The sequence below is a fragment of the Indicator indicator genome, chromosome 7 (genome assembly GCF_027791375.1).
Source record: "Indicator indicator isolate 239-I01 chromosome 7, UM_Iind_1.1, whole genome shotgun sequence".
NCBI classification, from domain to species: domain Eukaryota; kingdom Metazoa; phylum Chordata; class Aves; order Piciformes; family Indicatoridae; genus Indicator; species Indicator indicator.
The window spans coordinates 5,962,781-6,106,959 of record NC_072016.1 but is presented as its reverse complement, the minus strand read 5'-3'; the positions used below and the strand labels follow the sequence as shown (position 1 = coordinate 6,106,959).

General features: G+C 43.3%; 3 protein-coding genes across 3 annotated transcripts; 2 read left to right on the top strand and 1 right to left on the bottom strand.

Moving 5' to 3' along the window:
* The first annotated feature begins 31,330 nt into the window (after positions 1-31,330).
* On the top strand, positions 31,331-34,182 carry ADRB1 (adrenoceptor beta 1). The gene has a single exon (XM_054382066.1). The coding sequence runs from the start codon at positions 31,331-31,333 to the stop codon at positions 32,612-32,614; it is 1,284 nt and encodes a 427-aa protein (XP_054238041.1). The 3' UTR covers positions 32,615-34,182.
* A 37,345-nt stretch (positions 34,183-71,527) lies between these two features.
* CCDC186 (coiled-coil domain containing 186) lies at positions 71,528-91,790 on the bottom strand. The gene is made up of 15 exons (XM_054382071.1): positions 91,114-91,790; positions 88,375-88,501; positions 85,630-85,758; positions 85,232-85,444; positions 83,624-83,743; positions 82,798-82,902; positions 82,379-82,477; positions 81,544-81,630; positions 80,451-80,593; positions 78,257-78,512; positions 77,448-77,637; positions 75,847-75,927; positions 74,592-74,802; positions 73,311-73,530; positions 71,528-72,045 (listed from the first exon to the last, which is right to left on the bottom strand). Exons 1-15 carry the CDS (start codon positions 91,788-91,790, stop codon positions 71,962-71,964), a joined length of 2,742 nt encoding a protein of 913 aa, XP_054238046.1. The 3' UTR covers positions 71,528-71,961.
* A 13,916-nt stretch (positions 91,791-105,706) lies between these two features.
* On the top strand, positions 105,707-141,219 carry TDRD1 (tudor domain containing 1). Its single transcript, XM_054382330.1, has 27 exons — positions 105,707-105,900; positions 112,742-112,962; positions 113,076-113,172; positions 113,850-113,936; positions 115,298-115,373; positions 115,551-115,698; positions 116,111-116,216; positions 118,824-118,881; positions 120,439-120,543; positions 120,909-121,091; positions 121,723-121,869; positions 122,738-122,903; positions 124,332-124,415; positions 124,827-125,003; positions 126,292-126,399; positions 127,848-128,018; positions 129,348-129,596; positions 131,493-131,615; positions 132,704-132,814; positions 133,008-133,178; positions 134,891-135,136; positions 135,937-136,053; positions 136,275-136,385; positions 137,423-137,590; positions 138,308-138,529; positions 138,691-138,737; positions 141,127-141,219. Exons 1-27 carry the CDS (start codon positions 105,707-105,709, stop codon positions 141,217-141,219), a joined length of 3,786 nt encoding a protein of 1,261 aa, XP_054238305.1.
* The last annotated feature ends 2,960 nt before the right edge of the window (positions 141,220-144,179 follow it).

Here is a 144,179-nt window from a genome sequence, read left to right as displayed (position 1 = left end):
GGGGAGGTGAGGCAAAGATTAAAGGCATCTTCTTGACACCTCATGGGCTTTCCTGCACTGATTTGTGTTTCTCTGCTCTTCTAAGAGTTTTGCCAACTCAGAGAAGCTGTGTGGGCAGCAGCCACTTGGGATCCTAATTAAGGCTGCTGAATTATGTTCTAATTTTGTTTCAGTGTTGCAAGGGGGGGAATAATTTCGCTTCCTGGAATAACTGCAGCACCACTCCAAGGACTCAAAATCCTCAGCTAGAAGGTAGGGAATCAGTCCTGCCTCTCCCCTACCTTCAAACTGCTCTCTTAAGTTAAAGGAAATTTGTTTTCCTCCATCATTTCTTTGGAACAAGCAGTGAAGAAAGGGCCAGAACAGGTTTCTCACTCCCTGCCTTCATACTCATCTATTTCCCAGGGTGGGAGTGAACAGATGCAGCTCCTGGCTCACAGCAGCTCCATGGCCTGTCAGGATTGCATCGAGCTGCTGTTCACAACTTCTGGAGCAGTGTGAGATACTCAGACTTCATTTTTCACCAGCTGCTGGGTATTTTTATAAATAGAACTGGAGAGGAGAAACCACACTTGTTTCTTTGCAGAGATCCTGCTGGACTCAGTTTCTATTGCACAATTGACAAATTCTACAGAACTGGCCCAAATGTCCCAAAGGAAGCTTGTGTTCTCTTCTTACAAAAACCCCATCCTGATTTTGTGATCAATGTACAGACATCATGCAGACAAAAATGTGATACATTCCCCCCTCACACTTTCTCCAGGATAAAAATTTGACTTAAAACAAAACAAACAAACAAAAAAAGTATTAAACATATGTATTTTTTTAACCTCAATAGGTTGTTTTCAAGTTTCTCTACCATCACAAAAGTTAGGTGAATGTTCTTTTTGGGGGGAGAGGGCTGACTGCTTGTTTTCTGTTGGATGTTGTGATCCTGAATGTCAAAGGTTCCCAGATTTTCACCTGCCCAGCCATGCTTTGCTAGGGGTGACAGCAGAATTCAAATCCTTTTCCTCCTTGTGTTTATAAACTGGCTTAAGGCATAAAATTCTTTGGGAGAGAATTTTTCTTGATTCTTTTTCATTAACAGCATCCTGCATGACTGTCAGTCCAGAGTTAATAAAAAAATGTCAACTAAGGTTGCTACTTCTCATCCATTAGCACCACAGCAAGTGTAGAACCTGCTTCTCCTCCATGGAAAACACAGACTGAAAGAATGTCCATGGGACTTTATAGGTGCTTGGATTCAGAGTTACAGTGGGAGATTTAGGGATTATACTCTTTCTGCATAGTCATACAGACCTCGAAAGCTTACTCCTTTGCTAATCTTGCTTAATGTCTCTAGGACTGACTGATATTAGTTCTTCTTATCATTGTTATATGAACATAAATATGTGCCAGGAATTAACTCCTTACCAGAATGGAGTCATGCAAGTTTTAGCATTAGATGAAAAGTGTTGTATGAAGGGAAAATTCCTAGCTGTATGCACATATGTACATGCATAGGAACTCTACAGGTAGACCTGGAGGTTATCAACACATCTTTCTGCCAAGTCTTGCTTTTAAAACTACTAAAAAAAAATCCTTAGTAAAGAGCTGTGAGTGCTGGTTTTACACAAACATTGGTTTGGATAATATTTGTTTGTGAAAGAAATTAGTGGCTTAATGTTATGTGAAAAAAAACCACCTTCCAGATACCAGCAGCAGAACCCAATCATTGAACGATGGATTTGTGACTTACATGTTTGGTTCTGGTGAAAATTTTACTACCCACATAATCATTAATAAACCCACACACTTTTCTGCTTACATAAAGTGCAATCACAGTCTCACAGTATATCAGAGGTTGGAGGGGACCTCAAGAGATCATCAGGTCCAACGCCCCTGCCAGAGCAGCATCACTTAGGGTAGTCTGCACAGGAATGCATCCAGGTGGGTTTGGAAAGTCTCCAGAGAAGGAGACTCCACAACCCCCCTGGGCAGCCTGTTCCAGGGCTCTGTCAACCTCACTGGAAAGAAGTTTCTCCTCATGTTGAGGTGAAATCTTCTCTGTTCAAGTTCGAACTTGTTGTTCCTTGTCTTATCACTGTGAACCACCAAAAAGAGCCTGGCCCCCTCCACTTGACACCCACCCCTCAGCTATTGATAGACATTGATCAGATCCTCTCTCTCTCAGTCTTCTCTTCTCCAGACTAAACAGCCCCAGGGCTCTCAGTCTCTCTTCATAGGGGAAATGCTCAAGTCCCCTGATCATCCTTATGGCTCTCCCTTGGATTCTTTCCAGCAGGTCTCTGTCTCTCTTGAACTGGGGAGCCCAAAACTGGACACAGTATTCCAGGTAAGAAATAAAGTCTGTGTGTTTGGAGGGGAAACAACTTATTGACAAAGAATCTTGAAATCCTGTATTTTATCTGGCAGAAGAATTGTATTAGTAGCAACAGTTTCCAGCTGAGGCTTGTGCTGCTCCTCTTCTGGGCTTTCTGAAGACTTGTTGTAAGAAGAATCTCCCAAATCATTCTCAAAGTGCTTACCAAGGCCACAGGAGGGAGGTGAAGCAAAGGGAGGTGAAGATGGAGGCTTACCAGGCACTGGTAGATGGAGATTTACCGTGTCTGTAGTCAGCAGGCAGGCACATCCAACCAGTCCACCTCGCTGTTCGACACTGTCTGCATCACTGCAGCATTTCACACTGAAAAGCAGCCTTGTACCAAAGTCCTCACCAACACTCTGTTGTACCTCTTTGCATCTATCAGCATGTGTCCTATTCCAGTTCCCAACTTATCTCCATACCTTTTCACCTTCCTAAATATTTGCTGGTTTCTGGTGAGCACTCCTTCTCCTAAAGCCACAAGAATGATCAGAGGGCTGGAGCACCTCTCCTATGAGGACAGGCTGAGAGAGTTGGGGCTGTTCAGTCTGGAGAAGAGAAGGCTCTGAGGAGACCTTCTTGTGGCCTTCCAGTATCTGAAGGGGGCTACAAGAAAACTGGGGAGGGACTTTTTAGGGTGTGAGGTAGTGATGGGACTAGGGGGATGGAGCAAAAATAGAGATGGGTAGATTCAGATTGGATGTTAGGAAGAAGTTCTTCACCATGAGGGTGGTGAGACACTGGAACAGGTTGCCCAGGGAGGTGGTGGAAGCTTCATCCCTCGAGGATTTTAAGGCCAGGCTGGATGTGGCTGTGACAACCTGATCTAGTGTGAGGTGTCCCTGCCCATGGCAATGGGGTTGGAACTGGATGAGGTCCCTTCCAACCCTGACGATTCAATGATTCGAAGCGACAGTATACTTGTATTCTACTAAAAGCTCCTGGCACACTGATGAATGGGGAGCCACAGGGCTCTCAGGGCTAACACTTTCTCAGCATCCTCCCCTGTTTGTTGTACACAGGGGAAACACCTCCACTTACTGCTGTCAGCTGGCTTAGGGAAAGCAATCCTTTTAAATGTAATTGCACCTAAAAACCTTCCTTTTGTCTGTAAGATCTCTGATACTATTTCTGCTATTCTAAGCTGAAATTGATTTTTTGTTTTTAATCACAGGTTAGTTGAAAGAAAAAAAAAAAGCTGGGAAAACACAATGGAAAGTGCTAGCTCTATTTTTTTTTCCCTTCTCCACACAAGTGCAGATAAGCTGGAGAAAAAAACAGGAAATCAATGATCTGTCATCAAGGGCTCCCAGCAGTTCCCTTTTTGGCTGTGTCCCACAGCAGCAGGCAGCAGCAGTTCCTGTGGGCTCCTCAAAGGTGTCAGCATCTCAGAGCTCCCCATAGGCACTGGAAGTCTTGCTGGGACTGTGGGCTTTGCGTCACACCAGGTTTTAGATGTTTCAGTGTCCTTGCATCCACTCACAATAGGTCACAGAAGGCCTATTACTTCTCTCAGCTGTGTCTCACACACTAGGATATCTTTGATTCATCTTTACCCTAAAGGAAAGGGGAAAAAAAGAAATACCTTTGTCATTGTGATGCTACTGCTGTGTAGAAAGAGCCACGATGGTCCTGCAAGGCTCTTTGATTTGAATGGCCTGAGTGGAGCACAAACCAATCCTAGTCCTATTTTCTTGGACTCAAAAGGTAGGAGGAGGTTTTATGGTGGCAATTTTCAGGTATGTAGGGGGCTTTAACTCCATGTGTTCTATCCTCACCTCTAATTTCAGACAGAAGGATTTGCCTGTATTACATCTCAGGAGAAGTTTTGGGAGTACTTCACATTAAAAACTATAGCAATATTATCTTAGGAGTGTGTCTGGGAATAAAATAATTTTCCCAAGTAGCTCTGAGCAGTGTCCAGGAGAAAGCCAACTCCTTACCTGACTGGGCAATAAAAACAAGCTAACCTGACTGTGCCCCTTATACAGGAAATGAAGCTGGATTTTGTCCTCTCGGTAATATGTTAACTCAGATATTTTTCTAGCAAGTGGCAAATGACCATGGTGATCCTCAGGAAAACAATTTTCTCTGAGTGCTCACATATAGCACATTTCAGAGGAGTTGTCAGCTCAAGACTGCTTACTCCTTGGGTTAAGCTATCCTATAATCTTTTCCATAAAGCTGAGAAATAAGGAGCCTGATTTTTTAACCAAACCCTGTGAGTTTAAAGAGGAAGAGAATCACAGAAACATTCAGGTTGGAAAAGACCCTCAGGATCACCAAGTCCAACCAAGAACCCTACTCTACAAGGTTCACCCCTAAACCATATCCCCAAGCACCACATCCAAATGACCTTTAAACATGTCTAGGGTTGGTGACTCAACCACCTCCGTGGGCAGCACATTCCAATGCCTGACAACTCTTGCTGGGAAAAAATTTTTCCCAATGTCCAGTCTAAACCTAGCTAGTGGTAGCTTGAGGTCATTCCCTCTTGTTCTATCACTGATTACCTGTGAGAAGAGACCAGCACCAGCATCTCTACAATGTCCTTTCAGGCAGCTGTAGAGAGCAATGAGGTCTCCCCTCAGCCTCCTCTATTCCAAACTAAACAGCCCCAGCTCCCTCAGTCACTCCTCATAAGATTTATTCTCCAATGTAAGAGAAAAACAAGAGTTTGTGTTTTACTGGAGGCTGTGAGAGCTGTATGACTTGTGCTCCTCTGATCACTCATTGACTGAATTGGCAACTGCCTTTTACTGAAGGGTAATGCAAGATGGAGCACCTCTGACAGTTCAAGGACAGCACAGGTAAATCAGCCTGTGCTCAGCAGGAACAAAACAAGAGCAATATGGCAGCAGTCTTCATGCAGTTTCTGGGCATGGCATGCTGACTTGCCCACGAGGCATCTTGACTATAAATAAGAATCAGGCCCTTTGTTTATGAAGCTTGATGATGTAACATTGGCATCTTAGATGGAAAGCACTAACTCCTTAGATCATTAATAGCTTTCACTTTTGTCAAGCCATGGGTGAAAACTCCAAACAGAACTTGGGGCAAAGTTCATTAATCTGGCAGCACTCCTGGGAACATGAGCCAGGAGCTTAAACCCAGATTCCAGTGAATTCCATTTATCTCTGTCATTACCTAAAATGGTCAGAGAAGGAAAACAACAGTGGACACCATTGCAGGTTAAATCTCTCTGTTTGGAGTTCCTTCTGTGTAAGAAAACAGAAAAGGAAAATAAATAAAAAGTAAAGGGAGAAGAAAAAGAAGAAGGAGGGAAAGCAGAAGGAGGGAAAGCAGAAGGAGGGAAAGAAAGAAGAAGGAGGAAAAGAAGAAGGAGGAAAAGAAGGAGGAAAAGAAGAAGAAGAAGGAAAAGAAGAGAAAAAAATTTAAATGGGGAAAAAAGGATAAAAGTAAGAAAAAGAAAAATAAGAGAAAAACTTAGTAAATGAAATATTTAAAAGCATAAGTCTATGTTACTCCTATTCTTGAACAAAGAGCAGCTTGAACTTTGGACTTACAAGATTACTAATTTTCCCTGTTTTCAAGATTTTGTGTTCTCTGTTCAGAGGTGGTGATTTCCTTTTCTGATGCTGTTTGTGACACAAACCCCAGCAGCTCAGGAGTATGTACAGAACACTATTCAACAACAGGTTGAAACCTTTCTACAAACTTCAATGCACTCTGGTTCCACCTTCTTGCAGCTGCTGCAAGCCACACAAGTTTTTCCATTCCCATCTTCAGCAGGTATCTCACTAGTACATGCCTGAGGCAGCATGGCATAAATTGCCTGCTAATGTAGATGGGTGCTGCTCCAGGCACCCCAGAGACCTTCATTCTTTTGTACTAGCAAGTAACTAGCAGCAGAAATGTGTGTGTGTGAGTGTGTGTGCTGCAAAACAACAACAGTACCAAAGCTCAGGTCCTCATACTCTGTTCCCTGCAAACACCATGGCAACTCCCAGTAGTGCTGAAGTCCTGTGTCCCTGTAGTGCACTACAGGATGCTGTAAACAGCTGTGAAGAGCTGGCGCATAATAGACAAATAACTAATAGCTATAAATAGCTTAGAGATTTGTCTGAAGGAGGAGACAGTTTTATGTCATTTTAATACCTATCGAGCCACAAACAGCTGCTAAGTATTTTTTTCCTACTCAAATACCCAGTTTGCAGAATCACAGAAACATTCAGGTTGGAAAAAACCCTCAGAATCACCAAGTCCAACCCAGAACCCTACTCTACAAGGTTCACCCCTAAACCATATCCTCAAACACCACATCTAAACGACCTTTAAACACACCCAGGGTTGGTGACTCAACCACCTCCCTGGGCAGATCATTCCAATGCCTGACCACTCTTGCTGTGGAAATTTTTTTTTCCCTAATGTTCAGTCTAAACCTACCCAGGTGTAGCTTCTGTTAGCACTATGGTGGTATTCCTGTGACAAAAAGAAAGTGGTTTTAAAAAAATCAGGTGAGAATGAACTTTGTAATAAAAATACGGATTACTAAGAGTTTAACCTCTCTTTTCCTAGAATGAAGAAACCAAAAGCTTCTTCAATACCTAGGAGAGATTCACTGGCTGCTGAATAATTACTGGCATGCTGAAACCATCCTACAGGTAGTCCAACTTGCAGACACCCCTGGCATGATTCAGTCAAACAAGCTGGGGACTTTCTTGAAGTGCAGAGCCCAGCTGGCCACAAATCAGCTTCAACTACAACAGCTAAGTTTCAACCTATGACAGCTACTCTAGTGATGCAATACCACCCAGCTCATGTAGGACAGCTGGGGTAGGTGGCTCTCATGGACCATACACCATAGCCCAAGCTCACATTGTGATCCTGTCTACTGAATACACACAGAGAACTGACACCCCTTCTGGCTTTCTAGAGCCTCTAAGTCTAGAAGCCCCATCCCTGGAGGTTTTTAAGGCCAGGCTGGATGTTTCTCTGAGCAACCTGACCTAGTGTGAGGTGTGCCTGCCCATGGCAGAGGGGTTGGAATAAGATGATTCTTGAGGTCCCTTCCAACCCTAACAATTTCATCTCAACATGAGGAGAAACTTCTTTCCAGTGAGGGTGACAGAGCACTGGAACAGGCTGCCCAGGAGAGTTGTGGAGTTTCCGTCTCTGGAGACTTTCCAAACCCCCCTGGATGCATTGCTGTGCAGACTACCCTGAGTGATCCTGCTCTGGCAGGAGGGTTGGACCTGATGATCTCTTGAGGTCCCTTCCAACCTCTGATATACTGTGATATTGTGATAATTCTATGATTCTGTCTTCTGTTGCTACTATGTCAGGTGGTACAGACCATGGGTAATGATAGTGGTAAAGTGCCAAGTGGAAAATGGTAGATTAAGCAAATTGTCCTAGCAGGTCACACGCAGGAGGAGCTCCTCATGATGGGACTCAACAGAGCATCAGGAGACCTGCCAGCAACAAAGACTTTGTGAATTTGTCTCGTTTGGGCTGAGCTGTCCATGAATAACAAACCACAATAAATGATGAAAGCTGAAACTTTTCATGTTGCCCCGTTTCCAGACAGAACATTTGGTTTCCAGTTGGAAATGGCTCTTCATTTAGAAATTTCCTTCCCCTTTATTCAAGAAAATAGAACATCCTGCAATGCTTGAATCTGAAATGAAATATTTTCTTTACATCAAATTCCAGAAACCTCTGGGATGGGGAGTTGGAGGGATTTTTTTTTTTTTAAATAAACAAAATCATCAATCATTGGAAATGTTCTCTTCCTGGCTCTGCTACTGACTGCTGATGGGATTTGGGGTATCTCAGGACATGGACAACAAAACCCTTTGTTTTGCCAGCTTAATTTGGAGCTATATCTATACCTGTTTGTGTTTGTGTTATGCAGGTGGTTTTCTGACCTTGCATGGTCACTGCTTTGGTGAACGCTGCAACAGTTCCCCTTCTCTTCTTAGGAGGTCTTGAAAGGCCAAAACAAGTCCCAGCTGCTCAGCTTCACTAAACCATTGACAAACCATGGGTCAGGGCCTGTCTTTGGACACCGTGTATCCTCTGCCTTCTCCCTTGTTCTGCTTACTGCTGCCTTCTGCAGAGGACTGCACAAGAGAACACCAATAAGTTCCTCTAAAAGGGCAAATGAGCTTCCTGCTCTGATCCCTCCAGTGCTGTCTCCAGAGCATCACAATCATGGCTAAGCTGACCCTGCCAGATGGGACTGGGTCAGCATAGTCTGTCCCCATCCACAACTCTCATGATAACCAAGGCAAGATGAGCCAGGACATATTGTTCTCAATGACAGACTCCAACTTCTGCTACTCTCCAGTGCCAGAAATTACTTTAGTCAGAGAATGAGCATATTCACACACAAGATTAGCCCTTTCCACGAATGCCAGTACAGTTTTCCCTGGAATCCTCTAAGTTTCTTTCCTCTTAAGAGTCCTAACAAAACTTGTGCTGGCACAAATTATCCTGACTCTACAGAACTCAACAGAGCTCTGGTAATTTGTATTGCAACTCGGGTTCTTCTGCTGCTTGGCAAGGACACCTGCAGGGCATTAGGGTAAGCTGATAGGAAAATCCAGGACTCTGTCCCTGCCCTTGGACCTGTCTTACTAAGAGGGAAAGTAAATTCCAGGGACCAAGAGCAAAAGGGCAGCATGGGTTTTTTTGACAGAATTGAATGCCATCATCATCTGCAGTTGCAATAGATCTGTCTTAAGGGCTGTGAGTTTGGAGTCAGGATTGCACTGACTCAATTTTCAGACCCTGAGGAAATTTTCATCTAGTTTCTGATTATTTTGAGTAAAACCAGTCTGAAAGCGGATAGAATACCACTTTGTTTCCTTGGGTGCTTGGGGAAATGTGACTGATGGGGTAGATGGACAGCATTACGGTTTGTGCTGTCACAGTAACTCCTTGTGCACCACCAGTGCAGGGCTGCACATCTCACAAAACCTTGTCAAAGTAACAGCAAGCAGCCTTTTTGACAAGGATGATCAGAGGGCTGGAGAACCTCTCCTATGAGGACAGACTGAAAGAGTTGGGGCTATTCAGTCTGGAGAGGAGAAGGCTCCCAGGAGACCTTCTTGTGGCTTTCCAGTATCTGAAGGGGGCTACAAGAAAGCTGGGGAGGGACTTTGTAGGGTGTCAGGGAGTGATAAGACTGGGGGAAATGGAAAAAAAAAAAAAAAGAAATGGGTAGATTCAGATTGGATGTTAGGAAGAAGTTCTTCACCATGAGGGTGGTGAGACACTGGAACAGGTTGCACAGGGAGGTGGTAGAACCCTCATCCCTGGAGGTTTTTGAGGCCAGGCTGGATGTGGCTGTGAGCAACCTGATCTAGTGTGAGGTGTCCCTGCCCATGGCAGGGGGGTTGGAACTGGATGATCCTTGAGGTCCCTTCCAACCCTGACAATTCTGTGACTTTAAATAAAAGACTGAAATGAAGATTAGTACCAGAAAGAATAGAAGCTGTTTCTTGGAATATATTTCCTTGATATTTGGATATAATCTACCTTACTCACAGTTATCTGTGTACATAAGAAAGAAATATGCTTTTGTCCCCTGTAGCAGTGTCCAAACAGGAGGTAGTGAGTATTGCCTCCTCACTACACACAAACTGGGATTTTTCCAGTGCCAACATCATATGAACACTGGAGTAAAACTGCAAACAGAGGAGGAAAAGGGCACAGACCTGAAAGCCATTAGCTAACCTTTCCATCCCCTCAGCTTCACTAGCCTGCTCTAAGAAAGCCTCACTGAAGCTTTGTTTTCTGAGGACATTTATATTCTATTAGGAAAGTGCAAACATCTCTAACAATAGCTTTGTGTCAAGCCGCAATTGTATTCCTTGATACTAATGCAGGCCATTGAAAGTTCAGCCAATACTGCTTGGGTTTTGGGAGAGCTGAACAACTTGGATGCCAGGCTCACTTCCAGTTTCAAAGCTTTGCTGTATAGAAGATTTGAAACCTCACAATTCCACCAAGACTATACCAAATAAATTGGCAGAGGCTGCTAAACTGAGAGGGGCTGTAAGTCAGTGCCTTGGCAGATAGGAAAAGAAAGTCTGGGAAAAGATAATTCTGCAGGGACTAGAGCAGGGCAGGGAAAAAAATGAAGTGGTAGGACAAGAGAAAATGGTTTCAAGTTGTGCCAAGAAGATTGGATACTAGGAAAAATATCTTCAGTGAAAGTACTGTTAAGCACTGAAACTGTCTGCCTAGGAAAGTGGTGGAGTCACCATTCCAGGAGGCATTTAGAAGACTTGCAGGTGTGATGCTCAGAGACATGTTTTTTGAGTGGTGGACTTGGCAGTGTTGGGCTAGTGATGGCACTTGATGCTCTTAAAGGTCTTTTCCAACCTAAACCATTCTATGACCCTATAACTGCAGAAAAGGAGGCAAATGGAATTCTAAGCTGTCCTTGATGATGTCCCTTTGCAAAAGAGGTGAGCAGCATGCTGGTCTGCCCAGCCTGGGAGCCAAGGCTACAAAAGCAACTGGACCAACCCTGCTGCACTCAGGCTGGAGAAACACCTGAACGGAAGCACCAGTTGCAACATGGGACAGTATTACTTACAAGAAGTCTTTTAATTGAAACTGTAATGAAATAGTGCAGTAGATGACTTGAGGATGACACAGAATCTGCATCACAAGAGATTTAAGGGGGAAAAAAAGCAGGGAATGCGTGAAAACGACACTGGCAAAGCTGATTCTGCCCTGGAAGACGGGCAGGGGCCAGGGGAGCCCTCCTCTCCTATTTTTCATGGTCATGTCTTTGGCTGCTCTGCTTGTTTTTGAGGTCTCGGAGCCAGCTGAGGTTAGAGCCAGGTGGATCTACACAATGTGTGTAGGATCATGTGTTGTGGAGAACAGTGTGTTTTCCGTGCACTTCCTCAGAGCCTCTTCATTTTAATTCATCACCCACAGGGCTACACAATATAAAGAGGAAGGCAGCACTCCGAGGAAGGCAACACTCCAAGGAAAACAGCCCTGACTGACGTGCAGTGCCCCTAGTTAATCCATCTGCTTGCTCAAGAGACTAACTCATTCCAACCTAGTGCCAGAGTGTTGACCAGTTCACATGATCAACGAGTTGGCTTCAGTTCCTTAAGCCAAAGCAGCCATAAAAGCAACCACTTAACTCCACGTCTTCTAGGAAGTGTAAACTTACACATAAGTGTTCCTTATCACATCCATGAGATATGCAAGCCTATAAAGTGTCATACTGAGCCAGATCAGTAGCCCATCTAGTTAGCCAAGCTCTGACTGTGTACTTACATGGACTCATCTCCTTAGAAAGGCTCCTTTGGAGGTAGTCTCAGATACTGGCAAGAGGCAGGAATGCAGCAGGACGATAGTGGCTTATTGGAGGCATGAGTGGCTTTGCTCTGGTAGAAGCATTATAACTTGTGTGCAGGAAATGGTTGTGTCCAGCCATCCTGAAATCAGCAAGTTCTCTATGGGACAGCAATGTGCCCCTCTGGCCAAGAGAGCCAATAGTATCCTGGGGTGCATCAAGAAAGGTGTGTCCAGCAGGTCTAGGGAGGTTCTTCTGCCTCTCTACTCTGCCCTGCTGAGATCACACCTGCAATACTGTGTCCAGTTTTGGGCTCTCCAGTTCAAGACAGAGAATTGATGGAGAGAATCTTATGGAGAGTCACAAGGATGATTAGGGGACTTGAGCATCTCCCCTGTGAAGAGAGACTGAGAGCTCTGGGGCTGTTTAGTCTTGGGAAGACTGAGAGGGGATCTGATCAATGTCTATAAATATCTGAGGGGTGGGTATCAAGTGGAGGGGGCCAGGCTCTTTTCAGTGATGCACAGTAATAAGACAAGGAACAAAAGCTTCAAATTTGAACATAGAAGATTTCACCTCAACATGAGGAGAAACTTCTTTCCAGTGAGGGTGACAGAGCCCTGGAACAGGCTGCCCAGGGGGGTTGTGAAGTCTTCTTCTCTGGAGACTTTCAAAACCCACCTGGATGCATTCCTGTGCAGACGACCCTAAGTGATCCTGCTTTGGCAGGGGGTGGGACTCTGTGATCTCTGGAGGTCCCTTCCAACCTCTAATGTACTGTGATACTCCTTTCTGAGCCTGAACCTCAATGATACTTTACATCCTACCACTCCTTACAGAGCTAGAAAGCCGAGATGACAGATGATTTCTCTGCAGAATCCTTTCTGCTTGAAAGAAGCCTGCTTACTAAGGATGTCTTCATTTTTCCTCATCATCCACAGGGCTCTATGACACACACAGGAGGGAAGCATTTTAAGTAAATCAGCCCAGCCTGACTTCAAAGGAAAGTGAGCTGGACAAGATGTGCCAAAGGGTTTAACATCTGCGCCATTCCTATAAAGCATTGTTTTGTCCTTCATACTTAGTGAGGAGACACCCACATGTGTTTTCCACTTTCATTGTGAAAGCAGGAAATATTTAATTAAAATCAAGCTTAACCTACTTTGTTTTCTCCTCATGCCAAAGTAACATCAGCTGCTGAGAGGGAGGAGTATCTGTGAGTCTTGGCACCCAAATGGCCTCACCCAGTGGAAGGACAGAGCCGGAGAGATCTGGACAGATCCACTGGGATGATATCTTAGTCCCTGGGGTACAGGAACAGACTAGGTCTTGTACCAGGAAGGGCAGAGCTTAATGTGTGCTGGGGAAATTCAACACAGAGAGTTGTACTGGGCCAAACTATTGTCATTTACACAGAATAACAGAAAATAGGGATGGTAAGAACATCACTAGGAGATGCAGTCCATTTGTCTTACCCCAGTCTGTTACCCTCACTTAGAGCAACGAGAGATGAAGTGAGGGCAGCTGCAAAGATTGTACTCCAGAATCCTCCCCAAACCCAGGAGGCATGACTTGAGATACCAAATTAGATTGTGAAATTCAGAGAGGTGACTGATTTATATCCTCATTGGATCAGGACAAAGAAAGGACACTCCATCCAACTTAATATCCAGATCTTGTTATGTGCCACTTTTCATTTGCCAAGGGCCAAAAAGCTTTTCAGTCCCCTTTCACTGGCCATATGGTAGCACAAATCTTTCTGTCAGTAATAGAGAAAACAGTCCTGTGGCCATGAGTGGTTTGGCAGAAAGTTCAAGGCTGCAGATTCCATTCCCAGAGGCAGATTCATTTCCAATTCCATATCATCATTTCTGTGTCAAACACAACTCTCCTTCACCATGAGTGGTACTCTCATGTGCTTTTTGGCAACGGCAAAGTGGTCTGCAAGGGGCAGGAGAAGCCCTAGCTCTCTTCAAAATAAAAGCAGTAAAAAAATTAAATTGTGTAACAGGAACTTTCCATTGGGGTAACATAAGTGAAATCCCTGGAGGCAACCACCAGGCCACTTCAGAAAGCTCTGTAACATCTGGAGGCTCTGATCAATGTATTCTAAAGATTATTATTTCCATTACCATTTTCACCAATTCACATCTTCTTGATATTGAAGTGTTCTCCAAATAATTCAGTATTTTGGGTCAAACCTCTCTGTTCAATCTTCTTGTAGAAGATGAGTGGCCCAAGTCAAGCTGGAAGCAAATTAACATTTGCAATTTTAATGAATTTCCCAGCCAGGTGTTAACTCCCTCATTTGCAAGGAAATTTTGAAGCGGGTTTGTGGAAGCCATGAAGTGCTATTTTAAAACCTATTGAGATTGTCATAGTTATTAACATAATCACTAGCATTTTTCTATAATTTAGAAGTGGGGTCCTTAGTGCTCAGAACAGCAGCCAGAACATAGTGCTGGCCATGATCCCATCATTGGAAAACATCCTTTATCCATAAGCCCTGGCTCACGCAGCATATTGAGCTAAACTAAAATTGCTTCCTCAGCTACAGATGGGGAAACTGAAGATAAGAAAGAAAAGAAGTTACTCAAAAAGTAAGATTCTTTTGTTCCATCAAGCTGTAGACTCAGCAAAGGGAAGGCTGAGAGACAAGGGATGATGTTTATGCATCCAAAGTGAGAAGAGGATTTGTCCCATATCGCAGTGCTATGGCAGCAGAGCTTTGTCTCAGTCACTTGAATGCCACTTCTTGTTTTCCCTTCACTCTCACTTTGGCCCATCCTGACATCACCACATACTTTAAACTCTTTGGCCCCTTCCTCCTGTTTTCCCCAGATGAGGAGGAGAAAGTAGAAGTTGCCAAAAGCTCAGGAAAGAGCCCAGAGCAGAAAAAGAATGGAGAAAAGTACAGTGGCTCATAGAGCTGAAGTACAGCAGTGTTGTTTCCTCAGCTTTAGAGGCTATAAACTGGAGAGCAGCAGAGCACAAACATGTTGTCATGACAATGAGTGTGATTAAAAATAATGGGGGCTTCTCTGCATGGCTGATGCATTGAAAGAAAGGTAACCAGGACAGCAATAAACACTTGCTAGATCTGACTGTGTTGAGGAGCAAAGCAGCAGAGAGCCTGAAATGTAGTAACAGTAGAGACAAATTATCTGTTATTGATGGAAGGCTCCAAACTTGCCTACCTCAATTGATGGACACTAGTGCTCTAGTGCCATGGGGCACAGAACAGGATCAGTGCAGGCTGTTTCCACAGTCCAACCTAGGTCTCATGGACTAATACAGACTCCTCTCACATTAGCAGAAAATCAAAATCTATTCTACAGACTCAATGTCAGTCTGCAGAGTGAAATATGAGGCTTGCGGTGCCACCATGCAAATCTCCACCCATAATGTGGACTGGATTATTTGAGCTTGTAGGAAAGAAGCATCAGGACAAGCTGCTTGATGAAAATGATTACATGGGGGGGAAGTATCATGTAGAGAACCTCAGGCTGGCTGGTTACAACCAGGCTCAAGAGGAAAATTGTGATAGTAATTGGACTTTCTGTTACTCTCCTGCCTGCTTACAGTCAGTAAGCAGCTGTTTCTACACCACCAGCTACAGAAAACTCCACAGTACCTCTCTCATGCCCCTACAACACTTCCAGTCAGAGGCATTTCATTCAGTACCAAGCAGTTAGTTATGTGTCCTCCCAGTGACAACAGAGCCCCTGACAAGCGAGTCTCCAGAACCTGTGCTGATCACATCAAGGGATAGTCAGCCATGCAGTGAATCAGCAATGCCCACCCAGTCAAGACCCCAAATCCCTGCTCTGCCTCAGCAGACTATGGGAAAACAGAGATGAATTAGGAAGGGATGGTATGGAAGCTGAGGACCTACAGTAACAATTGGCCCTCCCTCTTCATGCAGCCACTCTGCCCAGAGGAAGCTGTTCCAGCCTAACCTAACACCTGCAGACTGACTTTTCTGCCTGGTTCCAATGCCCCTCAACCCATCCAACCAGGAAATGCCTCCAGCTCAAACATATACCACAGTCTAATATCCTAAGACTGTGAAAGGCATGGGAAACAGAGAATTATAAGACAACCCAACAAAAGAGTTAAGAAATGTGCACATTAAATGTGAGTTCTGGCACAGTGCTCTCTACATCTCTCACAATCACACTACTCATCTAGGCTTTCTTTACAGCCTGCTCTTACTTTAGGCTGGGCAAGTTGAAATTGGAGGGACAGTGTACAAGTCCAGCAGTCACAGCCTGAAGACCTTGGATGCTGGTCACCACAAGAGGACAGTGCCTATGAAATATTCTGAGCTTATTCATGTTTCTGACCTAGTACCCTGTTTAATCAGGCCAGTGACAATGGGAATGGCATGCAGCAGGCTGCCTCAAAATGTACCATTCTCTGCCTAGAGGATGCCTTTTTTTTTTTTGCTTTTCTCTTGTGTTTGTGAACTGCTTACCTCTGATCCTAAGGAAGCAGACAATGGTTCTTTTTGAACAAAGACAGACTGATAGCAATGGACCTCTTAGTTCGTAGGAGGCTTTTCTTTGTTTTCAAGTCAAGCCCCACTGGCTCAGATCCAGTCAGCTGTCTTGAGTTTCTGGATGTGGTTCTTAAGTGAAGTTTTACAACTGCATCCAGCACTGTTTGATTGCTAAGACTCCTGGTTTTGAACTTTGCAGGGAAGACTTATCAAACAGTAAGGAACTGGGGAGGCCAGCCTGCCAATACAATGAACTGTGTGGATTGGCCTGTCCATGAGTCTTCCATTTTTACAAAAATTGATCTTTAGTTAGTCTTCTCCAGTCCCAGTGTTGTCTCTCTCTCTCTCTCTCTCAAAACAGACATCCCTTGCCATGTTGAATTTCAAAAGCAGAAATGATCTATACCTTTCTGCTTGACTGATCACATTTGTGTCCTTCTTTGTGATATTGGGGATCTCTTCCACTTCTCTAAGGCTACTCCACAGTCTACTGGATCACATTAACAGGAAGTTTTGCTTGATATTCCTCCTCCTTCTTTAGCTGGCCAAGGTATGTTCAGGTGTCTCATTCAAAGCCATTCTTCAGGACATCTCCCATTAAGTTGCTAACCTCACTCCCTTTCAAACAAGTTCTCCATTTGTGTTCACTGCAGTCCTCTTCAGCAGCGCAACAGGGCTGATATCTGCCACAGAGTATTGCTCTTCTTTCACTTCACCAAGCCCTTTTCCTTCCTACAGTGCTCTTCCTGTGAATTTAAGAACAGATGTAGCCAATCACATTTTCAGGGTCAGGTCCTGTTTTGAAGGCACACCTGCTTTCATGCCTACTAGGGCACACCATTGCTCTCCCACTGTGGTTGTTGAGAATGGTTCCTGCTGGATACTTGAGCACCAGAGAAGGATTCTCAATAATTCTGATCTCATATAGGGTGTAAGCCTTCACCTCTGGTGAAACCAGGATTTCCAACTGAGAATGTGTTTCGCTTCCCCTTGGAAGTGTTCATTGGGGTCTTTCTTGTCAATTTTGCCACAAAAACCCACCAGGTTTTTCGATTCCTCTCTTTGAGATTCCCTTGTGTTTCCCAGTTGCCACTGAAAACTGTGTCATTCTGATGACTGAGCTGCATCTCAAGCACTTGGAGGTCCAACGTGGCTGGAAGAATTTTCCTCCGTGACCACCTTTCTTCTCACAATAATCCAAAATCAGTCATAGAGCAGGTGGCCACTGTGAGCACCCCATAAAAACAGTGATAATTAATTATTGTTCCTTATCTGGGACATCAAGCTCCAAAGGGTCATGGTGTTTATGCAGGGAAACAAGATGGGACTCCCTTGTTTCAGAGCAGGGGCTGGGAAGCAAGGGCTGTGTTCTGGAGGGAGAAATCCAGGCTGCTTTGTTGTGAGCAGTACACAGACAGACTGTCTCCATCTCACTCACCAAAATGAAAAATGTGGGAACTTCTCAGCTGGGAAACTACTGACGTTGCATCTAGGGAAGAGAGGCAGCATATATGTTTTTTAGTGGAACTCCACTGTGCCTTAAGCAGCTCATGGCACTAGGACTAACATTGTCCCAGTTGTTAGTTTACCTCTCACACTGAAAGGACAAATCTTGCACTACAAAAGCACCCTATTTCTTCCTATTCTGTCACACATCCAAGGAAATCACTGGGAAGTTGGGGATTTTTTTTATCTTTTCTAAGTGAAAACCAAAGCATGTTTCCCATTTGCCTGGCTGGTGGGTATAGTATAAAAGTATAGTAAAAAAGGCTATTAAAGTTCACCCCCTCCAGCCATCAGGCCATTGCTCTTACACAAAGCTTGACTGCTCACAGAGTTGTCACAGAGGGGTTAAATGACTTGTCCAAGTCTGGGAGCTCCCATCCAAGTGGGAATTGTAACTGAGGGGCAAGCAGGCTCCTTTCCTGTTCAGTCACACTGCTGTCTGCGCTGCGATGATTTCATTCACCAAAACACGGTCCTGGACAAACAACGGACTCTGCAAAAAACAGCCTCTTATCTGCTCCTGCCTGCCTCTTGTCCAAGTCATGTGTGATTAGTTTACTGACATAAACACCCCTCTGGAGCCAAAGCAGCTGCAGGAGCAAGCTGTGTTCTGATACACTCATGCCTTTACAGCAGTGTAAGAGCAGTAGCTATAGTCTGGCCGAGCCCAGGAGCTTCGCTGTTTATAGAGCTGGAAGGAAAATGCAGCTTGATTATAAGGTATCAAGTAGACCTGGTTGAGCTGGCAAGCCAAAAAAAGTCACTCACTGCAGTGACTATGAAATAAATATTAGCTTGAAGGGACAAATACAGAAATGTAATTCCCCAGGAGGTGTTTCAACTTGTCTATTTCCATTTGCTGATAGGAAGCAAAGGGTTTCAAAATACTCAGGGCTGGGGAGAGTAAGAGTAGGTGGCAGCAGAGGCTCTACCTGCCATGACTCCAACCACACCTATTTTAAACAGTTACTCCTGTGAGAATTAAAGCTGTTGGAGTCTTCATTTCAAATAGGTCTCTGCTATGTGGGTTCTTCAGTGTCTGCTGCACAAGGAGCTCTGCAGCTGCCTTTCCCTAAGAGAAGCACTAGTAGGTTCTCTCAACTCAACCCGTCCCTTATTGCCATTGACAATTCTAGAAGCTTATTTTACTGGAGAGCTTTTATCTTCTGTCATCCTCACTTGAAATTAACCAAAAGGAAGAAGAGAGCTGTATGTGCACATATTGCCCAGAGCATGGGTTTGTAAGTTTTGATTCCTTGAGAAGACAGAGTCAAGTCATCACCACACTTTGCAGTCATTCCATTGATGTTCATTCCTGCTGCTGACAGGAGCTGTGGAAACATGGATGTGACATACACATGGAAGCATGGATGGGACATACATTACAGACCTCTTGTCACGCTGCAGAAGCTTTTCCAATGCAACTGTTTGGATTCCAATTTTAAATCTCAAGTCCATGCTTTCCCCAGCTCCAGAAAATTCATTGGAGACCCTCATCTTTTACTTCCTTATAGGTATCCAATGTGAAAAACACAGCAGGCTCACCCCAAAGGCTTAGGGAAGAAAAAAAAATTAAGACAAACAAACAACAACAACCACCAAAAAAAAGACACAAAAAAGCACAGAAACCAAACAGAGAGCATTTAAGATAGACCTCAGTTTTTCTAAAGGTACAACCTTAAGAGCTTATTCTGGGAAGGGGATTTTTGCTCTGCTCCAAAACAGTGGTGTTAATTAAGATAATTCCCAATATTGTCTTAGTCCACAGTAATGGGGTTATAAATGGACTTTGTTTAATGCTCCATCTTCTGACCTGATAGAACAGTCAGATTATTAGTATTCTGCCATGGTATGCTTTCTAGTTTTTTTACTCTACTTGATCATATTTATAAAGCATCTTTGAAAACTGAGACTAGATCTATTTTCCCTTTATCTCACTTCAGCACTTACACTGGAATATGACCCACTAGGTCATTATCAATTATTTCAGAAGAGAAATTATTTAGCTGATCTTTCAGAATCATGTCTATATACTCAAAGGACAATTCATTAAAAAGTTAGGTGCAATAAACAAAGCTTTATCCTTCCTGAGGAACAGGAAATATTTATTTTGCTAAGGTTGTTTGAACTGCTCTGCTGAACACATCAAGGAAACTGAAAAGCAATGATGAAAGAAGAAACTGGAGGCCATGACATAGGGCCCATAGGGTCTGATGATGAGTCAAAAGGGTAAAGGTAAGTCACTGAAGCCCAGATCCATCCTATTTAACCCTTGGCACTTATTGGAATTGGCTAATGTAGGAAACTGGGCTTACTCAGTAGTCATTGCAGAGAAAAAAGCTTCATCAGAGAGAACTGAAGCACAGCCACAATTAACATCTCTCTTTACTACACATAGAAGAAGTCTTAACTCTAAAATTCAATTGTGCTCCATGCCTGGAGACCTTAAGTGCACAAAGCTACACCCTTCCCAGACAACTCAGACTGGAGCTCAGCTGTCTCCACTGCTGCCTAAATGGTTCTTGCTGCAATGCATGTCCATCCCTTGTTGTCCTGTAGAGAACAGTTTATTCCTCTTTTCTTTGCAGGAACATTTTATACTGTCACTGTGTCCCCTTAGTGATACCTCCAGAGTAAACAAACTTAGTTCTTTCAGTCTTTCCACTCCAGTCAGTATTAAGGCCTCTGGTTGTTCTCACTGCTTGCTTTTGGGATCATGCCACTAAAAGCTGGCACTCAAATCTGGACACAGGCATTGCCAGAAGACTAGTGCCAGGCATTGATTTGCTACTCAATTTTCAGCAGAGCGGAGGGATTATTTTATGTCTTGCTTGTACCTCCTGCTTGTGATGCTTGTGTAAGAGCAGTCACCACTCCCCAAAGAACCTACACCATGTCAGGATTATCAGACCTTTTCACAAAGAGAGAAACAAGGGCCCTACCCACCTAGTCCTACTCCCACAAGAATGTCTTTTCATGGTACAGTAACTGGTGCCAAGAGCAAAGGACAAGTTTGGTGGAAAGAACAGGCAGTAATCCCGCAGCCCAAACACTCAAGTCTAACCTTGCAGCAGTCCTGGGTGCCACTGGGAAGGATATTTAACCTGTCTGTCTCTTTGATTCCCCTCCTAACTTTAACCTAACTAGCCTGGTTTAGGTCTGTGGGAAGGCACCTGTGTTACCATGTGCCAGATTCAGTCATTCTCCTATCTCACACAAACTACTGACCTCCACTGTAGCACAACTGCTAGCAGCAACTGAAGTAAAAAGTTGAAAGCAATGCCAGCTGCTCAACCCGGTCTCCAAAATACGTGAGAGTAAATCTGTGGTTTCAGAAACAGTTGAATGAGAGCTGCAGAGACCTGGAAAACACCAAGGTGCCCTAATGTTCATGGCAGACACCCTCCACAACCTTCCAGAAATGCCTTTCCTGGCTTTGATACTCATTAGTCAGGGAACAAAAGCAATGCCACATGATATGGTTTGCAGTGATCCATGAGTTCTGTAGACAACACATGATGAACAGCAGCTACACAAAGCAATGAGGAAGACAAAGAGTTTGTAGAGAGCCTGTGGCCTGAAATACGTTTGCATAAACAAACTCCTTGAACCACTGTGCATAACTAACGTGTAAAAAAACCCACACCCAATCTCATTGCTGGATGGTGTGCAAAACAAAAAAGATGAATAAATTGTAAGGAGCAAGGTGCTTGCTGAGTGAGAATGGCTACACTAACTACAAGCTTAGCAGTCTCAGATTTGGAGGCTGCAGTGAGCAGCCTGTGGTTACTGTCAAGAACAGCTTGAACACAGGGGTGCTTCAGTGACGGCTCTGCCATTTAAAACAGTGATATTATTCTGTCGGCAGGAGACCTTTCAGATGAGAACTGCAAAGTGGTTCACAGCTACTCAGCTTCACAAAAGCCCAGAGAGTACAGAGAGAGTATTTATTAGATGTAATCATGGTGGTGTTACTAATGCGTTACAAATTTATTGGCAGGGGTAAAGTTTTTGCTACTAAGTTTATGAGGGAGTAGCATGCATTAAGTAGAATACCTAACAGAGAAAACTTTCAGACAAATGCCTAAATAAATAATAATAATAAAAGCTAATTTTCCCCCCCCCCCCTTTTTTTTCTGGTCCAAAATCATGCATATAAGCAGCAGGTATATCAAGAATTTCTTCCAGGTGTCACTTATGTCACTGGGTCATGAACAAATTCAGCATGAAGCCACGGTGAGATATATTATTAAATGTTTTGCTGATTGAAGAGGAGAGGGAGGAAAAGGAGGTCTAATTAAGCTGAATTTAAAATTAGGCTTTTCCAATGAAAATTGAGATAGGACTCAAGAATGACTGTTTCATCAGACTCTTTTGATGAAAGTGCATGCCCTGCTTCTCAGCCATCGACAAGCAAAAGGTGCAGAGATGACAGATAACTGAAGCCAAACCAGTAGTACCTTGAAACTGGGCCCCTCAGTTCAAGGAAGATGTTGAGCTGCTTGAACGTGTCCAGGGAAAGGCAACAAAGCTGGGGAGGGGTCTGGAGCACAGCCCTGTGAGGAGAGGCTAAGGGAGCTGGGGGTGTCTAGCTAGAGAAGAGGAGGCTCAGGCTTATTGCCGTCTACAGCTGCCTGAAAGGAGGCTGTAGCCAGGTGGGGGTTGGTCTCTTCTCGCAGGTAACCAGCGACAGAACAAGAGGACACAGCCTCAAGCTGTGCCAGGGGAGGTTTAGGCTGGATGTTAGGAAGAAATTCTTCCCAGAAAGAGAGATTAGTCATTGGAATGGGCTGCCCAGGGAGGTGGTGGAGTCACCATCCCTGGAAGTGTTTAAAATAAGCCTGGATGAGGCACTTAGTGCCATGGTTTAGTTGATTAGATGGTGTTGGGTGTTTGTTTGGACTTGATGATCTCTGAGGTCTTTTCCAACCTGGTTAATTCTGTGATTCTGTGAAATGGTCAGCACAGGTGTCCCATAGCCAACAAAACAGAGTTGGCAAAAGCAGATGCATTACTTTAAGCACTGGTTGAAACACAATGAATGTGTTTAGAAGTAGGTACAATAGGATTCCAACACTTCTTTCCCACTTGCCAGAGGACTCCAGTGATCTGCAAGGCAGCCAGAGCAATACATCAGTTGATAGCAGGCTAGTTCACCAAGATCAAGCACTTGTTCTGTGACAACTGAATCACAGCAGTTTTCACTCAGTGACATGCATTGACTATCTCCAAGGTTGATATTAAGGACATTTAAACTGCTTTTCCAGCAGTTTCCAGAACCAGATGTCAAAGACATTTATCAGAGAGGTCCAAAGCTACAGATTAGGGGATTGGAAAAAAAAAATCAAAACCCCACATAACTAGAACAGAACAGAACACAGAACAATAGATTTCCATGGAAAGATTTTTTTAAGACTAACTGTTATCTTTTGGGGTTCTGTGTGGTACAGAACAGTGATGCCACATGGCTCTGCAAGCTCCCTAACACTGATACATCCTAATAATTCATCCTCTTTTAGCTGTTGCTATGATTATTTGCACCAAATAAAAGCAGACAGGATCCCTACACTTTTTGGAGGGGTACCTCACTCGTGTAAGGTGGCTTTGCTTTGTTTGACACATAGTGAAGTTAACATCCATCTGAGTATGTGCCATGGCAGGTCAGTGTGTGTATTTAACAGCTAGCTGAGAGGACACACAGGGATACAGATGAATGTTAACAGGCAAAAATTACTGCTTATGAAATCTAAGACAGGATTTGGTTTTCCTCCTAACCAGAAAAAAAAATCAAAGCTGCTTTAAGAGATACTAAGGCAACTTAGGAACATCATTACTTAGGAAAAAAACCTGTCACTGAACATTGTGGACTGCCTGAAAGATAGGTTTGAAAAATAAAATGTGTAACTCTGCATCCCCCCAAAAGCTTCAAAAGTCCCTCTTTAGTGCCACCAAAAAGGAATAACCATTCAGCTTTTTCACATGTTGTGACATAGTCTCAGCTATTCAGAGCTCTTTCCCAGGGTACTGCCCTAAGTCAGCATGAACTGCAGATGACTTTTCTTGCTTAAAAAAAAAAATCCAGAATATATTTTCTCCCAGTGGGAGCCCTAACCCATTTCCCTGCAGAATCCAAAGCCTCAGTCCTACATCTGGAGACACTCAGCCAACAGCACGAGGCTGCTCAGACATCCATTCCACCGCCAGCTGGAGGTGGAACCTCAGCCATGCTGCTCAGGTTGCTCTTTTGCCATCCAGAACATTATATACAGATTGCTCACACATCTGAAAATGCTGGTTCCACCCCAAGCCATCTGAATTAGTCTTCTTGCATGTTCCAGCCACTAGGTTACCTACCTGATCTGTTTCTTCATGAGGTGAAGGGGAAAGAAATGGGTTCTTGACTTACTTAGACATCATCACTGCACCTTTTCACTGCATCTCACGTCCACACCTCGGTGAGTGCTTGTAGAGGATTAGCTTTTTGTTCCAATTAAAAGTTAAGATAATCTTTTCCAAAGCATGTGACTTTCACCCTACAGATGGCTAAACTTCAGGATGGAGAAATAAAGCAACTTCTTGCAGCCATTATGCACTGAAGCAGGAATAGACTAAAATCTCAGAGGACTCCTAGTCATCACTCTTCTGCTCTGATCTCCAACCACATTCTCTTTGTATAAACAAAGGCTCTGGCCACCACAGTGTTTTCTGGCCTGCTGTAAAATGTTTTGCCACCCTCTCAAAGGAATCACTGATGGTTAAAAAAAAAAAAAAGGAGGAAGCCTTGGTCAGGCTTTTCTCACAGTACCACTGTCTGTCTAGGAGTCTGGTTGTCAAGAAAGTATAGGGAGATGCAGACAGTGAGACTTGGCAAATCGAGCAACTAAAACGATTCTTAGTTATGAACTAAGATTAATGAGCACATTATTATTTCTCCAGATTAATATTAGCTCAGACTGCAAAGATAATTATGTAAATTCTGTAAAATAATGCTGGGTATCAGCATCAATAGCAAAAGAGCAATCTGCTTCCAGAAACACCAGGCCTGGCTCATTCTTGGTGAAGTTTGAACAGTGCTTTCTCCTTGGGGAGAATTCATTCCTTCAGGATGAATGGTAACACAGTGGTAAAAGCACTCTTTGAACAGAGACATCAGTCAGGGCCCCAGCCAGCAACAACCAATCTAGATCACACGGATAGCAAAGTGTCACTGAGAAAGGTGACTGGGTGAGATACTTCAAAAAAGAGCTACAGACCTCCTCTAGAAGGGGTGAAGTGAGGCTGGGTGAGGGAATGTTGTCAACTCTCACCTAAAAGAGCCAGCTCTTAACTAGCATAAAATGGTGCAACTCTTTTTGTTTTAGGTTTGGGTATGACAAATCAATACACCTGGCATGATCCAGAGCTTTTCCTCTGAGTTCAAACTTCTGCATGTACAAGACCAAGCCCTTTTTTCTGAAAGATGCATATTCCCAGAGTCACAACAGACCTTTCCTTCATGCCCCTCGTGAGATCTCAGTCCAGGATCCTTCACAATTCTCATGAAATACAGGAAAACAAAGATGTGGCCTCAATCCTGTGGTGTAAATTTGAGGACCTTTAAAATCTAGACACTTTTAAAGAGCACCAGGAAAACAAAGTTCTCAGTCCCTTCTGGGAAGGTTGAATGGAGTTGAACTCCATTGTCAGACTCAGCCTTTTCCTGAGTTCTGGCTTTTTAGGAACAATGCAACACAGATTTCTGGAGACAAAAATGCTTTGGCTGGGCTGTTCCTCAGCAGCCTTTTATGCAGTGTGTATGAGAGAGAGAGAAAGACAAACAGACATTGCATCTCTTTTATCACCTGAAGGGTGAAAAAAAATCAGCATTGCTGATAAAATCAGCTTGTAAGAGAGTTTTCTGATAAAAAGTGCTCTAAACAAGGGCTGGGTTACCGTTGCAGGGTCTTTCAGAGTATCAGGATTTACATCTCTGTGTGTGTGTCTGTGCGTGTGTGCGTGTGTGTGTGTGTGTGCTCAAATTGGTTGAGAGCTTTTCAAAATGTTGATACGCTCAGTCCTTTACATGCCAACCAACCCATCATCCACAACCCTCAAGTCAACAGGAATTAACAGGCATTCACCACTTTGGACCCCCAAGACAAGTAACGTAGCACCAGCTACTACACAGCGTACCTGATGTGATTATGGTGTCACACACAGAGAGTACAGGGCTGGAAAGTATGGCTTCTGTTAGTTAATACATTTCTTTTATATTTGCATGGCATTGTTTAACTAAAAGCAACTGCATAGAGTATTTGGCACGCTCTGGCATGTAATCAGGAGATAATGTCCATGGAACTGCATGTTGTCTCAGGATAACAGCCTCCCACTGTTGCTGAAATACCAAATTGAAGCTGAGGCATTTATGGAAAATAAACGTCAAGTCAAAGCCAAGATGTTTATTTTAAAAACAAGAGGCATGGATCTTGTGGCAAGGTTCCATCATGTCTCTGTTTCTCTAATAACAAATGTCCAGCGTGAAGAGAGGCAAATGGCAGCTTCTTCCTGGGACGGCGTGGAGAGGGTGAAGTCTGATCACAGTATCCCAGTCTCACAGTACATTAGAGGTTGGAAGGGACCTCAAGAAATCATCCAGTTCAACCCCACTGCCAGAGCAGGATCACTTAGGGTAATCTGCATAGGAATGCATCCAGGTGGGTTTGAAAGTCTCCAGAGAAGGAGACTCCACAACTCCCCTGGGCAGCCTGTTCCAGTGCTCTGTCACCCTCACTGGAAAGAAGTTTCTCCTCATGTTGAGGTGAAATCTTCTCTGTTCAAGTTTGAACCCATTGTTCCTTGTCTTATCACTGTGAACCACCCAAAAGAGCCTGGCCCCCTCCACTTGACACCCACCCCTCAGCTATTGATAGACATTGATCAGATCCCCTCTCAGTCTTCTCTTCTCCAGACTAAACATCCCCAGGGCTCTCAGTCTGTCTTCACGGGGCAGATGCTCAAGTCCCCTACTCATCTTTGTGACTCTCCACAGGATTCTTTCCAGCAGGTCTCTGTCTCTCTTGAACTGGGGAGCCTGACACTGGACACAGTATTCCAGGTGTGGTCTCAGCAGGGCAGAGTAGAGAGGTAGAAGAACCTCCCTAGACCTGCTGGACACACTTTTCTTGGTGCACCCCAGATTGCTTCACATGAAGACCTGCAGAGTTGTTTCTCAGTTCCTTTTACTTCCCTTCAGTTCAGGTTTTAGTCATGCTGTCCAGAAAATGAACAGAAAATTGTTTCTCAGATGTGTGATGATCTTGGTGTTCTCTTCCACCCAAGACAATTCTGTGATTCTATGCATTCAAAGTTTACAAAGAGATTTAAAAGGACAGCTAGAGATTTCAGAGGACAGCAGGACAGAAAGGGGACATCAAATGTGTGTTTAATTGGCTTTTACATAGCTCTTTTTCTCCAGAGAATGAATGATAATAACACGAGGCTCACTGAAGTCAAAGGGAGGCATTCCAGGCATTTCAGAGGGCTTTGACTAATGCTTTAAGAGAACAAACAGTTAATATTTTAAGGGGATAGTATGCTAATAATGGTGGTGTCTGAATTTGTTCGCAATGAGGGCAGGACTGGACTAAGGGTGACCAAGGCAGACAAGATCTGTCTGGGTCATGAGCAGCAGCACAGACATCCCTTGAGCCTAGCAGGAAACTGCTCATCCCATCTGCTGGCCCACAGGAGATTTCTGCTCTGTCTACATCAGCCTCACAGCCACAGAAAAACTGCTCCTTCACTTCTCCACTAAAGCTTCCTTAAATCCACCTAGTTACCCAGTAGCAAAGGTAATTGATTTTTTCTTTGCATGGGGAGAACAGAAGATTATTTGTCACAAGTTGCTGGTAAGAAACCATGTTAAAGATAAAAAAGCTGGAAATTCCCAGATACTAGACCTTGTAAGAATGATAAGAATCACTTTTGTCAAACCTAACTATAAGGGCCTGAGTGATGAGACATCCACTGCTACTCCTGGCAACAAAATGGCTTTGCCATCCTAAAAGCTCTTTTAGATATTCCTGTAAATTTTCCCTTTCATCACATTACCACTCATTAAATCTGCTTGTATTCATCTAAATTACTCCTCTCCCTCCCTGACAATGTTTTCCTTCCCCTACAAGGTAAAAACACCTCTCCACTCTCTGGATCTGCTAACCCAACCATCCTCTTTAAACGTTCATCACCTCTCTGCCAACACCCTCCCTCTCTAACCAACCTCACAGGCCAGGTAAGAGTGCCAAGACCTAGTACACAATGCTCAGAGCATCCCTGGAGATCTGGGGATGGTCTCCAGCAACAAATCACCTGCCTGTCCCCAAAACACAGAGCTGGCAACAGCAAACCCTGTGCCTCCAGTGCTACCCTAACACTGCAACAACAAAGGAAGGGGTTAGCTCCAAGGCCCAGCCCCATTCTCTGTCTCCTGCCCCACTGCTGGTGTTGCTGACATTACCCAGGGCAGTGCTCTGTGTGTAGATGCATGCTCATGCAATAGGACCCTCATCTTGCAATCTGTTCTGCATGGAGAGAGAGGCAAGACAAGCAGGAAGCTGTGTGCAAAGCATCTCAAAGGACTGGGTTTAAAAATATACCTAGATAACCCACTTCAGTTCCTGAAATGTTGAAGCTTCACAGCTCATGCCAACAGAGTTCCTAAAATGAAATACATAAATACATTTTTATTTTCATTGGATCAATTTATTATCCTCTCTGCAACCTAAGACTGATCTGTCCTTATAATTGCTGAGAGTTTGGGCTCTTTTTTTTTCCTTTTTTAATGACTTCCAAGGGAAAAAATAAATTAGTTGCTCATTAAAAACTGTGATCTGGAGAGTAAGTAGAAACAAACCATTTCAGTTCTGTAAGCTTGCCTTTTTTTTTTTAAACATCCTTAAATAATATGCAAACAAAGGGATATATTAAAATCACTTTAAAGAGCTGTCTGGATTCAAACAAACAAAGAGATAAACAAATCCAACCAACCAAAAAACAAACAAAACAAAACTCACAAAACAAACCCCAAACAAACAACAACAACAAAAAACAAACCCAAAAAAACAACAACAATGAAATTTGGAATTAAGAGAGATTTGCAACATGTAACACTGGGAAAGGGGTTAAGCTTATAGTGATTATTTGGCTGCTCTGTGCTGCAAGGGCCAGGGGGATGTTCTCCATAGAAATCATAAATTTGTTTCTTTTTTTTTTTCCTTTGGAGATGCATCATTTCCCAAAGACATCCTGGATCCAGTTCTGATCTGGTGTTCCAGATTGACACATGCTGAACCAGCAAAGATATTAGGAAGCAACACACAATTTTATGTCTTCTGGCTTCTTAAACACTTGCTAGTGATTTCCTTTACTTTTCCAGCCTTTAAGTGCACTCTTATGGTGAGGTGAGGATGTCCAGCTGGAAATCTGATAGGACAGTTTGATAGGCAAAGAGCAGGCATTTGGTTAGTTTAGGATATTTATTAACACTATACTATAGCCATAATGGGTCTGACCAGGCAACAGATGGATGATGCTCCAGGGGTAAAAAGCAAAGCATCTACGTGGTACCCCCAACACTGCTTCAGTGTCATTTTGGGGAAAGTATTGAATTTTTTTTAATCAGATTTTTATCTGACTGATTTTTCCCTAAAATGGACTATGCACATTCCCAAACTTCATCCAAGCATCTCAGCTGTGAAGGCTTTGGTGCGGTGATGCATGGCAGGGCTTGTATCAACTCTGAGCGTTTTGGCTAGATGTAGGAAACAACGAATTGTTTCCATCCCACAGCTCCACTCTCCTAACCTAGTTTCAGATTATTATTTTTAAAAATCATGATTAGAGATACCAATGCCGGGCAAATATTCCTAGTCACAATCTTTCTGCTTTTCATTCAGCATAAGGTCTCCCTCTGTTCTTGAAGATATCATGCATCCTGCCCTTCCCACCCAGCAGGGTCGCACTTTGGTCCAGCAAATGATGACCAGCAAAACAAAGTCCATGGGAACAGGGGGGAATGGTTTGCCAAGCAGCAGGTCCATGCCTGGTGTGTGGCCTTTAGTCAGGGTTAAATAAACATCATGTAAATAAATCAATAAATAAATTGCTCCTAGGTTTCAACCTTGTAAATCAAGCCTGGAAGGGATTTTTATGGTCCAGCTGGAACAGCAGAGCAGTCTAAGCAGAATAAATATATATGGGGGGGTGGAGGGGTGGAAATAATTGTGCCTTCCAGTTACTGACAGAGTGCTGTGGAGAAAGTTTGGTATTGCTGTAAGACACGCCAATGATTAAAAGAAAGGAGGGAGGGGACATTGGTCTCATTTACCCATTAGCCCTTTCACATTATTTTAAGAGGTTTAAAAAATAAGTAAAGCAGTCAAATGCACCCAGGAGTAATCTTCCAACTTCAGAGCCAAAGAGAGGGCTGAGCAGTAATACGAAAATCCAGCCCAACTAGTTCCTAGCAGCAGCAGGTTTCATGGAAGGAGATGGGAGGCAGGCAGGGATTTGCTCAGGGTCTGTTACATGGGCATTAGAGCCCTGGGATGCTTCAGGTACTTTGCTGCTTCTTATGAAGTAACAGCACTAAGAGCAGTCCCTAGGTTCAGTGCGGTTTGACCAGACTGGGTAAAAGCTAGTGCCTGCATTTTTTAAAGTCCAGAGAAATCTGTTGGATGAAGCAGAGGAAAGCCAGAAACTGTAGAAGGGACTTCCAGAGGCAGCCCTGCAGCGGGTTGGTCTGGCAGGGAGGGGAAGCTGGAGCAAAGAGGACTCATGATGATGAGATGAATGGGATAAGACACAGCTGCAACACCTGCCAGAAGGTTTTGCATGGGGCTCAGAAAGTGGAACTCATGATGGTGCCTAGGCTGGGGCAGGAGGCACTGGTGACAGAGGACTGCGAGGATGGGGCGTGTCCCTGATGGGGACATCCCATGGGAGAGTATCCATTGCTTTTCAATTGAGAATCATGCTGAAAGTGCTGGTATCCGGTATTTTGTGCTTTCCAGGTGTAAAGAGGGGGAGCACCTGCTGCAGCAGCCTGCATAGGTGTGCCTGTCGTTGGAGGGCAATGGAGGTGTTGCAGAGGGGGATCTCTGTCCCCCTCAGCACTTACGCCACCTTCCCAATGCTTCCCTTGGGGCTCCCAGCCCGCTTCTATCGAGCAAGCGAGCGTGCACCAAGCACCGGCGCCCACTCTGCCCGCATCCCCTGCCTGTCCCACAGCTGCTGTACACAGCCAGCCTGTGTCCGTGCACGGCAGCGCCGAGCAGGGCGCTGGCAGAGCAGAGATAAAGGTACGGACAGGGGTCGGGACGGGCAGGAGTCGGGACAGGCAGACAGACAGGGCTGCGGGCAGCGGTAGGGACAGAGGTACGGGCAGGGGGACAGGCGGCGGGACAGGCACGGGAACGGGCAGGGCGGGCAGCGCGCGGGCAGGGCGGGGCGACCCCGCCCCCGAGGTGCCGGTTGGCGGCGGGCCGTGACGCGGGGCGGGGCGGGCCGGCGGCGCGGCGCGGGGCCATGCGGCAGCCCGGGGCGGCGGCGGCAGCGGTGGCGGCAGCGGCGGCGGGGCCGCCTTCCTGCCCGCGGCGCGGCGGCGGCCGGAGCGCCCCGCAGAGCCATGGGCGATGGGTGGCTGCCGCCCGACTGCGGCCCCCAGAACCGCTCCGTGGCCGGAGGCGGCGTGACGGCGGCGCCGCCGCCCGGGAGCCGGCAGCTGCCCGCCGAGCTGCTGTCGCAGCAGTGGGCTGTGGGGATGAGCCTGCTGATGGCCCTGGTGGTGCTGCTCATCGTGGCCGGTAACGTGCTGGTGATCGCAGCCATCGGGCGGACGCAGAGGCTGCAGACCCTTACCAACCTCTTCATCACCTCGCTAGCCTGCGCAGACCTGGTGATGGGGCTGCTGGTGGTGCCCTTCGGGGCCACGCTGGTGGTGCGGGGCACCTGGCTCTGGGGATCCTTCCTCTGCGAGTGCTGGACCTCCCTGGATGTGCTCTGCGTGACAGCCAGCATTGAGACCTTGTGTGTCATCGCCATTGACCGCTACCTGGCCATCACCTCGCCTTTCCGCTACCAGAGCCTCATGACCAAGGGTCGGGCCAAGGGCATCATATGCACCGTCTGGGCCATCTCCGCCTTGGTCTCCTTCTTGCCCATCATGATGCACTGGTGGCGAGACGAGGACCCCCAGGCGTTGGAGTGCTACCAGGACCCGGGCTGCTGTGACTTTGTCACCAACAGGGCTTACGCCATCGCCTCGTCTATCATTTCTTTCTACATCCCCCTCCTCATCATGATCTTTGTGTACCTCCGGGTGTACAGAGAGGCTAAGGAGCAGATTAGGAAGATTGATAAGTGCGAGGGCCGATTCTATGGCAGCCAGGAGCAGCCGCAGCCACCCCCACCTCCTCACCACCAGCCCATGCTCGGCAATGGCCGAGGCAGCAAGAGGAAGACTTCCCGCATCATGGCCATGAAGGAACAGAAAGCCCTCAAGACTTTGGGCATCATCATGGGGGTGTTCACCCTCTGCTGGCTCCCTTTCTTCCTGGTGAACATTGTGAACGTATTCAACAGGGACCTGGTGCCAGACTGGCTCTTCGTTTTCTTCAACTGGCTGGGCTATGCCAACTCTGCTTTCAACCCCATCATCTACTGCCGGAGCCCTGACTTTCGTAGAGCCTTCAAGAGGCTGCTCTCCTGCCCCCGGAAGGCCGACCGACGGCTGCACAGCAGCGGTGGGGAGCTGGCCCACCTGCCTGGGGGCTTCATCAGCACCGTAGGCTCCCCTGAGCGCAGCCTGGGAGGGACCTGGTCTGACTACAACGGGGGCACGAGGGGCGGCAGCGAATCCAGCCTGGAGGAGAGAAATAGCAAAACATCCGATTCGGAGTCCAAGGTATAGGGTGGGTGTGCGGGGGCCGTGTCAGAGCCGGGGCATGAGGAAAGGCAGGCAGGGAGTATAGAGAGGAACAGAGGAATCCCCGGCAGCTGCATGGTGGTAAGCCTGATGCCAAGCAAAACTGGTCCCTGGCTTAGCAGGGAGAGAGCGCGTGTTTACTTAGGAATAAAAGCAGGTGAACTCGTGTAGACATACCTCATCCGAAACTACAGCAAACAGGAAACCCACTGACCGGAGAACAAAGAAAATAAACAGCCCATCCCAAAGACAGCCAGCCTGTGTTTAGGAGAAGTGCTTTCTAAGAGGCTGTGGCTGCGGCACCCTTCGCTCGGGTCACTTGTCCCAGGACCATGCTGCTGGCTAAACCGGAGCGTGGAGGTGCTGACCTTTGGCTGCTGTGTTTGGCTGCAGCTAGGGTGCCAGCCACCCCCTACCTTGTCCGGGGCAGTTGAACACCCCGAGTGTCTTTCCCTCACCCACAGCTCCGGGCAGGTTTTTTGGGGGGGGAGGCGCAGGGTCCGTGCTGCAGGTGCGCCAGGCAGAGAGTACAGACTCGGGGGTACGGTGAGCTTTGAGCATGGAGTAGCCGTGCTCCCCTTTTCTGCAGAGGAGCAATGAAGGAAGATACTGGGTAACGAGGAGCACAGGTTTATTTTGAAAGGGGGTAAAAAAAACCCCAACTCGCACTCCTGTGCTTTTTCCTTCTGCATCAGCAAGCAGCGAGCTGTTGTGCTTATCTCCCTCGGCCAGACAATTGCAGTCAGGCTGAGAAACTTCTACCTCAAACTGTGCATATTGTACAGGGGAATAAACGGACCATGTTTATATTAAACAGCATATTTACATACCACTAAAAGTGTTTTATGAAAGGAGGCAGGGGCAAGGAGCCTTCTGCAGTTCATTGTAATTACAGATGAATGGGGGGGGGGGGAGGAATCCTGGCAACAACAAACATTTACTGCACATTTTTTTTTAAATGGCAACGAAAGCCATTTTTTTTGCACAGTGTTATGAGTTGTAAAGTTATTTGAGGATGTTACTTGCACACACGTACACACACGCAAAGTAAAAATGAAACAGAGGTTTGAATAACACCAACCCTGAAACTAGTTTCTGGTTTTGTCTGATCTGTTATAGTTTTATTGAGAGAGTGACTTTTTAAAAATGCTATTTTATGAAGGTACTGTAAATATACCCATATTATAAATTAAAATATCTTAAGAGACTTTATTATTTTTTATTTTTTATTTCCAAATGCCCACGTGAACCTGCTGTTATTTTAGCACTTGTGTGTCCTTTCCATTCTCCTCTCTCTGTGTGTTTTATAACATATTTATACTCTGGTGCAATTTACTACTGTGTAAGTAATTGGTCGATGTGCAATAAATACCATTGCAGCACAAGGCAGTGTCTCTCTATAGGTTTTGAAACAATACCTACCTATAATGGGAAGAACAGCATTTGTTTTTGTCCAAAGATGGCTCAGATCACTAATAGAACTTTACCTAATGGATTTTCCTGACACAGGGTAAAAAAAATGTGTTTTGAACCTAATAAGGTTGTGTTCCTGTTGCACCGAGGTCTGCTGACTTCCCTTAAAATTAATGGCTAAAGACAAGGTGTTTCCACTCTGATAATGAATACACTCATTTTCTGTAACTATTGCTTTCTAGAATATATTCTTTTGTTGTTGTTATTGTTTTTTGTTGGTGTTTGTTTGGGGGTTTGGGGGTTTTTGTGGGGTTTTTGTTTGGTTTGTTTTTTTGGGGGGGAGGCATTGTTTTGTTTTGCTGTTTTGGTTTGGCTTGTTTTGGGTGGGTTTTTTGGGTTTGGTTTTGTTAGGAGCATGCAGCTGGGAGCCAGGAGAGCAGAATATTTAACATTACAGAGGATGCTTAATTTGAGAGCTAAAAATGGTCTTGAGTAGAAAGAAATCCCTGTATGCTGTACACACCACCCCAAGTCTACCTCTTGCCCGTGGTGGGCTTGATCCTGCCCAAGTGAGGTGGATGGTGTCTGCTTGATGAGACCAAGTCCTGGTGCTTGGTGTGGAGGCTGGGTGAGACCCCTGCCCAAAAAGCAGCTGGAGGAGGTTTGTGCCCTGTAAAGGGAGGTGGCAGCCAGGGAGCCAGTCACAGGAATTCTGATTTTGGGTCTCTCTTACTGTAAAAAAAGGAGTTAACCTCTGAGGGAACAGCTGGAGCATAACTGGAGCAGGATCTGAGACTGGGACAGAGTTAAAAAACACTGAAATCTCTTCTTTGTCACTGGATGAAATAAAGCTGCCTAGTTTGTAGATCATGAAGCTAATGGCCCTGTGCAGTGTGGCTTCAGTGTGCTGCTGACAGCCACATATTCCTTGAGGGCCAGACTACAGTAACTGAAAGTTATGTGGTGGACTGATCTGAGGAAGGAGGCTCTGTGAACAGAAGGGCTGTGGATTTGCATCCCTGGCCCAAAAACTGTCTTCCTTTATTGCTTTATGAAGGTACACTGTATCCTTGTGGTTTCATAAATTTTTTTCATTACTGCAATGAATGCATGGCAGAGAGAGCAGCAAAAAGGCAGTGAAGAATAAAAGTAAGACCATTTTTAGCTTTATTAAGCTCAGAAATCTGGTTAAATTAGAAATCACCTCCCAGAAAGAAGACTCCAAAGCAAGTTCTTTAGGGTGGTGGCCAGTGAGTTGTTTTGGAAACTATTTGTGCCTTTTTTTTTTTTTTTTTTTGAGTAAGGAATTTGTCCTTTGTAATTTCTACTTTCAGGAAAAAATAAAGAAGAAAAAAACAGTTATACTTTTTATGCAAGGACAGAATAAAAGGACCAGGGAAGTAAATAATACTTGTCCACTGATGTTACACTGGGGTTTGATGTGAGCTGCAGTTAATGGTGTCTCCCTTGATAACAGTGAACTGGGCTCCTTAAAATGCTGTGGTGACATCACATTAAGTGCTAAGTGAAGTAGGCTCTGCCACCAGATTTTTTTTTTTTTTTAATCTGGTTTTGTCTGTGATTTCAGCAAAGACAGCAGGACCAAGAGGGTGCACAGGATGGCAATGTCTGATGCTGGCAATTGTAGCAAGATGTTGGCTGCACATGGGATGGAATGAGGAGGCAGCGCAGCCCTCCTACACAGAGTGGATTGTAGGAAGCCAGAGCAGGACTGAGTCCCTGCCTGCTACATAGAGCAGGGCAGGATCTGGTCCCAGCACCTATCTGGGAGCTGAAGTGACTGTTAAGCCCTCATCCTTAGTAGGATGATGGATCCTGGGAAAATACAGTACCTACTGCATGGTGTGGGACACTTTAACGGACTTGGCTCTTCGTCTCATAAATCAGTTCACACATATAATTTTAAACCTCTGAACACTCATGTCTTTAGACTTTAAAAAGTAATGAACATTTTGGCTCAACAGGGTCCAACTTAGGTGGGAGATTTATGTCCAGAACTTGCTTGGCTTCTCCTGCTGAATAGCTGTGCTGTGCCATGCTTTCCCTGGACGAGTGTAATGGCATTGAGAAGAAGTTGTGCCCACAGGCCTCAGGGGGGGCAGCTGTGTGACCAAAGTGATCAGGATTCAGCTGCTGTTGAGTTTTGGCCCAGTTGAGGTCCTGCTATGGAATAGTCTGGAGGCTGTCGTGTTGGGTCCCCTGATAGACAGCTCAGATAATCCACCTGGCAGCATGGATGGCAGATGCTGGCCTGTCTTGCACGGTGTAAAAAAGGTGGTGGCACAGTGTGGACAGAGCAGGACATGTGGCACACACGTGTGTGAGCAAAGGGAGGCTGCTGGCCAGCAGTCTGCCCCGGATCACTCTCAGAACAGGCTGTTCTCTCCACGGAGAAGGATACTCTGAAAAGTGTTATGGGGCAGCTGAAATACTCCGGAGGCAATGAGTCAAATGCTCACAAGTGATTTTTTTTTTTTCTGACAAAAACCAGACATGGATTAGCAGACGTGGAGCTGCAAGTCAGCAAGTATAGGTGGTAGGCATGGGGCTGCACACGTAGGTGGGCAGGCGAGTAATGGTAAAGAGCCACAGACCCTCAGTGAAGGGAGACACAGGTAAACCAGAAAAGCACTCCAAGAAAATGTCCTGCCTCTGCTAGGACCAAAGTTATTTGGCGAGGGTGACTGAGACTTCCATGTGCAAGACGTCCAATTCTCAAAGGCGCCGACTGCACTCCAAGCAGTATTTGCTCAGCACTCCTGAGAAGAAGGCTGCATCTCTCCACGTGCTTAAATGGGAATACATTGGATGGAAAGCCTGGCTTCAGTTCTCTGTGTGTTCAGGGAAGTTAAGGATGTCTTGAGACTGCAACCCTCAGCATCAACTAACTGCAGCTCCAAGCAGTAACTAATGAAGAGACAAAACTACGTGCAAAAAAATGTGGCTTAAAATTGAGCTCTGAGCTGTGCCCATGGCTCAGAATTCTGCTGCAGACACTGCTTTCCCTTTGGGTATGCATGTGTTTTCAAGCAGAAGGATAACTTCTTTATCAGGTCTTTTTCTTTCTTTTCTTTCTTTTTTTTTTTTTTTTTTGTCCCCCCTAAACCGTATCTGAAGTCAAGGTTTTTATTAATAACTTTTAAGTAGCTATTTTTGCAAAGCTTCCTTGTGCTGCACACTTTCTTAGTTTGTTGTAATTTCCCGTCCAGTGGAGTACACTTTACTTCCTTTATGTAATGTATCAGCTGCAGGGCTGGAGATGGTGCAGCTATAAACTGAAAGAGCAGACCTTCTTGAGGCCAAATGAGGTCAGGCATCATTGCCACTGGGAGCAGAATTTGACCTGATAATCTAATCTTACACCAGAGACTATCTCCAGAAAAGTATTGTTACCAGCAGCAAATGACCTCTGCTAATGAAGGTGGAGCAATTAGTCCTATCCAACGCTGTCATGAAAATGTTAACTGCTAAACAACAGTTAACGTTGGATAGCTCAAATAATGAGTGTTTTGTTTGCTGGTGTGTGTTAGGTGATGTGTTGGGAAATAATTATCCTTTGACTAGCAGCCAGCTTTGTACTAATCAGAAAGAAGTCGTGTTCTGTTTGAAGGATTACGCCTAAAAATAGTTCTGTTACCACCACATCAATGAGCGAAGTGAAGAGGATTCACAGAGACCATACACACCTTCACTTGTCATCCTAAAACCTCATTGTTGAGCTAGAACTTTCTGTTTGATCGTGTCAAATAGTACTAATGTGATCTCCTGCAAAAGCACTGAGCACACTTCCCCCGAGGAGCATTACCCCATGCACCACTGAGTCGCTTTCAGAGCCTGCCAAATTCCTGAACGCCCCAGGAAGAAGCAAGGAGTCCTTCTCTTTATATAAACAATCACATATATAATGTAAGATCAACATTATTTGTGATAAACCTCTTGCAGAAGAAATTGATATGCTTTTTATTCAAGAGTCTCTATGAAGAGCAGCCGTGGTAACAGCAGGTGATTTATTTGTGCAATTCAGTAACTTCAGACTGTCAAACTGCCCAAAGAGTCACCAAGATGGGAAAAAAGGATAAAAAGGATGATGCTGGCAAGAAAATACAGGTTTGTCATTACAAACATCAGAAAAACTAGGGCATCTTTTGCCATAGTACAGGTGTTACCTTTTACTGGTGAAGTCTAACTGGTTTGGTTAGGGACGTACCAAGGCAGATACACTACAGAAACACAGTTCAAGAAGTGTGAGAGGTAAGACATTTTCAATCCAGGACCATGCCACCAAGGAACTGGCAACTGAAACATACCACAAACATCCCTAAAAGTCTTTTTCATATGATTTTTTAATAGCAGCAGCAGACTAAATCATATCTGAGTGGCTTCTCCAATGCTATAAACCTGCACAGCTCCTTGGCCTTCCAGGACATGTGCCTCCCGCTTAGCGTGTCCCACTCCCCTCCGAGGAACTTCAGCTTACACTGAGTTTTGCAGGACCTGGAGCATTTCCCCAGCATGATACCAAACAGGAAGTGCCCCAGGCACCCCCAGGAGCAGTAGCGCTGTGGGGTGGATGTGTGGGTGCTGCTGGGTACACCCACACTGCCTCAGCTGTGCCGGGCATGCTGGTGCAAGCTGCCAGCCACACCATTGCCTGAGTCATCACTCTGTCCTGCAAACAGCAGCAACAGAATTGGGCCCATTGAGCTGGAAATGGAAAAGTGTTTGGGTTTGTTATGTAAACTGGTGATCAGTTTCCTGGTTCACAGAAATTGGCAGTTTGGTACACACCTTTGTTTCGCAAACTGCCATTTTCTCTTCCTCCCTGCTTGGCTCCCAGTTTTTTGGTTTTGTTTTTTTGGGTTTGGATAGGTTTGGTTTTGGGTTTTTGTTTTTTTTTTTTTTTGAAGGGGTGGGAGGGTGGGGGGGGCATTGTTTTCTTACTTGTCCTTAGCACCCAGCAGCATGAGGTTTTCCGCTATGCCCCAGCAGTCTGCATCCAGACACAAATGGTACTTGGTGCCAGGCAGTGTCTAAGTTTGGGCATACCCATTCCTTCCAGGATTGATGCTCAGAGTTGTTAATAGCAGCTGCACCAAAGTGTAAACATACCTGATAAATAGGAAATCAGTCCTGACCTCCAGATCCACAACCTGAAGGAGAAAACAGGCTCTTACCCAGATTTTTGCTGCTGCCATGGTTAGCAGAGCATCCCAGATGTAATGATGTGCCTTTCCCTTCTGATCCTGTGTAATGCACTGAATCCTGTTGTCCTTAATGAGATTAAATGAGAATTTTCTACTAGTTTGGTGCTCCAGCCATTTGCCACTGTGTGTCTCTAGGCAGTGATGTACCTTTGCTTGCCTGGTGCAGTGTCTTTCTCAAAGCTGTGGTTTTTAGACTTCTTCCTACCAGAATTATTTTGATAAGTTGCCTTAAGCTCATTGGCACAATACTCTGACAGGCAGATTTAAGTGTATACACCAAAGAGGCAATCAGAACCACTAAAGAGTTCAAAATCTCAGCAGCTGCTAGGTGTATAAATATTTCATCTATCAACAAGTCATTTTGCAGGGCCAGGTGAGTGCTGCAGCCCTCTCAGAGGCTGTCAGCTGCCCTCCCTCCAAGTGGGACTGCAGAAGACGCTGCCACTGTAAGGAAAAACTGCAAGGACAGCATAACAGCTCATGACAAGAGATTCCCCAGATGGTAAAATTTAACAGTGCTTTGTGACCAAAATTTAGAGAGCACTTGTTAAGAAGAAAGAATTGAGACAAGCCTCTGGTAGGATTTCCTAGTGGGGAAGGGATAGCAATGTTCTGGGTTAAAGTTTCCTTGTACAGATGGAACCCTTTGTTGACCAGGGGATAAATGCTGCCACCCCAGCTCCCCCTGGTGCTCCTTCTGCTCCCGTTTAGGTGCATGACACACCCTCTCTCACGTGCCCAAGTGTTGGAAGACACCTCAAAAGTGTCCTACGACACAAAGGTGCATGACAGCCCACATCCTCTCTTCAGTCTCACTGACCCTCCATTGTCCTGTGGAGGGAGGAGTGCTTCCTCTTGGATTGGAGCAGGTAAACTAGGAGACCTCCCGTTGTTTAACAGCTCATCCTCTCACAAAGCCTGCCTTCAGCGAGGGATATTTTGTTTGTCTGCCCTTCCCCTAAATACTGGATTGGGAGCCATCAAATAAAATCCCAATTAACTGTCTAACAACAGGAAGCATGGTGTGGGATGCATTCCCTGGCAGGTGGCTGCTCATGCTGCAACATGGCACTGGAACAGAGGCAGAAGGGCTGATGGAGGGACCTGTTGCTCACATCCCCCTCTGACTGAAGCATCACTGGTACCCTGACAGGTTTCCTTCATCAGACTGGGACATTCACAACACCAGTGTGCCCAGGCTGCACCTGGAATCCTGGATCGGGCAGAGGAGCATCTGATCTGCTCATGAATCAGCTTGTGTCAAATCCTTGGGCTTTTTGGAGCTTTCATCTAAAATTTAATGCAAGGCATCTGCTGCTGCAGTAATTGTCAGTATCAACAGGTATTTTAACAGTGCTCTAAACCACCTTGAGAGGATCCATGGGAGAGGTTTTGTTCCAGTTTCACCACCAGATAGTCACCAGCTTGCTGGCAACAGGGTTAATGTATGTCTCTGGTGTTTAGCATCAGCCCAGCCCTGCCCAGGGCTGGTGCTCACACCCTCTCCTCCCCAGCCCTCAATCCCTCTTGCATGTCCTGCCGCCTGGGCTGGCTCTACAGACCATGCAGCCACATAGGCAATGGGCTCCTCTGGATGAAAACCAGCCCTTTCAGAAAAGATTTGTTTCATCTGATCCATGCAAATTGCATGAACAGAGGTAACGGCACAAGGGGCATGGGAACATGCCAGAGTGCTGAGGCTCAGATTGTCTGTTTTGGTAGCAAGCCTGGATTCATTGCTGTAGTTAGGAAACTCATGTCTAGTGGGGATGCTGCAGAAGCTGAGACCCAAACCAGAACCCTCTGGCCCGTTGTTTAGCCTGATCAACACTGCAAAAGCAGGACCTGCTCGGAAACCTTCCCTCCCTTCAAGGGCCACTCTGAATATTATATTCAGGAGCTTAATGACTAAGCCATTAAGCTTCTCATTGCATGTGGAAAGGGAAAATAAATGTAATTTTGTACAAATATTTGTGCAATAGAAGAAAACCACGATTTGAGTCTGATTATCTGCTGTGTAGCTAGATTACAGTGAAGAGCACGGAACAGACTCCTCCACTTTTGGCAGAGATTGGGACCAGGAGAGCTGAAAGAGCAATTCAGGTACTGGGTGACAGCACTAAGCTGTCTCCAACTGCAAGAGGGTGACATGGCAACCAGCCACGGTCAGTGGAAAAATAATTCCCCAGGAAGAGCAGCTCTGTTTGCCCAATGTCTTTGTGTGCATCCTAACACTGATGGGCACTACTGAGCTGTTGGTGACTTGTGAGTAATCCCTGTCATGCGTGTCTTCTGGCGGATGATGCTTAACTGCTTTTATTCCTGTGCTCTTCACTCATGTGGGAGCAAGGAACGTGGTGATAAAAAGGCTGGAATGGTTTCAATGCTGGGTAGTTTCCATTAATACATTTCTCATTATATAACCTTGCCATGACTGTACAAAATCTGCTAAGGTGCTTTTTGGGAAGGTGGAAAGTTTCTGCATAGCAGTAATTAAGAAAGTGGTGTCACAGAGCAGGTTGAGCTTTGATCAGGTCCTTTTTAATTGTACTGGATATGCTTGGGCTCTTGCATGGTATGGAATTTTTTTTCTCTGCCTTTATGTTATGAGGCACCTCATAAATTAAATGGTTGATGTTGTCAAATGCATGCCATTAGCACTCTGAGCAGATAATCCCTTTGGTGGCCTCACTGGAGACTATCGGAGGGCCTGTCTTCAGATAACAGCCTGGAAGAAGAACAATGGTGCTCTGAGCTCCCAGGGACCTCCACTCCTTGGTTCTGTGCTTCAGAAGAGAAAAATTATCATTATCTGCATGGCTCAAGCTCCCTTTGAAATGTGATTATTTTTTACTCATACACTCCAAGTATTTTTTACCACGGTATCAGTGAGAAACTTGAAACCCCCTTTGAGAAGGGAAAGATTTCCTGCAGCCCTACTACTGAAGAAAATGGATAGATCAAGCAGTAAAGTTCAATGACTTACTTAGCATTAAATAAGAAAAAGAATAATGAATTGGATTTTGTGTGCCTGTTTTTCCTCTGCAGGGATCAGTCAGGCTAATGGATTTTCATTGCCTTCTGCTTCTGTTCATCAATCTAGGTGAGTTCAAAACACTTCTGCCTTTTTGTGCTCTCCTTTCCCTGCTCACTTGTCATAACTCCAAGAATTTGGAGCTTAGTGGACACACTGGTTTACTGTCACCAACACTATCCTGACCAGAGGACAACACTTAAGGTTAACCCCCTGCATCCAATAATGATTTGTGAGCTGCTGCATGGACATCTGTATTTCATGCTAGGTAGCTGCAAGTAGACAATTCCCTAATTAGGGTAGACGCTAGTTTCCTACTATTATGAGCTCAGGCTTTAACGTCCTTCAAGACAGACATTATTTCCCCACTGGGTTCACCAAAAACTGGTTGGGTCTCCAAACCCCTCCTTTGTTTACAGGCTTTGCTGAGTATGCTGCAGGGCTTTTTATTGGGGAAGGAAGGGAGGTGGTGAAGGAGGAAACTATTACAAAGCTATATAACATAAACAACTTTCGCATGTGAAGTCCAAACACAGCTTGGCAAGGAAAAGGTTAAAGCACAGGGGTGGATGGAGTGGACTCATTAGGGCAAAGATATAAACAGCAAATCTGGAAGCTTAGGGAGGGACACTGGGGAAGGAGAAGCAATCACACAGAATCACAGAAACATTCGGGTTGGAAAAGACCCTCAGGATCACCAAGCCCAACCCAGAACCCTACTCTACAAGGTTCAACTCCTAAACCATGTCCCCAAGCACCGCATCCAAGCGACCTTTAAACACATCCAGGGCTGGTAACTCAACCACCTCCCCAGGCAGCTCATTCCAATGCCTGACCACTCTTGCTGGGAAATTTTTTTCCTAATGTCCAGTCTAAACCTACCCAGTCATAGCTTGAGGCCATTCCCTCTTGTTCTATCTAATTACCTGTGAGAAGAGACCAGCACCAGCCTCCCCACAACCTCCTTTCAGGTAGTTGTAGAGAGCAATGAGGTCTCCCCTCAGCCTCCACTTCAAACTAAACAGCCTCAGCTCCTTCAGTTGCTGCTCATATTATGATTTATTCTCCAGGCGCTTCATCAGCTTCTCTGCCCTCCTCTGCACTGGCTTCAGCACCTCATTGTCTCTCTTGTATTGAGGTCCCCAAAACTGAACACAATACCCAAGGTGTGGCCTCACCGATGCTGAGTACAAGGGACAATCACCTCCCTACTGCTGCTGGTTGACCCTGAATCGGGTGGACTCCTGTGGCTTACTGAAAGCACTCTGCTACTCTGCCCTCAGAGTTTAGACCTGGGTCCAACCTAAGGCATCCCCAAAGTGGGAGGATGCTCAGAGAGAAACCTACATAACTGATCAGGAGTCTTGTTTATTAAAATGTGAACCTGAAAGATGTTTAGGTCACCTGAAGTCTTTCTGCAGAGCCAGAAGTTACTACTGCTCCTGCCTTTCCCTTTCTGCACCAAACCTTCACTGGGCCCACCAGTGCTTGCCTAGAGCTGGGGAGATGCTCTCTGACCACTCAGACAGTTGGAGCAGGATTTCCGTTTTCCTCCCAGCCTTGGTGCTTCAGGCTTTCTGCTCTGTTTTAGATCCAAATGGGAAATGTATAATGAGAAAACATTTAAACAACTTAAGGTACAAGGAAACTCACTGGAGTAAAGTATAATGTCATAATTTATTTCTGAGGAAATGGTGCACTGTCCCAAAGCACTCCACTCAAGCACTGCAGTTTAAAGTTGCAGGATAATTGCTGCCTGCAGCCCTCATCCAGGTCTGAGTGTGGTGCACAAGGAGGACAGGGGTCTGCTGAGATCCTCTGTGCTGCTGCCTGGTCTTGCCAGCAGCAACAGCAGGTTATTGCAGACCTTTGCATGCAATGGGATGCTTAGTCTGGATATAACTGCTGGGGAAGAGGTGCCAGGCAGTGATACAGAGACTCTCTGCCAACAGATATCTGAAGATATGCACAAATGTTAGTGAGGGCGTTTCCTTAACAGGGTTTTAAACCATCCATAACAGCTATGTGGACCAAGATGACAAAGTGAAGAGGGTAATCAAGCACAGGACTATCTTCCCTGTTCTCCAGGCTGTGAGTAAGGTTGGTGACTCCACACAGATGAATGCCTGAGGTTCAAAGAAAGGGCTGGCTGTTAGAGCTGTTGGTTTGCTTGCATGGACAGCCTGGTACTGGTGAAGGAAAGCCCAGGAGACACCAAAGCCCTAGAAGAATTCTCCTGTTCTATTTCCAGCCCTGCTTTTTAAGTTACAAAGGGCTTCAGTTCAGAAGCATTTCTGATCTTACCTGTGTGAATAATTGACTGCTTATCCAAATGAACAAAAACTTTCAAGCCTTCTGAGGTCCATCCATCGAGAGCCTTATCTTCCCATGTCACCATCCAGCTCCTGGCTTCTGTTGCTTGGAGCTTCCCACCAGCCAGGGCTCAGTTCTGCCCATCAGCTTCCCATCTCCTCTCTCCAGGCAGCTTCACAGCATTATCCTTGGCTCTCTGCCACTTCAGTGGTGGCCTCTGCATTGCATGCTGGAGCACTAGGCCTGGGTTGCTGCATAGTCTACTGCCACCCATCATCCTGTTGGGCTGCGGTACCTCAGCCCATTATCTCCATCCCCTACATATACAGCCAGCTGGGCTGTGGCCACAGCCACAGCCAGAGCAGAGCACACTGACTTTGCTAGGTCCAAAGAAAGGAGAACATTTGTGCTTTTTTAAATGGGATATTGATGCAGCCCAGATAAAGGAATGCAGTCTCCTCTATTTGTGGTTCAAAGACCAAAATACCCAAGCAGAGTATTTGTGAAGAGAAGCTTTTGCAAGAGCTCTCCTAAATCCCAGCTGTTGAGTTGAGGAGATGATATCAGCCTTCACTGCCAGTCCCCTCCAGCAGAGGCATCCTCCCTGCTGCAGTGGGGTTGCTTGAGCTCTCAGCTAGCACCCCTGAAAACCCTTCATAACATCTGCATGGTTATTCTTGTGCCCAGTTTATACAACATGCTACACAGCCTTGTCAGAAGAGCCTTTGCAGAGCTTGGTATCAGGGCCACAGAGTATTTCTTGCCTTGAAGCTGAGCTGGCACAAGAAGCTGTCTGCAGCCCAGCTGTCCTGTCGAAGTCATGGCCAAAAACAACATGGTGAAGACTTTGGAAAGAGCCACCCGTACACAGTGTGAGTTTAAACAGGGACCTGGCTGGCTCAAGGCTTGAGAACAGCTTTTAAGCACAGCAGACACTGAAATCCTATGCATGATGGTGGGGATTGGAGGTCTATGCTGCTTGGTACTGTCTAGTCTTGGCTCAGACCTAGACAAGGTTTGTCATCAGGATGGCCTTTTCCATTGGGGACAATTGTCCTCTGGTCCTTTTCACAAGAGGCTGACTCATGGACTGCTGTTGCTCTCCTCCCTGTGGTTTTCATTTCCCTCTGTGTTTTGATAGTTAGAAGGGTAAAGCTAATTCCCGTCCCACATATAACAATGAACTTGACTCCATAGCAGGAGGAATTTTTATACTGTGGTGTATGATAAGCTATTTATAAATATAATATCATTTCTGGGTCATCTTCAAGTTTTAAAATGAAGTTTTAATTTAAACATAATTTTCTGCTGCTGACAGATATGATAAATACATTTTTGTTCCATTAAAACCTCATTTCAGCAATGTTTTGCAAAAGTCATTATAAGCTAAGGATTATTTCTCTCTCTCTTTTGTTTTTTGTTTTATTTTATTTTTCCTTTGTTTTTCTCCATGTTCCAGTGTTTAGTTTAATGTTACATTCCATTATGGAAAAAAAAAAATCATCTGTGACTCCAGTAATTCATTCACCAAGGCCTCTACTTAAGGGATGGGAGGATGCTCTTGAGAAGAATGGTGGAGACAGACATTAGCTTGCTGTCCCAGAGACTTTGGGGCAGTCACAGCACTTCCCTGCACCATGAAGGGACACTGTGCCTTTCTTGTACCCCCATGGGGGGGGACTGGAAGATGTCTGGCCTTGAAAGGGCTCAAGACACTTGAGTTGGTGTTGGCACAGTGTAAGCAAAGGTACTTGATCACAGCCCAAGCTCCCAGGCTGGTGTGACACTACCAGTGCAGCATGATGACAGCAGGACACTAGCATTCCTTCACAGAATCACACATTATGGACTAGAGGGACCTCCCCTAGGCTCCAGTGGCACAGGGGACTTCTTTTGCACTAAGATTCCCCCACTTAAATCATTCCTCCAAGTGTGAAGATAGTGGCCACTTTCTCCCATCTGGAGCATTCCTCTTCTCTTCTAAAAGGCTCCTTTCCAGGTTTCAAGACTGGGGGCAGAACCAGTGCTTGGGACACTGATGCAAATCCTGGTGGCAACTTCATGGCCATTGAGCTAACCTTGATAATTAGAGTGATCCCAAAAGAAAGCCAAGAGAGCACAGTGAAACAGATCTCATGTCTAGAAGGTAAAGTTAAACAGAAGTCCTCTGAGGGGACCTTATTTTGGCCTTCCAGTATCTTAAAGGGGCTAAAAGAAAGCTGGGGAGGGACTTTTTAGGGTGTCAGGTAGTAATAGGACTAGGGAGAATAGAGCAAAACTAGAAGTGGGTAGATTCAGATTGGATGTTAGGAAGATGTTTTTCACCATGAAAGTGGTGAGACACTGGCACAGGTTGCCCAGGGAGGTGGTAGAAGCCTCATCCCTGGAAGTTTTTAAGGCCAGGCTGGCTATGGCTCTGAGCAACCTGATCTAGTGTGAGGTGTCCCTGCCCAAGGCAGGGGGATTGGAACTGGATGATCCTTGAGGTCCCTTCCAACCCTGACAATTCTATGGTTCTATGATTCTATGATCTACAGTAGGGTTGCATTATTATTGCCTTTGCCAATCATGTATTGATGATCTGAGTCCCTCCAAAATTTCTCTGGGCCCTCTCTGTTTTCTTCTGCTTTCCCATGTAAAAGAGCTCCTATTCAGTAATCAGACATTTGAATTCTGCAGTGAAACATCTCTTACATCAGCTACCATTGTGCAGCACAAGAGAGCCCTTACATGTTGTGAGGTGACTGGGTCAGATCCTGTGCTTGAACAACAAAAGTACAATGATGAGCAAGAAAACAACTTGTTTTAAAGTGCTTTAAAGCTGCTGTCAGTCTTGTGAGCCTGACAGTTTACAGCTCGTACTTCTCACATGGTCTGCCCATTAGTCAAACAGGAGATGATGCTATCTGAAAAGCAATTCTCTGTGCTGGAGATGTACAAACACTGACACTTGTAATCCACGTGAAATGGTGCCCAGCTGTGAGGAGCTTCCAGCTGCTGCACTGACAATACCTGGGAAAGAGGCATGCAGAAGGGGAGTGAGGTCATCTTCTGGTGGACTGTCATGTTGCCCAGGCTGATTTCGTGGTGATACCTGGAGGACATCATCCGGCATGGCCAGCTGTGATAGTCCTCTCAGTGGGAACAGGTGCTGGAGGATAATCCTGCTGTTTTTCTTGGTTATGGTTCTCTTCAGTCTCTAAGGCTGATCAAACAGAATTATCACAGCAGCAAGCCAGGAGGTGAAGTTACTGGTGCTCTGCAGCCATGGCTCTGCAGATCTTTGTTTCTGAGCCTAATGCTGGCTTTGCTGAGCAGCCTGCCCCAGTGAGTGGGTGAGCTGTTGGCACCAAAGGGCTTTGTTGGCCAGCTCCTGCATTGCTTGCTCAGATCTCTGCTGTGCTCCTTGGGGACAAGTGCTGGATATCAGATGCAAAGCCCATGCTCTCTACAGCTCCCCTGGAAAGAAGCCTCCCCCAGCTCTCCATTTGAGGGTGGGATGGAGACTGCCTAGCTGTGCAGCAGCTAACATCACCCCAAACCCTGGGCCAAGGCATTGGTTTTGTTGCTGTAGGAGGACAAGAGGCAGCGGCCCTGGTTGGGCTGCCAGATCTGCTCTGGCAGGGAAGGCTTGAGGCACTGCTGTCCTCCCTGTGGTTTATTGTGAACCAGCTCCTTCTGACCATGCAACTTCATAAAATCACAGAATCACAGAAACATTCAGGTTGGAAAAGACCCTCAGGATCACCAAGTCCAACCACTAACCCTACTCTACAAGGTTCACCCCTAAACCATGTCCCTAAGCACCACATCCAAATGACCTTTAAACACATCCAAGGTTAGTGACTCAGCCACCTCCCTGGGCAGCTCATTCCAATGCCTGACAACTCTTGCTGTGGAAAAAAAAAAAAGAAAAAAAAGAGCAAGTCCATCTCTGTGTAAGCACAGGATCATGCTTCCAGCAGACCTTAATGTATCATTATGTTTTGGTTTCAATCCTTGGAGTACTGCACTCATCCGTTCCTTCCCAGTCCTCCACCACTCTTGGACACCAGCATGCACCCTGGTGACACTCCTTGCTATGTAAAGTCAGTGCCTCTTGTTCCTGTTTTACCACCTTTTGTTTCTGCTAGCCACCCTTGACATCCTCTGGCAATTCCCTTCTCCACCAGCACAGGAGGACAACATCTAAGGTTCATTGCACCAGCCTTTACCCAGTCTCTATGTACAGATGTCTGCTCCCCTTGACTGGTTTGCTTCAGGACTTAGCTGGCACCTAATTCAGTAACACGAAAGCAATCGAGCTTGGCTTTGTGGTTTTGTGGCAATCTTAGCCCAAAGCTGTTTTAAAAAACAACTTGCAAAACAAATGTGCAGAGACAAATAGCAAACGGCAGAAATAGGAACTGGAGAAGGGCTCTTTAAGCTCCAGCTTGTAGCTGTGCTGATAAGGCAGTTTCCAAGAAGTTGCCCAGCCCTTAAATTCTAGAAACTGTCTCTTCCCAGGTCAATAACCTTTCATGGACTTAATCCTGGTGTCATCCTGCAGCCAAACACGATTCAGGCAGCACCTTCTGCAAGCAATGTGAGAGAAAGGAGAACCTGTGTTGCTAAGAAGGGGCCTGGGAACCTTCTGGAATAGAAAGCTAAAGCACACATTGGAAAAGGACTTTTGGTTATTCTGGTAGTTTGGAAAAGCACAAGAAAATGTGCTCCACCTTCACTCTTCTTCGGCCAAGACTCCTTCTTGCCTGAGAGAGGACTGAGACAGTGTTATCTGATCTGCTGCTCTCCCCTTGCTGTGCTGTGCAGGCACAGGCTGCAGTGCTGCAAGCCTTGGATTCTCTATGAGGTCTGCCCTCTTCCTGGGGGGTGTTTGATCAGTTCCAAGAGCAGGGCTGACAACCGTTTGCTTATAGCTCCTCACCCTGCTTTTCAGCAGCCTTTACTTCAAACACGAACAGAGGCTCCTTGGAGAGGTTTTCCACAGCACCCTGCAGCTACATTAGCAAAACTGTTGCTTTAGTGAGCGCAGCAAGCTGGGGCTGATTAGACTCACCCAGCTGTTTGGCTCCCTCTTTTTGTGGGGATTTAAAAAACTACGTTAAGCAGGTGCAGGAGTTGACACAACAGAGCATGCACCGTGTTAGAGTCCGTCCAGCTTGTGTGTAAACACCACTAGTCCCTCTGTAAAGCTCTTCGGATCTGTTTCATAAACACAGAATATTTTGCTTGCTTTCCAAATCGTGTGCCATTCATTTTCTTAGCGGGCTGGGTGGTGGAGGAGCAGCCCATGCAGGTCCTGCAGAACAGTCCCAGTCCCTGCCAGAGCTGGCAGCAGAGTCAGGCAGAGGCTACCACCTGCTGGACTTTTCTCGTGGAGTCCCTGCTCTGAACCTGTCCACAAGGTGTCAAGTGGAGGGGGCCAGGCTCTTTTCAGTGGTGCACAGTAATAAGACAAGGAACAATGGGTTCAAACTTGAACACAGAAGATTTCACCTCAACATGAGGACAAACTTCTTTACAGTGAGGGTGACAGAGCACTGGAACAGGCTGCCCAGAGAGGTTGTGGAGTTTCCTTCTCTGGAGACTTTCAAAACCCACCTGGATGCATTCCTGTGTGGACTACCCTATGTGATCCTTGATGATCTCTTGAGGTCCCTTCCAACCTCTAATATACTGTGATACTGTGTGATATAATGTCATTTACTGACAGCACCAATAGTTTTCCAGGCAACCACAGAGACACTGTGTGCTGAGCACCCTGTCACAAACACCGCTCCTACCCCTTCCTCAATAACAGAGCTGTGGAGGTGTGAGTAAGCTATGCAAACAGCCAGGATGCTCAACAAGCAGCTCTGTGGGCCTGACCTCTTTGCTGCTTGTTTGGGATCTGACATGTTTTCCACAGTCTGGGTGTGCTCTTTGCCTCGCTGGCCCTGCAGAACAGGGACACCTTTCTGAGCTGAGGCTAACTGCCAGAATGTTGCCGAATTGGGGAACCTGACATTTCCCTATTGAAACTTGCTCCTACCAAAAAAAAAACCCAAAACACCCATCCCTCCCCCCAAAAAAATCCACAAAACAACAAAAAAAAAAAACAAAAAAAAAAAAAAAAAAACAAAACAACTGCTCAATGACTCAGTTGCATCCTGTGATAGGACAAGGGGCAATGGAAATAAACTACAGTACAGGAGGTTCCAGCTCAACATGAGGAGGAACTTCTTCACTGGGAGGGTCACAGAGCACTGGAGCAGGCTGCCCAAAGTGTTTCTGGAGTCTCCTTCTCTGGAGACTCTCAAGACCTATCTGGATGCATTCCTGTGTGACCTGTGCTAGATTCTATGGTCCTGCTTTGGCAGGGGGGTTGGACTTGATGATCTCTGGAGGTCCCTTCCAGTTGTATGAGGTACAGACACCCCATCGCCCGCCCTGCCGAGAGTCTGTCCGTACTTCTCGGGAGTCCTGCTGTAAGTTTCTCCCCCCAGCCCGGTGTCACGGCCACCAGGAACAAACACACCTTGACGAGGAGACTTTGCATCAACAACTGCCAACAACTTTAATGAAACAAACCCTGGCTTAAATACCTTTTACTCTCCTCTCGGTTAGTTCCCGTAGCAGAGGGCAAAAAGCCTCCCTTTTTACATCTTGTCTTCCAGCTGCACTTCTCCCTGGAGCTAGTTATCTTTTAGAACAAAGGAGGATGCTTCTCGCTAACCAAGGCCATTAGCCATTAGACTGCCTGCAGCCTGGCTGAATCCACATTCCGACCACACCTTCCAACCCCTAACATCCTGTGGTCCTCAATATAGTCCTTAACAAGGGGGGGAAATAATCATGCACACTGGATGGGCACATGTCTGAATTTGTGTGGGATACCACACTTGTACTGGGGGTCCTGAGGGTCTCCATGGCAAGCACCCTTGAAGTTGAGATGCCTTCCTGAGAAGTGGTGCTAGGGCACGGTCCCAGCTCTGCTGTGCAATCGTGCATCATCATACAGGCAGCACTACCAAGCAGCCAAGTCGGGTCCACAGGGCTGCCACTTTTGTGAGGGTGCAGGACCTGGCCTGTGTAATCCAGGCAGCCCGGGGTCATGTTTTTCCCACTCAAGGATCTTGACCAAATGAGTCCTGTAGCTCACACTGATTCCTGCAGCCTTGTGAGATTAAGGGACCTAGGACCTGCTTTGGATGGGCAAACTCTGGAGGTCTTGCAGGGCTGGACACCCAGTGCTGCCAACGTGTCCATCAGGGCTTGCGGTGCTGCAGCATGGGCATTGCTGGGGCAGAGACTTTGGGGTTTTTTTACTGAGCATGCTGAATGTTGTCAGGGTAATTTCTTGATCTAGGTTTGTTTTGGTTTTGGTTTTGGTTTTGATTGACCTGCTCTTCTGAGCTGCCCTGAGCTTTGTCGGGTCATGCTAACTCACACCCACAACACATCAGGCCTCGGCTGCCCAGTTAGCAGGCTCCAGGAAGGTCACTGGAAGGACTCCAATGGCCTCAACTACAAGTTGACTCATGCCCCATGAGAGCAAAAGAAAATGTCTCTGCATATGAAAAGAAATATTATGGAAGCTGTAAAATCCATGGACAAAAGCCACACTTCAAACTTTATCACATAAAATACATAAAATTGTAAATGGGAATAAAAAATGGCATGAGGCCTGGTGAGCATTAAAATTGCTGGTCTGTGAAAATGTCCCTTCCCATAATCACAGCTGTTTCCTGGGGAGTAGTGCACAAGCAGGCATCCAAAGACAGAACATTTGGACCCTTTCTGCACTCTTTCAAAGCACTTGTTTTCTGTAGAGGTAACTTCTGTAGCAATAATTCATTTTTAGGTTCATCCATCATTTTCTCAAGAGTGACCCAGAGCAAATTCTGGAGCCTCTATTACAAGAAAGATCTGGATGTGCTGGAAGGTGTCCAGAGAAGGGCCAGGAGGATGAGCAGAGGGCTGGAGCTCATCTCCTATGAAGACAGATTGAGAGAGTTGGGGCTGTTCATTTTGGAGAAGAGAAGGCTCCAAGGAGACCTTATTGTGGCCTTGCAGTTCTTAAGGGGGCTACAAGAAAGCTGGGGAGGGACTTTGTAGGGTGTCAGGGAGTGACAGGACTAGGGGGAATGGAGCAAAACTAGAAGTGGGTAGATTCAGATTGGATGTTAGGAAGAAGTTCTTCACCATGAGGGTGGTGAGACACTGGCACAGGTTGCCCTGGGAGGTGGTGGAAGCCTCATCCCTGGAGGATTTTAAGGCCAGGCTGGATGTGGCTGTGAGCAACCTGATCTAGTGTGAGGTGTCCCTGCCCATGGCAGGGGGGTTGGAACTGGATGATCCTTGAGGTCCCTTCCAACCCTAACAATTCTATGATTCTATGGTTCTAAATGCTTATGAGGCAGTAATCCATATGAGGTGATGTGGTAGTGGCACAGGTGTGCTTCAGGACCTCATAAATACAGCAGCAGCTCCAGGGAGTGCTGCCTGGAGGTAGAGAAAGGTGCTGACAGCAGCCCATTGGCAGCCTCCAGCATTTGGCTCACATAGATCTCTGTGGGAGATCTGACTCTATGGTCTACTCCTGCCCCACTGATGCTGGCCAGGATTTGACTGTGGTGCTCAGCAACACAGAGTCCCTGTGATTCCCACAGCTGCCATCTGCAGCAATAGAGGACTGCCATGGTCCAGGAAGCAGGACTTAGCATATCACCATGAGGAAAAGAGCAGAGAGTGGCTCAGCATGCAGTGCAAATGTAACTCATAGGGGAAAAGCGAATGATTGCAGATACTACCTGGCAGTTTGTCACACAGCCTCTAAAGCCAGCTTCTGGTGATGTGAAGTGTGCAACAGATACTTCTAGCTCTACACCTTCTGCGTCTCCTCTGGTTTCCCTGAAGTTCTTTGGCACTGACAGCAGATAAACACCCCCAAGGCTGCTTGCTGCTCAGGAGGTGGGAGAAGCCATGATCAATGCCTCAGCTGCTGACTGAAAGTATCTCTTTCCTCTAACCTGGGACCGTGACAGTGTAGAGCTTTCCACTGTGTTGTGCTTCCTTCCTCAGACAAGAGCATCAGGAACTGGCTGTGGCCACTGCAGAGATATCATAGAACCATAGAATTGTTTTGGTTGGAAAAGACTTTCAAGCTCATCAAGTCCAGCTGTCAACCCTCTGCTCACTTGCAGCCTGTGATAGGGCAAGGGGCAATGGATATAAACTACAGCACAGGAGGTTCTAGCTCAATGTGAGGAGGAACTTTTTCAGTGTGAGGGTTACAGAACACTGGAACAGGCTGCCCAGAGAGGTTGTGGAGTCTCCTTCTCTGGAGACTTTCAAGCCCCATCTGGATGCATTCCTGTGCCACCTGTGCTAGATTCTATTGTCCTGCTCTGGCAGAGGGGTTGGACTCAATGATCTTCAGAGGTCCCTTCCAACCCCTAACATCCTGTGATCCTGTGACCACCGTGGCCAATATACCATGTCCCAAAGTGCTACTTTTTTATTTTTAGCACTTACAGGGCTGGTGACTCCACCACCTCCATGGGCAGCCTGTTGGCAGTAAATAATTCTTTCCTAATAACCAATCTAAACCTCCCCTGGCTCCTGGACCTGAAGCACTTTCCAGTGCTAAGAACTATGCACCTCACTACCACCACCCTGTGACACTGCTGTGGCAGACAGGTCCCACCACACACCTTCCAGCAGCTGGGCCTGAATGTAGACACTTTCAAGCTTCAGGTGATGCAGAGTCAAGGGAGCTAACCCACCTGCACCGTTTGTCCACTTTGGCAATCAAATTTCCCTTTTTTTCCCCACCCAAATACATGGAGTTCAGGACAGCCTGTGACACCCCGCAAGCCCATCACTGCTCCACATGCCTACAGAGCACAAGAGCTGTGAGGTGGCTGATGAGCTCTCATGCTCTCCTGCCCCACAGTTACAGTTTGGCTGTGGAATGTGGCTCATCTAACTGGGTTATACTGGTTGCCTGCTGGAGCATGTTCCCCTAACTGACATCAGCAGATATCTGGCTGCAGTGACTAAGCTCCTCTTACGTTCCAGAAATCCAAATAAATGTTTCTTGCAAATAAAGTCATGTTTTGTTGTGGGAAATGGGTGCACCATCAGCCTAGCTGCTTGTGTGTAGGGGACAAATCTTCCCAAAGACCTGCAGGGTACTAGGCAGTAACACAAGCATCTTGCTTGCCCACCCTCTCAGCTCGTCCCTCCTCCTTTTGATGGGTTTGGAATGAACCCTGGAGGTCTAACTGCAGAGACTAATGATGTGTGAAAGCTCAATTTCATTTTTCACTCTACTTTTTTGGAAGGTGGAACATTTTACAGTTGACAGGACCATGCTAAAGCCATATGAGGCAAGCAACTATTTTTAACTAGACGAAGACTATCTGAGAGTCTGCAGCTGAATCATTTTAAACAAGAAACCATGGGATCCAAAAGTGGCTCTGGGAGGGATGGGACTGGAAAGGCCTTTATCATGTACTTGTTCTAATGACTGTTCAACTGCTTCAAGACTACAATGATGACTATCTGAAAGTGCCTGTGGGGCCACTTCAAGTAATGGCTGCATTTTACAAAATGCTTCTGCTTTGGGAGCCAGGTGCTCAGGTAAGAACAGCTTGACAGGCTACCCATGCTCACTAACCCCTTTTGCACCATTCACCATGCTCTGCCAAATGATAGAAGACACTTGAGCATCTCAACACTGCTCTTTTCTGAGCCTCCAGCACCCTGCATTAGTTGGGTGCAGTATGCTGAACACTTGTGGGACCACAGCCTGAGGTGAGAGGAGAATTACAGAAAACACCCAGTTGGAAGAGACCTCCAAGCCCAACATCCAGTCCAACATTTGACCCAGCACTGAAGGGTCAACACTAAACCATGTCCCTAAGCACCAGGTCCACAGGCTGCTTGAATACCTCCAGGGATGGTGACTCCAGCACTGCCCTGGGCAGGTCATTCCAATGTTTGATAACCCTCTTTGTGGAAAAGTATTTCGTGGCATCCAGCCTGAACCTCACATGGTACAGCTTGAAACCATTTCCTCTGGTCCTGTCACTTGACACCAAGGAGAAGAGTCTGGCCTCCTCCTTGCTCCAGCCTCCTGTGGTGAAGGCACCCTATGCCCAGAATTATGCCCCCAAACACCAGCAAACTTGTCCCAACATGTTTTGGCAAGTCCCCTCTTCCACACTCCTTTCCGGAGAGGGGGACAAAGGCCCAGGTGCCAACCTGTCTCCTTAAGGGGCAAACAACTGCATGCACCCATCGCATGGCATGCTCATGCTCTTTCCATCTAAGGGCATAATTCTAGCTTCATGCTTTCTATAGGCTAAAGCAGGTTGTTGACAAGTGTGCCCACTGGCCAGATCCAGCCTCAAGAAATTTATAAGTATTACCCCACTTGTTTACCAGTTTGCTCTCTCCTTTTGCTTTCTCTCTCTTTGCTCAAGCTACGTAAGCTCCCAGTGCCCCTAAGTCTTCTCACTCCCACATGCAAGCACACTAGAGGCCTCTGCAATAGGGAAAGAAGCCAGCTCCTCGAGCTGCTCGAGGAACCAGCAAAGGAGATCCCTTCGCTGAAGCTACGAAAGCCAGCGTTGTAAGCCCAGTCATGTCTTCAAGAGGACTGGAACCCTGAGGGTAAGCTTTAGCCCAGAGTGGGAGGGACTAGCCCAAGCTCAGCAGTCCAACACCTGCTGCAGCTATAAGCAGCTGACCTAGCAGTAACGCATCTTGCGTGACCCCCGCTGGTTGCGGGAGATAAGCGACGCTACTGTTACCGCTCCACAGCCCTGTGCCACCCGAGCAATGTAACCTGGGATTTCCCGAGAGAGAGGCATCCTCTCCTTTGAGTTCAAGCCAAGGACTGCCTCATAACCTTAAATGGGAAGCAGTCGCTGGGATCGGCATAGACAGCTCACTTCAAGCCAAGCAAGGGGAAGTCGCCACTCTGTGTGACCGCATGCTACCCCGAAGCCCATCTCTGGGACCGGAGACTGCCGACCCCACCCACCAGGAACCGTCACCCCGACCGCGAGGACCGGAGGACCTGGCCCTGCCGTTCAGGACCACCCTGCCAAGGGAAACCGCTGATCGGCGGAAAGCCTCACCCCTCTTGCGGAGGTGGGAGGAGAAAGAAAGTCACCGTCCAGAGGGAAGCCTCCCCGCAGCCCACCAGCGACTCAGCGCAGCCTCAGCCTTCCCCCGCCCAGCCCCAGGCAGACAGACAGCGAGCAGCCAGAGTAACCCAGCAACTTGCTTCCCTACAAACAAAGACACAGTGTATCTTTCGCATGTGCAGCACCCAGTAACATCCAGTTCAAAGCACCCGCGCCTCGCCGCCTGATATTCCAGCTTGAATTGCCTCTTGATAGCATTGTAAATTTCTCTGCGTAGTTACAGCTGCCAAGCGTCTTGTCGCGTCGCCATCTGGTGGACAAGCGGCAGAACTGCACTCTTCGTTCCCTTAATTAGAAATGGATTCCGTAAATATTCTAATTGGGTCAAATTGTATATACTAAACCAGTTATGGAATATGTTTTCACAACCATGCATTAGAATCAATATATAACAGTGATTAATTGGTTATTAATAACTTTAATAATAAAAAAATTCATAATTCAAATTTCATAATTCATAAATTAATAACCTTCTTCATCACAGCTCCCTTCAGGTAGCCATGGAGATCCATGAGGTCTCCCCTCAGCCTCCTCTTCTCCAGACTGAACAATCCCAGCTCCCAGAGATGGTCCTCATAGGCCATGTACTCCAGGCCCTTCACCAGCCTTGTTGCCCTTCTCTGAACATGCTCCAGAGCCTCAATGTCCTTCCTGTAATGAGGGGCCTAGAATTGAGCACAAGGGTGGCCTCAACCCTGGTCTGGATGTCCTTCCACTTGACAATGAAAACCACTGTTTCTCCCTCCTCTGCCCACATCAGAGCAGAGACAGCACTTCACGTAATACAAACTTGCCAAATGGAACTGACCTTGTGGATGAACCGAGGAATTTTCTTCCGTTTGCTATGTCTAACACATCTCAGACAGGCAGCAAAGCCTCTTCTTGCTGGGGGGCTGGCTGTTACAACAAGGCAGCTCCTTGCACAAGGAAAGGGAGAGCATGGCTGAGGCAGTGTGCAGAGGTGACATTAAGGTGTCATGGAGAGTTCCTGTGTCTGCTTGTCACACAACAAAACACACTGCTTGGCTTTTGGGAATATGGGAAACTTTCTCTCCCAAGCCATCACTACAGAAGGATTGAGTGCATATCAAGAGTAGATTTAGCTGCCAACTTGGTAGCAGCCTTGAATGGTAGGCAATTTGCAGCTCTCTCTGGTGTCTCTGCTGCAGTGTTTGCCTTTGAAAATGTCCTAAATGTCAGCTATACTACCAGGTGGACTTTCTGTCTGCAAGGACCCACAAGTAAATTTAGCAAAAGGTATACAAAGGAAACATCCCTTTAAAAATAACACCAGGGTCAGTGTCTGCAGCATGGGGAACAGAGATCAGAATAAATGATCCTTGAACTCTGTTTAAGAGCAATTATGAAGTGAGAGGAGCACAGCGTTGCCTGTTGCAGCCTCTGCACAAAACCCAGAGTGCTGCAAAGCCCCAGCTGCACGTCAGATAGTTAAAGCTGTCACTGTAACTGTCACTTAGTGGTGACAGCTCCTACTGTGCAAAGGACAGAAGTGAGAAGCAGGGCTTGCATCTCTACCTGTGCTGTTAAATGCAGCACAAGCAGCTGAGCAGACCTGTGGCCTATAGGACCTTGGAAAGAGAAGACTTACACCTCCCATGGGACTCAGCTCCCATGTGGGATCTCCATCCCTGGGGAGGCTCAGAAGTGCCCTTTCGGATCCTCCTCTTGTTGCTTTTCCACTGTTTATTTCAGATCTCAGAGATGAGGAAGGGATTGCTCCCTGCCCACCACCAGCCCACCTAGCTGGGTCACACCACAGCCCTGTTTAAAGCTGACCTGAGCCTTTCACTTGAGGAAAGGGGCAGTTGAGCTGATGCCACTGGTTGGCACCCAGCATGCTCCTGCTTGCACACCACATGTGGCTTTCCCTGTCCTTGTGCCTCCTGCAAACTTGAGTAATGAGGCCTGACACATGTTTTTGCACAACACAATCTCTTCAGATCAAATTAATTCTGTAATTTCCATCTGCTTCCTCCTCTGCATAAATGATGAAGACTTCCTGAAGCTAATGGCCAAGCTTGCTCGGAGCTGGGACTTTAGAATTAATCTTTTGTTCTCGGGAACTTTCTGTAGTCTGATGACTCTGGGTGCTCCTCCTCCCTTCTCACCCACAGACCGGTAGGTACCAAAGCTGCAGGCAAAGAGGCATTCTAAGGAAGAAGGAGGGGAAGAGGAGAACAGGGCAGGCTGTGAATAGACTTGTCTGTGGGTTTGAGCCTGCTTAGAGGCTCACACTGAAATGTCTTTGCTGAGAACCTCTTTTGACTTCCTGCTTGGGTGTGGGGCAAGGTCAGCACTGCAGGTCCAGCCTGGGGTTTGCCACAAACAGCCTCAAATGAGCCCACCCCCAAGTCCGAGGGTAAGGCCAGTAGCCACCCAGGTGCCCCTGAGTAATAAGTGAGAGCTGGGTTTGAAAAGAGCAGATGATATCTCCTCCCCAATGTGAGGGGGTTCTCAGTGAACAGGATATTTGTATTTGAGCCCTAGCAGCACTGAGTCCTGTAGGTCCTGACTGCATTAAGAGGAAGTGAGATTTTGATGGGAACATCTTGTGTTGTGCATTCATTTCCCCTCTTTTCATGGGCTGCATTGTGTTGCTTACATTAAAGCCGAAGCTGTGAAGGGTGAATAATAAATACTGCTCATCAGTAGATACCCCAGGAGCACATCCTGTTAAATAAGGCTATTGAGGGAATAAAATGCTTTTTACTCCCTGATCTAGACATTTTTTTTATTCACAACTTTTTAGCAAAGTGTAGCCTTGAGTCTGAGCCAGGATGTTTATATTTTTGTGTGGATCTACATTTTCATGTTCTTGTGTCTCCTTCTATAACCTGACTGCATTCCTGGTATAAGCAGTGCTGGGCCTCAGAAAATTTTCATAGCCTTTAAATGGCATGGGGCAGAAGTCTAGAGAATATAACCTGCATCTGTCTCCCACCTGCAGTGCAACCACCAGTAGTTATCTTACAGGTAGGACCTCTCTCAATCACAGATATCAAAGGCCTTGGTGAAGTATATCCCTCCTGTTGAAAAAAATGCTGCACACAGATCCTCATCCAGCTCTTTGTTTGAGCAAGATGCAGTGACCTGGTGCTGAGCTGCAGCTCTCTTGACTTGCTGTGCTCACCAGGTGAGTCTATTCTCATGGGACTTCTGGTAGATATTAAACTAATTAGCTAAAAATGTACAAACAGTCCTTGTGCTTCTTCAGTATCACCCATCAGGAGCAGGCCTGGTTGATGCTTTTGGTAGGGTCAAGTCCCTCTGTTCCAACACTGGTTTTGCTTGTGTTTACTTTTATGTCACTCCCTTTGCCTGTCAGTTGTGAGCTCTGCAACTGACTCAAGCAACTGTTGTTGGTGTTTTCCTTCTTGATCCTTTTTGCATGTCATCTAGTAGGTGGCTGGGGAGCTCCCACCCCTGGGGCTTTCACTCTGGTGGAGGAATTGCAATGGGACAGAATGAGACACCTCACTCTAGGGAGTGCCCAGGGAAGTTGTGGATGCCCCCTCCCTAGAGGTGTTCAAAGCTAGGCTGGCTGAAGCCTTGTGCAACCTGGTCTAGTGGAAGGTGTCCCTGCCCATGGGGGAGGCTGTACCTGGGTGTGGGGTTAGAACTAGATGATCTTTAAGGTCCCTTCCAACCCAAACCATTCTGTGATTCCACTAGCAGCACTCAGGTGATGCCATTGCATCATTTTTTATGGTGTTTGCTTTTCTTGACACTGTAGCTGGGGTATCTTTGCAGACATGTCCCCTTGCTAGCTGCATGCTCTCTTTCCCCTTTTGTGCACCTTGTCCTCACCTCTGCAAATCCCAACTGCACAGAACTTGTTTTGCAATTCTCTCCTTGCTCACACATTCTCTTTCCCTTTAATCTTCACATGTCAGTTCTTACCTTGGATTAAACTTGTCCTTATACTACATTAAATCTTTAAAGTTTTCCTTTGGACAGCAGCTCCTAGAAGACCCAGGCATGGATCAGGAATCATTTGTGCTGGTTCTGTGCAGGCAAAACCCAGCTGTCCTGGGTCATCAAGTGCTTCTGCTCTAACATTTGTATGGGACAACAGAGGGCTGTAGACAGGAAAGATGGAGCATCAAGGAATGATGATAGGCATACATGTTTGGCACCAAACACTTTCAGACCTGTGTCAGCAGCTGTGCGAAGGGAATTCAAACAAGCTTTGAAGGATAGCAAGGTACTTTTGAGTGGCTTTTGTCACTGCAGCCACAGCTGAACTGCCACATTTTGGTTGTCCAGCTCTGGATGCACACTTTCTCAGCAGATTGTGTTTCTCCCTGGGCTGTTCAGCAAAGACCATTCCTTACTCCTGGCAGTTCTGCTTTCAAGGTGCCTCCAGCTTCCCACAACAATAGCACAGGACTCTCAGCAGATTCGTTCAAATCCTCACATTTTCCATCCCCAATACTATTCAAACAAAATTTGCCCTTCAAGAGCTGACAGTCACATCACACTGATATAGTTTGCCACTACACAGTTCTGTTTTCTAACCTTACCTATTCTATTTCTTGGCTGTGCTTTTTGTAAAACAAAGTAACTCCTCCCTCCTCCTCACCCAATCTTTTTCTTCTCCAAGCCCATAAGAAATCCTAAAAACGCCTCGAGTTAGAATCTGCATCTTCCTTTTCATAGAACCATAGACTTGTTTAGGTTGGAAAAGACCTTTAAAGATGATTGAATCCAACCATTAACTCAGCACAGCCAAGTCACGTTACTGAGCACCACACCTACACATCTTTTAAACACCCCCAGGGATGGCAGCATTTCTCTACCCCTGCCCATATATTGCTGTTTCTGTACTCTTTGCCCCGATGCTCCTGGCTCTCAGCTGCCACAGTTGCAGCACCCAGCCCCAGGAAACCTGGTGCCAGCTCCCAGGATGGCCCCATGTGCTGGGGGAAAGCGTGACCTGTACCACACTTCACATGGAGCAAATGTGCCAAACTCTTGTTCTGCAGGAACCTGGGAACACAAGCAGTGTGCTGCCCTCACAAGCTCTCCTCATAAGCACTAGGAAGAAATGGGGAAAAAAACTGTCCCAGCAACTGCTCTGTGAGCAAGTGGTACTGGAAGCACAAGGTTTAGCTCAGAGAATGGTGTCTGTGCTCCTTGGTGGAAAGGCAGTGTGAGTAATCATGAAGCCGAGTGAGGTCTGGCAGGAGTTGGAGGTGCTGGCTCTTGTGCAGACAGCAAAGTCCCAGAAACACAGAGAAGAAAGAGGGGAAAAGCAACAGGGCTGGGAGCTGACAGACAGCCCAGTGCAGGGAGCTGCTTCCTAAAAGGAACCTCCAAAGTAAATATAATTGTGCAGACCATTTTTGTGCCACGTTTCCAAAAAAAGCCAGACTCTTCTGTTCCTTTTTCACATATATCCACTCAAAAGTGCATGTTTTGGATGCACCAGGGTTGAACAAGGACAAGTTAAGATCATACTGGCAGCTGTGCTCCAGATCTAGGCTTGCAGTGCCCTGAGTTTGTTCTGCAGAGGACAGGAGAGGCTGTGGCACTCCAAAAGCAAGTGAGGTTTGCTCTTGTGCCATGTTAGCCTTTTAAAATCAATTTCCCCCCTGCCCCATATCTTAATTCTTCTTGAGTTACCAAGTTCCCAGACCCTTCTTCTCTCCTCTAGATTGATCTCTGTGGACAGCCAACTGTCCCCAGCCTGAGGTGCCCGTAGGAGCAGCAGGCATGGGCTGAGCTGGAGGCAGCTCTGCGTGGTGGAAAGCACACACAGGGGCTGCTCACACCACTTCTTCTCAGAGTTTTTGCACACTCGATGAGCCCATTTCCCTGAGACTGTAATTAATGATGCCCAGCCCAAGCTTGCCTTCCTCGCCTTCCTCTAAAACCCACCAAGGGCACAAAAGCAAACTGAGCCAGGGGAATGCTTTTTAAGCATGGTGTTTTGTTCAGGCTTAGCTCCAATGCGCCACAGGCCAGCCCAATTCCTCAGATCGTGGGCAAACTGTAGGTGGGAAAGTCCCACAGGCAAAAAGCTCATTGCTGAGTCTGCTTTATCTTCCTGACAGCACAAGCTGGCTTTTCTGGTTGCCTTCACAGCCTCAGCTGCAAAGGCAGGTCTGGTGTATCTCCAGGGAAGACTGCCTCCTTTTCCAGTCCTGCCTTGACCACTCCAGCTGACCATGTCCCCAGTCAAGGGTGTGCCTGAGCTGGTGAGCCAGCAGGTTGGTAAAAGGACCTTCAACATCCCTGTGCTGCTGTATAGATGAAGTTCTTGGTGGTCAGAAGACTACAAAAAAAACAAACAACAAAAACTCAAAGGAAGGATATGAATCTATCATCTCTTATAGATATACACGAGGGATCAGGATCCCAGCTGACTTCCCTGGCAGCTGTGTCTGAGACTGGCTCCTCACTAGTCACAAGGTGTCTGCACAGAGGACAGTGCCTGGCCAGGAGCTGCTCCTCCATGCCCCAGGCCAGCACTGTGGGGATGGGACGCCAGAGCAGGAGCCTGGGAGGCTGCTCTGAGTCACCCTTTGGAAGGGCCTCACTTCCTCACTCTCGGATCCAAGGCTGCTTTCTTGGCAGAAGCCTCCCCCAGCACTCAGCAGTAAACTCTCTGCCTTGGTTGGTTGGTTTGGTCCTTTTCCGCTGTTTGCTCTGATACACAATTAATTAAACGTAAGTGCCTCCCTTTATTGCTCTCTGGAGACTCATTGCAGGCTTGCATGCCCTGGCCTCTGGGGACATTTCTATTGTTTCAGCTACTGCCAAAGCCAAGGAAAGCTAAATCACACTCTCCTTCAACACGATGGGAGGGAGCTCATCCACTGCCCTGCCTCACCGTGGCTTGAGGTTGCCTGAACATGGTCTTTAATGAGAGGCACCCTGCAGTGGATTTGGCATTCCAAGGTGACCAGCACCCACTACAAGGTCTGGGCTCTGTCACCCACCCAAACAAGGTCAAATCATTTTGAAATAGCTGACTGGTCTTTCACTGTCAACAAGCAGCCTTGGAAGATTGCAAGGAAAGCCTGAGAGAGGGAAATGGTTTGACGCAATTCAGGTAACAAAAAAATGTAATCTGCAAGCCTCGTGCTACAGGCTGGCTGCCAGATCTCTCACATCTCTTCTCCAAGGACTTCACCTGCCTTAGGAGCAAAATGCAACTTGATCCAAGCTGTGTTTAGTCAGGTACTGGCTTACCAATACCCCTACACTTTTAAGTGTCAGTGTGGTAATTGTTCCCTGCCAGCAGCCCATCTTGATGCATTCAGTATCAGGGTTGCATATAGCCCAAGAAAACCCACGAGGGCTTCACAGCATAGCATCCAGGCACATGGATACCCAGACCAATGGCTGCTCACTTCACCAGATTGGTTTATGAAGCACAAGCTTCCACCTGCAAATCCTTGCTGATGGAAAATGCCTGCTTGGCTCTGACTGGGTCTTTCTAAAGCCCAAAAATGTCTGATGGAAGCCAAGTGAAACAAGAGGCTGTGGATGCTGGGAGAAGGTTTACCTGAAGTCATGCAGGGGTTTTGCTGCCAGCTGTCCTGCCTCACCCAAGGAACTCTGCCTCCACAACATTCAGGATGTGGGAACTGTGCAACCACCTCCACCATGCTGCAGGTCACAGCATGGCATTCCCATGGAAAACACATACTCCTTGTTTTGCCTCCAAAGGCTGAGGGGTGACCTGCAGTGAGTCAGGAGCTGCTTGAACAGCTTGGGAACAGATGTAAAGCTGTGGACAACAATGTCACCCCTAACACAGTCTTGTTTCCACCCCCAATGCAGAAGAATTTATCCAGTGGCTGATTGAGCCCTAGGGTCATACCAGACACGTGGGAAAGGGCAGGGCAAGCCCTGATTGCCAGCAGCCTGTGTCACTCCTGCTGTTAAGCCCATGACAAGCTGACAGCAGCTTGTTCTGATTTCTCACTTCATTTTACAGCTGAAGATACTTTCCACATCCTTCTCTGGAAGGGTTTTTCAGAGCCCATCTAATCAATATTTCTCTGACAGTCTAATTACTACAGTGAAGCCCAATCAGCTGATTAGCACAAGCCACTTGCAGCATTAACAAGTCACAGCTCTGAGCCCAGAGTTTCCAGGAAACTCACAGACCTACAAAGCAGGTTTAGGCTGACCAGCACCAGCACTTGTTTTTTTCAGCCCATGCCTTGACCATATGCTGCTTTTACTCAGAGGTGATATAAGGGGTTCTCACCTTCATCCTCTACCCTGTGCCAGGCACCAACTAGAGTTAAAATAAAGTTCAGATCTAATAATTTTCAGAGTATTTTTAGCCAGCTGCTTTCACAGTACAGTCTCACAAACACTTCTGCCAGGCTGCAGACCACAGCTTAAAAAAACCTTACTGGGCATTCACACCTTGCTTTGAGCCATCTCCCTCTTTAAAGGCATAACTGGATGGCAGGTTGGAGGGCACAGGGCAGTATTTAAGGGCTCACTAGTCACCCCCTACCAGGAATGGCTGTGCCTGCTAGACCTACCTTACGTCAGCCCCCAGCGTTCTGGCTAGAGCTTGCAGACTTTCATCTGCTGCTTCTTCTCATTCCACGTGCGTGGGATCATTTTTAAATAGAAACTTCTTCAGAAACCCATAGGCATTCAGACCAGAATGGATTCAGCTTTTTAGTCAGTGAGGCATAGGAAGTTCCATGGAAACATGAGGAAATTTTTTTTTTCCACTGTTAAGAGCGACAGAACACTGGAACAGGCTGCCCAGGGTGGGTGTGGAGTCTCCCTCTCTGGAGACATTCAAAACCTGCCTGAATGTGTTCCTGTGTGATCTGCTCTAGGTGATCCTGCTCTGGCAGGAGGGTTGGACTGGATGATCTTATGAGGTCCCTTCCAGCCCCTCACATTCTGTGATTCTGTGAGGTGCTTCACTTGAGGCCTTAGAGCAGCTCCACTGAGGTCAGTGGATAGCTGTGTGGTAAACAGCCTGGCAAAACAGGAAGGCCAGAGGGTTTCCTGACTCTAGGGCATCCACCAGAGCAGAGCAGCAACAAACACACCTAACAGCATATTTATATCCATTAGAGAAGAGCAACTTGTTCAGCAGCACTCTTCTACTGCACCAGTTACACTTATGCATGCAAAGTCTTGCAAAAATCTGACACAGACCCACTGTGGTTTAATGCAAAATAGCCTAAAAACAACCACAACAAAATCCCAATCATACCACTATTTTAAAACCCCTTAAAATAGAGCAGGGATGGAGGAAGAGAAAAATAGCAGTGCTGATTTCCTCTTTTACAGTCAGCTAGACAAGTAAACTGCTAGCTTTGGGTTATATATTTATTACCCAACAGCTCCAGTATCAAACTGGCTTGCTTCAGGACTAAGCATTCAACATTACTGTGACACAGGAACCTTTCCTCTGCATGTACAGTTGTGCTCTCATCCTGAAATACAGACCTGTCTGTAAAATGGGGCTGAGAAGCTGTTTGCCAAATGGCTACTTGCAAATACCACCAAATCAGGATTTGTGCTAGAGGAATCACAGAACTGTCAGGATTGGAAGGGACCTCAAGAATCATGCAGTTCCAACCGCCCTGGATGTGGCTCTGGACACCTCACACTAGATCAGGTTGCTCACAGCCACATCCAGCCTGGCCTTAAAAACCTCCAGGGATGAGGCTTCTACCACCTCCCTGGGCAATCTGTTCCAGGGTCTCACCACCCTCATGGTGAAGAACTTCTTCCTAACATCCAATCTGAATCTACCCTCTGCTAGCTTGGATCTGTTTCCCCCCAGTCCTGTCACCTGACACTCTACAAAGTCCCTCCCCAGCTTTCTTGTAGCCCCCTTCAGATACTGCAAGGCCACAATAAGGTCATCTTGGAGCCTTCTCTTCTCCAGACTGAACAGCCCCAACTCTCTCAATCTGTCTTCATGGGAGAGGAGGTCCAGCCCTCTGCTCATCCTCGTGGCCCTTCTCTGGACACATTCCAGCTTCAGATTGCTGTTTCCAAAGAGCAGCACTAAGTACTTGGGGAGCACAGCTAAATCATGATTTTTTCAGGAAGTGCTGTATCTGCTGTCCATGTCAGAGGCTGGAAGAAAAATGGTGAAATGCAAAACCATTCCAGCAAAAGGTGACACAGGTAACAGTAATCTGAAAATTCACTGGGAGGCCTCACCCAGATGCTGGAAAGTCAGTGTTATTAAATTTCAACAGAAAACAGGACACCTCCTTCTCTCATTTAAGGTATTCTGGGAGACACAAGAATAAACTCCACAAATTACCCTCTTCATGGTATTCCTTTCACCCTTTTTCTGTCTAATCAGGTTGTCAGGGCAGGATAAGCCATGCAGAACTGACTCCCAGATTGTTAACAGAAGCATTGCCACAACGAGCAGCCAACAACCTGACAGCATCACTTTTTTTTTTTTTTTTTAATCAATACTACCGTGACTAAAAACCAAACTATTTTAGATCTCTGCAAAGGAATAAATAAACCAGAGCAGCAAACAGCATCCAGAATGTGAAGCTGTGGCCAAGGGAACTGGCCCTTGCTACAGGGACTGTGGGATTACCAAATTCACGTGGCACTGAAGGAAAAGATGACTCCAGAATCAAGGACACTTACTGTGACTGGCAGTAGCTCAAAGCAGCACTTAACTGCAGCACACCCATCACCTCTCCTTCAGGTGGAATCATCTCACTCGTTTCCATGAGAGGCAGCACAGTGTGAGAGCCACGCAGCCCCATTCTCCCTGGCTTTGCTGTCAAGACTGAGTGGCAGTACCAGAAGTACACAGCAAAGAGGCACTGCCTCCTCCTTTAGGTAGTACAGCAGGAAGGTACAGGCTGCAGAAAGCATGGGGCTGCAGGGAGTAGCAATGACCCCAGGCACAGATCATGTTATTTGTAGTTATAGCCACTTGAGGAGAAACAAAAAGGGGCTTTGTATGGTGCCCTCTCAGCACTCATACTGGCAAGAACAGTTTGCTGGCAGTTAAGCTGCTTTTAGCCCAGAGTACTTGTTCACAAGCACCACAGGACATTTTGGCACTGTGAGAAGGGCAGTCTCCCACACCTAAAGATGACCACAATCACCACAAGGACATTTTGGCACTGTGAAAAGGGGAGTCTCCAATGCCTAAAGATGACCACAAGGACATTTTGGAACTGTGAGAAGGGGAGTCTCCAATGCCTAAAGATGACCACAAGGACATTTTGGAACTGTGAGAAGGGGAGTCTCCAACTCCTAAAGATGACCACCCAACACAGAGCACCCTGCTGCCACCACCACAGACCTTCACTAAGCGCTGTCAGTGCAGTCCAGGACAGTAAATCAGCGAAGGGACAAAGCAGAAACCCCAGCCAGACTTTCATACATTTGTATGTTTATTATTTCAAAGTCCAATATATACAGAAGGTATAGTGATATCTTCAAAAACTTTACACAGAAACAGGTATCTACAAAATTAAACCAATAGACATTCCGCGTATATTCAGACAACATACAGACATAGACTGGAAGATTGAACAGAATTTCAAGTTAAAACACGAACATGGAAAGGAAGCCCCCATCCACCTTAGGGAAAAAAGCTCTAACCACCACTCAACTCCCTCTGCAGCGCAGCCGCCTGCCGGTCATGGAGACGCTGTGAATCTGGGTCCTAGCGCCACCTACTGGCTGACATTCACCACCGCAGCCGTTTCCGCTGGCAGCCCATTCGCATGAGCCTTGTGCTCTGAACCCCTTCCCGAACTAGGGTCTCAGCTTTACACTCGATTCGGCGGAAGCGGGAGAGCGGATCTGTTTTTATCGCTTCAGTTATGCACTAAAACATTGTAATGAGAAATATTCCGCGAGAGTAACTTCAGTTTTATTAGCTGGAGATGGCACCAGTGTTGCCAGCAGCAAGTGAAGACAGTGAGTACATATCTGAGGAACAAATTCAATCTCCACTGTTTTGTGGAGACTAGAATGAAAAAAAAAAATCATTGCACAACTCTGTGTGGTATAAACCCAGTGATTTCTATAGCATGAATTGGTATTCTTCAGTTCAGAGGGTTTGGCTTCAGACAACAACAGTGCTTGATTTTACAGAGGGTGAAAAAAAGCACAGGCATCTTTCCTGTAGGGAATTGAAAGAGCACCCTGAGTATTTAAGAAACAGGTGTTTAACCCTGTTAGCACACAACTAGCTACCAGCTCAGAACTTTCAAAAGCAGCCTGTGGCAATTACATGGACACTGAATTTCAGTGACAGGTATGTACCCAACTGCTCCAGGCTGCCTTAAAAAAAAAAAAAAAGTTTCTCTCTACAATTCAGTTTATCTGAGGACAGTTTTCAATCTCAGGTTCAGAATAGAAAAGTTTCCAAAACAAGGGTACGTGAAATGCGATTGCTACACAAGCCTTGCACCCACTCTGCACCAGCTAGTGCTCACCTTCTCACAGGATGTGTTCTGCTTACCTGCACCAACACCACTGCACTCCAGACAACCTACCCCACGCAAACAAGAGGCAAGTGACCTGTTGGCAACGTTTTCATGGCTGATACACCACCACCTCTCAGAAATGAGCATCACTGTCAAGCAGACTTGCTGGCTGACCCTGTCATGTATTCATCACACTTTGAGCTTACTGGACAGAGAGAGTCATTTGCCAATCTGTGAGCTAGAATGAAAATTTTCACCCCTGTTAGGTTTCTTTAAAATAATGCCTATATATGGTGACTTTGGTCCATGAAAACACCACACACAACAAACAATGTGGTGTTTTGGCTGCTTTGTGTGTCTCCATAACCAAGAAACAAGTCTGATAAGTCACTAGTGCTACAGAGAAGCAGGCAGCAGGGCAGGAGGACAGCTAACTTAAAGGAGAAACAACCATGGCAAAAAGAAACAAGAATTTCCACAATGTCATTGCACTTATTCCATCTGCACTGCACCTCTCCTTCATTCACATTGTACATCTGGAGAACATACATTAAATGATTACAATATTAACATGGTATCTAAAATACTGGAGTCATTCAGCTGAAGGCCTGAAAATACCCAGAGATCTGGTCTGTTAAAGCATGAAAACACAAACATACAAGAGCTAAGCTATGTTTTGACATGCAAATTGTTCTAAATACTTTCTTCAGCAGAAGGTCTAGTTCAGTCTCAAACAACTGCCTCTTCACCTCCTGAAAGCTGGTGACAAATCTGTTTCAGCAGAGCCAGGTATTTTCCTCCTCACGTTACTTAACGGTAAAGTAGAGGTAGTCCCATGACATGACTGGCCTGGTCCAAATTCCCTAACACTTCAGATAACCATTGCTCTCAGGAATTAGAAAAATATATGTATAAAACCCCACCCAGATTAAAGGCTCACAGTTTTTACAATGCTTGGTCAGGTTTTCAATCATTTGTTTCCACCCTCCTGTTTCAAAGAAATACTTCACGCTTTGACACTAAAGGGATCTGCCATCCAGGACCCTTGAAGCTCTCTGGACCACAGACCAGGTCTTGATCCCAAAAGGACTTCCAGAAATGCTTATTTTTAAAGTGAAAAGGAAGTCTCATCATCTTGAGTCAAACCACTCAAACCAAATCAGGCCCTTTTGCTCAATTTGGTTCATTACAAAGCTCAAGTGGCACTTGAAAATGGACTCCACACCTCTAAGTCACCGAGATGCTTTGCTAAATGATCTTCTTTTGTGCTGCTGGATTCTGGCCCCTTCTTTGCTGTCTGAGGCAAATGGTGCCTGCAGTAAGATAGATTCCATCCCCCTCCCCCACCCCAAGTATCTTTTCTAATTAAAATAGCTAAAGCACTGTTATTGTAAAGGTAGACTGAATCTTTTTCCATTATAAGAAGTAGTTCAAGTATTTATTAAAAACCCCAAGTATGTATTTACACCGTGATCTTGACAATTGATTTGGTCAAAAGTCAATAAATACAGAAATCTCTTTACTGCTGGAATATAGATATCTGAGATCTGTAAATTACTTATCCTGGAACTAAAATGTGAACATGATGCTGTGACTAACCTGAATTTTGTCACCTTGATACTCTATCACCCTCTCAGTCACTGAAGGGCTAAATAAGTTCTTGGTTTGTGCTATTTTGACCAACTAGTTCTTCACAACAGTAAAACTAAAGAGTCACACAGATTTCTGTGCCACTTTCTCAGTCCAACCAATGGACTAAAATCCCATTTCAATGCATTTCCCATTTCTTACTATTACTTTCACTAACTGTTCTACCACAGTTAATGAGAACATTCAGTTACCTTCCATTTGTCTTTGAAAACAGATTTTCTGATCATCCCAAAACAGATGCAATCATGATGTCTACTGGTACATACATAGCAATGGGCAGCTAAAACTCCCATGTGTTAAATGTTGTCAGTTATGCAGAAGGCCAGAGAACTTTATTAACCAATCAAAAATCTAGAGGTCAAGGGCTTACAGAACTGTTGAAATTACATGTTTCAGCTCCATATACTCAATAACTGGAGTCAGAAAGTTTGTTAATCCCTTAGTTTTCCTGTTGTTTCATTCTTTTTGAATAATCAGGTCAATGTCGATCTAAAGCAGCGAATATGCAATATCATGGCTGCCACTTAAAAAAAAAAAAACAAAATTTTGTGACAAAGCCTTTTTCCATGTGTACATCAAAAATGCATAACCAACCTAAACAGCGGAAATAAAAATGCAAGAAAGGAAGTGATGCCTGCAAGCCCCTAAAGCTTGATATGTTCAACAGCAACTGAGACGTAATTAGTTTTGTTTTTTTGTCGAGGTCCATCGTTAAGAGAGTGAAGAAATGAAAATCCCACTGCAACTCACTCAAAACACAGTATGCACTGCAAAGCATCTGGTATGCCATTTCAAACACAAGTTTTTAGACAAATGTAGTGTGTAGTAAAATTCAGCAACCCCTCGGGCTGGTAGACAGAACCACACTGATGCCACACACTTACTCACACGAGTAAGGACAGCCTGGCTGGTTAAAGGCTGTCTATGCAAATAAACATTGGGTGCTTGCACCAGCAGGCCATCAAATGTCAGGGAAAATGTCCAAAGCAGTGGTCTGTAGCACCTGCCTTTTCTTCATATCTCCATGTTGGTAATTCCATAAGGGTTCTAGTTATGTCTGCTTTATTCTCTGTTCCAGTTCGTGCTTGTGTTTAATAAGCCGCTCTATTTCTGTTCCTAGAGTTTGAAGGTTTTCCTTTGAGGGGGAAAAAAACAAAACAAAACAAAACAGGATAGGGCAAGTTATACAGGGAAAAGGAGTCCATCAGCAAAAAGTGCACTAACAAGTTAAAATTACCGTTTCTGTCAGCAGGTTGATACTTTCAAGTATCCAGAACAAGAGCAAATGATTAGAGTTGGAAAAAACCAGGGTAATTTCAATAAAGGATGCAAAGCTCTCAGCAAGACTTTTTTTTTTTTTTGCAGTTGCTCATATTCTACAGGCTGCCATGAAAGTAGACTGTTCAAGTGGAAAGATAATTACAGCACAAAATCTCCAGCTTCTGCAGCACACTGCAGTCTGGCTAGCAGCCTATGCGACGCTTCCCAGCCTGCCCCAACAGCTCAACAGGGCACCTTGCTGCAGGGACAGGGCTTGTGCCCTTGGCTCCTGACAGCAGCATGGAGGGGCCCTTTCCCACCTTTGCCCATTAATGCAGCATTCCAGGAGGGTCTTAGCATGGACCACATTACATAACAGCAATGTGCTCTTGTGGCCAAGAAGGCCAATGCCAGTCTAGGGTGGATTAGAAGAGCTGTGGTCAGTAGGCTGAGAGAGGTTCTCCTGCTCCTCTACCCTGCCCTGGTGAGGCTGCATCTGGAATATTGTGTCCAGTTATGGGCCTCTCACATCAAGAAGGACCTCAGGAGACTGGTTGAAAGAGTCCAGTGCAGAGCCACAAAACTGATGAAGGGAGTGGAACAGCTCCCTTATGAGGAGAGACTGAGGGAGCTGGGGTGCTTTAGCTTGGAGAAGAGGAGCCTGAGGGGTGACCTCATTCATGTTTATAAACATGTAAAGGGTGAGTGCCAAGATGATGGAGCCAGCCTCTGCTGGGTGATGCCCAGTGACAGGAAAAGGGGCAATGGGTGGAAGTTGAGGCATAGGAAGTTCCATGGAAACAGGAGGAAAATTGTTTTCACTGTGAGGGTGACAGAACACTGGAACAGGCTGCTCAGGGTGGGTGTGGAGTCTTCCTCTCTGGAGATATTCAAAACTCACCTGGACGTATTTCTGTGTGATCTGGTATAGGTGATCCTGCCCTGGCAGGGGGGTTGGACTAGATCTTTGGAGGTCCCTTCCAGCCCCTAATATTCTGTGACAACTCTTTGACTGACCCAGTGCTATTTGTGGCATCAGCTCACAACGAAAAGCCCCCTCCTTCAAGCAGCATGCATCTCTCCAAGGGCAGTATTCTCAGAAGCACAAGAACACGTGGAAGAACTGGCACAGCTACTCACTTTTAAGGTAATGTTCTTCAGTAATGTATCTTCTAACACAGCCTGCAGCTTCCTGTTTATCTCTAAGGAGAGCTCCAGCGTGAGACCACTGTCTGCAGGATGAGATGTATACAGAGATGCCATAATCCCACCCCGTCTACTCAAGTGGACTTTGTTGAAGTCAGAGGCCTCTGATGATAGTGTTCCAGCTTCTTCCCGCAAAATGTAACTCTGAATAATTCTTGGGGGGGGAAGAATTAAAAAAAAAAACCAAAAACAAAATCATCACCATAGCATTACAGAGCACTGAAGAGTCAGACACTGAAGTCATTTAGGACTCCTCAGAGATGAGTGATTTTATTTTCAAGCAATCCCTGTACTACTGACAAGGCAGTTAAAATCAGCTCCTGCAATTTCTACTGGAATACTGAAAGTGCTACAGAAGCTACTGAGTCACTACAATGTGCAAGGTTTGAATATTCAGAACTCTTTAGAGAAAATAATATGGCTACTGGAGCCAAAAAAAAAAAGTATTTTAAAAATGCCTCTACTTTTCTTTGCTGGAAGACTCCAGACAGGGAATCTTTAGCTTCCTACACATGAGGCAAAATTTACAAAGTCTCTGCTCAAGAATCTTCACAAGCTGTGATCGTGTTCTATGAAATGGTACCAGATGGGCATATATGTATAGGCTTATCAAGCAAGGGCTACACTTAACAGACAACTGTACTTCTCAAGGAAGGTATATGCCATAATTTCTTCCTTTCCTAACTGAAGTTACAGACATCATCCTGTAAAATGAGATTTCCATGTAAGTGGAGTCTTGTCTCAGGCATGAAATGCCAACCACCTTTGGCTCAGATACATTGTTTGCTTGCTATGCATGCCAGACCACCATCTGGAATTATGCAGATTCTCCTTCCAAAACAAACTCTTGCAATTAGCACCCCTTTAAGCACAGGAAAAGAAAGGACTCTTCTATTAGCCAGTGGCAGCAGTCCACCTTAAATCAGCCACCTGGTGACCATTTTGCTACCAAAAAATACACTTGCCCCAGTCTGCTCCTCCTGAAAAACTTTAGTAATAAACAGCCGAGCAGTAACTGCTGGAAAAAGATAAAGGGGGAAAAGAAGCCAAAACAAAAACCAGCCCAAGACTAATCTGACCTTACAGATCTGTCACTGCTGTGTATTTTATTGGTTTAAATTCTTTCATTTAGACAGTTCCTTGTCTCACACACAATCCAGAATACTTCTCTAGCGCTCCAGTTCAAAACTGAAAGACTGTATGAACTGAACTTACTTTGTTTTCTTCCTGATTTCCTCCACCAGTTGTTTAATATGATCCTCCATAAACTCCATCTTTTCGTTTTTTCGAGCATGTGCCTTCTGTAGCCTTAGTATTCTTTCAACCAAGACAGACTTGTCCACCTCTGGGAAGCTATCCACAGCTACCGCAGATCCTGTGTTCTCTGGCGACCGATCCTCGTTGCTGCTGCGTGCATTCAGGGACCCTGCCAACACACCCTGATTGGTAAGAGCTCTTTCTGCTTTAGCACCAGGTGAAACAGCTCCTCCAGCGCCCTGCATGCATTCATTACACTGCAGGAGCCTGGGAATTTTTCATCAGAATGGCAGTTTCCCTTACATATTAAGTAGGGATTGATATGAACAATCCTCATACCATTTCAATCACACGTGCTGAGACAGCAGTGCAGTCCCCCAGCGTGGGCATAGTTCCTTTAAGCTTAAGTGTGCTTGCTTCAGTGACTCTTACTCCTCTCTAATGTCCTCCTGTTCATTCATCTTACTTTGTACAAGACTGAGATGATTTTACACATATCTGTTTTGGAGTCTCCTAAAATGATAACATCATGGAAACTGTACAGGCTGACAAAAGCCCAATGTATCAACACTGCAGCACTAAAAACTTGAAGATTTTCTTTTCTTTCTTTCTTTCGTCTCTCCAGGTATTTGTCTCCCTAATACAGTGACATTACAGGATACTTTGACAGAACCAACTCAGTTTAAAACCAAAGACATGGAGGAAGAAAACAGTTGTTGTTTGCAGTGTTAATGATAACCACTTCTAACTGGATAGGAAGTAATGAATTTCACTCCAATACACTGATGCCTCTAAACACACTAATTGATTTATCATTTGCACAGTTGCAACTGTCAATAGTGCAATTAAACAACGCTGGAAGCCACTGTTCATTTTTGTTTTGCCTCTGGCAGCACTTCAGAGGGTCCTCTATGAATTGGAGTCCTCTCAGCTTCCCCCAAATGTAAAAAATCAACAAAATAAAAAAGGTAGGCATTCAAAAAGAAACAAAGTATATAGGCATTAAACTTCAGTCTCACAATAAGCATCTAGAACTGCATTCAGCCAAATGCATTTTGGAGCTTAAAGGCTAATTTTGTCAACTTCAGTGGGAGGCTGCCCACACACTGCATATGCATAAGGCACAGAAAGCTGAAGGCTCAGGGCAGCACACCACAGCAGCCTTACTGAGATGGAAGGATTGTTTTGGCAGCCCTGCCATGTGCTGCATTACCTGATGAACTGGAACGGCTTCCCATGCTGCTGACTTCTTTGTCATAATTACCATTTTCCATCTGATCCAATTTCCTCCGTGCTAAAAGCACAACAAAAGGATGGTTACCAACAGCAGATTAAACCCTCAAAATCACAGTGTTACTAAACATACAGAAACTCTAATCCTCTCTGAACTGCACTATTTTAACATGGTTTGACAACTGAAAGATGATGGTAGCAACTAAAAAAAAAAAAAAAAAAAACAAACAAAAACCACCAAACCCAAATAACTCCAAAACCAAACAGCATCCCCCTTCCTCACCCAGCTTCCAACCCTGAAGCACCTGGTTGCAACATGCACCATGAACCCTACCCTTTGCAGCAGTTGCCAGGTGAAGAGGGTAACGTCAGACATAGGACTGACTGAAAACAGTAAGTCTAAAATCTGATTTTCCTTTTGATTAGGACTGCTGTATAAATAATTACTGGCTGACAGAATGGCATCTCAGTGGTTCCAGGATCTCAAAACTGCACCATTACTGGGAGCTGAGTGCAGTGCTTGTGCTAGAAGCACCACTCATCCAGTAGGGATCAAGAGGGAAAGCACACAGCTGTTCATATATGTACAGGCAGACAAGGAACTTGTCTTGCACAATGCCAACAGCAGCTCTTATTTCAAATACATTTCAAACATTTGCTAATACTTAAATCTATTTGCATTCAGAGCATATGCATTACTGGGTATGTAATGATTTCTGTTTGTTGACAGAAGTTAGTCATTGGTCTCTCCATATCAGTCGTTAAAAAAAATAAGTGTTCAGGTTAAATACTGAAAAAAACAACTGTCACCAGCAATTCCTGATACAGTCAGCAACCAGAAAATATCTAGCAAACTTGGAATATATTCTTAAGACTAGGACACATATCAATACACAGACTAGGACACATACCACAGTCAGCAACCAGGAAATATTTAGCAAACTTGGAATATATTCTTAAGACTAGGACACATATCAATACACAGACCAGGACACATACCACAGTCAGCAACCAGGAAATATTTAGCAAACTTGGAATATATTCTTAAGACTAGGACACATATCAATACACAGACCAAGATACATATCACAGTCAGCAACCAGGAAATATCTAGCAAACTTGGACTATATTCTTAAGACTAGGACACATATCAATACACAGACCAAGACACATATCACAGTCAGCAACCAGGAAATATCTAGCAAACTTGGACTATATTCTTAAGACTAGGAAACATATCAATACACAGACCAGGACACACATCTACCCACAGTGACATTTCAGTAGTCACACACATGGTAACAAAGGCCACACTCTTTTGAAGTCATTCTTTCCTCTTATGTCTTAGCCACTTTCAAATGTTATGCTTAAGACTGAAACCTGACACTAAGGCCTGTTTCTTGTAACTGCAGTTGCCACAAGATCTAACTTGCTCACTCCCTCTTGTTGTCTATAGGGACAGGGAGAGTTTGAAGAACTACACTCAAAGAGTGTACACACACAGACAGGACCCTAGTCTCAATCAAGCACTGAAGGGGTTTACAAATGGGCTGACTCATTATATCTGAAAATAATTTCCACCTAGCTGCAGTTGTTTTGTGAGATCTTTCAGGTTTGCTGCGTGCTTGCGCTTCTGGGTGGCCAGTTCATCTTTCAGTTCATCCACACGGGTCTTCAGTGCTGTTAGCTCCTTCTGCTCTGAAGCCAGCTGAGCCTGTAACGTCTCAACCTCGAGCTTCCGCTCATCTTCCTCCTTCTGTAACTTGGTGGCCTGAAAGTATAGTTTGATTTTCAGTTGTATAAAAAAAAAAAAACAACAAAACATTCCAGGCTAACTGTATGCTCAACAGCCCTACCTCTGCACTTTGCACCTGAGAATCATTCACATTTTACATTTGCTATTTAGGCTGAACTCTGCCACTGTAAATGAATAAGCAATGCTGCAATAGGACTCCTGAACTACCTCCAAAGCATCTACATGATGCAGTACAGAGCCATGCAGAGCTGTATCTGCAGTCATGCCACATTAAAAACTACATTTATCTCATAGTACAAACAGGACCTAAGAAACAGTTCACAGTAATAAATTTCAGTGACAAACTAAAACCTTTCAGTGACAGCTGCAAAGAGAACAACTCTGTGCTCCCAAAAGACAGAAAGCAACAGGGTAACACCCCCACACAGTCCAGTGCAGTGTGCCTCAGGATTTCTTTCCCTTTAGAAACAGCAGGGACATAGGAACACCTCTTATTTACTGCATCAAATTGGCAAACCCAATAGGAAATTGCAGTCAGGTAAGCAAAGACACAAGGTGCAATTTGTGTGCCACATCTTTACAGGTATCAAAAGTTTCACTAGTGCATAAAAAACAAGCTATACACTGTACTCACCAGATCATCTTTAGCTTGTTGAACACATTCCAGCTGATTCTGCAGCTCTCTTTCACTGTAAGAAAGCTTATCCAACTGGCTCTGTAAGGAATTGTTTTCAGACTGAAGCTGTGCATTCTTACTGGTTAATTTTTCAGTGAATATCAAGAGCTCAGATTCTCTTTTCCGACTACCTTCAATGTCCTTCTGGAGATCAGCAACTAGAGAATTGAAACCATCTATTTCTTCCTTTAAAGCACTAATTTCTTGTTCATCTCTGTCAAAACAAACCAACTGTATATTATTAGGGATAACCTGAGCTTGAAGATATAAAACCTTACCAAAATAAAAGCATTCAGGTTAAGACCAAGTAAGGCAGAGGAACAATTAATGACCCTGGGGCTTCTGTCAGTCACTGGATCATTTTAGATGCCAAGGGAGTTTGCAGATGCTGTTTCCTGGCATGCTGCAGTGCTGAAGTGACCGATATCTGTATGCCATAGAAGGAGATGCAGTCAGCTTCCTCAAGGAAGACAATCTCTCTGTATTCAACTTCACAAGCTTACATAAACTGTATCAACAAAACCCTCAGAACCAGAATCTGTAGGTAAGAGGTAGATCTGCAAACCTAAAGGTGGTCATTCCATAAGCAGACTTGGGGAAACATTCCAGTTTTGAGCTCTTCCAGGCCAGCAGTATGGTGACTTCTGGAACATGCTTATCCAAGCAGTGCAGCTCCAGTTCCAAGGACCTGTCTTACTCCACTATCTCTCCCTGCAATCCTCTACAAAACAAGCTCTTGTTTCTACCAAAACATTCCACTATGAGACTTTTGATCTATCACTTGCAATCCATTTGAGAAGGGTCACACCTACGGTTATGACCAACATTCTAGAGAAAGTGACTGAAATCAAATCCAAAATGAAATAGATGTTAAAGTTACACACTGAAAATGTCCTCCTCATTTGCTCTTGCAGTATGTTATTCCATCACTTCCTCAATCCTAGGATTTTCTACACCTTTCTAAAACTTTACCATCCAACATCAGCAGAAAAACCCTCAGCTCTTTGTCACAGGGAGTGTGTATATTCAAATTTTAAAATAGAATTCAGTTTTACAAAGAAAAGGTACACATCTCATTTAATTCCCTGTCAGACAGTGTAATTACCAGGAGGTTCAATTCACTTCAAATCAACAACCCCGTATCAACATGCTTCAGGTAGTGGTGAGGCTCAGGCAATCCAAATCATTAATAATTCTGAAAACGAGCAATAATTGTGCAAAACTAAGTAACTGCATTCTACTAGAATTCCATTATTACAAACTACTTGCTGCCAGCTACCAAAACGTGGAGTTCATGTGGTTAATGACAAGAGAAGTTAGCTAGCCTTGTACTGTCAAAGGATAGTATCAAGTGTACTGCACTCTGCAGTCTTTTTTAGGCTCATTCCACACACATTGAGCAGCACACAGCAAAAAGAAAATGCTTCATTCTCTAAACCCTGAGGTTTAGAGGCATATAATCAAATTTTCAGTGATAAATAAGAACTGTGTAAAAGCACAGGAGGGCCATGTGGGTGGTTCTGCTTATCTATCTTCAGCATGTACCACTACTAGAACCAGTAGACAGCATTTGTATATTCCAGCCCATATATGTACACCATATAGAAACATAAATGTACTCAGAGGCTGCTGAAGTGTCCATGAAACAAACTCTTTTCTGAGATTATTTCCCTCACACTCTTAAATGAACACAGCAGCATGAATTTCAGTCCATGAGAAACACAAGTGGCTCCTACTATTTGAGTACACAATCTGTCAAATACATAAAATTCTTTTTGTGAAATACTTGCATTCATCCATCACAATTTTGAGGCAATCTGTCTTTCCAGTTCAGTTGCTTTCCCACAACCTTTTAATAAACCAAGCACTGGCCAGACACCTAGCAGACAATTTCCTGCTGGAAAGCAAGCACTTCTCATTTTAATAATTCAAAAAGTTGCATTGGATTTATCAGACTCAATCCTCTCATCTTGTAAGAGGTCATTAAGGTTGTCTCCAGTACTAGTAATACTGATTTAGATCAGAGAAACACTTAAATTAGGACAGGGATTCTTCTAATTACAATACATTTTAAAGCATCAATAATCTCAAAGAGAAACTTTCCACCTCCCAGATAATCCTTGAAATCATTCCTCAAAGTGCACAGCTGTACCTTTGATGTTGATCTTGCAGATGATCTACAGTTTTGACTTTGTCCAGCAAATTCTGAATTTCAGTTTTCTGTCTATTAATGATTTCTTTGTACTTAGATAACTCATCTTCTGTCCTTAATCGCTCATCCTCTAGACATTTTACCTGAATAGAAATACAGCGTTTTTAAAAATCAGAAAATATTTATTCCCCCAATTTTCAGAGTTGAATTATTCTGATCAAACGCCTAGAGCTCCTGGGTTATTTTTTGGTGGTTCCAAAGTAACTCAGAACATGATCCCAAGTGTTTCAGATCAAGGACAGTCAGAAAAATTAAGAAAAAAATAGAAACAAACAAACACCAACCAAGCAAGAATAATTAACATACAGTTTGAGTCTTTGGACAAAACTAATCAGTCTAATGGACCAGGATCCAAAGACCCCATCTTTCCCCAGTTACCAAGACAACTCCTTACTGGAATGGGTTGCCTAGGGAAGTAGTGGATGCCCTCTCCCTGGAGTTGTTCAAGGCCTGCTTGGATGAAGCCTTGAGCAATTTGGTCTAGTGGAAGGAGTCCCTGCTCACGGCAGGGCGGTTGGAACCAGATGATCTTTAAGGTCCCTTCCAACCCAAAGCATTCTATGATTCTGTATTTTCTTCCCTTTTTCTAAGGTCTTTATTGAGCTAAATTCTGTCTCTGGAAAGACTGCCTGCTAATGAGTAGACTGTTCAGAAGTTACTGTTAGCATATACTCCTTGCCAGATGTCTCTGCAAAACTAACTTCACAGACAGGAAAAGTCTACAAGTAGTTTTTATTTTTTAAAGTTACTAAACTTAAAAGGTGTTTACTAAAATGCTTCTCAGAATTCTTCAGTCCAATGAGGTGCACAGTATGAAACAAAATGTTATTGTGCTATGGATCAGCTGATATGCCCTGAGAAAGACTACCCACAGAGAAGTTGCATATCCCTTCTAGTCTTATTCCAACCAGTCTCTAATTACATTGTTTACTCCAAAAGAAGTAAAAATACAATTAACAGACTGCATATAGTCTTGCTCCAAGGCCAACATTGTGCCTTGAGCCCCACTGCAATCCAACACAGCACACTTTACCTTTGTTCTCAGTGTTCGAAGCTCATCCATGCCTTCCTTAAATGTTCTCTTCAAGTCTTCCAGTTCCTTTATTTTCGCATGATGCACCTTTTTGAAGAGTGAGAAGCTCCTTGAGAAACCTAAATGGGCAGGGGCAGCTCCTGGGATGTCAAAAAAATCTAGCCCAATGCAGGGCCACCACAACAGCTGAGAGGGCATGAGGCAGAAAAGGTTCCCTAAAGGTTTGATTTACTTATTCAAAAAACAAAGCCAAGCCTAAAAGCTTCTTTACTCTCAGAACTGAGAACAAAAATGAGATTACACACTGTGGTTTTATGTGTACACACCTATGAACAACAACTCCTGGGGGAAGCTCTGGGCAAACTGACACCTGGTTAACTCAAGATGGCATGTGCACATAAGACCTGTGAGCAGATACTAAATCACTAGAGAGTTTAGCTTCTGGCATAGCAAATCTCTATACAAAACAGAGGCTGTCCCTCTCTGCCATACAGCTTGGCAAAATACTGGTCAGAAAAAGGCCTATCATCTGAATTTTTGTTCTAAATTACAGTAACATTCAAGTTTATAAATGAAAGAGCAGTTAGCTCATCCTCATTGTATCATACTTTTCTCACAATTTTGGTTTTCAAAAGTTCATCTAAGGCAATAGCTAAAAACATTCTCCAAAAAGCAGGGCTGGAGGCAGACACCTGGGTTGTAGCATTAGGCCAAAGAGAAAAATGTTTGGCAAAAACTGTAAGCAGCTTAAAATAAGATTCTCTAAATTAAAAACTTGTGGTATTCCTAACTCCTAAGTTTCCAACTGTGTTGTCTTCACACACCACACACTTACCTCCAGGTGATCAGACTTCTCCTGAATTTGCTTCTCTAATTCTCCTTTAGTTACTCGGAGTTTTGCATCCAACTCATTTGATTTAATTTCTTCTGACTCCTAAAAAGGATTGAAGGAACGTAAGCAGAGTTCTATGTTCCTCTTTCCATTTTTAAAGGCATACAGACTGCTTTTCACATCCCTGAGTCTGTTCTAGAGGTACTGAAGTATGGAATGATTCCAAACACACCTAGAAAGACCCACATTGCATATTTTCCCTTTTATTTAACTTTTCAAGGAAAGAAGCCAGGGCCTAGCCATCTCAGCTTTGTAGCTCGCACAATTCTTCCCTGCTACACCTTAAGATAAAGAGGGAGGAAAAAAAAAAAGAAGACATGGATACGAAATGCTAATTTAATCTCCTCAGAAAATGTGCCTACTTGGTAAGTTTTTATCATTTCTTGACAGTTTTTCCTTATCTGGTCTGCTTCTTCTTTTGCTTCAGTTAGTTTTGTCATTGCGTCTTTGAGGCGATCTTTGGTTTCCTGCAGAAACAGCAATAAACCACAGGTTAAACCTATTTAACTTCATCTGGGAAAAGCATTTCTCAGGCAAAACTAGAAGTGGGTAGATTCAGATTGGATGTTAGGAAGAAGTTCTTCACCATGAGGGTGGTGAGACACTGAAACAGGTTGCCCAGGGAGGTGGTAGAAGCCCCAATCCTGGAAGTTTTTAAGACCAGGCTGGATGTGGCTCTGAGCAACCTGATCTAGTGTGAGGTGTCCCTGGCCATGGCAGGGGGGTTGGAACCAGATGACCCTTGAGGTCCCTTTCAGCCCTGACAATTCTATGATTCTAAAAATATACAGCCAGCATTATTTTCTCTCTTGCTTCCATTCAGCTACCCTTTTATGCAATTTCATTTGTTCCAACATTAAAAGCACAACAGAAGGATCTCTTGGTTATGTGCCATGCACATTTTTGGATGCTAGCTTTAACTCTAAGATGACAGTTAATTCTTTCTAAAAATTATTTGTCAGATTAAACAGAATCCCCCCTATGCATCCTCCCCTCACATCTTTTCAACATTTCCATTTTAGTATCAGTATCTTTAAAGGCACTATTCTGACTTCTGCTCTAGGTATTCATATTAAAGAAGAAACACTTTAGAAACAGATTTTTATACCACATAAAAAGTAAACAATATAGCAGCTACATTCCTCTGACTATATTTTCATGTCATAGTATCAGTACCAATTCACTAACCTTGTGAGAGTCTAGTTCTGTTTTCAGTTTGTTCTGAGCCCATTTTACTTTGATAACATGAGAATTGATTTCTTCTTTCAGTTTTTCTATTTCTTTGCTGAGTCGAGTGGCTTCACCATCCTAAGAAGATTTCACAGACTTTGTATTAGCAGTCTAAATCACTCAGTGCTTTTACAAGACTCCTGCTCAAATGCCAAATGCAAGGGCTGTTTGTTTCCCTTTAATGTCTGCATTTTGCAAAAGCATGCAGAGATTTGAGAGCTTTCAATAATGTTTTAGTCCGTAATACAGAGAAAAAACCCAAACCATTAACATTCTGGTTTGAATAGCAAGGCAAGGCTGCTCTACTGTAAGCACACATTAATGTGTTATATATATATATATCTGCTCAAAGGCAAAGCATAGTCTAGAGTTCTGATCTAAAATAATTATCTCCTGGGCAGGCTTGCAGAGTCTTCTTTTTTCCTCTTTTTTCTGGCAAAAGAATGCGGAAAGAAGTTCAAAGTTATATGGTCATATATTATAAGGCTACAGACAAAAATCATGAGACCAATGGAATGGTATTACCCATCATACAGGTGTAGACTAGTGGAGCACTGACAGCAAAACGTATGCAAGCTAAATCACTAACCTGGTCCAAGAAAGGATGTTACGAGAAGCACACTGCTGGCATGCCCTTCTGTATCATTATCCACAAAACACTGCATTAAGCTAAATTTCCAAACTCTGTTTCTGAAGTCACAAGGTTATCTTGCTGAAAAAGTTTAAAGCAGCACCATATGAGGGCAGAGTAGGTCTTGTAAGGTTCTAGGTGCAACCATCAGGGTATGTTAAGTTTTGTTTAGGAAATCTAAAGTCATGCTCCCACTTCCTGTTCATCTGAGAGAAGGCACTGAGGTGATTTTTCTGTTGTTCCAGAAGAAAAAGTTTTAGGACTTTTATTAAGATGGTTTTTGGGTTTTTTTGGGGAGGGGGATCCTTCTGTGTGTAGTACAGTTGCTCAGAAGAGGTCTAAATCAAAGTTTGAACCCTATTAATTGATTTTTGAATCTCTCACATGAAATAGAATTGTGAAGTACAGCTTTGAAGCACAATACAAAAAGCCCTGAAAACTTTCAGAGGCTGGCAGAATCTGGTGGGAACGACAAATTCATTTGAATTGGGTCTAAAAGCTTCTGTTGCTTTATTACCAATTTTTAGTGGCGTACAATAGAACAATATGGAGGGAAGACACAGAAAAAAAACAGTGGGGAAAAAAAAGACTGCAATTATCTGATGTCATTACAGCATTTAAAAATAAAATCCAAACAAGCTAGAAACTCCCTCAAAATCCAGGCATCTGCACCAAGTGGTCTTTTCAGATTTGTTAAAAATACAAAACAAAACCAAAACACCAATGTTCCACAAACAAATACTCAAAATATTGAAAGGAACTTCAAGACAATGGGAACTCAGTAACTTCTTCCCCTTCCCTTGGACAGAGGGGGTTTCACAGCTACACCATACCCAAAGGAAAACAGGTTTCTTTCACCAAGTGCATAAGCGATAAGGTTGTTCAAGTAGTGCTTTTCATCATTAATTCAAGTCATGCAGCAATAGCTAGAGTACCTTAGTTTCATAGAGCTGGTGCAATCTTCCTTTTTCCTGAGAAAGTTGTTTGATTTTATTAGCATGCTTCTCTATTTCTTTGTTTGCATCTCTCACTCTTCTCTCAAGTATCTCCTTCTCCTTGCGGAGGTCAAGTGACTCTTTCTCCCCTCGGACGTATTTCATCACCATCGTTTCCTTTTCATGCCGTGCTTCTTCACATTTCTTGTTTGCCTTGAGAAGTATGACAACAGAATCAATCAATCCTGTGCTTCAGAATTAGATTTAAGATTACACTCTGGGATACTTTCAGTATTGCAATACAGTAGCATAAAAAAGTAGGATCCCATTTATGTACTGGTGTGGTAGTTTTAGTTTGTTCATGAGATGCTCAGCACTGAAAAGGTTTTCCACATTACCTGTTCCATTCGGAAGGCCATCTCTTTATGCAACTGCTGAATAGCATTTTTGGCTGCTGCATCTTGAGTTAAAAGTTTGTCTTTACCAGCTTTCACTTCTTTATTAAGCTCTTCTATTCTTGCTTCCAGCTAAAAGACAACATTGTGATATAATTATATGGAAAGTAAGACTTGGATTGTGTTTTGTACAGGCAGGAACATTTCACACAGAATTAGATGCTTTAACAGATATTTCCTTGTATTTTAAATTTGTCAAGCTGCAACTATTTGTATCAACATCTAGCTGTGCATTACAGTTCAAGCATGAAAGATGACAATTCTCATCTTCACTCAGGCTGAGGATGGACCAAATCAAGTAAAACATGAAGCACAGTATTTTACTACACACAAAAATTAGATTGACATGAAATGCAGGGATGCCAGAGCTGATGTGGCTGCCACCTGAAGCCACTTCTCCTTCCACCTTTTTGTTACTACCCCTGTGCCATACCCTCTACTGTGCCAGCAAAGCAGTCTAGCATCCATAGTGAACTGGACTGGGAATCCATTCACTGAAAGATAACTCAGCAAATAAAGAGGCACTTAATCATTGTGCTGGTACTTCTTTTATTTAGCAGCCTAGTGAACCAAGTCAGAGACCTGATTCAGCTGAAGATTAATTTACCCATGTTCAACTGGAACACTTCCCAGAGCATGTTGACTGCACAGCCATGCAAGTCCAGTACAAGAAACAGCAGCACTACAGCAAGAGCAAGCAACAGCTACATAGGTTGTAATGCTGCCCAGAGGCTGTTCCAACTGTGCCTTGAAGACTATCCTCTTGTTCCAGGGGAAAGCTAACTCACCATGACTACTTTAGTCTGGTTTGGTTGGCAGAGGTGGGAGGGTGTGTGATGTAGAAAAGTACAAGATCTCATGGTGAAGATCTTACATTTTTGTGCAATTCCAAACTGCTACATAAAACACAACAACTTAAAACTCTTCTGTTGACCATGCCCCGTTCAGCTTTCCAAACAAATCACTCCCCATACAAAAAAAAGTTTTACATATGCAAGCATGCATGCAGAGTTTGCTTACAGCTGTGAGTACACCAGCTAAACATTCATTTGCTTGAAAGCAACCAGAAAACACTAATTCAGAAATTGCAACAATAAAACACTCCACAAATGAGAAAACTCAGAAGTGTTTCACTGTAATGGATCTTAACTCCAGGTATTATCCAACCACAATATAAAAGGCTTACACTCCAAGAGGGTAGATTTATATTGGATATATATTGGAGGAAATTATAATAAGGGTGGGATGAAAGAGGAAACTGCCCTGAGAAGTAGTGGATACACCATCACTGGAAGTTTTCAAGTCTCAGTTTGCCTGAGACTTTGAACAATGTGACCTAGTGTAAGGTGTCCCTGCCAAGGGCAGAGGGTTGGACTTGATCTTTAGAGGTCCCTCCTAACCCAAATCAGATTCTGTGACACCAGCATTTTCTGAAATTATTTGCATGTCATATCACAGATCCTACTTATCTGACCAGAAAGCAAAACAAACTCCCTCCCAAATATTTTTTTGTGAGAATGGGGTAAAGCAATTGCTGTATGACATACCTTCATGGAATCATACAGTAGTATCATGGAAGTACAGACAAGACAGAATGAGTAAAGCTACTCATACTGATCTATTTAGGCATATGGAATTTCAGTTTGTAGCTCAGAAAAAGAGTTTTCAATTCCATTTTCAACCACATCATGGATTTTCACAGACTCTTTGAAGTTAACCAAAGACAGACTAAGCTCCTATATAGGTAAATACAACACTGATTTGCAAAGATACTTCTGTGCAATGCAGAAATTAACAGAGAAACCTGTAAGGTAGCATTACCAGTACTCTGACAAATAGAAAATAGTATTTTAAATGCCAATCTCATGCCAGACTTATAAAATGTAATCTGCAATTAGTTTATAAAGCTGGCCAGCCAACAGTATGAGCATTAACTCTGTAACAGACGAGCAATGCCATCTGATGTGACACCATTTCTCCCCACACTAAAACCAGTTGACACCAATGCACACTCTGTGTTCCTCTTTGGCCTGTCATGGTTCTAAAAACTGAATGGGGAAATGCTTTTATATAGGAACCAATAATACCAAAATAATGTGTAAGATCCTAGTTAATATGCTCTGTCCTTCATGAATGTTCCACATGTTGGTAAACTTTAACAACTGTAACTACACCTCCCAATCACTTCTGTTAGCAGACGCAGCAGTTAAGACAATGACAAATTCAGTTCTCCTTTATGGCTATATACAGGAAATAGCACTTCCTATAAGGATGAGAGATTGAAAGTGTTATTTGTTTTGTAAAAAGGTCTAACAGGCTCTCAACATACACAGCCTCCAGCAGTAAGATGGAATACACAAACCCCACCCACCAGGGCAAGACATGGAACTGAACCTCTCTTGACTTGGAAGAGAGACTTCCACCTACAGAAGACTGAAGGGATGTGAATCCTGAACATCAGTTTATCCAAAGACACTAAATACTTTCAGCCACTGAGTATTTACTGGCATAGAAGAGCAGAGGTATCCCCTTAAACAGTTTAGGATAATAAGCACAGGCATTCCTCCCCCTTCTCCTCGATGCTACCAAGGGTGTCTTGTTAAACAGTGGCAATAGTGGCACTGAGGTACTAACTAACTGATACAGGCTATGGGGTACTAACCAGCACTTCTGATTTGTTATCTGTACCTGTTTAATGATGTTGAGGTGCTGCTTTTCTGTTTCTGTTCGTTTTTTCAACTCATCTTTTAAGTTGTCCTTCTCTGAGCAAATTTCCAAAATCAGTTCCTGATGTTTTTTATTTTCTTTAATCAATCTGTCAAAAACAAAAACCAAACACAATGAGATTTAAAATGAGGTGTATCAGCACTGGGGAGATTTGTTTGTTTGCTTTACTTTGAAATATATCGGTTTTGCTCATTGATTTGAAAATTTTATTGGGACTTACAGACAGAAACACTAATGAAACTCACCAAAGCCATACAAAATCAAAGCAGAATTATATTGCAAAACCTATCACCAAACCAGCAAGCAGCATCTTTCTTGTGAGGAAATTGATAGATTCCAGCATTTTGGGGTTGCTATGGACCATGACAACAGAAGATATTTGGTACCTCTATGCAACTACAGAACTGTAAATGTTAATAATTTTAAGGTACTTGTAAGACAGTGACTTCCAGTCAGATAGCTCCACCAGTCAAATGATACAAATACAGGATCTGTGTTTTCACACATGGATTGCTTTGAGCAGCCCTTGAAGTTCACAACTTGGTAAGAAATGGAACCCTGAGTTCTTAAGTCCTAAATAGGTAACTATGACAGTGTCCATGCTAATACTCCTTATAAAGTTCAATTTTTTGGCAATAGGTTGTTTCTTTGCAGCTTAGCTGTTTGAAGTCTGTGTTGAAGCTGCCCCATACTTGGTTTGACCTTTTTGCACTGCAACAGAAGATAGTTACACATAAACTGCAGAAGTTACATTGACAGAATTGTTAAATAAAGTCACAAACATATTTAAATGTTCGAAGACAGAGTTAGATGGTGGACATTTTAGACCACTAATTGCATTAATTTGTGGGAGACATGTATTTACCTGAACAAGATACTTATTCCATTACCAATATTTTCATCTTAGTTCCCCTTATTTAAAAAAAAAAAAAAAAAAAGAAAAACAATTGTATTTTTTTCTTCCATTTAGAAATCTCTGAGCAAAGTAGACTTCTAAATTACAAAGAATTCAAAACCATCAGTGAAAGAAAGCTTGGCACTTCTGGTCTGTTTTTTAATCTATTAATGACTATTCCAGGATTATAAATTATTAATCTACACAATTACTGTTCACCTTTATCTCTCAGATCTGATCACAGGAGACAACTGGGCTATTTCCAGAGCAACGTTACAAGAAATCCTGCTGATCATAAACTAAGAGACAAAAAAAACCCCAAAACAAAACCAAAACCCAAACCAAAACAACACCACAAAACCAGCCCAACCCAGAATGCCCTTTGGACCAAACAAAATGTTCCACAGCAGTTTTACACTCTTGAGGTGAGCCCTCAAGAGTCAAAGGGGTGCAGCTGGGATAGCAGCTAGCAGGGGCAAAAAAAAAAATATTAGGAGACCAAAGATGTTTATAAAAGCCTTTCTGTGTGTGTACATAATAGAGCATGTATTTATACAAATATTCATCTCTAGGAAAGTAGTCCATGGCTGAAAACAGAGACCTGCCTTTGTGTTTACCATAAATAGGTAAAACCCACACAACTTGTTAACTTATGACCTCCTGGAATTACAACCATTTACACACCCACCACTTCAAATTCCCACTCCTCCTCCATAATTACTGAATACCTAACTATGCATTCCCAAGCATTCCTGTCACCAACTGACTGTTCTGTCAGAGGTTAACTAGTGAGGTGTAAGATATTACTTTCCCTACTGGACATCTCTCCTTCTGTCTGATTTCCCTCCCTTTGATGTTCTTCCCTACCACAGTACTGAAGTGCCTTATATAAAGGGGAAAAAAGACTTGGGAGTCCTAGTGGATGGAAGGTTGACCACGAACCAGGAATGAGCTCTCATGACCAAGAAGGCCAATGCCATTCTGGGGTGGATCAGAAGGGCTGTGGTTAGTAGGTCAAGAGAGGTTCTCCTCCCCCTCTACCCTGCCCTGGTGAGGCCGCATCTGGAATATTGTGTCCAGTTCTGGGCCCCTCAGTTCAAGAAGGACCTCAGGGAATTGCTTGAAAGAGTTCAGCATAGAGCCATAAAGATGATGAAGGCAGTGGAACATCTCCCTTAAGAGGAAAGGCTGAGGGAGCTGGGGGTCTTTAACTTGGAGGAGACTAAAGGGTGACCTCATTCATGTTTATAAAGTTGATAAGCCATGCAATTCAAAAGTATTCCTATAAAACTCATTAAGACAGTAGTTTATCTGTGATGGCATTTCCAAGCCAAAGAATAGCTCTCAGCTGATTATCAGCTTCACTGGACTATGACAGGAGATTGAATACTACTTGAGAAAGAAACAAGCAATCTCAAACTCATAAACAAAAGGCACACTGCAGGAATTACTGGTTACAAAGATTCATTTATCCAAAGATATGTATATGAACTGAATGAATCCTGGACTATTTTTATATCACCATTACTTTCACAGTATTTAAGTCATTCTAAAGTGTAGCAGGCTATTCAAATTCAACTGAACAGTTGCCTATTCAGTTCCTGCCAAATTCCACAAGAATTCAGAGATCTAAGCAGGCACTTTCACTTACAAGTACAGACCACAAGCAAAAATAATTCCTCATTGCAAGAGCACAATTGAAAAAGCTCATTAACTGTCCTCAAGACAACCCGTGAGAGACTATTTTTCACGTAGCAACTCGTGGCACACACCTTCAGTTGTGATGAGCACACTTCAATACTCACTTTTTTATCGTTTGCTCTTGCTCCAGGTATTTATCTTGCACGCATTTTTCGAACACAGCCAAGGCACGTTCACCCTTCCGCACACCATTTGGGAATTTTCCTTCCTTTGAAAAATCTGTAGACAGGAGTTCAGACTCTATTTCCTTCAGCAAATCCTCCTGTGAGGAAGTCTGATGTATTGTGGAAATGAGCTTCTTTGTGCAGTCTGTGTCGTAAGGGCTCTCCGAATAGATTTTATCGCTGTTTTTTTTCACCAAGTCGGACTCCTCGCTTAGCTCCTCTAATATGTCCATTAATGACTCTTCTGTCGGATTAGTTTTTGGATCTCGTCTTTCAAGTTCTTCACTAGACAAATGTTCTGGTTTGGTGGAGCTTTCTACCTTTCTTTCTGAGCAGCTATCAGAACAGCAATCTGCCTCTTGGCACGGCTGGTCCTGTCTTCCTGCCACAGCCCCATTGCTGCTTATGTCAACAGCTGCTGAATCCTGGTCCGAGGGCAGCAACCTTGATTCCCTTTCCAACACACCAGCATCATCTCCACTGCAACTGATGTTTGAGCAGTCCTTCATTCCAGATGTTTTATCAGACTTCTCATTATCTAGACGCTTGGAAGAGGCATTGTCTGTCAGACTGACTGGCTCCAGACTGCCTTGCATTTCTGGTAAATGTTCCTCCATCGTTTTCTTCTGAAAACCTAGAAGTAGAATCCACATTACACAACATATTATATTCAAAATCAAAATGAAGAGAAACTGAGGGAGGAGAAATAAGGGCTACTGGAAAGTAAAATTCGAAGGGCGAAATTGTTTAGATACATAAACTTTATGCAGAGTTAGTTGATCTTCCAGATTTTTACATAAAAGCTCCAATACAAGCTTTTCTAAAGGAAGGTGTGAAATCCAGGACAGCAAACAAGAAGCAGGGCACTAGTAAGTGTGAATACAATAAAAAGAAGTAAAGCTTTTTAGAATTAATAATTCTATCAACTACATCCGTAAAAATTCCAAGTAATCACCTCTGAAAAAACACTTCAGGCATAAAACAACAACAAAAATTATCTAGAGTTTTATTTTCCTATACATGACTCCAAAACAGGGTATGTCTTGACTTAGTCATTCTTACAACATCAGGTGATGCCCTTATCCAGTCAGGATATTCAGCTTCCTTACTGTCATGTCCTCACTCACCACCCATACAGCAAGGTGTCTCTGTATGCACCAACCTAAAGGAAGGGGCTGGGCGAGGATAAGGGTGAGATTCTCTATTTCCATCTGCTTTGAAGTCAAAATCCCTTGCTGGAAGAGCACAGATGGTCTGCAGCAGATTTGCACTCTCAAAAAGTAGCTTTCAGCTTGAGGAGCTGAAAAGCTATGTAGAAAGTGTTCTACTAGAATGGCACCATATTGAGATCCAAATAGCCAGAACGCTTCAGGAAGAGCTTGGGTATAATGCTATCTTCTTTTTCAGGAATCCCAGATGGTCAGGTAGTCTGGAAAGACTGCTGACATTTTTAGCAAGCACAAGATGCCCTTATATAATTTCCATTTGATAAAATTCATTAGAATCATAGAAGGTTGGAAGGGATCTCCGAAGGTCATCTAGTCATAACTTTCTGGATGCAACCCTATCACCCAATACCAGATAAATTAAGACTATTTTAAAACAATGGAAATTTTTTTTGTTTATAAGTTCAACTTTGTTATTCCAACAATTATCTCAAAGGAAGCAATAACCTTGCAACATCAGGCTTGTTTTCATACTTGCTTTCTCATTTGTTTAGTTTTCTCTCAGTCCAAACCATTCAGCTTCAGGCTGTCCTTTGACTCCATCTGAATGAAAGCAACCTCCCTGTGCTGCTTGGCTCCACTGCTCCTGAATCCTGCCTTATTAACCAACACTTAGCACTGAGGCACAGTTAAAAGGGAGGGAGAGATGAATCTCATTAGGTCTATTTGGTATAAAAATCAGATTAGGGAAAAAAAAAAAAAAAAAAAGCAACAGCCTCAGCCCAGTTGATTCTACCAGGAACTTACATCACATGAAAAACTACTTGTATCTGAAACCAACAGCTGGGCTACAATTGCCAGTTAATCAATGAGGAAAGACTAGGGAAAAGTGAGCACAGGGTTGAGAACATGAAAGAGGACATGCTACAAGTGGGTAACAGTCACCGATCAAATTACAACTACACATTTTCAAGAAATAAGCAGAACCTCTAAGTGCTACACCCCCTAAACCATTACAAGTCAAAAGGGAACCAGAAAGCAATTGGTAAAGAAAGCTGAAAATGAGAATAGAGATGGTGAATATGGGAGTTTATATACAAGGTGAAACTTTTACAAGGGCTCCCCATTTTACTAACAGATATTAATAGGAATAGGTTGCCCAGGGAGGTGGTGGAGTCACCCTCCTTGGAGGTGTTCAGGAAATGTGTGGACATGGTGCTTTAAGATGTGGTGTAATAAGCATGGTGGTGCTAGGTGGATGACTGGACTTGATGATCCTAGAGGTCTTTCCTAACCAAAACAATTCTGTGATTCTAATAAAATCTCTGATTTCCCTTTGCTTCAAAAGATTTATGCTTAAATCAACACTGGAGCAAACCAATCCATCCACTTGGTGTGTGCCAAAACAATGGCTCTTTTGGTACCAACATACTTTTTGGTAACTTCTGCTACTAATGAAAGTTCAAAATGTACTACTGTTACTCTAAAATAAAGCAAACAAAAGAAAATACCCTCACTGATGATCTTAATTTGCAAGCAAAAAGAATAAATCTAACTGAAAGGAAAAGCATTACTTGACAGTAGAACACACTAGCTGCTTCTTAATTAAAAAGCTGTTTAAAAAGCCCAGGGTTTTGAGACTGGAGCACTTAGTACAGTCAATAACCAGAAGACAATTTGCAAATGATGCTGTTAAGAGGGAAGAAAAATTCGCCTTTTAGTATCTGTTCCTTCTTGTTACAGGTAGCTTATAATCTACTCAACTGTCGTAAGAGGCTGTACAAGTACAAAGCTGAGGTATATTTTTTTTGCCTACAGCAAAAGGTCTTCCTGACAATTTCTCTGGAATTATCAGAGGGGAGTTTGCTCATTTTAAAGTGTTATAAACACCATCCCCCCCCCCCCAAAAAAAAAAAAAAGGGCAGCTGTCCGATTTATCAACATGTCAAAGCAGCTCATCACTGCCCAGCTGTTGCAGTTCACCACTCCCACAAGAAAAGAAGTGGTAAAATCAGATATGTGAACTTTGATGCTGCTTACCATACCTAAAAATCTCCAGTTCAGTTACTAAACTGGATGGCATTTCTCTTTATATGAAAGCAACAGGTGAAAAATATAGCCCTGTTAAGACAGTATGTTGGGAAGGATGCTAAATTTTCATCTTAACTTCCCTCTGCAAATGGTATTAGAAAGATTCATTTACGTGGAAGCAAAGTACAATTATTTGCATAAGTCAATTAGCTGCAGAGCAATAAAATGCTACCAACTCCATATTCATATGTTACACTTAATCATAAATAAAGCACAGGTTTTGTAACAAACACACAGGGAATTTGAATACTGACTATACAAATCAGTTAAAGCAGGAAAAAGAAATTATCATGATTTAGTGTTCCCTGTAGACTTGCTCTAATTTTCAGTGGTACCAAGTGGAACTTACCACATTAGGAATGTTGCCAGCCTTTCCAATTCCAATATGCTGCTCAAAGCTACCTGAACCTGTCCACAACACAAGCAAGTGAAGCGTTGGGGTTATTTTGCCAACTGCCACTGTATAGAACTATCTTTCATATTGTAATGGCTAACTTTCAAACAGAAATAATGCTTCATTTGTCATAGGATACAATTTATCTTCCTATCAGAAATATCCAAACAAATCATTTGGAGCAATGGTCAATGCGAGTTCATCTTGATATAGGTGAACGACTTGCAGAATAAATCTTATGAAGAGGCAACTGAAGGAGCTGGGGCTGTTTAGTTTGGAAAAGAGGAGGCTGAGGGGAGACCTCATTGCTCTCTACAGCTACCTGAAAGGACATTGTGGAGAGTTTGATGCTAGTCTCTTCTCACAGGTAATTAGTGATAGAACAAGAGGGAACGGCCTGAAGCTGTGACTGGGCAAGCTTAGACAGGACATTAGGGAAAAAAATTTCACTAAAAAAGCTGTCAGGCATTGGAGTGAGCTGCCCAGGGAGGTGGTTGAGTCACCAACCCTGGATGTGTTTAAAGGTCATTTGGATGTGGTGCTTGGGGATATGGTTTAGGGGTGAACCTTGTGGAGTAGGGTTCTTGGTTGGACTTGGTGATCCTGAGGGTCTTTTCCAACCTGAATGTTTCTGTGATAGTCAAATCTCTCTTGAATACCCAAAGTTTGTTATGCAATCCTCAGGTAAATGAACATAGCAGATACAAGGCCAGAGACAGAAAACTGCAGTAATGATACAAAGCAGGAGCAAAAGGGTTTGTTTGAAAGTCACTTAAAATGATCAACACTGTCAGCCTGGCAGTAGCTAGCTGAAATGAAACATGCTAATATTTAACTGTTTCACATCAAACACACAATTACAGCAAGTCACAGACTGGACATGAGTTACATATTTGAGAGCAGCTCCATGTCTTTCCAGGTTTCATCTCCATCTTTTATTATCCTCCTCATCCTTAAAAATGACTCATCCATAAACCAGGGAATTATTAAGATTATGGTATCACTCTCACAAAATACTTAAGAAAACAAAATAGGTTAGTGTCTTTTATGATGCCTTCCAGAGGCATCAAAGGCAATCAAAAAAAGGCAAACTTGCAACTCTTTTACATAATCAGATCTTGTTTATGCATTGGACAAGCAAATTGTGGTAGGTCAGCATACAGCATGTGGAATGAACAGCAAAGTGCCAGGTGAGCACTGCCTGACCTCCTTGCACTGTTTTGCCTTAGCAAAAAGCTTACTTCAAGCACTTGCTCTGCTCTTCCTCAAGGATGATTCCCTGAACAGCATGGCAAGTGTCCTGCCCCTCAGTGCCCCCCATGTGGTGTTGGTCTTGTTTTCACAGCGTATATGCCTCCTGCTGCTTATGCCACTGGAGGATTCAATCACTACCAAATCAACTTAAAACACCCAGGCTAGGAACTTCTCAAATTAGCATTCTGAGATTAGCCCAGCCCAAGCTTGCCTGTCTGCATACCTAGAATAACCAGCCATCTGTGAGACTGACACACATACAGTGTGGCATGTGGAAGGCTTTCGGTCCCTGGCTTATAATTCTTTCTGCTGCTGCGACAGGACTCTCTGCACTCACACAACTGGTTTGACCAGCTCTCCTCTAGTCTGACACTCTAACCACCTCCTGCCCCTATTCTAAAGTTGACAGCCATCTGTGTCTCTCCACAATGCAGTTAATACAAAAGCAAAGCAAGTGGAAATACATCAATGCAAAACCTGGTGATGCAACAGCAGAGAATGAGGAAACAAGCACAGCTGAACTGAGCTTCCTTAACAGCAATAATGGGCCCACAGGCCCCACTCACACAAGCAAACACAAACCTCTCTCTGCATACATACCTCAGATACAGACAGATTGTACCCTTCAAAAACTGTCTTAGCAGACAGTTAAGATCTAACATTTTAGCCGCAAAATTGAAGACCTTTCTCTCTCCAACTCTCTTATTCTTTCCCTCCCCTATCTGCCTGTTACCAACTAAGTGAAAGGAGAGGATAAAAAAAAGGAAAATAAAGAGTATCAAAGTTGTTCGAGTTGTTCCTTTCTACACATGCTTAATCAGTACGTTCTCACTTCACAGCCCATTCACACAACATGGAGAAAAGCAGTTTCTCTACCAGGCAGTCCTCTCCCTTCCTTCAGTGAAAATAATCTACACACCGACTTCTTAAGAGTGCTCTTGACACTCATCCCTTGTCTGTCCATCAGGTTATCCACTCAAGCCACTTGAAAATCTTCCCCCTCCATTCCAGTACTGCTAATTCCCAGCCACTAGAAGGTAATTTATGATGAAAGCAATTCCCTGGATGCTTCCCACTGTCGGCACGGATCTAATTAAGAACACAGCCTCTCTCAGCTATAGTCTGCTAGCCTGTTTTTACAGGCATGCACTGAGAATATGGTACATTTTAATTCAATATTATGCCATTTCAAACTGCCTGTCTTTTCAATCTTCTTATGGAGCACAAACATGATTCTTTTAAATCCCTGACTACAAAGAACTTTCCTAAGCAGATGCACTATTAATGCTAGCATTTAATTTCATAAAATACAGAGCCTGATCCATTCCATGCTTACACTGTAAACAGTCAAGAAGGAGCAAGGGCTTTGTTTCAACCAGTTTCAAAATACATGCAAGATGACATCTAAAGAAGCATATAAAGTGACAACTACAGGAAGTTTTTTTTTCTGAGGTGTAGCTTTCTTGAACAATTCACTAGCAACAGGGGAAAAAAAAAAAAAGAAAGTGTGTGCCTTGTCACCTAGTAACTATCACAATGGAGCTCTTTTACAATAAACAGATTAAAGAATGACAGAAGTGTGTGCCCAGGATGGTTCTGTTAAGCAAACAGACTGACAGTCAAGGTCCCAAGAAATCAAAGCCACTCTTGGAAGAGAAAAAAAGAATATATTTAAGCTACAAAGCTTACTGTAGAGAAAGGGGGAAAAAAAAAAAAAAAAGAAAGAGGGACTAACAATTCACAGGTGCATGTGTACACAAAAACTTGTTCAAACCAGGGCAGAGTTTTGAAAGAAAGCAAAGAGCATTGAGGTAAGTGACTCTGAAGCACAAAACATTATGGAAGGGGAGTAGTAACAAGAACTTAAAACAGCAAATTATCATCAGACACATTCAATCATGCATTACATCATATAGTGGTCAGCAGCCATCAATTATGGCAGTTCCCTTCAACAAAGAAGGCTTTTGTATCATCTTTAGGTAGGTAATTTTCACTCTAAGCACTGCTCCTAAGAGAAACCCTGTGGCAGAGCCAACGATGTAGATGGAATCATCTCCAAACAAGTTAACATGCAATCCACAAAATAGTGAAACCACAGTTCTGGCATCAGCTAAGACCATGTATGCTTTTCACCTCTGGATATGTAAAAAGCATCCAGTCAGATTTTATAGAATACAAAGCAAACTCATTGTTAAATGGAAGAACCATGTAAATTTACAAACCTACCTTCTTTCCTATTCCGTAACATATCCATCACAGCAGAACACTCAAATTTCATTTAATAAAAAAAATCTCAAAATGACCCAAAGTTGCAATACAGATAAGACACATTGGAGAGAGTAGGTGGGGGACATGGAAAGAAATGATGATTGCTCCATGGCTTATAGGCAGATGACCCCAACAGTCAGCAGTGTCCTAAGTGCCATGACCAGGCCAGGCAAGAAGGTAAATGACAGAAAAATCTGATGACATGAACAAAAGCAGCCCAAGTTCCCAGAAGTCACCCCCACGATTACGTGGATGTCACCTGAGCACTCACACAGTTGCATTGCCACTGCAGTCTGTCCTATAAACCTGCTAAGGAAACACTGTGGATCTCTAAACAAAGTCCACATCTTTACAGGAAAACACCTATCTAGAAAATAAGCCCCTTGAAATTGCTTCAGAGCAATTCTCTCTACATTCTAATTTGAGATGCCTCTTTCCTGGTTCTTTCTCAAACTGCATTGGATCGATAATTCACAAAATTGTCGCTGTTACTCTTTATTTTGCTTTTCAAGACAAGCTCCACTGGAAATCCATCATAAAAATCTAAGTAAACAGTCTTAAGCAATAGTCTCCTCAGATGGCCTGTAACAGTCACTAACCTTCCATATTGGTTCTGGTTTTTGAACTCATGGCAAACTAAAGTAAATGAAACAATTTATCTCCCTTGCTATGCAATTCCAGGTTAGCGTGCAGCTTGTCTTGTCAGTTCCTGGGAGAAGGGATAAGGCTTGTCCTTTGGCCACTTTCCTATGAAGATAGCTAGAAAAGGAATTCAATCTTAACATCCTCAGCCTGCCAAGTTAAAGCAAATTACTACCTTCCCCTAGTACTAGGGCAGAAGATTTGGGCAGCACCACATAACTCAAATATCTGGCTATCTGTCCCAAGCGCTGGTCCCTGTTACCAGATTTCAACTTACTTTCCAAACATACTTTATGAACATCACTGCTCCTCTGTGTCCTCCTCTCAAGTCAACCAGAACTTCTCATTTTATATATGGGCTTACACAGATTTATTACTTTTTGGCTAGCAGATCCCAGTGTTGTGGCAATGAGCGAGGAAAGAATAGCTTCATTTAGATACTGGAGGTATCAGATGCAGACACTTATGATACAGTTTAATTTTGGCAAAGCTGAATTTAGGAAAGCAGACATACAGCTTACCTACATATTTAGAAAGTTGTGGGTTTCATCTCTGTGTAACAGAAAACGTAACCTAGTTAAAGCAGTCTGAAACGTAAAGCTTTCATAACTGCCCTGTTTGTCCACCTGCATTTCTCTGGACAGCAAAGCGAGCACCTGAAACTGTAGATGGTCTAAACAGAAGTCAGAAAGCATTTCTTCTGTTTTCAGTATTCCAGCTTTCTAACAGCTCTCCAAACTTCAAGAGGCCTGCCCACTGATATGTATTTTATCTGGAGACTGGAATACTCTTAGTATTTCATCATCTTAGTTGTGTGACCTTTCAAAGCTGATCAGGTAATAAAAATAATAATTAAGAAAATCAAGACACACAAAGAGCCTACTGAAAACAAGCAAACAAAACAACAGACACCTACATCTAGAATTGTGAGGTCTGGAAGATAGTTTTTTTTAATGTAAAAGGAATTACCCTCACGGATGTCTCCTTCACTGCTGAAGGAGACATTTAATTTACTATCAAGTGATTCAGAAAAAAATTTCAAATGCAGTTGTGTGAATTTCCAAGAGGAAATTACATGCATTTTACAGCCATTCTGCAGATTAACCCTCTTCAAGTCACATTGTAATGCACTTTCTGTTACTCCAGCCCTCCAACTGCAAATAAAAGCCCTCAGCAACACACCCAGATACACTTACCAACACAGCTCCCCTGGACTCAACTACTAACGAAACTTCTACTACATGTCTTTGTATTCTTCCATGCCTTGACCTGAAAAGCACTGAATGCTAGAACCTCCCCATCTTTAGCAAACTTCAGAGCTTAAACTTCAGCTTTTCTTGCTAGGGTGGAATCTAACACTCACTTTGTAACTAAGGACTGAATCTCAAGTCAGTAATATTAAGCAGTATGTTCCAAAACACGCCTTTTTTTTCTGACATGATTGTCAAAAATTCATCAAAGGCAGTTCAGCAATGATCTAAATCTATCCTGAGATAGCAGGTTCACACTCATTCCTTGGAAATTATGATTCAGCAGTAATTGTTACTTTAAAAAGAAGTAATACATGCAACTGCATAATCAGTATGGATTCGAACCTTAATACAACTCTGCCTCCCTGTCACTCATGTTATATTAATAATATTAAAATAACAATTAATATTAAATCGATTCATTTTTACATGTGCTTCATTACACTCAAGCAGAACCCAAACTCAGAAGCCATCTCTTCATGTAAACAGCTACTAAAGCTGATGAGGAAAATATAAATACATAGAATCATAGAATGCTTTGGGTTGGAAGGAACTTTTAAAGGTCACCTAGTGAAGCCCCCTGCAGAGAGCAGGTATGTCTTTAACTAGATCAGGTTGCTTAGGTAACTTCAACATAACCACATTTATCACTTCAATGCACTGTCTCCTTCCTCAAACACTGCAGTACAGGCAATGGTAAAGAGATGTTTTAATATTGCCTTGTGTTTCAACTCATGCATCTATGAAATGAAGTGACACAACTGAAGTTTCAACAGTCAAAGGTTCTTCTTGATGCAGTTCTGATGTTCATCTGAAGACCTCAACAAAAATAAAAACTGCACACCAGCACCATCTGAACACTTCAGTTACAGACCCACTTCCCTCTTGCAATTGCAAACTCAAGTGTTAAACTGAGATGCAACATAATCCATTGTAACACTGGAGATGGACTTTATTTCAAAGAGTTAATTAGAATTTATTGGCTGAGGAATACTGAAGAGAATTCTAATGATTGTCAAGAATTTACTTGACAAGCTCCACACATACAAGGCACAGAGCAACCAAAGCAAGTCTTAAGGAAGTTCAATGCAAAAAAGCTTCAGAAATGCAATACCATTTATTAGGAAGACCATAACTTATTTGTCTCAACAGTTTGTTCCAAAAAGGCCTGACTAATGCTCTCCTTAAGTATCATCCTACAAAATAATCTCTTAGAAACATAACCTTAGATGCATTCTTATAGACTAATAAATACTTTCTACTATGTTTAAAGGCATTATCCCAAGACAGAGACATTAAAGTAACCATTAACAACCACACAACTGTAAAAATCACAGGAACTACCACTTCATTTCAATTAAGCTTTCATTTCCAACCTGTTACACTCAGGTAAGAGACGAAGCTGTAGGACATCTTATGTGCTATTGTATATGCAATCAATACTCCAACAAGACTGCTAAAGAAATCCTTTTCCGAACTACGGCTTTTTTTCTTCTTCTATTTTTCTTTAATCTTATTAATTGCAAAAATCCAAGGTGCATCTCTTTCAGAACTTTTCCACATCTTTACTACACAATAGTGATTATTTGAGCAAACCAAAATACTTCTCCAAGTCAGCATCAATCTATCATTGCACCAGAACTCCCCCTAACAAAATTTTATGACAGTAAGACTTAAAATAAAATGAAAGTCCAATTCTACAGTTTAGCAATTAGTATAATCCTAATAATTTCACCTAAACTAATCTGAACAGACCTTTTAACTTCCTTTGTTTGGGTGAGGGGTTTGTTTCTTTTTTTCTAAAACAAAACATCCTCCAATACTGTCTACTGCTCATCACACTGACCAGCAAAACAAACTTTCCTCTCATTTCCAATTAATGCTGAACTTATCTGTATTTTGCTTCTTTCATAAGAACTCCCATCACAAATGACTTTCCCGGACTAAGCATTACATCACTAGATAACACTGCAAAAGAGGGAAACTCAAATCCTAGAGACAATTCTCTTTTCAACTGAGGTTTATAAAGAAATGAGGATTCAGCTAAAGAAGCTCTGTTCTAGATGACAAGATACAGCAGCTGACAAATGATGAAAAGCGTATGAACTGTGTATAGGGACAAAACAAGGGTTTCAACATAATCAAAAGGGACTGGGATAGAAATATCCACAGAAACAGATTTTTTACATAATCTGGCATGAGATGTATAAACACAGAGCCAGAAGGGCTGTCTGAAACACATTTGGTTACATCTCCATGCCTAAAGGTAATCAGAGCAGCAAGCCACACGATTTTCTAAGTGATGAAACACTATAAAATGAGATGAAGTGAACTGAAAAGCATCACAACCATGGAAAAAGTCCTAAAAAGAACATCTTAAGAAGAGATTAAGTTGATCACCACTGCCTGTATTCCATACAAACCAGAAAGGGGGTGGTGATGATGGCCTCCTGGTATTTACAGATTGCATATACAGGAAACAAGAGACACACACCTGAGTCCCACCTACATTAGCTCTCCAATTATTGATTACACATTTGCAAATGACTGAGTACAAGATACTGCTCTGATTCACAGACAGAAGATTCTTGGGATATCACCTAGTATTGGCAAGAAGGAAAACGTAACACAATGTGGTTCCATCTACACAGAAAAGCTAGAGGACAGCAACAGCGACAGGACAAGCATGACTCAGCGGCACAAGTGGTAAAGGTAGCTGTGTACTGGGACACTAAGTCCTCCAGCCCAGATCTAACTTGACACAGCTCCCTGACTCAGCTCACACAAAGACTTGCTTTGACGCACATGCTTGAAGGCAGGGCACTGGCATGGAGTATATAGACAGTAGGTACTCTCAGGATTTCCTTACTTTTAGCAGCTCAATAATTATCTCAATTATTTTTCTCTTTTTTTAATCTTTTATATAAACACAGATTGCACACGGTGCCAAGGTGCAAAGCTCAGTATTACTATCAATTCTTTTAAGGTGAGTCAAGTGCTTTAGAAAACAAGGTTTATTCAAACTTTATCTTTGCTTTTCTTTGCTTACATCACAAGTTAGGTAGTTGAGTGATACTGTGTGAATTCCTTCAAAGGCAACACCAGGTTTTCCACCAATCTCATGCAAGCGGTTAATATTATGGTAATATTAACTCCACACGCAGAGCTAAGTAACAGAAAAACTCTGCAACAGAGTTCATCAGTTAAGGTTTAACAAGTAGGACTACATTTGTTCCCATCATAAGTCATGGGGCACACCTTGCGTGCTACTTTTTGTCATATTAGTTCCTAGTTTGAAAGGTCATGTCTCAGGGAAAAACCATATACTAGCAACAGTGTCCTTAGACTGTGAACTGCAAATGGGACTTGGAGCTTAAGGGTTCACACACAAAACACACAGACTCTTTCTGTTCTAAGTAAAGAAAATCAGTCTCACCTACAATACCAGCAACAGCACTACTGTAACCTTTCAAGATTTCAGCATCATGCCTTCATCTCTGCTTTTCTCCACTCTTCTGATACCAGTTTGTTTCTAAAGAGATTTTTCCTCACCTCCACTCAGTTTGAGGTAGCAGGGTCTTGGTCTGTGACTGGAAGAATTACCTGTTAAAGCTTCCCAATATTGTGTTTGGCAACAGGAGAGTAAGTCCAGAACAAGCCTATCCAGAAGTAAGTACAGCATATTGCCAACTACTGGTAAGGTTAACAAAAATTGCAGACTATTGATTTAACACGTTTGTCCTGACCATTAACACCACTGCATCCAGAAGAGTTCTTGCTTTTTTCCATAGCTCTTTTTAAAAGCCAGCTTCAGCAAATTTGGTATTAGTTTTGGGTAGTGAAAGGTAACATCACTGATCATGAGGGCCAAAAACTATTCTCTGCATTTGATTCCTTTTCTCAACATGTTGAAACAGTGACCCCAACAATACTAACAAACATTTGTCAATAACCCCAGATTAAGTCTTACAAAATAAAATACTATTTGAAAGCCAACACATGAAAGCGTGACCAAAGAATTTCAAAACAGAAAAGAAGGACTCAAAGACAGCACAGAACAAGTTTACTTTTTTTTCCTTCCACAAAATGGATGATACTTCAACAGTCTCATGAAACATCTTCAGACTTTCAGTTTTGTCTACTTCTAGATCTTAACCATCTCCTCCTAAAGTCAACAGCAACACAAGCATTCACTGCAGACACTAACTGGTGATTACATTTCCTTGTCGGTTTTATAATGCAGCTACAGCTCATGCTGTTTCAACTTTTCCTTATACAACAGAGCATACAAGGGGCAGTGATCACGAGTAGCATTTTAGTGTGCTCTGCTCAAAAGATTTTAACTTCTACATAACAGTTGTACAAGATGTAGGAAAAGCATAGTAAAGCCAAACTACTGTTTTTCTAATCTTACATGCACATTTCAATTCTGCAAGAGATCTTCTCCTGGTCTGCACAGTCTCACTGGAAGTACACATGTACCAGACTCACCTGTGCAGACTATTTTCCGGGACAAGAGCCCAAATCCTCAAGCCTACATCATAATCATCTCGCTGAAGTTGCAGCAAAGCTTTCTGCTTTCAAGCCTGAAAGGGCAAGCAGCTTTTACAAATACCATCTGCAAAAACAAGGACACGTACTCTTACCGCAACACTGCAGCTGGCTCTAAAAAAAAAAATAAAACCAAAACCAAAAAATAACCTTCACACTGCTGTAAACAGTGCCTGGGTTTTGTTATCTAATTATTTAGCCATAGAGTGAAATCAACACGCAATCAGCCAACCAGGACAACCTAGTTAATTACGTGGGGAAGAAAGCTGTCAAGAAACAAAGAGATCACGGGTCGGCACAGGAGCGAAAAGCTACCGGCTCGGGAGGTCCTGATTCAGAATGCGCTGCTAAGGCAGGACTTCATCCCTCCGGACCTCGTATGCCCTCTCTTCCCAGCATACCCCGAGCCTCACCCACGGACCTGGCGCGACCGCTGCCAGCCAAGTGCCCCCACCGCCACACACAGATCCCTTCGCAGCAGCCACCATGGCGTCGGGGCACCGGGAGATTACTCCCTTCGCCCCCGCGGCCCCTGCGAGCCCGGCGCGACCACATGCCCCCCAGGGATTATCGCCAGCTGACTCTGGCACGCCGCGGCAGACAGCAAAAGCGGCTCACCGGCACCGCCCCCCTCCCCAAGCCCTCCGGGGGGCGCCAAGCCGTCAACGTCCCTCCTCACCCCGGCACCCTTGGCCGCGGGTTTCCTTCGCACCGCCCCCTCCGTGAGCCCAGCAGCGCCTGCGGAGCTATGTGCAAGCTGAGGGGCGCCGGCAACGAGCACCTGGGCACCCACCCGCCCTCCGGCGCGGCCCCTCACCTGCTCACTACGAAGCTGGCAGAGAAGGCGGCAGCTCCCCCATGGCGGCGGTATGCCCCGCCAGCCGCCACCGTCCCGGCGAGCTGACACATCAACAAAAATGGCGGCGCGGGCGGTGCTCTGGCACAAGGGCCGGGGGCGGGAAGAGGCGCGGCCACCCCGCAGTGGGTGGAGCCGGGGAGAGCCCGGAGCGGGTGGTGTGGCCGCGGGTCGTGCTCTGTCCTTGCGGGCTGTAGTGGCGCCCAGCGAGGTGGTGCAAGTTGTCGTTAGAGAAGATTCCCCGACACGTTCAAAGTGAGGGCGGATAAGGACTGGAGTCGGTGGTGCAGCGAGGCCCGGACATCTCTGTCCCTGGCGGTATCCGTCCCGGAGTTGTCCGGGCCAGCCGGAGCGCCCGCGGTGACGGCGTGACCAGTCTCACCCCTGCCTCTCTCTGGCGCTCCCGCTGCGCTCCTACGGCCGCTGCTTAAAGCACGCTAATGACAGATTGAGGGGAACGAAACGAGACGTGAGTTGAAGGTGCTAACAGCTCCAGGAAATGAAGCTGCGAAATTTCACACCGCAGATAATTTAGAGCATATGTATAAATATTATTTCAACCGAGAGGCCTGTGAGGTTTTTTTTTCCTCTTTATTTAAACATACAAGCTTTCTAGGCATGGGATCTGATGTCAGGTGTTTCATGGTGTTACCCAAGACCATGGCCTTGAGAAGCCATATGGGGGGAGTTCTTCACCCCAACAGCTTTTTAGAGATGGTCTCAAAACTAGATCCCTTTTTGCAAGACCGCTGCACAAGTGACCAATAGTCTCTTCTTTCCCAAGTAAGCAGCATCTCATTTTCCAGAACTGACCCCTTCATATGATATCAAAAGCCTCTGCACCTACATGCTGTGTAAGAGTAAATCCAGCGATGTTAAGACTCTAGCTCCAGCTAACACCTGCCAGTATTTCATTCCTTATTCTGCTGGTATTAAAAAAAAAAAAAAAGGTGAAAAATTGGCTGCGCAGCAAAAATACAGAGTAGGTTTCACTGCTAGGAACAGCAATGTTGATGTGGAACACAAAGCTTTTTGGAATCCAGAGCACTACATGGATGCCATTTAATTTTATTTAATTAAAAAAAAAAAGGGAAAAAACTACCTTAGCAGAGAAGCTGTTAATTTAAAACAGTTGCATTTATTACAGCAGATCAGCTAAAGCAACCACTGGCACCTTTCTTGCAAGACCTTTTTATACGTAACAAAATACAAGCAAGTTAAAATCAGTGAATAATTTGGGTTGGAAGGCACCTACAGAGCATACCTAGCCCAATCTCCTAATTACAGCAGGGCTAGCTCTGGTGTTAGATTAGATTGCCCTTTATTTTGGCTAATTTATTTTTATACACTTCTACAACCATACAGATACCTCTGTCATTTACATCTATAAACCCCAGCAATGATTCCTTTAATTCATATTTTGGATGACTTTGAAAACAATGTGCTGCATAACTTCACTTTAAAATGTTAACTGGGAACATGTTTCAGAGCAAGTTATTTTTCTCCTTATTCTTTCCAGGTATTTGGAATTTCAAATGCAAATTTAGGGGTCCTAGAAAATGGTCCCTTGAAAAGTTTTTACAGATCCTTAAAAATGATACCAGGATCTTAAAGAAAATCAGTCTGCAAATCATGCAGTGCTATCCTAACTATAAACCTTTGCATGTTCTTTACTTTGGGAAATAATCCCTCAGATAATAAAACCATGTCCTAACCATCACCTCTAAAGATGTGAAGGCATCAGATGAAGGCATATGTCCTTTAAAACATTATTTAGGTGACAGCATAAATGAGAGTGGTGAGAACTCATGGCCTCAACTTCAACCTCCAAATAGTACTTGAAGGCAAAAACCTTGTCCTCGCTTTGTTCTTACCATGCTGTGTATTCCATATTGCTAAAAATATATTAAAACTCAGGTGTGGAATAGAGATGACCAAAAAACTGTCCGTTTTCAGAAAACAGTGCCATTCAACACACTTGCTAGTTGCCATGCAGCCCTAGCCTAAGCTTTGCTTTCCGAAATGCTGCTTTGCCAATCCTTGTCCTGCAGCAAAGTTCACCCATTCTTGCTGCTCTGTAACACAGTGCCCAAATCAGTCTTATTTGGTCTTCTCTTCTAGTTATTTAATGGCAACTGCTGAGACATTACTGTACTCTGGCCCCAGTCCTTCTAAGATTTATGCTTGTAAGATGTATGCTTTGTCTGTAGTCCCACTGACATTAATCTTGTCTGGCTTAGTGTCACACCAGACAAGGCAGAATTTGAGCTGATTTTCACCTTTTATTGTGGACATTTTTTTTCAGCAGCACTGAAATCAGGTTAAGAAAATTGAGCTTGGTTAACAAAGTTCTTCCTTAAAGGCAGGGAAAAAGGATTGTTTTGTACTCAGCTGGACTCCCCACATTTCCAGTCCCAGCACTGATGCTCAGATAGTTCTGACTCTTATTTTTATAATATCTCAGCTTAGGCCAAATTTTCATCAAAACAGAATCTTACTCCCCGGAGGCAGCCACAGAGACTTAGGGGATGATAATGATAGGACACAGAGAGAGCTCCTGCCCCAGACTGTCTGCATTCACATTAAATATGAATGAATGAATTACTCTAACTCTTAGTTAGCCAGGCACAGCTGTCATTTGGCATGTAAAAATGCTGAGGAAGACAATTCTGAGCACGAGAAGTTATCACCTGAAAGACAGACAGTCATACACAACAGCCTTCCCTTCTGCTGCAGACACAAGCTCTGCATTGCAGAGGCAGAAGCAGAATTTGGCCCAGATTTTCAAAATGTTGTAGTTCCAGCTTTAGGCTCATGCTTTGTTGTCTAAGGAAAAGAAAAGTAAACATTCATGTAATTGCTCAGTTTCCAGGTGACGTTTGTTAATTATATGCAACAGTTTCATAGCTTTGCCCCATGCAGAGGTTTACAATCCTATGCTTTCTCCTTCAACTAAAAATGTCTTAGCAATTTCACTTTAGGGAGAACAATAAGGTGGCTGAAACAGCAGACACCCCATACTCCCCTGGCACCACTGGTGCAGGAGGGCCATGTCTGGCATTGCTGTGGAGGAGCTGAGAGCAGAGTCCAGGTTGCCTGACTCCCATCCTTTTCATTAATCAGAAGGCTGGTCTGTGATAATGTAATTACTGTGGGCTGATTTGATTCCTGCATCTTGGAAAGATGACATCAAGAGTTATGATTTTTTTTATTAGGGATAGCTTTCATGGTTTAACTATCTTAGTATAAGCAAGCACAGTTTGGCAGGGGTCTTCAGGGAGCACCATCCACAAAGCCATCCACAAAGCCCCAGAAGTTCTGTCTTCCTTCCCTGTGTCAGGTAGGGACAACATCTCTGCTGAAGCTTCAGTCCCTATACTAAGGTCTTGCCACCACAGTTGTGTCTGACCTGTGCATGGTAAATCCCAAGTATTACTGGGATTATACAATCCTCTGAGTAAGTTATACCTGGAAAAAACAATTTTCATCATATGTTGTTTAGACTGTCCTTAGTTCAACATATAGCACAGTGGTGTCCCAGCTAGTTCCTAGGCACTTAAATACTACAAATTAGAGCTAATGATACACTGCTAGAGTTATTACAGAACCTACATGTCGGCAAGCCCAAACCTTTTGCTAAAAATTGCTGGCAAGCCACATCAACCTCCTGCAGCTCCTGTGATGTTGGTCCTGAGCAGCCTCCACACTAACAGCACTCTCCCCAGTCCCCTCTGACACTCCTTCACATTTATCTTTTTCTGCTGCAGCCAGACCTGTTATTTTTTTCTTTTTAGAATTAATTTTACTGCTGTCATTTCCTGCCTTTTCTTTTTGCAGTATCATGAGGCACAGAAAGTCCCCAATGACTGACATTTAAAAATCAAAACCAATGAAAACATTTGCTCTGGCTCAATCACTCTTTGCAGCTTCTAACTGCAAGAAAACTTTGTGCCAGTTCACATGCTGATAAAGTTCTGTCTACAGTGGAATATTTGATTTTCCTTCTCATTGCCTCCTGTCCATATGCTTCCAGCACAATCTATAGTGTTTATTAGTGTCATTTCAAAAGACTGCTCAGACTGGCAGCATTGTTTTGATTCAACAGGCCTTGGGAACCGAAATGGCATGCCAGCTAAATGTACTAGAAACATGGAAAATTTAAGTCACAAAAGTAGTATAAATTTATGCCTTTTTTTTTTTTTTTTTTTAAGAGGTTTGAATGTCAGGCAAGTATTTCTTATATCTCACAGGTTATCAGTGCTTAAATACAAGGGTTATTGTGCTAACCTTGGGGACAGAAGAACAAAGTGCAGTGGGGTAATGGAGGCTAAATGATCATAATTGCCCTGTCTCTCTGCAACCTCCTGAGTGCAACTTTGCCCACTCTGATATGAGATGCTGGGCAATTTGGCAGATGGATTTCCTGAAATTCCACCTAATCCTGCCTAATTTCCCCTCCTGCATTCAGAGCAGGGTATGGTCAGCTTCTAGTCAGACTGCAGCTGAGAGTTAGAGGTTCACTGGAGCCAGGAGGAGACCTTCTTTTGACTTTGGGAGGTAGTATGTAAGCCAACTAGAAAAAACTCAGCAAACCTTTGATACGTGGTTCCCTTTGGTTCCCTTTACTTCTGAGAATGCTTTACAGAGAATAGTTTGGCAGATAGGATCCTAGACTTAAACACTGAGGATTTAGACTGAAATACTGTCACAGTCAGATTCCAAATGACTTTAAGGCGAAACAGTTGTGCTTCAGTTTCTTCTCTGTGTGCAGAGATAATTATTCCCTGCCTCACAGAACTTGTGAGAATAAAATCCATCACTGATTTTATACACTTTAATAAGTACAACAGTGTAGGCACCAGACAAGATTCATTTATTTTTGGTGAAAGTTTAATTGCACAGTACAGGGAACACCTGAGAGCATGTCTGAGTAATAGCATAACTTCAGCAGTGTTGAGGATGAATTATGTTTTCCAACGTAGACAGAGACACGAGCATGGCAAAGAAAAGAAAAGAGGAAAACACCTTGTATAGGAAAGAAAGAGGAGAAAAGACAAATGAGAGAGAATAGGTTGTAAATGGGAGGTGAAGACATCTATTTTTGAGGCTACAGGGCAAAATTCAAATATTTTAGAAGTACAAATCTATCAATCTGTTGCATCAAATTTCATTATTCATTCATCATAGAACCTTCTGATTTTGTATGAAACAAGGTTTTCTAACTAATGCTCTCAGAGATATTTCATTTTATTGGAGAAATTACAGAAAGCACCTTTTCTACTGCTGAACTATCAACATTTGGCCTATGGTACAAGTATGCCTGCTGCTGGGAAGCACTGAGAGGCCAAGTCAGAAGTCCAAGGCTGCTCAGATTCAGTCAGAGTTATGAGTATAACCTGTAGCTTTTTTCTGAAATTAAGAGCTAAGGACAGTGTTACACATTACTCTCTGTAGCTTGTATTTTGAAATTATTTCATCTTTTTTGTGTCACCAAGAGCAGTACAGCACATGGATTCCCAGGGAATTCATGAGATTACTAGTGCAGCCGTGGGTATTTCACCAAACCTGACTAAATTCTGATTAAGAGTGAGAAAAACAGTGGTGGTTTTAAGTAATAAAGTAAGTCTCTTGCAACAGACTGGGTGTAATACACTTTATGACTAAGATGTTTTTGACTGGGGTTCTGACAACGTTACCATACTGCAAATGAAAATCACAGACTTAGCCTTCAAGCACAGAATCATAGAATTACAGAATGCTCTGGCTTGGAAAGCACATTTAAAGGTCATCTAGTCAAAACCCCTGCATTAAGCAGGGAAATCTTTAACTTGATCAGGTTGCTCAGAGCCCTATCCAATCTGACCTTGAACGTTTATAGGGATGGAGCCTCTACCACCTCCTTCGAGAAACCTGTTCCAGGGGTTCACCACCTTCGTTGTATAAAATTTCTTCCTTGTATCTATTTAGTCTAAATCTGCCTTCCTTAAATTTAAATCCATTACCCTACAACAGGCCCTGCTAAAAAAAGATCAACCCCATCTTTCTTAGAGGCCCTTTTTAAGTACTGAAAGGTCACAATAAGGTCAGTTATAGCAAATCAGGGTTCTTCAACCAGTGTGCCAATACAACACGCATACACAGCTGAAATGCTTTATTTCTGCAGAGATGGGTGCTAGGGGTTCATCCACAAAGCCAGCACACCCACACCAACATTTGGTACACTTTACCTTAAGTTGATGCTTTATTTTCTTAGATTCCTAACTAGTTAGTACCTACAGGATCCCTGTGTTCTGTGAGACGGGGGCTTTTGTTGGTATGGGGCTTCTCCTACTCAAGGGTAGTTTTTTTACCATGTTAATGATATTGCATTATTAAATTATATTGTTATCACAATTAACATTTACAGCATCAATGATGCTACACAGGCTGCTTTGGAGCAAATTCAAGGAGTCAGCAGATGCTTCCCTTATCTAGTTGTTGACATCCTTTAAAAATCCTCCTTTGGCCATTTCTAACAGGTGATCTCAGAGCCTTCTCCAGGCTCAATCACAGAATCACAGAATTGCAGGGGCTGGAAGGGACCTCGAAAGATTATCTAGTCCGACCCCTCTGCCAGAGCAGGATCACCTACACCAGATTACACAGGAACGCATCCAGGTGAGTTTTGATTATCTCCAGAGAGGGAGACTCCACAAACCCCCTGGGCAGCCTGTTTCAGTGTTCCATCTTCACAGTGAAAAAAATTTTTCTCGTATTTACGTGAAACTTCCTATGCCTCAACTTCCACCCATTGCCCCTTGTCCTGTCATTGGGCATCACCCATCAGAGCCTGTCTCCATCTTCTTGGCACTCACCCTTTACATGTTTATAAACATTGATGAGGTCACCTCTCAGTCTCCTCTTCTCCAAACTAAAGAGCTCCAGCTCCCTCAGTCTCTCCTCATACAGAAGATGTTCCACTCCCTTAACCTTTCTCCTGGCTCTGCACTGAACAACCCCACTCTCTCAGCTTTTCCTCACAGGCCGAGTGGCACTGATGAGCAGGTGCCAATCACGTTGCTCACTCACCTGCTGAGAGGGCTTCACCGACCCACAGCTGGCGGCCGCCTCAGCCCTTGTCCTTCAGTCACACAGGCTTTGCACTGGAGCAGGCGACGCTGAAGGCTCCTCCGGCCGATCACATTCAGAATAAGGCGTTGGGACCGCCCTGGATGGCGCCGGCTCCAACCCGCCGGGCAGCACGTGCCTCGGCCCGCCCACCACGGGGCCGCGGCGGGGACGGCCCCGGCCAGCCCGGCCGTTGCGTGGCGTGGCGTGGTGTGGCTTGCGGAGGGAGCTGCTTCTCCCCGCCGACGGCTGGTCCTTTAACTTCAGCTGCTCTCCTGCCGGCTCTCCCCTGAGGTGTTGGTGCCTTTTTCCGTGTGGTGCAGCTCGGGCCCCAGCGTTCTGCTCTGAAGGAAGAAAGGGATTTGGGGCGGTAGCGCTGGTCTGGCCTATGCCGGCCGAGCCTCGGCTGCAGGCGGAGGGGTTGGGGATGTTTCACTGTTATTTAAAATAGCGTGTACTGGTAGTTAGTCCTCAGTTGCGGTTGCAAAAGCTCGTTTCTGGTTGCGTTGATTGCAATGCCAGTTCAAAGACTGTTCTGCTTTATTTGCAAGTTAATTTTAATTGATTTCTCTCATGCAATGCAATGAGAGTATTTTTGCATTTAAAATAATTATTTTGCACGTTAGCATTTGGACAGCAGGTGCCAAAAGCTCATTTTGGCAGAGCCTGGTGCTGTAGTTTCCCCTAAGGCATTGGCTTTGCCCTCTCAGCAGCCGGTTGTTGCCCCAGGGCTTTGGGCCTTTGCCTGTGGCTGTGTTGGCAGGCCTGAAAAGCTGATGGGTGCAGCTTATGCCTCTGTAGAGGGGCAATTTATCTAAACTAGAGTGAGAGCGTCTCCAGAGGGGCACAACTAATGAGAATCCAACAAACTTAATGTGTTCCTGGTGACAGCCACTCCTGCTCATTAATGCATTTCTCTCCTGTCATTTAAGCTGGAGTGTTGAGATCCTCAATGCAGGAAATGCTTTACTTTTTATTTTAAACGGACAGTAGAGAATCACCCTTTAAAAACAGATGCTTAAATATAGCTTTAGAACATGACAAAATACTTTGTGTGCTTCTGCGAGTTAAACTTTAAAGCCATGCTTTTGTTCTAGGGGCACCTTTTTGTCTTACAGCCACCTTCTGTCATACTCCGAGGTGAACATTGACATAATGGTGGAGCCACTTCATAGGAGGAACACATGATAAAGTTGTAGCTGGAGCTTAAAGCAGCAGAGTCACAGGTGGTGCCAACTTCCTGTTGAAAAGCTTTTAACTTCACAGGTGAGTTTCTGAAATAGCTAACACAAATTGGTGTTTTGTGAACAAGCAGCACAAGATGCTTTAAAAAGTATAGAAACAGTATGGAGAGTTTCAACTGCTGTATGACTGCAGTAAAGGAGAGACTTTGTACAAAGCTTGATAAAGGTATTGTAGCTTTGTGCTCCTATAATTGGTTGTATGCTTGTATTGATAAGCATTATCAGTATGGCTTATAAATACAGTTAACTTCTAATTGCCCAAACTTGTGTGAAATGGAATGTCTTAGGTAATTGAAGAAACAGGATAACTGAAGTACTAAAAAATCTGGCACAGTGGGAATTGGAGTTCTTTCCGCAGTGTTTCTTGTTTTCATCAGTGTCTCAGTACTTTCTGATCCATGTTATCCTTTACTCCAGATGAGGAAATGAGGAAGATTTGACTCTGGGAGATCTGAGATAGTTTGGTATGCAGCCATGTTTATCACACAAGCAGCTTTGTTTCATGCTAGGCAAGAGTTCTAGTTTAGGTGAAGTTTACAACATTAACATGTTTCCAGGTACAGCAAAAAGGCCATGTGAGCTTTATGCTGACTCAGTGGAGAAGTTGAGCTAACAAGCGTGCTGGAGTGGAACAGCTAAATCTTTTGAGGGTAAATGAGTCACCAACTGAAAAGAACATGGTTCTTAGTATATTGGTGTACAGCATTAGCTGAATGCTTGTCTTGTAAGAGTTGTTTGATAAAGAATAAACTAACTTGAAAGACCTCGAGGCTTATAAGACACCCATTAAAAGTAGAAATCTCTTTTGTCTTTTGTTTCTGGATGTGACAAAACTAAGCATAAGTATAAACTTAGCATAGGCCACAGCTTCAATGGTATTGAAAGAAACTTGTACTGTTTCAGCTACTGTGAAGTTGTTTATTCTGAATTTTTGCCATGTGGGTATTGGAAATTACTTTTTTTTCCTTCTGTTCCTGCGGAACAACTTTAGCTGAAATAAATTTATGGGTGGAGGATGTTAAGACTTAGACTGTGTGATAAGTACAGAGCATGAATGTTGATTTAATAATACCACTGGTAGCAGGTTTGAATAAACATAGCATCAACATGATAACAAGAAGTGACTCCCAGAGTATGTTGTAGTCCTGGCATCTCCTTTTCCTCAAATGTGCTAGCAGAAGAGTAGGAGTAGATAAGAGCTTCGTGTCTTCCTGCAAATACTTTATAACACAGGCACAGTTTAGCATTGTTAATCCCTTTATAAAATTGTTAAAACGCTCTTTGCAAATATTTCTGCTTCTAGGAAGTTCCATGGAACGCTTAAGTGGTAGGGGGAACTCGGCTGCAACTTCAGCTGGAGCTGAAAGGGGAAATGCTGTGAGTTACCACATTTTACAGTTGTCCCAAATAATCCGTTCTGCTATTTCTAGATACTGCTATTTCTAGAGCTTTGACTTTTGGCACTTTGCCCTCATATTTGATAAATTACAGCATTTGTATCCTAATGGGCAGCTTCTTTCTAGTAAGAATCACTTTAAGATGTTTCTCCCACAGATGTCCCACTCTGACTTGCATCATGAGAAGCCAATGAAATTAAAATGCTCAACTGAGAATATTTTCTCTATTGGTTATAATAAGAATTTCTTCAGTTCATTAAAATCAGCCCCTCAGATGAGGACTTGCCATCACTGTGGCCTGTCTGGTAGGTGCCTGATGTCCTATGGTCTGTGGTGCATAGTATATCTACCAGCAAAACTGGATCAAGTTTGCTCAGAAATGTCTTGAAATGGTTGTGTATTTTTATCTCTCAGATGCAAGTATAGCAACTATTCAGAATAGAACTGGAGTTACGATACTGTTAAACATGAAGAGAACATCTTCATAAAAACTGCCTTGACTTTTTTTTCCTTCTTAAATTTCATAGAAGGAATTTGTGATATCTGGGAGAGTAGTGATTGATAGCTGTGTGTGAATACAATTACTTTTTTTTTCTCTGCTTAGAATTGTAGTGGGAAAGTCTTGCAGTTATTAAATAATACATGGAGTCAATATCAGCTGTTTTATCTTCTGATGGAGATATTTCTCAGACTGTTGTTTTTTTTTTTTTCCTTTAGGATCCCACAGATGTTCACAGTGCAAGCAAATATACTACTGCTCTGTAGATTGTCAGAAAAAAGATTGGTCAGCACATAGTGTTGTATGTGACCCAGTTAAAGAGAAGTAAGTTTGAGAGTTCTGCCAAATAACCTTAGCAGAAGCGCAGTATCCCTCCCCATGCAACTTAAATGACCATGTAAAGACACTATTATAGTAAAATATATTTTGCTTATTCTTAGGCTTGTACTGCATATTCTAAAATCTCAGCTCTGCTGCTTTAGAAGTGCAACTTGCAAGGTCTTCTGTTGTGTGACAGTGCAAAAGCATTGTTTTCTCTTGGGTCAGACCTATGAGCATGCAGTAAGAATATCAGTTTATCACCTGACTTTGTTATTGCTGATGATGATGTAGGGAAGAGAGGAGAAATGAGACTCTGCTTTTCAGCAGGGGGATTGTTAATGGATTTCATTTAACAGACTCTGAAGAGGCATCCTTTGAACCTACCTGTAGTCTCAGTGAACTTCAGGGATGTTTTATCTTTGAGAATGGTTCCAGTCAGTCTCAGAGAGGCCATTCTCTAGCTGCTCATTACTGCTTTTTGTCATGCCAGATGAGATGCTCAAGAGATCACTTCCTAATCTGTTCCAATTAAAGTAAGCACCAATTAGGTCATGACATGGGACAAATTGCCTGGCTGGCTTTGGAACAGTTTCAGGGAGCCATCTGAGCATTTAAGCTTTCAGGGTCTAGGAAGGAGTGATGATGACAGTCTGGTGAATCTGCAGCCAGCTATCCTGACTGTTCCACTGGCAACGTCTCTCCACATACCTCCTGAGTTGAAGGACCACAAGACTGGGATCAGGGGGACAAAGTCCCTCCCACTATAAGCAAAGACAAGGTTTGTGATCACCTGAGGAATGTGAACATACACAAATCTCTGGGACCTGATGAGATGCATCCCAGAGTCCTGAGAGAACTGGCTGATGTAGTTGCCAAGCACTCTCCATGATACTTGAAAAGTCCTGGCAGTCAGGTGAAGTCCCTGGTGACCAGAGCCCCTGCTTTACACCCATTTTTAAAAGAGGTAGAAAGAAAGACCCAGGGAACTACCAGCCTGTCAGCCTCACTTCTGTGCCTGGGAAGATCATGGAACAGATCCTTCTAGAAGTTCTGATGAGGCACATGGAGGACAGAGGTGATTTGAAACAACCAGCACGGCTTTAACAGCAAGTCCTTGCTGATGAACCTGGTAGCTTTCTAAAATGAAGCGACTGCATCATTGGACAAGGAAGGGGCAATGGATGTCATCTGTCTGGACTTCTGCAAGGCCTTTGGTGTGGTCTCCCACAACACTGTCCTCTTCAAATTGGAGAGAGAGAGCTTTGATGGGTGAACTGTTCAGTGGATAAGGAATTAGCTGGATGGTGGCACACAAAGGGTAGTGGTCAATGACTTCATATCTGGATGGAAGTGTTTCACAAGTGGTGTCCCTTAGGGGTCTGTACTGGGACCAGTGCTGTTTAATATCTTCATCAGTGTTCTGAATGGTGGGATCAAGTGCACCCTCAGCAAGTTTGCAGATAACACCAAGCTGAATGGTGCAGTTGACATGCCAGAGTGACCTGGACAAGCTGGAGAAATGGGCCCAAGTGAACCCCAAGAGGTTCAACAAGGACACGTTGCCAGGTCTTGCACCTGAGTCAGAACAGTTCTCATTATCAATAAAGAAATGTGACCAGCAGGTTGAGAGAGGTGATTTTGCTACTATACACTGCTCTGGTGAGACCTTACCTGAATTACTGTGTCCAGCTCTAAGGCCCTCCACACAGAAGGACATGGATTGGTGGAGCAGGTCCACAAAAAAATGATCAGAGGACTGGAGCACTCTGCTGCAAAGACAGGCTGAGGGAGCTGGGGTTGTTCAGCCTGGAGAAGAGAAGGCTCTGGGGATACCTTATAGCAGCCTTCCAGTACCTGAAGGGCACCTACAAGAAAGCTGGAGCAGGACTGTTTACAAAGGCCTGCAGTGGTAGGACAAGGGGCAATGGCTTTACACTAGAGAAAGGTAGATTTAGATTTGGATTTTAGTAAGAAGTTCTTGACTATGCGAGTGGTGGAACACTGGAACAGGTTGCCCAGGGAGGTGGTATAGACCCCATTCTTAGAGACATTCAAGGTCAGGTTGATGGGGCTCTGATCTCATTGGGGATACCCCTGCTTACTACAGGAAGGTTGGACTTTGGAGGGTCCTTTCACATTCAATCCATTCTATGATTCTATATCTCAATTTAAAGAGTTGGGGTTTTTTTCCTGCAAGTGTTGCTACAGTGACTGAACAAGGAGGACACAGGAACAATCTGGCATATATCTTATCTGGGTATTACTTATGTCTTCAACCAAAAGAGTAACTTTTTTTTGTGATTTTATAGTTCATACATACACTTGGTTTGGGATTACAGTGTTGGCTGAACTCCACAATAATAGTCTAAGATTTACTCTCCATTATAGTAAAAAATAACTTATTTTTTGTTGGTGGCATCAGGAAAAACACAAGATGTTGCATGGAGGGGAACTAATGAATTTGCCCTTCTGCACTTCTTGAAGGAGGAATAAAGGTTGACAAAACCTGCATACTATGAACACAGCCTTTTTGTTCTAAGTAGGTGTTGTGAATGTTACTTACCTGTCTTTTGGTACTTCAACATTAATATCTTGTTCTTTTGATTACAGTTTAAGTAATGACAAGGGAGGCAATTTACCTGCAACCGAGAAGAGGGTTTATTCTAAGGTACAGAATACCATTTTCACTATATTTGAATGGGTCTGCTGTGAGCTAGTTGGAATAGGCTTAATTTAACCTGTACAGGACAGGAACAAGTTCCAAAGGTTACAGCCTCATTTTAGAAAGATCAGTGCTTCAAAAGTTACTGGGAGAAGCACTCAAAGATATGCTAGTTCTGGAGCCCTTGGCAAAACTTTCAGATAACCTGAATTTTGTTTGAATAAGCATTGTGAAAAAGTTAAAAATCAAGTGTGTGATGTTGCTGGAGAAGTATTTTAGGAAAGAAATAGGTGTGGCTTGTCCAGTTCAGAAAATTTCTGGTGGTATTTTCTGCCTAAATCATGAACTGCTTCTTGGAGCCGTGTAAATTATTGCAGAAATACATGTACTGTAGTATTGTACAGTGAGAGATGCAGATAAGGTTTTGTTTCTTTGCCTTAGCAGGAGTTAAACATGATGCAGGTCTCCTCTGTAATGTTTTGCAGCCTCTCTTGATCTTACTTTCAGCCAAACATTTCCTGTAGTCTTTCTGTGAACTCTTCTGCAGGAGGTGATTTTGCTGTCTGTGGTTTCTTTGGGTGATAGTTATGAAAGCAAGTAAATGTCCTTACCTCCAGCTAGCCTCGTGTTTGCACTGTAGAAGAAAACTGTGTTGTGCACTTCTTTGAAGTAGCTCATTCATCTGTTTAACTTTTTGAAGGACTTTAGAAAGGAGACCTCATTTTGGGTCATGAGATTTCTGTTAGTTCATTCTGATAAGTCTGTGTGTGTGTGTTCTTGTGTGTTTGAGTAAGTCTTATGAAATGATAGTGAGAGACCTTTTTATAAAGAGGATGTACAATATAGATAATCTGTTTATAGCCAATTTATTTTGAAGTAAAAGAAGGTTTTATTTTTCCATGGTTTATCTTCTGAAACTCCAGTTTAAGTTCTGCAGAAGCAGAAGAGTTTATATGACATTGAACAATGTTGAATGTATTTTGCTATTGTACTATAAGACCTTTTCTTAATGAAGGATTTACTAGAAGTATTTTAGTTGCAAGTATACAGTTAGTTTGGCAGTTGCCACACTAATCTTGATCATCATGCCTTGACTACAGTATCTTGGTCCAAGTGTAAAAAAAAAAAGTTTTCCCTGAGGATGTGTATGAGGTTATTTTTCAGGTGTTTGTAGATGTCACAGGTATTCAGCAGCACTAAACATGTAGACTTCTAAAAATCGATGCCAGCAGTCTAAGTAGTAGCTATAATCTGCCCTGTCCTGTTACAGCTAAAAGGAAGCAGATGGAGTTCAATTTCTCATGTTTATGAGAACATCATAAGGAGGCAATACAGCTGAATTGTCCTGTAAGGTGTGAAAGGAAGTGGTGAATGTGTGGTGCTTAAGCACTTGTTTTTCTTTGTCTGTTCAGTGTATCTCTAAGTCAACAAGAGCACTTTTTCACATGTTCCTTGAAACGATAAAAAGTTCTTCTTTTCATTTGTTACTGCAAGAAACTAGAGCCAAACAACTCTAGTTTAAACATAACTTACAGTTTTGTTTTGTTTTGTTTTTTTTAATAGGGCAAGTCAAAGTCTGTGGATTCTCTCAAGACAGAAAAGCATGTCGAGAAAGTAATGCTTTCAGATCTCCAGACTTTAGGGATCAAAAAAGCTATGGAAGTACAGGTACTTTTATTTTGGCAGAATCCTACAATACTTTGTTAGCTTGCATTTGAAGCTTTGTTAGGCATATATAGCTGCATGTCACCTCAGCCCTTTGTCTCATTTCGCAAATTGTGCAAAATTCTTCTGTTTTTTATAAAGATAAGTAAATGCAAGCGGGGCTACAGGGGGAGTAAGTGAGGAAGATTGTGAAAAATCAGTAAAATACCACCGATTTTGTTCCCTGCAGTTAATTACTGCTAGATCCAAAACAAAAGAACAAAATTGGGAGTAAGGTGAAATGCACTTATCAAAATGAGCACTGATCTGAATAATGCACCGCAGGTTGTTCTTGCATAGTTACCATCCCTATGGCTTTTTTTCTTTAGGGTAAAGTGACAGAGTTCAAGAGTCCAAGTGAATTTTATATGCAGATGAGTTCTCTACAAGCTTTAGACCAGATGACTAAACTTACTGTGAAGTTGCAAGACTGTTACAGTAACGCAGTTATTCAGGAGCACTATAATGCTGTCAAAGGGGAAGTCTGTGTTGTAAGGTGTTCTTTGGATCAGGTAACATCTGATTGTCCCTGAAATAACCATTCCATCCAATGGGATCATCATGTTTTGCATTATTTGCTTTTATGCCTCTACCAGTGAGGGCTGCCTATTGGAGATTAGTTTATTATGGTGGATTTGTGGTAGTGGCAGGCCTTACAACATCTGGAACCCAAGGTTATGATTTTCTTTCCTCCCTCTAAAAAGTTTACTTCTATGTGTTTCTGTACTTGAGCCATGTTTGCCCTACTGTTATATGAGGCTGTGTGTGTTTTTTAGCAAATTTAAACCACTGTACTTAGAACTGTTTGGAATATGACTCTGCTTATTTATGGAAGTTATTCTTACTTAATTTCTTAACTGACTTTCTTAGTTGTGTTTCTGTAGGCACATCTAGTTCCTGTTTCCATTCCCACCCCATTTTTATATTCTCCTTTTTCTCCTCCATTGTTAGCAAACGCTTGGTTTACTGTATGGTAGCCAGTATCTATGGGAGTAGAATTTTATCTTAACAGCAATGAACACTGCAGTGAGCCCTGTTTATTTGGCTTACTTTAGAGTTGGGGAGTGCCTTTTGTAAACAAACCTGATGAAGTAAAGTGAAATATGTTCTGTTGTTAATAAGATTTTTTTAATTTCTACACAGAGCTGGCGTAGAGCACTGGTAAAAGATGTGGATATAGTACAAAAGAAAGCACAAGTATTCTATATAGATTATGGAAATAAAGAAAATATTCCATTCTCCTGGATTAAAGCTCTGTACAAGGACACTGATCTGTTGTTTCCTCCTTTTGTGAGTTCTATTTCCTTGACAGTAGCTGAAAGTGTTTTAAATGAATAGCTGCAAAATGAGTGTAACTTGTGTCTTGGTGTAACTGTCCTTATCATACTATGTTGTGTTCAGTGAAAGGGATACATAAAACCTGCTATACTACACTAAGCTTACCTCCTGAAATGTTTCTTAGATATTCAGTAGGAGTAATGAAGGCTATCTGGGGTTTTCTTTCTAGTCTCGGAATTCTTTGGTTCTGAGCTGACAAAAAAAATCCTGTTGTATTGCTAGGTCCACATGTCCCTCGTATGCTAGAGGACATCAGGGAAGACGTTCTGCCTGCATATTCTGATCTGGTCTTACGTAGTGGTGAAAAATCACTTGCAGTGTGGGCAAACTTTTTGTTTGGGGTAAAGACAGCCATTAGTCTGACTTCACTGCCATGCTTGTGAATGTCTTCCATTACAAAACAGATGATCTAGCTTCAGCATGTTAAACTACTATGTTTAATTATGCATAGAGAAAAATAGAGAAGCATTCTTTCAACCAGTGACAGCTATGACTAGCCACTATTAGAATAGTCTTTCATGACTTGTTCACATGACTTTCTGCTAGGTCCATAAGATTTTGATAGCTCTTTGAATCTTAACTTACTAAAGCCCTCAGAGTCTGCTGTTGAGGAAATGTACTTTACAGTTAAAAGTTAATTTCCTAATTTTTAACTGTCTTGTAAAGAAGTTAATTGAATTCATAGCACTTCAAATGCCATCAGTGGCTTTAACTTTTATGTGCAAGATGGTATTTCAGAGGACATTAAATATGTAGTCACTTTTATGACAGGGCAGAAAAACTCCCTATTCCCTCTTGTTCTAATTGTAATTCTTTTCAGGTCATTAAGTGTTCCTTTGCCAATTATGATCCAAAAGAATATAATGAAGCCATCACCAACTTTTCTTCCCATCTCAGGGGAAAGTACTGTTCAGTGACTGTTGTTGATATATTACAGGAGGAAATGATGTTGAGTTTTGCTGTAAATGTTGTTTTCCCAGATCTTGGTAAGTACTTGGTATTGGGGAAGAGGGGAATCCAAAGCATTTGATAAGTCTTTTATGTTCACTTTCCCTACTCTTGCCTAATGCCTTTAAGAATGGAGAGGTTGTTTTTTTTTTTTTTTCTTTTGCTCTCCTCCATCTTGTGACTTTTCCTACCTGACCCTGAATTTTAAATTTTTCACTTTTTATTTCACCTTTCCATACAGAAATAATTTTAAAACATTGGTACCTGAAATAACTTGTTATACCTAATAACTTCAAATTTTAGTAAGGTTACTTTTCTAGTAGAATTGTAATAAATTCAAGTGTTTTCTCTTTATTTTTTTCTGTTCTAATATATATATGCAAATTTGGGACCATGAGTTCCTTTTATTTATTTTTTTTTTTAATTCTTTAAAGGTGATAGTTTCTAGTTCCAGTAAGGATTTGAGTAGGTTTTGCTATATTTCTTAGATTCTCACTAAAAATAGCAAAGAAAGTGCAACCATTGAGTATTGTTGGATGTTTATATTTTTATCCATGGCAGACCTTAGTGGATAAAGAGCACCTGATCTTTGAGGAGTTTGAATTCAGATGTTTCAGCTGAGCTGGTGGGGGTGTGGCTTTGATTGTAGAACCAGATCTGTACAGAAGATGTGCTTGTTGTAATTTTTTGGAGGACTATTCTGTTTGGATGCTTTTTCTGGCTGCATAGAAAGAACAATATAGTGCTAAGAGCATGGTCTTTTCATTGCTATGCAGCCCACAAGCTTTGAAGGAGTTGGTGGCTGATCCTTTTAGCTTGCTAAATTCCTAATGTGCAGGAAGCTTGTTGCTATGTCACAGTCTCTGCAGTCTATAAAACGATGGCTTATCTTTAGTCCTTTGTAAGTTCAACTGTTTCAGGGTTGTGTTGGGCATATTCCATGTTCAGTTGCAGCACGCTAATGGCAAAACAATCTAACTTGGCAGCCTCTTAAAAAAAGAAAACCACAAAAATCTCACAGTATTCATGAAAAGTGGCATGCATCTGTTCCATGACCTTACAAGCAACTTAAATTTAAGATTTCTCTGCAAATCTTAGTAACTCATTGTATGTTTAGTCTTGTAGATACGGAGCTGAGCTGTGAATTCTTGCATTAAAAACTGTAACCAATTTTTCATCCAGCAGTCTTTGATTACTGCAAGCAAGTATTGATTGTTACTGCTTTGGTCATTTTATTCAGTCAAACACTCTTGGAGGTGTGAATGTCTTCAGAAAACTCAAGTAGTTAAGTTACTCTGAAACCACTTTTATTTTACTTTCCAAACGTTAAGTGCTCAACAAATAAATAGAACATGGTCACCTTGTGATGGGGATATAGTTCAGGCTCAGAAGGTGGTTATGAAATAAAACTAAGTGATGACTGTCTTGTATGGTAAACAACTTTGTTTCTTACATCTGTGTTTTAGGAGATTGCCTAGATGATGTACCCTCAGAAATGAGGTTTGCTTTAACTCCAAAAAGTAATGCCAAAGGAGCAGACTCTCCAAGAAGTAAGCAAGCAAATCAAACTTCTTAGCAAGAAAAGGGGAAAAAAACCAGGGGGAATTTTAAGTTCGCCCATGTCACTTGATACTCTGAATGTAGTAAACATAATAGCTGTTTACCTCCTACTTAAACACAATTTATTAGTGACAGTAGCGCTTCTCAGATTATGTGAGCCTTGATTTCATGGATAATACAAAAGGAGCCTTCAAAGTCCAGAAAGTCAGCAGAAAGCATAAACTGCTTCAGCGTGTTTTAAATTTTGCAGTTTCAGTGTCGTGCAGTTTTAAAATCTCTAAATCATGGCTGGTGGCATTGGACATCTCAAAGTCATCCAGTTTTTGATCAGTAACCTGTTCATTTTTGTTGTTGTTGCTGTCTGGTTATTGGCTTTGTTGTTGTTTGTTTTCAATGTACAGCATCAGAGAACTATTCCAAGGGAAGTAAAGAAAAAATACCTGAAGATGAAGAATGTCTTGACTGGGCTAATTCAGATGCAGAGTGCATCTCTGTGTGTGTTGGAGATAAATTTTCTGGTATGGTTTCCTGCCTTCAGAATCCAGAAAACTTCTTCTGTCAGCAGACACAGAATGCCTGTAAGTGATGCGCTGAAAACAGGATGCAAGATACCTACTGTGGCAGCTTTTTTCCCTCCAATAGAGTGGCTGGAGGGAGATGTTACTGGTCTCGTAGTTTGACATTAAATAATAGTTCCTTGGTGCATTAGGCCATGCATCAGTCACTTAAGAGCCATGGTGTTGTAGAGGATGTTTTTTGGCAGCATTAGCCTTTAATATCACTTGCTAACCTGTAAGGTGGTAATTTGTGGGCAGTCTCAGTAGCACAAAGTAGAAAGATGGTGTGGCATGGATTTTTAGCAATCTGAAGTCAGTTTGTGTCAGAAATACTTAATGTTAAAGATACTCTCTCACATGTTCCAGAAGTGTTCATGAGTTTATATTTAATTTGCTTATTCCAGTGATGCCTTGTTGCTTTACCACTGGAGGGAAGTGTTTCCTTATAAGCTGAGTGTGTGGATCGAGCTTCTTTTGTAATACAGTATGGTGAGAATATCTGAGTATGAGACAGGCAGGCAGGTAGCAGTTCCAAATCCCTGCTTTGGTGTCTTTTCATACAGCAAACCACAAGACCATAAGTAACACTATAGTGGACCATAGTGGTAGGCTGCAGGCACTTTGGTGCATCTCCCACAGTGCCCATAAATAGATGTCTGGGGAGAATAAGAGTGGAGTTAAGCTTGTGAGATTTATTCTAATGGTCTCTGAGCCAGTGGGTTGTTTTTTGGTTTGGGCTGGGTTTGTGTATTGTTTTGGTTTTGTGGTTGTTTTTTGGTTTGCTTTTTTTTTTGTGTGTGTGTGTATGTTTTTGTTGTGGGTTGGTTTTGGTGTTTTTAGTTAAAAGGGCTTTTGGAGCTGGATGTGGACTGGTGTATTTCTCTTCTGTGTACTTGTGTAGCCCTTGCATTCTAGGTAGACTGATAGCATAGTGTGTCCTTGAGCAAGAAGTAACATTAATCATTTGCCTGTTTGAAGAACTGTCTTCCTACTTTTCTTTCTAGCATGCCTTCACTAGCTTGCTTTCAGTTCCTACTGGGTTCAGTTTTGTTCCTTTGTTGGAAGAGTCTGACTGGCTTTCCTTGTCCTTTCTCTTTACCACTGTGATTCTTTAGACTCATGTGAGGATTGTCTTTTGTCTCACTGATTGAAGAGTCCCTAGTCTCATCACTGTTTTGGTCTTATGTTAAACAGGATCTGAAACTCCATTATACTACACGTTCTAGACTGTGAACTTGAAGATTTGTGTGCTTCTGTAATAATTACAAGACAATGTATGTACCAAAAACCTATCTATTTTTAACATCAGGTCAGCTTGCTGAGCTTCAGAGATCTCTTAATCAACATTGTGAGAAACTTCCCAGTAGTCCAACCTTCCGTCCTGCTGCTGGCGATGTGTGCTGTGCCCAGTTCACAGGTAAAAAATGGAGTGAAAATATGGCACTTAATGCATGTCACTTTATTGCAGAAAATAAACACATTTTATGATTGTTTAGAAATGTTTCATCTAGGGTTTATTTCTGTCTGGTTTTAGCTGTGGATATAGCATTTGGTAGTGGTTTTTAGAAAGTTAGTGATAGTAAGTGATGCTATCTATGAAATACTAGACCATAGAAAAAGACCATTACATGGTCACTTCATTGAGCAAACTCTTACCACTGGGTTCTTTTTATTGTATGAAGGAGACTTTTAAAAGACCATGAAGAAATGTGGGTGTTTTTTTTTTTTTGTGTGTGTATTGGTGAGCACTGTTTCTTGTGGCTGGAAGCATCTACAGACTTAAAATTTTAGGCTGCAAAAAAGGGACAGAAGTAATGTAATGATGGTGCTGTGACAGATGAAGTCTCAAAATGTTTAGCCAGTACCTGGTAGTCCTGAATTATATGTTTGTAACTTAGCCTATACCTGACAGTTACCACTGATGTAAAGCTTCTACAAGTTTCATGACAAAATTGTATTTTGTCTAAACATAGGATAGTATTCTGCATAAAGCAATGGTTTGTGTGCCAAGTCTATACAAAAGAAATGACATTTATTTATTAGAATCTGAAGTTCTGTTTGCCTGAGTGCAGTGGGATAACAATAAATCTTGTTTCCTCACAAATCATTATCCCTTTCATCGGGATTTAAGTAAGAAAATACTTTCTACCTATTGCTTTTCTTTATTTTTTTTCCCCTGGTTGGAAGTGTTGCTGCTATAAACTTAAACATTCCTGCTCACTTACTGCTTTCTATTTCCAATGGATTTGCTGCTTTGAATAAATTAGCTGTGGGGCAGAAGAGAGAAGCTGAAATAATTGGCTTTTTCCACATTCAGAAAAAGCTAGAACTGCCCCTAAGCTGTCCTGGCATTTAAATGAGCACTGATTTCAGGTGCCTAGTTAGGGAAAGCTATCAGTTCAGTACTTCATGTCTTGATAAACTTGAGTAAGCTTGTATTTCTATTTCTTAAATATTTTACTTGAATTAAAATTCTTAAATTATTAGATCTGTTGCGTAGCCTTTGAATTGCCTTTGTTATGGTCAGCTGAGTTACTGTTTGCCTTTTGTTTAAATTTATCCAGCTTAAGCACTACATCCACATAAGGTGGTCAGTTCTTTGTTGCAGTAGGTATTTGTCAGGGGAGGAGCAGAAAAGTATGACTTGGCAACACTCAGCTGATACGAGGGGGGGTGGTGGTAGATTTTGTGTCCATAAGGGTTTGTGTGAACTGGAATGCTGCTGTTTGATGTTGTATTTTTCTATTGAATAAAAATCACTCTCGTCTGAGAAGTTGAAGGCAAGTACAATGAATATGTGTACCTATCACTCTCTCCTCAGAAGTTAAAGGCAAGTACAATGAACATGTGTATCTTCCTTTCTAGTGGACAATGTTTGGTATCGTGCTGCTGTTACAGCCTGTGTTTCTGAAGACACTGTTACTGCAGTTTATATAGATTATGGTAATTCTGAAGTCCTTCCACTGACTAGACTTCGTCCTATGATTCCAAGATTAATGGACTTGCCAGCACAAGCTATAAAATGTACCTTGGCAGGTATGGAATAAACAATAAGCTGTTGTAAACTGGACAGAGGTTAAAATATGTGGAGTTAGATAACAATCACACCTGTAATGTCTTGTATTGAAGTACAAGGGAGGATAGAGATAACAGCAGGTGTTATTTCCAGAATTCTTAATTGCTGTGGCACACCTGCAGAACATGACAGATCCATTCCTAAGGCACCTGGTGCGTGCAGTTGTGTGTTTGGAAAACTGCTACATTAAAATACCTGTTAGGTTCTGTAAATGCTTTTGTTCTAAGCAAAATTCAGTCACCTACTGGATTTGTGGTAGTCAAATCTGTTGTGCTTCTAGCACTGCAGGGGAAAGACAAATTTCATATCTTGAAATTCAGAAGTGTATCCACCCCCTTCCCCTGGGGCAAATAGAATGAACCTACTGTTACACTCCTCACTGCAGGCTTGTGGAATCTGTCAAGTTTTAACGGGCATTGACGCTTTCTGGTTCATCCTTGTCTCAAAACAGGGTCATAATCTCTTTCGTTGATGTACTGGTTTAACCTCCTGTTGGAAATTGTTTATTTTCTCTGTTCCTGTCACTATGCAAGATAGTCCACCCCTTTACTTTGGTACCCATCCTTTAAAATACTTGATGTCTATCCTTCCTTCACAATACTTGATATTTAACCTGATTTTCAAGTCTTTGGTGAAGTTCAGAGCGGCATTCTAGCCTCTTACTTCACGGGAAAACGCAAAGCAATGCTTCCTTTGTATATAGAGATGGAGCCAATGCATATGGAATGTGAACTAAAGAAAAAATTTTTCTGGGGCATGTTGCAACGCCTAGAGCTGATACTAAGTGTTACAAGACCAAGAGAGGTCTTCAAACACAACACAAAGATGTTTCCAGATTAAAGTCAAGGAATAGTGATGCATGAAACAGATATTTCTGGAAGGCAACTTCTACCAATCTGTTACTGTAAAGTTCTGGTTTTAACTTGCATTTCAGAAACAAATTTAGTAGCATAAAGAGTAAATGTTTAACAAGGAAGAAGCTTCTAATAGCAGATACATTGACTTGAGAGGTGGTTAATGTTCAAAACTCTGGGTTGTATTTGTGAGACCGAAAGCCTCACACTTACAGACCTTCATACTAAGGAAATCTGACTTTACAACTGCACATGATCTTTGCCAGATTTTTATTAAATCCAAGTACTACAAATGTTCAGACTAAAGAATTTGGAATCTTGTTACAAGTGCAAGGAGTGGGGGTGAGATACTTAGTATATCTGCTGCTTATTCTACTGTACTAAACATCAAGGTTGAACCTTTCCCTGTATTGTTGTTATGTGATTATTTTTTAGGTATAAAGCCACCATTAGGAGGCTGGACCACGAATGCTATTTCTCTTATGAACCAACTGGTGAAAGACAAAGTGTTTGTAATAGAAGTAGTGGGTAAAGATGATTCTAGATCTGTCGTGGAGCTTATAGATGCATCAGTTATTCCAGCAATAAATATATCAAGCTATTTCATAGAGGGAGGCTGTGCAGCTGAGAAATCGAGGATGGCTGTGCCAGTAGTCAGAACGGCTGATGTTAAGCAAGCAAATGGTGAGTACAAGCATGTCCTGCTGAGCTGGCATTATTTAATCTCCTACTACAGTGGCTACAAAGAATGCAAGTTCTTAGCTGGTAAAAACTTTGCAGTCTGACTCATGAAGTCTGGCCTTCACAGCTCTGAAGTTTAGGCGTGATAGCTTTGCCATGGAGAAATTGTATGTTTGCTTGTATGTCTTGATGTGCATGTATCTATGTGTGCATACAGAACAAAGTTGGAAACGCTTCCCTTTTGGAAGAGTACTAGTATTTCACTTACTCTGGTTAGACTTCTTACAATTTCCATTTGGAGTAGGGTATGAGTAGTTAGTACTTGCTTGTTCTTAGGCCCTTGCCCTTCAGCTCTAATAGTATTTCATCTTCACCTGTCTGTATTTGACACATGATTTAATCCTTGAAAATTCATTTGGCTGCAGTAGCCTATATAGCTTCAAGGCTATGCCTATATTGTGATTTTTTTTTTTTTTTCTTTTAGTGACCAAAGTTTCAATTGGGTTTGCACATTTTATATCTGGTTTTTCTGTATTGTAGGAAGACTCGTATCTTCACAGAATCACTCAGGTTGGAAAAGACCCTTGGGATCATCAAATCCAACCATTGACCGTACTCTACAAGGTTCACCCCTAAACCATATCCCCAAGCACCACATCTAAATGACCTTTAAACACATCCAGGGTTGGTGACTTTGCCAGCTTCATTGCCCTCCTCTGCGTTTGCTCCCGCACCTGGGTATCTTTATTGTATTGAGGTGCCCAAAACCAGACACAGTGTTCAAGGTGTGGCCTCACCATTGTGAGTACAAGGGGGCAATCACCTCCCTACTCCTGTTGGACACAGTATTGCTAATACAAGCCAGGATGCCATTGGCTTTGTTAGCCACCTGGGCATACTGCTGGCTCAATTTCAGTTGCTTGTCGATTAGAACCCCCAGGTCCCTCTAAGCAGTCCCAACACTGAGCCCCGAGGAACACCACTTCTGACCAGCTGCCAGCTGGGTTTAACTCCATTGACCACTAGTCTTTGGGCCCATTCATCCAGCCAGTGCTTTATCCCGCAGATCATGTGCTCATCCAAGCCATGTGCAGCCAGTTTGGCCATGAGAATTCTGTGGGAAACAGCATCAAAGGCTTTTTGAAAGTCTAGGTGAACAATATGCACAGCCTTTCCCTCATCCAACAGTTGGGTCATCTTGTCATGGAAGGAGATCAGGTTCATCAGGCAGGACCTGCCTTTCATAAACCCATGCTGACGGGGCCTGGTGCCCTGGTTGTCCTCTATATGGTGTGTAGTGGCACTCGAGATGATCTGTTCCATGACTTGCCCTGGTACCAAGGTAGCTGCCAGCCACCACAAGCTGTAACAAACATAACAGCTGAGAAAAATACAGGAAGGTTTACCAATATGCTAATGAAGGAAATGATGGCTTCTCCAGTGTACCATAATTCTAGTTTTCACATGATCTACTCTACAACTTCAGTACAAGTTTCTGCAAGCAGCCTTTCAGTTACTTTTTGTTCTTTCTCCTTCTTAGACTATATCCAGTACTTCTTGGTGACTGCTATTTCCCTCTTCTATGCCCTTACCCCTGTTTCCTAGGAACCAAGGCTCCCCAGACTCCCCCTTGCTCACGTGGTTGCCTCCTGGTCTGTACCTCCTTGTATGACTACTCTTCCCTCTTTGTCAGTGGCTTGCCCTTCTCAGTAGTGATGAAATACATTAAGCATCTGGCACATTCTCTTACTTGCTTTTATTCTGCAAAGAGGTTCTCACTGGTAATTAGTCTTGTTTATTTATAACAAGAAATTCAAGGACATGAATGAGTATTCAGCATGTGTAATTGTTTTTTTTTTTTTTTTTTTCCTCTGCTTCTCTCTTCTTTGTCCTCTCTAGAAGACACAAAGAACAAAAGGACATATAAATGGATTAAACTAACTCTTAAACAAATAGTAGATGTCATAGTGTGTACAGTGTACAATCCTGGAGAATTTTACTGTCAGATTTCCAATAATGATGGTAAGTCTTTTTAGCCTTTTTTTTTCCTACTAGTTTTTTTGCTTAATTTTTTTCAAATGCATTACTGCTTCAAGTGATCCTCTAACACCAAGGCTCACCTCATGGGTTTTTGTACCCAGGAGTGCAAGTGATGAAGAAATTTGATCATGGTATGTTGTGACTCTGAGATTTGAAGTCTGTAAATGTTGAAGATAAGCAGCTGAATAAAATTGAATGAATGTAGAGAAGAGTGAAAAGAGCTACCATAACCTAGGCAAAGAATATCTAAACAAAAGATAATAAGAGACATGTGCCATGTGCTCCTACAATATTAACTGGAGCTGTCCTCTAGTACTCTGTCCTGTTAGTTTATAGAACTTTGAGTCTCTAAATAGAGAAAATAACATGGAAGTAAGAAAATGCAGCTTTTGACCCTTCCTTTTGGATAATCTTAAAAATCTTGTTCCTCTATTTCTGTGTATAAAGATTTCTGATAACCACTGGCTTTTTAACCTGCTAGAAAACGTGTGATGAAATTCAGTGGCTGTTAAGTCGAAGCTAAGTGCATTCAGATATAAAATATAAGGTAGATCGTAAAAAGTGAGGGAAATTTATTCCTCAACTTACTTATTCTTACCTTGCCTTACTTATTTTTCATTATCATCTTTATAGAGCAGGCTAAAGGACTTGATGAAAAAAAAATCACATAAACGGGGTGAGATTCTATAACCTGTCAGTTGCATTGGCTGAAGTAGATATACCATGGTGGGATCTGGCTGTAAAATCTCCTTCAAAGTTTGTGGGGAAGGGTGCTTATGGGATTAGCAGGAAGAACTACTGGGAATTTTCCCATCATACTGAACTGCTGTCAGTAAATATCAGCTATCTTGCCTCTTCCTGCTACTAAGCCTGTTCAGTAAATTAAATGGTTAACTTAGTGTCCACAGTTTGTGTTTTGTTTTTTTTCTTTAATTGTAAAATTCACAAATCTCCTGTCAAATCTTGCCTAAGTAAGCTGTACAGCAAACAGTCCTAAAGTTCAGATAATCTTATTTTATTGATCTCTTTGCTTTTGTTTTTCTGGTTGTGTTTTTCTTTCTGATTTTCAGAGTTACTTGCTCTAAATTCACTGAATAAATCACTGTCTGAATACTGTCAGAAAACTCCACCAAATGTTTGCAAGCCTGAGAATGGGGATCCTTGCTGTGCTTTTTTCTCTGGTAAGTAACAGACCGAAATATTTTTGTTTTTACGAGGCAAATATAAAGAAAAAAATTTTGGTTAGCTGGTAAGTTTGCATTGGCAGAGGGTAGCAAGGAATTGGATTTATTTACTAAAAATAAGTGCTACTAAACTTACTAAATGCATGAAGTAATCTTAATTTTTTTATTTTGTATTTATTTTAAATTCCAGATGATGGTAACTGGTACCGTGCTGTGGTGCAAAACGTTGCTTCACATGGAAATATTAAAGTGCAGTTTGTGGACTATGGAAATAGTGAGGAAGTACCTGTGGATAAAATACGGCAGATCTCACCCTCATTCCTCACACTCCCATTTCAAGGAATTAAATGCTGGCTCTCAGGTGGATCTTCATATGGATTCTTTCTCTTACAAGAGCTAGTGCATTTGGAGACTTGCTGCTTTGGGAAAGGAGCTGATGACAGGGACTTAGAATCATAGAATGGTCTGGGTTGGAAGGGACCTCCAAAGGTCGTTGTAGTGTGGTGGGCTGAAATTCCCCTCCCACATTAACAACACCAGACTAGCTCAGTTTGGAAGCAGATGAAACTGTATTTACAAACCAAAAACTACAGTCTACAATGGAATGCAATGAATATGTACAAATATACAGTATTTAGTGTTATGTATGTATGTACGATTAACAGAAACAGCACAAAATCCTCCTGGCCAAAGCCAGGAAAGCTGCCCCCCTGCCCCTCCCCTGCCCCCCCTGGCAGAAGGAAGAAAGACAAGAAGCAGAGAGGTGGTTAAACTTAGCTGTCAAGGTTAGTATGCCAGTATGTTATCTTCAAAAAGCAAAGTCAGAAGAGCAATGCAGACTGCCCAGCAAAGAAACACCAGACAGACAGACTTTGTTTTGGGTGCTGACTCTTCCATTGGAGAGAGAGAAATGTTTAAATGCTTAGAATAATCATTATTTTGCTTTCTTACACCCAATCGTGATTTATTTACATTCTTTTACTTTTGTGCTCAAACTCTGTGAAAAGAAATTAAAGGCATAACCTTTAAACCATAACCATCACCTACTCCAGCCCCCTCTGCAGTAAGCAGGGGCATCTTCAACTAGATCAGGCTGCCCTGACTTCACAGAACTCTGCTTTTTTTTTCTTGCCTTTTTTTTTTCTGTGGTTTGGTATTTTGTTTGTTTTTTAATAATAAATGTCTATGTTGCTTCCAGCCCCTGGAAATTGTGGAAGCTGTTGTTCCAACCTTACTACCCAGCATATAGGCATTTAACAGAAAGTTGATGGCTCTTCCCTGGGCTGCATGGAGGTTACTTACTGATTTACCAGTCCCAGGGAAATTGTCATTTACATCTGCTTCTTCTGTAGTGCTTACTAGCTCTTGATTGCTGCCTTGCTAGGAGTTAAACGTGCTTATGTCCACTTAATTATTTCTCAAAAAAGTTTTGCAGGCAAAGGAGCTCTTCTGGTTTTTATGAAGCAACTTGGCTTTTAAGTTCTCTGTAGGGATGCTTCCTTTGATTCACAGAGCGTTTGGCATCATATTGCTGTTTCTCAGTCTCCTGCCAGTGCTCTGCCTCTTGCTTTTCTACACCAAATCACAATTCTACAGATTTATTGTCTCTTTTATAACGTAGTGTATTTAGTTTAAAAATAAAAAACGAAAACAAAACTATCCTGATCTGGTTGAGGATAGCCCCTGCTTACTGCAGATGGGGTTGGACTAGATGACCTTTAGAGGTCCCTTCCAACCCAGACCATTCTGTGATTCTGTGGAAACAGGAAAAAGCTCAAACCCAAGATTTATTCTTCTGGGAAGGGTTTTTTTTTGTTTGTTTGTTTCTTAAAAGGCTTTGTTTTTCTTCTCCTTTGAAAAGGCTAGGGTTTACTTGTTAGAATATCAGAAAATGTAGAAAACAAAACTTGGGAGTGCTGAGGAAATGTTATTTTTAGAAGAACAGAGGAAGAGGGAGACCAGTTAACAGGATGAAATTAAACAAAAACATTTTTAAAAAATGTAAAAAGAAAAATAGAATGTGTAAGAAAATCATTTAATGCAGGCATCTTGAACAGTTCTCCTGCTTCCTAGGTATAAAGCCTTGTAATGGCAAATGGATTTCAGAAGCTACAGCAAGATTTTGTACATGCACTTCAGGGATAAAGCTTCAAGCCAGAGTAAATTCCTTTTCCAGAGATGGGGCAGGTGTGGAGCTTATTGACAATTCCACAGGCCATCCAAAAGTGATTAATGAGATATTAATTTCTGAAAAATTTGCTGTAAAGGAAAACCTACAAGGTAAAAATAACCTTCCAAAGAAGTCTTTTGACAAAAAAGGTAATTAAATAAATGTTACTCTTCACTTTGAACAAGAATTTTCAGTATTTCAGCCTTTAACTTTGATGTTGCAGTCTAATCATGGTTAAAAATAAAGGATTTGATGTTTTTACAGTTAGATAGAAAGTGTCCAGCAGATGGCAGTGCAGACAGAAACATAACAATCCCTGAGTTTGTCTTAAATGATTCCTGCTTTGGTGTTTGGTCAGTGGGAGATACAAATGTTGAGGCCGAGGGGAGGCCTTATTGCCTCTCTACAACTACCTGAAGGGAAGTTGGAGTGAAAAGGGGCCAGCTTCTTCCTGATGACAAGCTACGGTACTAGAGGAGATGGTTACAAGCTGCACTAGGGGAGGTTCAGGCTGAATGTTACAAAATACTTCTTCACTGAAAGGGTTCTCAAACATTGGAATGGTCTGCCCAGGGCAGTGGCAGAGTCACCATCCCTGGAGGAGTTCGAGCAGCGTGTGGACCTGGTGCTTAGGGACATGGTTTAGTATTGACCCTTTAGTACTGGGTGGAAGGTTGGACTGGATGATCTTGGAGGTATCCTCCAACCAGATACATTCTGTGAAATTTGCTGAGTGAAACTTTCTGATGTTTATTTTCCAGTATCTCATTTTTCTGAGGTGTTTTTTGCCCTTAGCTACTTGCATACGCTAGTGGTTTATGAACAACAAATTAAGCAATAAGCATGGAGACTTGCAGTTGTCTATAAAACTCAAAAAGAGCAGTTGTCTCTAATATGTATGTGCTTGGAGGCAAGTGGTGCACTGCATTTTATTTATGTTTTCTGTTAGAAACCTCACTTGGGCACTGGAAGTCGATTGAATTGGCGATAGATGAAACTGTATCTGTCCGTGTAACAGAAGTTGTAGGCCCAGACTTGTTCTATGCTGTACCAGTTCAAAGTAAAGGTAAGGAAAAGTGTTCACTGTTCTTAATATTACCAAGAAGTCATTATTGCAAGTTAGTTAATAAAAAGAATGCCTGTAGCGACCTGAACTGTGTGGAAATGTAGCTTGGGCAGTAGCAAAATAAAAAAAATGCCAGAGGTGAGAGCAGGGGAGCATAAAAGTAAAGTATGCTCTTCATTGTGCCCAAATAGGGTTAGTTAACAACCGCTTTTTTTCTGTAGATAAAGAGGAACTGCATCAGCAGTTGTCTGGCCTAGAAGACTATTGTAAATCCTGTAGGAACCAGTCCTTCAGACCAAAGTTGGGAGAAGCCTGTTGTGCCAAGTTTTCAGGTAAGGCAGTTGTTTATTCTTTTATTTCCTTGACCAGTGTGAGACAAAGCTGCTTCCATTTTTGCTTTAGAAAAAAGGAAACTCACCATCTTTTAAAGTGCTTATGGATCTTGTAATTCTGTCACAAAGGATAGCCCGGCTGTATCTTTAGGGCAAAGAAACAGTCTGACAGTCCAGGAAAGAAAATAAAGATCAGGGTGTGCCCTGCAAAGTGCATGGAGCTTTAAGAAGAAAGCAAGGTAATTACTGTTTAAACTGGAATTTGAGGCATGGAGGCATAAAATTCATGGCAGAGCAATAGTGTGCTTGCATCTATACACACCAACTTCTGGCTTGTGGTTGCATGGGTATCTGTTCTATTGTTCTTTGTGCAAACACAGGATGGTGGCACTGGCTGTGCCAGCTGATGGGTCAACTTTGTTAGTCTAGCATGATGACCAGGCTTAGCAAATCGTTAGTTCAAGTCATAAGTACTCTTAACAGCAAAGGAACTTAATTTATTGTCTTAGTCTTTCAGAAGTGGAGATACTCTGCTGATACATTAGCTCCATGTTTTTCTTTTTTAAGAAAATAGTGTGGACTCAAATGTTGACTGCATGTGAATTGTTACAGGAGAACTGGCCAAGTGCCAAAAATGGAACTGGGTTTTAGATAGGTAACAGCTCATGGAAGACAGAATGGGTGAATTAAAACCAAAACAAAAAAAAAAAAACCCACCACCAACAAAAACAACACCAAAAATAACCCCAAACACCCAAAGTCCCAACAACAAACAAAAACCCAAGCAACAACAAAAGGCAAAAAAACTGAAGAAACCAACCCCACAATAACCCCAACAAAACAAGGCAGACTACAGGGGTATACTTAGGTGAATAGAGTGAATATTCCCTGTAGGCTTGCTTCTTGTTATGTGGTCTTGAGAATATACCAAAGTATTTAAAGATTCCTGGAAAACTATACAGATTCTTGTTCTTGGGATAAGTTGTGTTTATCAGATGGTACTTCACATGTGGTGGTTCTTGTCCCAATCTTTTCAGGCGATGGCCGTTGGTACAGAGCTCTTGTTCTGAATGTTTCTCAGTCTTTGGTGAAAGTACTATATGCAGACTGTGGGAGCACAGCAACTTTACCATTTTCAAAGGTCCTGCCAATCACTGATTTCTACTTAAAGCTGCCTTTTCAGACAATTACATGTTCACTTGCAGGTAATAAAAACCCTGACTAGTTTTCTTGTACAGCCTATGCCTGTTCTGATTGTAGTATTCATTCTTCAATGGTCATAAATAACATGATGATCTGCTGATCATCAGCAACTTGATGGGCCTGGAGCACTTGACCTACAAGGAGAGTCTGAGGGAGTTGGGATTGTTTAGCCTGGAGAAGAGGGGACTGAGGGGACACCTTATCACTCTCTACAATTTCCTGGAGGGAGGGTGGGGAGAGGAGGATGCCAGCCTCTTCTCCTTGATGGCAAGTGACAGGACTAGAGGAAATGGTCACAGGCTGCACCAGGGGAGGTTCAGGCTGGATGTTAACAAAATATTTCTTCACTGGAAGGGTTCTGAAACGCTGGAACGGTCTGCCCAGAGCAGTGGTGGAGTCACCATCCCTGGTGGCGTGTGGACCTGGTGCCTGGGGACATGGTTTAGTGTTGACCTTTTAGTACTGGGTTGAAGGTTGAACTGGCTTACCTTTGAGGTCTCTTCCAGCCAGATACATTGTGTGAAACGCTATACTGATTACTACTGTGGAAGCTTTTTCAGAAAGGGTGGTTTTAGTTAAATAGCTTGCATTCTCCAGATCATTTTGTTAGGAAGATTTAATAGCGTATTTTCAACAGCAGTGATGCCATTAGGTGTAGGTTTCAAATCACCCCATGAAGGAATAGAGCAAACTTGCTTGCACCATTTTACTTTTTGCAGGTATAGAGAAAGCTGATTGGTCTCCATCATTACTCAACAAGTTGAAAGAGATGTTACTGAATAAATGCGTCAAAATTACAATGAAAGGGACTAATGGAAATGCTAATTTAGTAACAGTGGAGCAACACTGTGAAAATGGTATCCTGGATGTAGCTGACAAACTGGTAATGGAAGGTTTGGTCAAGACCTGCAGCGCTGAAAACTTACCTGCTAAAAGTCACAGTATGTATTTCCACTCAATTACTTTAAATAGGCAATTTAAAGTTTAAAGTGTGGGTTCATGGGGTGCCCAGGTGACTTTTCCTTTCCTTCCCCACCCCAACTCTGAAATTCAGGAAGCAGTGTCTGTATTTTGCTCATTCACTTGCTTTTGTGTTTTGTAGACAATGGAGGTGAGACCAAGTGCTGCTGCGCAGAATTAAAAGTGCAAGTAAGATTCAGTTCAAACAATTCTTGCTTTATTTTTCTTATGTTTCCAGAATTTAAAAGAAACCCTGTGTGGAGAGCAAACGGCAGTAGGGAGATTATGGCTCCTGAAACAGTGAGGAGAGGCAAAGTCAGGATCTTGATGCCTTTTCTCAGTTTTGAATGTGGTAGTATTTAGAGCACCCTGCAACTGAAGGAGAGTTGTGTATAGATCACGCAGACTTCATTAGTCTGTGTTTTGCCACAAAGAATCACAGAATGGTAGGGGTTCTAAGGGACCTCTGGAGCTCATCTAGTCCAAGCCCCCTGCTAAAACAGGTTTACCTAGATCAGGCTGCACAGGAACGTGTCCAGGCAGGTTTTGAAAGTCCTCAGAGACTCAACAGCCTCTCTGGGCAGCCTGTTCCAGTGCTCCATCACCTGCAAAGTAAGTAAAATTTTACTCTGTTTATGTGGAACTTTCTGTGTTCTAGTTTGTGCCTGTTGCCACTTGTCCTAAGACTGCGCACCACTGAAAAGTATCTGGCCCCATCCTCTTGATTCCCACCCTTTAGATACCGATAAGGTCACCTCTCGGTCTTCACATCTCCAGGCTAAATAGCCCCAGCTCTCTCGACCTCTCTTCATAAGAGATGGTCCAGTCCCCTGATCATCTTTGTAGTTCCCCACTGGACTCTCTTCAGTAGTTTCCTGTCTCTTGAACTAGGGAGCCCAGAACTGGACCCAGTCCTGCAAATGTGGCCTCACCAGGCAGAGCAGTGGGAGGAGAACCTCCCTTGACGTCCTGGTCACACTGTTCTTAATGCACTCTAGGTATTGCAGTCAGTAAAGCTATGCTGCTCCTGAATGTGGCCCACTTCTCTGTCCTACTGCTTGGATGTTAGGAAGAAATTCTTCAAAGAAAGAGTGATTTGCCATTGGAATGGGTTGCCAAGGGAGGTGGTGGAGTCACCGTCCCTGAAGTGTTTAAAATAAGACTGGATGTGGCACTTAGTGCCATGGTTTAGTTGATTAGGTGGTGTTGGGTGATATGTTGGACTTGATGATCTCAAAGGTCTTTTCCAACTGGGTTAATTCTGTGATTCTGTTGACTGTCCTTTTCCCTTCCCTCTCTACTTCTAGATCTATTTGATCTTATAGTTTGATTTCCCTAATGTCATTTCTGAATTCAGTTGGGTCACATCCTATTTCCTGCCATCATTTCTTGTGTAAGTTTGGCTCAGTCTTCTGACAGCCAAAGAGAAGACAGAAGATTCCATTATAACTAAAAACATAGGAAATAGTCATGTGTGAATAACCAAATTTAAGATCGTTGTTTCAGTCCTCATGTGAGTATTTTATCAGTTTCATAGAATCAGTCAGGGTTGGAAGGGACCACAAGGATCATCGAGTTCCAACCCCCCTGCCATGGGCAGGGACACCTCGCACTAGATCAGGCTGGCCAGAGCCTCATCCAGCCTGGCCTTTAAAAACCTCCACGATGGGGCCTCAACCACCCCCCTGGACAACCTGTTCCAGTGTCTCACCACCCTCATGGTGCAGAACTTCTTCCTCAAGTCCAGCCTGAATCTCCCCACTTCCAGCTTTATTCCATTCCCCCTAGTCCTGTCACTACCTGATAGCCTAAAAAGTCCCTCCCCAGCTTTCTTGTAGCCCCCTTCAGATACTGGAAGGCCACAAGAAGGTCACCTCAGAGCCTTCTCTTTTCCAGACTGAACATCCCCGAATCTCTCAGTCTGTCCTCATAGGAGAGGTGCTCCAGCCCTCTGCTCATCCTGGTGACCCTTCTCTGGACACCTTCCAGCATGTCCATATCCCTCTTGTAATAGGGGCTCCAGAACTGGATGCAGTGAGACTGGTGGGGTCTCACCAGAGCTGAGTAGAGGGGGAGAATCACCTCCCTTGACCTGCTGGCCACACTTCTGATGCAGCCCAGGCTCTGGTTGGCTTTCTGGGCTGCAAGTGCTCACTGCTGGCTTATGTTGAGCTTCTCGTCCACCAGCATCCCCACGTCCCTCTCCTCAGGGCTGCTTTCTAGCCAGACACTGCCCAGCCTGGATTTGTGCTTGGGATTGCCTCGACCCAGATGCAGGACCTTGCACTTGGTCATGTTCAACCTCATGAGGGTGGCTTGTGCCCACCTCTCCAGCCTGTCAAGGTCCCTCTGGATGGCAAGTTTGGTTCAAAGAAGTTTCTTTCACAGGAAAAAATTAAAGGGGGATGAGAGGGCATGGGGAAGTCAGCCACAGTTCTGCTTTTTCTCCCTCCAGTATATCTCTGCAGCAGAAGTGATCTGTGTTCATTGAACTAAGACTTAATTCGTAGTTTTAGGATCTACCTGAGTCTGAAATTCCGTTATTTTTTATTTCTAAGTGTTTCTGCTTATTCCACAGCTTAAAAAGCATGAGCAGATCCTATTCTTCCTTTTAAATGAATATGGAAATCCAGATGGATTCGCTAAAATGAAAAAACTGTTGGACTGCTAAGTCTGTGACACGTGCACATACTCCAGGCTGCTGCCATTCCATTTGTGGAAGAGCCAAGTATATTCATCAGCTTAAAAATTAGTCACTTTGTAGTAGTTCTGCTGTTTGTATACCTGTATTTGTATGCTCAGATTGCTACTGTGGAATACGTATGTAGCTTGAAGGATTTCAAAGCTGCAAGCTAAATTTACTCTTCTGTTTTTGTTTTATACCACAGTGTGCTGCTAAGCCTGTTTTTTTTTTTTTTTTAAGGCTTTTTATTTTGCTGTTGAATGCACCTAAGTTTATGGAAAGGCCATGGCATTGTGAGTTTACTCTGCAGACTTGCATTTGAAATTATTGTAATTGTAAAGCTTACTTCAACTTCAGAACCATTAATTTTACTTGAAAGAACTGTATCTTACCTCGTTTAGTCTTCTTTTGACTTCATTTCCAACCTGAATTTAGACCGAAAATTGTTCTTTATAAACTTGGTTTCAGCATCACTAAAGACTGAATCTTGTCTTGGACTGCATGTAATTAATTCACTCTAAAATCAGTAAACACGTAAATGCTCACAGTTCTTTATTTACACTTACACTGTGCAGTATGCATCTCTGAATATTGTGTTGAAGTAAATTATATCGGAGGTGCTTTGTCTCTAGCTATGCTGTCAGGATTTCTATCCCATCAAGTTTTTTCACATAAGAGTCCTGTTCTGAGGTATGACAAAAATACCATATCAGATGATTAACAGATTTTCCAGTATTTCTGTAAAATGTAGTTGGTACCTAATTGTCATTTCTGACTAATCCAATGGCAGTGTTGCTAAGGAGTGCTGAATTACTGTTCATACAGCACAGTAGACATGATAATTGAAATTTCAGCTTTTCTGCTCACTTTGAAGAGGAATATTCACTCCAGACTTCGGGCCAATTGGAATGATCTGGGGATTAAACTTGTTGTGAAAGTGAAATATTTTTGTTCGACTTTGTTTTATTACAGTTAAATTGCCTCAGATTAGTTGGTAATTAACCTCTTGCACTTGGGTCCCTGGAGTTTTTTTGTGTGCTGTTGTGGCTTTCACAAGCATTTGCCTGCATGCAAAGCTACTCACTGATACTTTAATCCTCCTGTGGCTTTTATTCACTTTTCCATGTATCATCCCTCCTACCAACTAGTCATTGCATTTCAGAAGAGGAGTTTGACTGCATCAATCAAAAGCAGTCACTTTGTTTATGCTTTATAAGCAGAAGAAAGGAAGAGTGAACCTTTGGTTGTTCTACTCAGGCAAATCTCTGGTGTTTAACTTGAAGATATATGTATGGTGCAGCTGAGTTGTCCAACTAATCCTAGACAGTAGAAGTAAGGAAGGAAGAGATTTCATATAGCTCAGAGACTTCATTCACTCCCTTAATTCCAGATTAAATCTTTTGGAGCATTGATGTAGGGACAAATCAACCAAGGAAGGTGGAAACATCTTGGACCTGTTTTAAGGCCAGGCTCAATGTGGCTCTGTGCAATGTGATCTAGTGTGAGGTGTCCCCGCCTATGGCAGGGAGGTTGGAACTAGATGATCCTTGAGGTCCCTTCCAACCCTGACAGTTCTGTGATTCTGTGACTTCTCAATATAGCTTTCAGTTCCTCTGGCTTTAGTTTTCTCTGCTTCTTTTAATCTGTCATTGAAATCTATTCCTGAAGTGATAAACATAGTTCATAGCCAATAAGTTTATCTAAATGCCAGCATAGAATCTAATTTTGAAGCAAATTTCTGTGTATGAACAAAAGATACATGAAACACTTTTAAATGTAACATCTTGGTAAATAAAAATTTTCATCTAGAGAAAAACAACTGAACTGAAACTCTAGAAGAGCATAGCACTTCTGAAAGGGGAACAGTGTAAATTTAATAAAAATAATAGATTACTGAACAACAGCAGGCTTTTTAAAGTCCTTTAAAAGAACATTTTTTCATTTACAACTCACTGTTGAAAGAACTAAAGTATACTTCGCAGTCAATACCAGTAATCAAATGTGTGAATGTATTATTTAGCACTTGGTGTTGCTTTTCATTCTTTACATACCACTGAGGTAGGTGCAAGGGAGTGTTTTGTCTTAATAGATTACAAAATTGTTGACATGTTTAGTTCTGTGTGGGAAGAGAGACATGCAAGATGTTCTTCAACTAGAAGTGCTCAGTCTTGTGCAATTGCCTGTGCTTGCACATGTTAGATGCTGGCTAAACCTGCCAGGCCAAGGTGGTACAGTGCTTTTGGAACTTAGTGCTGTCTTGAGGCTTGAACTTGTGAGGTCTTGCTGTCTGCTTTCAAACTCTTACTATGAGTAAATGTGAGCCCTCCTTCCCTCCTAAGTATCTTCACATTATCTGAAGGTGCTGTTTTTATAATAGTGTTGTGTAATATCCAGTTCTGCCTTCTCCCTGCAGTCCAGCTGACCCTTGGGATGGGTTAGGGAGAACATCCAAGTGGGATTCAGCACCTTACCCTTGCTGTGGAGTTCTTGCACTGCTCAGCTTTCAAGGGTTTATGGAGTGGACCCACATGGTAGGCACTGTGTATCCTACTGGAGAAAAGGAGTGGCAAGCAGAATAAGGAATGCTGATCTAGAGTGGGATCTGCTACACTAGCATAGCTTCTGTTAGTGAAATAATCTTACTACACCCTTAAATTCTGTTTTGTTTTTAGGAAATACAGCAATTCATCTAGCTACCACTTCTCAAAGAATATGAACTTGTGTAGTTACTTTCTCTTCCTACACTTGCACATCTGTTTTTTCAGCTGAAACCAAGCAGAACCAGTGAAACAAAACCCAAACACAAAAACCACCCCACAAACAAACAAAAACAAAACAAAAAACCCAAACCACACAAACCCCAGAATCTTCAAGATGAGCCCCCCCCATAAATAATTGTTCCAGGTGCTGTAGGTGAGAAGACAGTGGAGAATTAGTTTTCTGTGGGA

Bases quoted from the DNA above. Each gene is read 5' to 3' on its own strand.
- ADRB1 (XM_054382066.1), top strand. From the start codon at position 31,331: ATGGGCGATGGGTGGCTGCCGCCCGACTGCGGCCCCCAGAACCGCTCC.
- CCDC186 (XM_054382071.1), bottom strand. From the start codon at position 91,790: ATGGAGGAACATTTACCAGAAATGCAAGGCAGTCTGGAGCCAGTCAGT. The intron at 85,445-85,629 runs GTAATGTGGAAA...ATACTTCTCAAG, and splicing joins TGGCCTTCCGAATGGAACAG to GCAAACAAGAAATGTGAAGA. The intron at 83,744-85,231 runs GTACTCTAGCTA...AAATCTTCTTAG, and splicing joins ACCAGCTCTATGAAACTAAG to GATGGTGAAGCCACTCGACT.
- TDRD1 (XM_054382330.1), top strand. From the start codon at position 105,707: ATGGCGGCGCGGGCGGTGCTCTGGCACAAGGGCCGGGGGCGGGAAGAG. The intron at 113,173-113,849 runs GTTGGGGATGTT...CTTTTGTTCTAG, and splicing joins CCTCGGCTGCAGGCGGAGGG to GGGCACCTTTTTGTCTTACA. The intron at 121,870-122,737 runs GTGAGTTCTATT...AATTCTTTTCAG, and splicing joins ATCTGTTGTTTCCTCCTTTT to GTCATTAAGTGTTCCTTTGC.